This window comes from Pimephales promelas, chromosome 6 (genome assembly GCF_988280905.1).
Source record: "Pimephales promelas chromosome 6, fPimPro1.hap1.1, whole genome shotgun sequence".
Classification (NCBI taxonomy): Eukaryota; Metazoa; Chordata; class Actinopteri; order Cypriniformes; family Leuciscidae; genus Pimephales; species Pimephales promelas.
The window spans coordinates 1,958,018-2,080,080 of record NC_142774.1 but is presented as its reverse complement, the minus strand read 5'-3'; the positions used below and the strand labels follow the sequence as shown (position 1 = coordinate 2,080,080).

At 37.4% G+C, this 122,063-nt stretch overlaps 9 protein-coding genes and 2 long non-coding RNA genes across 14 annotated transcripts; 7 read left to right on the top strand and 4 right to left on the bottom strand.

Moving 5' to 3' along the window:
- Window positions 1–2,586: 2,586 nt before the first annotated feature.
- gcgrb (glucagon receptor b) lies at window positions 2,587–36,926 on the top strand. 2 transcript variants are annotated; one of them, XM_089132733.1, is made up of 15 exons: window positions 2,587–2,894; window positions 22,948–23,055; window positions 23,945–24,035; window positions 25,559–25,655; window positions 25,751–25,858; window positions 26,095–26,189; window positions 26,321–26,427; window positions 27,507–27,654; window positions 28,597–28,756; window positions 28,941–29,001; window positions 32,747–32,816; window positions 34,363–34,451; window positions 34,534–34,678; window positions 34,770–34,811; window positions 36,266–36,926. In XM_089132733.1, the coding sequence occupies exons 3-15, from the start codon at window positions 23,985–23,987 to the stop codon at window positions 36,623–36,625; spliced, it is 1,533 nt and encodes a 510-aa protein (XP_088988859.1). In that variant the 5' UTR covers window positions 2,587–2,894; window positions 22,948–23,055; window positions 23,945–23,984; the 3' UTR covers window positions 36,626–36,926. The 2 variants fall into 2 exon arrangements, with proteins under 2 accessions (XP_088988859.1, XP_039503287.2); XM_039647353.2 differs by lacking the exon at window positions 22,948–23,055 and having other exon boundaries at window positions 36,266–36,925.
- Window positions 36,927–46,721: 9,795 nt separating this feature from the next.
- LOC120460094 (uncharacterized) lies at window positions 46,722–50,525 on the bottom strand. The gene is made up of 6 exons (XM_089132790.1): window positions 50,166–50,525; window positions 50,025–50,081; window positions 48,151–48,207; window positions 47,227–47,352; window positions 47,066–47,133; window positions 46,722–46,884 (listed from the first exon to the last, which is right to left on the bottom strand). The coding sequence occupies exons 1-6, from the start codon at window positions 50,347–50,349 to the stop codon at window positions 46,741–46,743; spliced, it is 636 nt and encodes a 211-aa protein (XP_088988916.1). The 5' UTR covers window positions 50,350–50,525; the 3' UTR covers window positions 46,722–46,740.
- Window positions 48,588–49,154, bottom strand: LOC120460426 (uncharacterized). Its single transcript, XR_005617951.2, has 3 exons — window positions 49,037–49,154; window positions 48,815–48,868; window positions 48,588–48,699 (listed from the first exon to the last, which is right to left on the bottom strand). It is a non-coding gene; the product is annotated as an uncharacterized LOC120460426 (long non-coding RNA).
- Window positions 50,526–50,885: 360 nt separating the features above from the next.
- LOC148978451 (uncharacterized) lies at window positions 50,886–53,765 on the bottom strand. The gene is made up of 4 exons (XR_016169002.1): window positions 53,714–53,765; window positions 52,855–52,903; window positions 51,948–51,986; window positions 50,886–50,930 (listed from the first exon to the last, which is right to left on the bottom strand). It is a non-coding gene; the product is annotated as an uncharacterized LOC148978451 (long non-coding RNA).
- A 4,405-nt stretch (window positions 53,766–58,170) lies between these two features.
- LOC120459891 (GTPase IMAP family member 8) lies at window positions 58,171–61,654 on the bottom strand. The gene is made up of 3 exons (XM_039647371.2): window positions 61,514–61,654; window positions 59,747–60,550; window positions 58,171–59,096 (listed from the first exon to the last, which is right to left on the bottom strand). The coding sequence occupies exons 1-3, from the start codon at window positions 61,530–61,532 to the stop codon at window positions 58,405–58,407; spliced, it is 1,515 nt and encodes a 504-aa protein (XP_039503305.2). The 5' UTR covers window positions 61,533–61,654; the 3' UTR covers window positions 58,171–58,404.
- Window positions 61,655–63,362: 1,708 nt separating this feature from the next.
- On the top strand, window positions 63,363–72,771 carry LOC120459809 (GTPase IMAP family member 8). Its single transcript, XM_039647287.2, has 3 exons — window positions 63,363–63,559; window positions 65,421–66,488; window positions 67,742–72,771. Exons 1-3 carry the CDS (start codon window positions 63,541–63,543, stop codon window positions 68,623–68,625), a joined length of 1,971 nt encoding a protein of 656 aa, XP_039503221.2. The 5' UTR covers window positions 63,363–63,540; the 3' UTR covers window positions 68,626–72,771.
- Window positions 72,772–75,541: 2,770 nt separating this feature from the next.
- LOC120459982 (B-cell receptor CD22) lies at window positions 75,542–80,080 on the top strand. The gene is made up of 10 exons (XM_089132747.1): window positions 75,542–75,630; window positions 76,858–77,205; window positions 77,304–77,552; window positions 77,640–77,897; window positions 77,970–78,212; window positions 78,296–78,395; window positions 78,532–78,565; window positions 79,332–79,409; window positions 79,482–79,546; window positions 79,692–80,080. The coding sequence occupies exons 1-9, from the start codon at window positions 75,570–75,572 to the stop codon at window positions 79,512–79,514; spliced, it is 1,404 nt and encodes a 467-aa protein (XP_088988873.1). The 5' UTR covers window positions 75,542–75,569; the 3' UTR covers window positions 79,515–79,546; window positions 79,692–80,080.
- A 2,896-nt stretch (window positions 80,081–82,976) lies between these two features.
- On the top strand, window positions 82,977–87,843 carry LOC148978450 (B-cell receptor CD22-like). The gene is made up of 8 exons (XM_089132807.1): window positions 82,977–83,358; window positions 83,457–83,738; window positions 83,811–84,053; window positions 84,137–84,233; window positions 84,371–84,416; window positions 84,805–84,903; window positions 85,835–85,944; window positions 86,794–87,843. The coding sequence occupies exons 1-8, from the start codon at window positions 83,079–83,081 to the stop codon at window positions 86,849–86,851; spliced, it is 1,215 nt and encodes a 404-aa protein (XP_088988933.1). The 5' UTR covers window positions 82,977–83,078; the 3' UTR covers window positions 86,852–87,843.
- Window positions 87,844–92,764: 4,921 nt separating this feature from the next.
- Window positions 92,765–105,450, top strand: LOC120459930 (B-cell receptor CD22). Of its 2 annotated transcripts, XM_089132748.1 has the most exons (10): window positions 92,765–92,829; window positions 93,796–94,143; window positions 94,242–94,490; window positions 95,506–95,763; window positions 103,421–103,663; window positions 103,747–103,843; window positions 103,980–104,013; window positions 104,774–104,851; window positions 104,924–104,988; window positions 105,134–105,450. In XM_089132748.1, exons 1-9 carry the CDS (start codon window positions 92,769–92,771, stop codon window positions 104,954–104,956), a joined length of 1,401 nt encoding a protein of 466 aa, XP_088988874.1. In that variant the 5' UTR covers window positions 92,765–92,768; the 3' UTR covers window positions 104,957–104,988; window positions 105,134–105,450. The 2 variants fall into 2 exon arrangements, with proteins under 2 accessions (XP_088988874.1, XP_088988875.1); XM_089132749.1 differs by lacking the exons at window positions 92,765–92,829; window positions 93,796–94,143; window positions 94,242–94,490; window positions 95,506–95,763 and adding exons at window positions 102,507–102,985; window positions 103,084–103,332 and having other exon boundaries at window positions 105,134–105,449.
- A 1,722-nt stretch (window positions 105,451–107,172) lies between these two features.
- On the top strand, window positions 107,173–111,366 carry LOC148978449 (B-cell receptor CD22-like). Its single transcript, XM_089132644.1, has 10 exons — window positions 107,173–107,237; window positions 108,192–108,536; window positions 108,635–108,883; window positions 109,465–109,719; window positions 109,821–110,075; window positions 110,175–110,432; window positions 110,524–110,766; window positions 110,850–110,970; window positions 111,108–111,153; window positions 111,349–111,366. The coding sequence occupies exons 1-10, from the start codon at window positions 107,177–107,179 to the stop codon at window positions 111,364–111,366; spliced, it is 1,851 nt and encodes a 616-aa protein (XP_088988770.1). The 5' UTR covers window positions 107,173–107,176.
- Window positions 111,367–113,454: 2,088 nt separating this feature from the next.
- Window positions 113,455–121,749, top strand: LOC120490099 (uncharacterized). 2 transcript variants are annotated; one of them, XR_016168980.1, is made up of 2 exons: window positions 113,455–121,325; window positions 121,643–121,749. XR_016168980.1 is itself a non-coding variant. In XM_089132664.1 (2 exons), the coding sequence occupies exon 2, from the start codon at window positions 114,839–114,841 to the stop codon at window positions 120,728–120,730; it is 5,892 nt and encodes a 1,963-aa protein (XP_088988790.1). In that variant the 5' UTR covers window positions 113,455–113,867; window positions 114,185–114,838; the 3' UTR covers window positions 120,731–121,742. The 2 variants fall into 2 exon arrangements, 1 of the variants encoding a protein (XP_088988790.1); XM_089132664.1 differs by having other exon boundaries at window positions 113,455–113,867; window positions 114,185–121,742.
- The last annotated feature ends 314 nt before the right edge of the window (window positions 121,750–122,063 follow it).

Below are 122,063 nucleotides of genomic sequence, written 5' to 3'. Positions count from 1 at the left end.
CCCCACCATTTTTGAAACATCTCGCGGCACAGATGTACCAATGCAAATAAAACATCTCCAGTTAACAGCATTCGTTTCATTTGTTTGTTAAATAACAGGCGATCTAGCACTGAAATGTGTTGGCTTCTCTCAGAAACGCGCTTCAATCCGTTGCGGAGATTCTTTCCGGTGAAATCACAAATCAAAATGCACACAAACGTGTCCCTTTTTCTCATGGTTTCTAATTCCTCTCTCGTATATTTTTCCCCACTCATCAAAACATATAAAACCACTGATAAACATTATATCAATTCAACCACTGATAAACATTATTGGTTTTGATGAGGGGGAAATAAAAACTATTCGAGTGCGGAATTCTACCTCTGGACGGACCATCACTGTACATATCAAGGGCGAATATTTTCTATATACCCACTATACTCGGACATTGTGCTCATTTTTATTTATGTGCATCAGGAAGCTACAGGACATCGTCTTTCAAAACATTACCTACTCGAAAGAGAAAAAAAGAATGAATGCGTTACCCAGCACTTTTGAAAATGCCCTTCCGAATGCGTCTCTGTCCCCAGCACATTTCAAACAAAACTGACCCCCGAGCCATGTCCACTGAGGTATGTATGATTCTCAGAACAATATTATTCAAATGTTGAGATAGTGTATATTTTTATTGTGTTACCAAACGTTATCAGTAACATTATGGTTAAAAATCAATAATACTATAATAAATATTTCCGCTATTTATTTATTTTTAGTTTAGCCTACAGCTATAGCTACTGATTATGCATTATCAAAATACATGTTACGTTACATTATTCTATCATTTTTCTGGTGATCCGAGTTGTCTATCGTAACGATTGACCAAAGAAAGTCAAACACGTTTAATTTGTTTATTACAAGATTTTTTATTTTATTATTGAAGCTTGAGACTGGTGGTACTGGTGGTCTGGGGTGCCTCGGAGTTGATAACACTTGCCAACGCTTGTAGCTAAAAAGGAAAAAGAAAATGTATCAATTTTTTTATCAAAATATCATTTATACACAAGGTCAAACTATCACAGATGGAGTTGCATGTGTGAAGTTGCAATGCAATTTCTCGTTTACTTATAGTTCTGTTTGTGTAAATGTGGGTAAATAAATATAAAAAAGTTGCATTATTAGCTAGCAGCTCTCGTGTCAGTTTATGCATTATATATCAAGTCAGCAGCACAGTATAACGTTACTAATTCTGAGGCTGACGACAAGCTAAACTAATGCATAATTTGTAGCATTTCATATCGATTTATAGGCGATCTGAGAAACACAAATAAACCCTGCTAGAGGAACGGACAAAACACTTACTTACAGAAAACAAGTTTGTTTGCTAATGAAAATGCTAACATCTAACGTACTAGTAAGCCGGTAACAGACAGCGAGCATAATAATAATAAAAAAAAACAGACAATAGCAAACATCCCGACTCCCGAGGTCACAATTACAAGAAATACAAACATTAAACACAGTTTATTATAAAGATACTTACAAGTGCAACAACAAGAAGGCCAGGTCAGCATCGGTTTTGCAGGCTTCACTTTCTTTCAGTTCTCTCTATTCTGAAAAAGCCGGTCCGTTTTCTCTTTCTTTGTTCCTCTGATAAACACTTCCGAGCTTTCTTCTTCTTCTTTTACATCAGCCATCACGAAAACGTGAAGAATTCAATATCTAGCGTTACCTTTTTCTTATAGTTAGCCGGCTCCTGGATGGATGGGGACGTGTACGCATGCGTGTGCGCGTATAGTGCCGTAAAGCAATTCGTTACCTCGCGAGACCTGAAATCTCACGATACTTCCTAACACTGAGGCCGGCGAGCCGCCGGCCTAAAGTTGCAAGGGTGGTTTTGCGGCTCACAGGCACCAGGGGGGTGCGAGATGATCACCATTCAACACGAAATCAGTAATATTAACATTACAATGACTCCAAAGCTGTTCAGTTAAGGTAAAAAAAGTTACTTAGTTCTGCTTTAAGTAGACTCACATTTACTGTAATTTAGTGATTTACTGTAATGTAGTCATTTACAGTAATTTACTGTAATATAGAGTTAAAATTAACTCAATATGCTATAATTCGTAAACTCTTTACATATTTGTATATTTTTTAATCCTAATTATTTTAGTCACAAAAATCTTAATGGTCATTTTCTTTTATTTCAATTAAAATATTACTGGTATGTCTTTTTGACATTTTTTGGAATGAAATATGATCCATATCTTCTAACCCGAAGATCATATTACATTTCATGCTGTTAAATTTAACTACAGTATTAATGCCAGTTTAGCTCAGCAGTGACCCATAGCAATGAATGTTCAGTTAGAGCATTAGCGATTAAAGAAAAAAACAAACAAACACTTTTTTATTGGTCCCAAATTTTGACTGCATGAAGAATATTTGGGTATAATATGTCACATTTTACTTTCTTTTGCTATCCTCACTTGGTCTACATAAATGAACTAAAAAAAAAAATAAATAAAAAAAAATAAACATTGATATCTGGTGTTGACAGAATGTGTTCGTGTCCGTGAAGCTCGTGCACGCTCGCTGAGTGAAGTCTTCTCTCGCGCTCATCCAACTGTAGTAACCGTGCCGTCCACGGTCGGTGACGTCACACCGGGCTCCCGGTAACGGATCTGACCCCTCACGCGCTCTGCTCTCAGCTGCGGGAAACAGCGGCACACGAGGGACAAAACACAGCGAAACTGTTGAGCCTGTGCGCTTCTCTCCGATCTCACAGATCTGTGTGTGTTTGTGTGTGTGTGTGTGTTAGTGGTGGATTACGCGCGCGCTCCACAAACAAACTCTAGGATTTACTGAGGAAGATGAGCAGTTTGAGGAATGAAGCCCGCGCTCTGGACGCTCCTCGGGTGAGTACGACTGTTTTTATTTACTATTATTTGTATTTATTTATCCGTGAAAGACAAAGTCCAGTTGAAGATGCGCGCGCCCGCACGCGCCCGCACACCTGCTCCTCCACCTGAGGCGATTTCTTCTCTCCTAGAAACATGTGTAAAGACTTATAAAAGATGTTCGCACATTCAGATATTAGTTTGAATTACTTCTCTAGAGCTTTTGGTAAAGCTGACCTGCGCTCTATGAGGATTTGACTGTAAACTATCATCGACGTGTTTATGAGAGAGGATTATAAGAACCTCACACACCACATTATACTGTTTAGTTTCAGAAAAGCGCTCAAAACATAAAAATATGAATCCATATTCAGATATCTGCGGGTTCTTGAAGATCCAGCATGATGATAGCATACAGGAAAGTCCTCATTTAGGCTATACACTTGACATTTTTTGATTGCCATTGTGATTTGAGCAAATTATGATTTACTAGTCATATTAGAAGGTAATATTGGTAATTTTAAAAACAAAAATGTATTGATATGTGGGTGGAGGGGGTTAAAATGTTGAAAATGCATGTTGAATTAGAAGTAGTCTTTTGAAGTGCACATTTTTTGTGTTTTATGCACTTTAAGTCTCGGTGTGTATCTCAATCTCTCAGCGTGAGTGTGTGTGTGTGTGTTGAATTCATTGTGATTTTGATTTTTTTTTCCATTGAGGTGTTTTGAAAAAAAATGTCCTGTATTATTCATAGAGGAATGGCATTGTTTAAAATAACATAGTTTAGTTAGCAGTGCATCTGACTCCAGATGTTCGCCTCGGTCGCTGTGATGTTCATGATGTTCAGTAAGTGATGTATATTGAATTGATGGCTATAAATAGTGAGTTTCAGTAAACAGTCTGCACAGCACGAGATAGTTTCTTCACGCTGGCCGGTGATCTTCACTTGTCTGGTCATTAAAGGAGATGTTGGCTTGAGTGTTTATCTTATGCAAAACTCATTCAATCCCTTGAGTGTGTGTGTGTGTGTGCTCTACTTTGAGAGGCTGCATACGTCGCTTCTCCATGAACAAAGCACGTGTGTGTGTGTGTGTGTGTGTGTGTGTGTGTGTGTGTGTGAGAGGGACAGTTTAGTTCTGCAAATTGATCCATAATTAGAAGCAGGCACCCAGAGCTTAAAGCAAACAGTGGAGCGTTACAGGAGGATCATATTGACGTTATATTCCTGGAGTGTTTGAATGTGATACAAACATGATCAGGAATATTTTAATACCTGCACCGGAGCTCAGATGTGCTTACTAATCTCCTGGGATTGTTACAGGAGCATTTCTGAATTAGCGGATTATTTGGGTGTACTTTGATGGACCGGTCATGTAAGGTGTGTGTGTGTCAGAATAAACCAAACAACAGTCTGAAACCACACGACCAGATATTATTTATTATTTTTTATTATTGGGGAAATCTCACAGTAAAACAAGCAGCGTAAAATATGATCCACCGGCTTTTTAATCTTTTAATTCCTTCATCATCTTTATATCTATTTTAATTCCATAGCGGTTGTAATTTTTTCAATGCTGAATAAAGTCCTTTTTGTTATTTTTGGACCAAAATGTATTTTCGATGCTTCAAAACATTGTAACTAACCCACTGATGTCACATGACTACTTCAATGATGTTTTTATTAACTTTCTGGGCAAGGACAGTATACCGTACACACATTTCCAATGGAGGGACAGAAAACTCTCGGACGGGAGAGAATTAATGATATCATTTTTATTTTTGGGTGAACTAACCCGTTAAGAAGAAGGAGCTTGTTTACTGTTTTACTTAAAGGAATATTTTCCGCATTATTTCATGATTTCAAGCAGTGTTTGGTTAATATCAGACAAGCGATTATAAAATGGTATTGGTGGAAAGAAAGAACATAATGTCTTGAATGTCAAAAAAATGATATAATTGTAATTTTGGATGAAAAAGGTCTCCTAAAAATAATAAACTGTTTCTTTATTGTTCTTTAGAGACTGAGCTATGTGTGTGTGTCTGTCATTGTGTCAATTAAGTTATTTTTGTGCTATTTTCCCCCTTCTCTCCCATCATATACAATTCCCTTTAGCTTATTCAGCCTAATTTAGTCTGTTGATGGAAAAGTGGAAATAACCATTACTAAATGAATTACTTTTTCTCCATGTGTTTTTATAGACATGTATAAGTGTGTGTGTGAGAGATAGAGAGTGTGTGTTTTTGTGTGCGAGTGAGTGTGTTTTTGTGTGGACGTATGTTTGTTTGAACGTGTGTGTGTTCTCTTACGAGAGGTACTGTGTAATAAAAACCTCTTTTCCATGAGAGATTGAAGCCAAAAATGATCCTTAGTTTTGAATTTACATGAATAAAGTTAGTTCAGGCAAGAATTTTAAAAAATAAGTAAATTCTATAGTAGAACTCAATTCAATTGTGTAGAAATGAAAGCGTAAATATCAACATTATTAAATTAAGTAAAATTATTCAACTTTTCTGATACTGGTGTTCCCATCATGCACTGGGCCATGAATAATTAATGAAGTTGATTTTTCACTGTTTTCCAGTTGTATTTACGTTATTTTATCATTACTTTTGTTGTTGGGATTAGTCATTTTGTGACATTTGGATTTCATTTTCTACTTAAAATCACACATTCAAACACAAAAAATTATCTATCAAATGTTAACATCATTGTATATTGTCTACCAAGTATTGAGGTCTGCGTTCACGCATGCTATATCTATATTGAAGACGTGATGAGACACGTAAGTATTGATTACTTAAACAGTGTTGTCTAATACAATGTTATATTGTTTGAGTAAAATCTTTAATTAGCTAAATAAATATTACTTAATTTCTAACGTTACTTTCACTTAACTTCGTAAAGTATAGTTTACTTAATTATATGTGTGAAATTTACTCGAAAAATATCAGTTGCCTTGAAAAAATTAAGTAAATTTTACTTATTGAGAGAGGCCTTTTTGACGTCAGATCCAATGTGCGTGCCTATTAAAATTATTTAATAGTTAGATTAGCAACATTGTTGAACCAACAATTTGAATCAATAGAGATTTTGAGTCATTGCTAGTGGAGCGCGTCCCGAATCATTCCCGGATCAGAGTCCTGGTTTAGGATGTAGGTGCTTCCCTTGTAGGTTGTAGTTCACTGTGTTTTAAAAGGGCTAATTTTCTTGGACTGGCGATTCTTCTGTTGTGTGCTTCAGCTTGAATCACACTCACTCACTGCTGTGACTGACATGTACGTGATTTGAAACACAACCCTGCTAACATGATCATTTCCCCCTCAGAGCCCATTGAAGGTGTATTTGTATTCAGGTAAGGCTGTGAATCACTGGTCCATCTCATAGGGACACACACACACACCTGAATGGATTGAGCAGAGTCAGGCTGTTTCCCTGAGAAAGAAACAGTTATTACTTTAAAGAAAATATAATCAATCATATTTTCGGCTGCTATAGTTCATCTATAGTGACGTTTATATATGAGTCTGGATCCTTATTAGTTCTCAGGGCCATTCATCATCACACACATACTGGGTTTAGCATTGAATCTAATCCACAAACTTAAAAATGTGCATGTCAATATACTGAGGTTTGTTTATCGACGGCTCGATATAAAAAATATTCGATATAGGAAATAAAGACATCATTAAAGTAGCCCATGTGACATGTTTTAAAGCATCGAAAATACATTTTGGTCCAAAAATAACAGAAACTACGACTTTATTCAGCTTTGTATTCTCTTCTGGTTCTGTCGTCGATCCGTGTTCAGTGGCGCTGCTGACGTAAGACGCTGCTGACCTGTGTCTCGTGTATCTTTTCAATGGAGGGACAGAAAATGTTCAGATTTAATCTAAAATATATTAAGCTATAATATTATTGATCCATGCTGCAATGCATGATGTGAGCCATGGATGTGTTTTGATTGGTGGCTCCTATCATGCACTGCAACATAAAACATTTCTGTGATTGTCACCATTGTTGAGATTCATATGTAGATTATTGATATCTGTGTGTGATTTTAAAATCTTCAGATTAGTAATATCTGTGCTCTTCTCAGCACTGGGATTATATCTTGTGCTTTTCTTGTTAACTAGCTTGAAAATATGAAACATTAATAATGTTTATAATTAAAAAAAATATATAAGAAATTTATATAATATATTTCTCTATTTATGTATGTTTATGTTACATGAGTAAATATATCTGCAATATATTTATTACATATGTCTGTACCATATCTGATTACATATTCTTCTATACAGTATATGATGAAGTGTTACTGAATATAAAGTTACATTATGATATATTAGTAAATATATTGTCACATGTTTTTCAATTTGTGAAATGCGCTCATTCCTTATGTATTATTCAATTGTAACACATTAACACAATATTATTCTGTATATTTTCAAATGTACTGTTAAACCATTTAATATATTGATGATTCATATATTTTCGTAAAGGATGGTGCTTGCAAGATGATTAAATGAAAACGAATAACCAAGAAAACGTTCATAAATAGTGTTTTTTTTGTTTGTTTTGTTTTTAACTTAAGTGACATTATCAAAGCGTTCTTTAAATATATTTGTGCTCGCTGGGTTAATTGTGTGTTTACGGTGTTATTTGGAGCTGGACAGTTCATTGCCCGTTTGTTTGTGTTGAGTTGAAGATTTTTACAGAAGGAAAGACAGTGATGTCTGACATTTAATAATTGAGTGAATTGATCTTTTAACCCAGAGCTCAGGATCCAGGCTCGGTCGTTTGAGTCTGTTCAGATTAATTGCGTTCGCGTGGGCAGTTTTGATCCTTTTTTGAGTCCTAAAGTCTCGCCCCATTCACTGCGTTTCCAATGTGATGTGTAAATATGACGATGTCCCTGTCAATGAAGAAATTATGATTTTAGCGCCTATAATGGCTGAATTTATTAAATAATTCATTATGATCAAAAGGGACACGAAATGATAGTGATTCTCGCAGTACAGAAGCTGAAATCATTACCGTGGCTTCTTGAGTTCGTTACAGACTCGTTTACTGCTGATTAATCTATGCTAATGAGCCTTTCCAGATTGGATCGCCGAGGGCAGAGAATAAGTGAACGGGCGGAGAGTCTCATCAGATATCAGCCTGACACGGTTTCGGCGTGTATTTATTGATTTTTGCTTTGATAAAACGTGTATGTAATGTGTTCAATGCTCCTTCTGAAGCACTGAGATTAATTAATTCATGCGCGTATGTTTGACGTCCTTTCTTATAACTTAATTCCAGTGAGAACATTGATTGAGCTGGTCTTTGATGTTGTGTGAATATTAATGAAGAACAGGGATGTGGGCTGCTTTTATCATGGACACAACAGAGTATGACTCGTTATACAAAAGAGACATTGCTATTGTTCCACAGGAAAGCTGCGCTAGCATTACTTCTAAGTATTAAACTGTGGTGCATAACTTATTCAACGTCCATTCATTCATTATGCAACGGACAATAATGAAACATTACATTTTCCAGCTTGAAGTTGTGCTTCGGACTCGCCAGTTCTGACCTGGCTAACAATACAAATCTAATTTCTGAAGGTGCAGGACAGGAAGAAAACACCTCGGCAACCACATAGCAACGCACATGGCAAACGCATCATGTTTTGCATGATCTAGCGCCGATCACATTTGCTTTAGGTTAGGTTGTGACTCATCCTGCCACACTCTTATTTAAATAATTAAGCTCCATTGTTATGAACAATATGTAATTAAGATCACTATGCCAGTGTCATTAGTCTCTGTGAGAGAGTGTGTGTGTAACATCTCTTCAGACTGAGGTTTTTAGAAACATGAAAGTTTGTGATCCTTTACAAGACACTATCACACACCATAAAGTTCAGAAGACAGACACATCAGCACTTTCAGTCTTGTCATTAAATATTATAAAGTATTTCCACTAGACAGCCTTTTACAGGTTTTCACAATCGCTAAGACGCATGTCTTGAACCTTTCTCCCATATTCTCACAACATTAAACACAAATCCACATCTTCAAACTACATTAACAAGCAATTATATAATTACACAAACACATGACCTTCCTCTTCTGGCAAACTCAAACTATCTGCTGAAAACGATTTCATTTGTTCTCAAAATCAAACAATGCTCTCAGATCACACACACATTATTTGATAAACACGTTAAAAAGTATAGGCTAGTAATCGCAGCTAAGGTGAATATTAAGTATTGTATTGTACTGAATATCGTATAGTGTTGAATGTCTGTATATGCAGCACTTGCATACTGTAAAAAATACAGTAGAGTAGAAACTCTAAATGAAAATCATGTTACAGTATGTCATGATATGAAGCAATACGCGGGTCGTGATCTTCATTAAAGATACTTTTTATTCAGCTAATGCAGAATAGCGTGAACTACGCATTCAACTCTCTCTCTATATCCGAAACTACGGTAGCTTAAGATGGACAAACGACAATCTCACAACACAGTACAGTTTAAAAAAGTGCAAAATCAAATGCAATCAGGGCAGCAAATGACTTGAGTCTGAGGCACATACAGTAAACAAGTCACTCAGCTGCACGTTAAAGTTAATAAAAAAAAAAACAATATATTGATTCATCACGTTTTAGATAAGGGTACAGTTCAACGGTTCGGGCTGTATGACGGTTTTGGTTCGCTGCCTGCCACACCGTGTCCTAACCAGACATGATGCCAAAAGACTCCAGCGACAAATACTTTCTCGCAAGAAAATGTTAAATAGCTACATTTCGTGAATGTGAATGTAATATTTGTGAATGTGAGGGACAGCGCAGTCTCATCCCAAGACGTCATATAACTGACGTCTTGGGACCATAGTCAACATCCGCCTTTTTAGGGTCCCCTTAAACGTCGGTTATATGACGTTATCAGATCCTAAGACATAAACCTACCCCGTCACCTAACCGACGTTAAAGGTAAAGCGTCAGTTGTATGACGGCCCGGGATCGTCATCAACCGACGTTTAAGGGGACCCTAAAAAGGCGGATGTTGACGTATGGTCAAAAGACGTCCCAAGATGTCAGTTATATGACTTCTTGGGTAGGATTGTGTATCGTTTGAATTTGAACGATTCTGATTCCGATTCCTTGTTTCGATTCCAGTTCCTAACGATTCTCGATTCCGATTCTTTTAAGAGGCAGGGTCAAAAAAGTTTAGCTAACCTTGCTAACCAACGGTCTTTCTGAAGGAAATAATCCTTTCTGAAGGAAATACTCCTTTTGTCACAAATTTTGCATTTTTGCAGAGATTTCGTTATTTTTAGAAAAGTGAAGCCACACTTTGGACCGCCGACGTAAGCTACTCATGTCGCGCGGTTATGCCAACATTTCTGGTAGACGGTTCTTCGTTGGTGTTGTTCAGCGGTTTCTTATTCCGCTCGGCGGACTGTGAATATCGAAACTAGGAATCGAAATTTTTACTTTTGAACGATTCCGGGAAAAACGAAAAGTTAGTCTCGGTTCCAAATGATACTCGATTCTCGATACCCAAGCCTATTCTTGGGATGAGACTGTGTTATGAACGAAGGAAATGAATAGTTGAAATAAATTCGGTATTTTTGTTTGTTTTTTGCGCACAAAAAATATTCTCGTCGCTTGATAAACATAAGATTGAGCCGCTGTAGTCACTCGGACTATTTTAATTTCAATCCCTTTAGAAGCCTAGAGGAGTGATCCAGCTCTCAGATTTAATCAAAAATATCTTCATTTGTGTTCTGAAGATGAACGAAGGTCTTACGGGGTTAGAACGACATGAGGGCGAATAAATACTGACAGAATTTTCATTTTTGGGTGAACTATCCCTTTAATAAAACAACCCAGCAACATTCACTGGTGTGTCCAATTTTGATCCAGCAATATGTTGCCAAATAGCCCAAATTGGGTTGTTTTCACCCCAGCATTTTTAGACCGTATGAACAGCTAAACTACTGTATGTAGTTAAATATTTCGACGGCCCGAAACTGAATGACACATCATCTTCAGCCTGAAGCTCTAGTGGTCCTTTGAAGAAGTGTTGTTTATGACATTAAATCCAGATTTTGAGATAGTCGTGGCGTATATACAGTGACCCTGGATTGATTTTCTAACGTGTGTTGGCACAGCTGATCTCTGCGCTGTAAATGAATCATCAAAGTTCATCACATGGATCACTGGCACTGGATCATTCATGCCGCTAAATTTAGCGCTACGCTTCACAGTTTCTTACGTTTAGTTTGTTCGCTCCCGTGGGCTTTAACTTTAACACACTAAATGTGGATTTAAACTCCTTCTCTTTCCTTCTCTCTCTCTCTCGTTCGGCCGCACGCATGGACCGTTTTTATGGGTCTTTGTGGAGCTTGACAGTGTAGATCAGAAGTTCAAGCTTCTGGTTTCTCCTGCTCTTTTGTTTCTGAGACTGACATCCATCGATCCTCGAGGTCCTGCCAAAAAATGGGACAGAATTACCTGATGGGACGCTGATGTTCGTAACGCTGATGTTAAATCACTCTGACCTTCATCTTCTCTCAATCTCTCTCTCTCTCTCTCTCTCTGTGTTTGTGAATGATTGACAGATTAATAGATGTGGCATTTAGATTTGCACCATCAGATCTTCTTAAGCCTCCGCTTTTCCAGCTCTTTGTTTCTGACACTGCCGTTTATCGATCTGTCGCTTACTGCCAGAAACGTTTGCAGAGTTACCGAATTACCTCAGACTATTAGTCTCCCTCTGTCTGCTCGTGACGCTCAGATTAAAGAGCTTCAGCTACACACACACACTAACCTCACATGTCCTCGTATCACAGCCTTCTGGCCGCCTCCCACCAAATCACCATATCATTTGCATGTCATCACTATAGTAATGGTCGTCATGGTGATGAGCTTTGAAAATTCTGGTCTCTGTAATTAAGTTAATTGATCTAAGTATTTCTGTTCTGTCTACACATTTAACACGCGTCAAGTAACGAGTATCTGTTAACTGAACTCTTCGTGTCATAAAACGGTTTCACTCTTTTCACAAAAATATTATATTGTTAAAACAACAGTAAGTACGAATTTTTACCTTAATTTTGAATAATATTTTCAAAATCGTTAGAAAAAATTATAAAAATGTTAGACGAGCTTTCTTCCCTTCTCCATCACGACGTGTGTTCGCGCGATGTTGTTGGTTACCTAGTAACGAATGTACGGTGGCCGAGAATGTTCCGTCAACTTCCGTCTATGTTGCCTTATGAACACAATCTGGCTGGCTTTACGACAACGGTAATGGACAATTCCGCTTCCAACCTGTAGGGCGACCGAAGAGGAAAAGTCACTTGGTGTTGCTTTAACTGAACTCTTGCTATTAATCAGATAATCCTGACAAAAATGTTTCAGCTTTCACAAAAATATAAATAAGCAGCTGGTTTTCGGACCAGTCGGACCCTTATAATTTTGTCAATTGTAATTTCTGCATGCTAGAATTGAATATGAATGTAGAATGTGCCTAGTATTTACTTATTTAAAGGTGCAGTGTGTAGATTTTAGCAGCACCTAGTGGTTCGATTGCGAGTTGCACTTAGGACTCCACCCACTGCTCACCCCTCCCTTTTGAAGAAGCTACAGTGGCTGAAACGGGACAAACACCTCGTCTGAGACAGCAGAGAATAGCCAGAGTAAGCTAAGGGTGTGTAACTAGCCGTGTTTCCATTACCCTTCAAAATGCGAAAATGTTCGGTGATGAAAATACAGACAATGGAAACCAATTCGAAAAATATTCCAGATAATATAACAAATAATTATTGATAGGCCTACTTGTTAAAAGGGCTTTGTGTGTTTCATTTATTGGGTTATCTACTGTCAATTATAGAAGGGGGTGCCCGCAGTTATGTAGATATAAATGTCTCATTCTAAGGCAATACAATTTAATGAATTATATATATATATATATATATATATATATATATATATATATTTAATAAATAATAATAAAAAAAAATTCATTGAGTAAGGTCTTTATACACCACTGAAAACATAGTTATGGATATGATGGTGCATTTCTGTCAATAGTTCCTCAGAAATATCACACATTGCGGTTTCAAAATATAAAATCATAATTTTATACCATAAATTTGCTATCCTAACTATGAAGGTGTGATTTATTCTTCCATGTGTGGTACCTGTTCTCAGAATCCACATAATGCTGCACTTCACTTCTTTTTCAAGTTTTGTTCTCTTTGTCCTTTTATCGTTTTCTTATATCCCTTCCTTCAGTCCCGGTGGATTTCTCGAAATATTGTATTACGGGTAGAGCTTATGTCTTAGTATTGCAGCAGAAAGTATGGAACTGACTCCAAACACTACACACACACACACACACACACTCTTCACTCAAGCCCATCTGGCTGATCTCAGATCTGTCAAGTCAGGTCAGCATCTGATTTATCTGTGGAATGGTTCTATATGGAATCCATAGACATTCCATCCTGTCGGGATTCCGGAATGCCATATGCTGGAGTGTTCTTTTGATTCCATTTTAACACAGAGCAATGAGCCACTTGAGCTATTACAGCCATTTTTATTATGGTTAAGAGCGTAAAACACTTACCTCCAGTGACTTACTGATTTAATGAAGGAGCTTCGTGAAATGGCCTCTGTTTCTGATATCTGGGAAGCAGAAAACATGGACATAAGTGTGGAATTTGGAATGTCATGGAATTTGGCACATTTTTTTATTAAGAAATAGAAATTTTGACCGAAATATATATTTTAACTGTATGTTGTATCAACGTAATATTATTAATAATAACATGTGAAGAGTTCAGATGCAAAAGCCTCTAAATGCCATTTGGAATTTTCTTCTTTAATGATGATTTTTATCAAGCTTGTATATTTAAGTTCAGTGATTTCACTTAAATGGCAATGATAATTACCTATTAATTGTTATTTAAGTGAAATTACTGAACTTAAATATACAAGTTTGATAAAAATCATCATTAAAGAAGAAATTTTCAAATGGCATTTAGAGGCTTTTGCATCTGAACTCTTCATGTATTCTTTTTAATAAAGAGTTTTAAGGAATGTGACGACATCAAGAAATTTTTTTTGTTTTAATTTATTGTAAAAATTCTCTGATGTGCAGCACTTAATTTGACAAAAAAGAAAACAAAAATTGACTTTTTTGTTGTATTTTCATCAGTTTTTTTTTTGGATAATAAATTTGTATTAAATAATTAAAATGCAAAATATATACAAATTTAAATATAATTTGTGAAAAAATAAAATGGAATTCAAAAAAGCTTGGATATTGTTAATTTTAATACATTTTTTCATCTTAAACTTAAATGAATTTGTGTTGATTTACAGTAACATGCTTTCTGATGTTTTTCATTTAATTAAACCATTAAAACAGAATCCAGAGAAATACAATGGGGGGGATTTGAGAATATATAAATATATATATATATTTTTTTTTTTGGGTGGGGGGACTAAATGAATTTTCATTGGGCCCTATTTTTATACAGCGTTCATCATATTAAACTATATCTACAAGTGAGGTTCAGCACTTCTGCAGTTCTGTTAAATGAAACCTCAAATGAAATTACTCTAACCGAATTAGAGAGAAACCCTTTCAGAGGAGGGTAATTTAATTGGAAATAAATTAACAAGGCAGATTGAGGGTATTGTCGAGCGTCTGGTCCGTTTGAGCTCGAGCTCTGGAGACCGAAATACAGAATGAACAAATACACACACACACACACACTGAGAGAGAGCGAGTGTTCATTTGAATTCAATAACGCATCCTATTCTTCAGGCCTGATTACACACACATCAATAAACCACACACACACACACACACACACACACAGACAGACACGTCTCGTTCCTCAGGTGTAGCTGCAGATAATGAACGAGGGAATCTGGCTAATGAAATAAAACTCTCCGTAAGTGTTTCCAGTGCAGAAATCCATGAGGTGTCTTGATCTCCCGACAGTGAAGGCATCTGGGAGAGGAACGAAGACGTTAAACACTAAAGAAAACACGGACGTTAGATCGAGACGCTCGAGGCTAATCATATACGGCTGTGATTAGATCATCGCTCACTGTAATCCTGCAGGCGGATTCCTCACCGTGGAAAGCAGATGTTTGGCTGTCCGAGTCTGGAGTCGTGATGCGTGCACCTGCAACACACACTCCACTCCAGATGACGTTCATTATCACAGTATGGAGAGAATGGAGTTCTAATGGAGTTTATTATCAAGCACAATTCCAGTATATATTGTGAAGTCTGATTTGCATTCTGTTGCGTATTCTGTGCTATATTTGAATATACAAATGTTGAATTATCTGCATAACAAATAACAATGCGGGTTACAAGTTCAGTATTTTAGTAAACTCAAGCTTTCAGTGTGCTCTCAGACTTTACAATCCACTATTGGTGAATAAATCATGTGGTCATGTTTCCCCGATAAATAAAAAAAAGGAAAAAAATGGAATTGTAGTCGATTGTACTTTAACAGGGTTTCCGCGGGGTCTTAAAAAGTCTAAAATTTCTAAATCACAATTCAAGGCCTTAAAAAGTCTTAAATTTGCTGAAGTTCTAGGTCTTAAATCATTTTAATCATGTCTTAGTTTTCCTACGTCCATGTAAATCTCATTGAAATGCTCACGCACCGCTTTGGAATGTTTTTTTTTATTTATTTATTTTATTTTATTTTTATTCCGTGTTTTTTTTTATTTTGCTTGTTCAAATATAATTTGCTGTATTACGACTACAAAATAGACCAACATGCAACAGCCAATCAGTTTTGAGGTTTCGTGTTATTGGTGCGTATCTCAGATACCACAGAAAGCCATAAAACGGATTTTATTCAGCTATGGGGAAGTGGAAGTTTAGCGATATTTGGCTTAAAAAATCTGAATTTTGGATCAGATTTTGCTGATTTGGGTTTTGCTTTTGGATCAGAGCCAACACTAAAAGCGGAGGGACTCTGACATCGCTAAATCCGTCAGTTGCGGGAAAAATAAAACGGACTACATTATGTGCTTTGTAATTGGAGATTTTATAAACACAGAAACAGAACTAATTTCCAAAATCACGGAACCGTTTGTGCTGATTTTCGACGAATGTTCAGTTTGAATAAATTAAATTACTTTGCGAATAATTTTGAGACTATGCGTTTCCTTTGTACGTTTTTTTTTTTTCGTGATATGGGTCTTAAATTTCATTCATAATGGTCTTAAAAAGTCTTAAATTTGACTTTGTGAAACCTGCAGAAACCTTATTTAAAATGATTTTATTTTAAAATGATGCCTATTATTAGACGTTGTTTTTTTTTTTTGCAGTATGACATTACAATTAAACGCATTGGTTTAATTTTATAAATGTTTTATTTAATCATTTGTTTTATTTTATTTGATAATTGTCTTCATTACCATCGTTACATAGTATTTATTGGCATATGTAACATAAATGAATGCGCACTCTCTCACAAAGATAACGTTCCAACAAATATACATGTATTAACTCAAATATAGTGAAAACCACAAACAATGGGATTGATTTATGTTTAATATTCATTATATCATCATATTTGGTGGATGACAAGGTGTTAAAAATGGCAAATAATAATAATAATCATAATATTTGTGTGTGTTTGTGTTTTTTTGTTGAGAGAGAGAGAGAGAGAGCGAGAGAGACGTTTAAAATCTATTTTATTTCTTTAAAAAGAGAACTTTTTTCCCCCCATTTGGACACAAAACATCTCACATGATCACATCAATCACATCAATCAAGACACTCAAAAAAAATAAATAATGAATAAATTAAAAAAAAATAAAATACAAAAAAATACAAATATATATAACTTCACAACATATTAAAATTACCTATCACCCATCTGTTTTTTTTTTAAATTTGTAAAAATTGGCATATGTAACATAAATGAATGCGCACTCACTCACAAAGATAATGTTCCAACAAATATACATGTATTAACACAAATATAGTGAAAACCACAAACAATGGGATTGATTTATGTTTAATATTCATTAGATATCATCATATTTGGTGGATGACAAGGTGTTCAAAATGGCAAATAATAATAATAATCATAATATTTGTGTGTGTTTGTGTTTTTTTGTTGAGAGAGAGAGAGAGAGAGAGAGAGTATGTGTTGGTATTGGACTGAAAACATCTGCATCTGTGCGAGTGTGTGTGTGAGAGAGAGAAAGTGTGTGTGTTTTGGTATTGGACTGGAAACATCTGCAGCGTTGGAATGCTGGGATTCTGATGACATCACGGAGATCACTTAATCATTTGCAGACACACACACACATGCACATGTTTACACACACAACCTTTATCTTGTGTGTTTTGCCACAGTAATTACTGGTGTCATATATTTGGCATGTTGATGTTGGCCCGCGTCCACATTATGGGATCTCTCAGTGTGTGTGTGTGTGTGTGTGTGTGTTCGTCACGTAGTGTCCGCTGCAGGAAATCTCGTCGGACACGTTCAGTGTGTGAAAGTGTGTGTTCGCAGAGCCACTCTGAACTGCCAGACAGTGTTTAATGTGTTTTTTGTTCTTGAAACAACTTCACCGGACATTATCAGTCACTCTTTTCTTTCTAAAGTGTGTGTATTGTACTATTGTAATCACCTGTCAAATAAGTGCATATAAATGTGGTCACTTTAAAAATCATAACCCAGAAAAGTCTGTTTTTAAATCTCATTAAATAAGATATCCTCTCTCTCGTTTGGAAGCGCTCATTATTCACTAAATGTTCATTTCGGCCACCAGAGCTGCTGTCAAATGCTCATTTTACCCTTCATATGTTCAGTAATATCTCTGCTTTGATTCATGCTGCGGGTTATGCGATATTAAGGACACTTGAGGACGGTTGAAGAGCAGACACTCCTTTAAGATTACCTTATTGCCAGATTTTTCATTGAACCTCTACAAAAACTTTAGAGTTAATGTGTGTCAGAAACTGTTCTTCTAGTGGACATTAACTTACAGAATCATTGATTATTTAGGATTATTTAATGCGATAGAACAGCATTTATTTGAAATATATTTGTTTCCAACATTTTAAATGTCTCGACCGTCACTTTATTTGCACTTTTGCTCTTATTTCACACACAAAAATGCGTTTAGTAAACTATTTAGTGAATGTGTTTCCCTGGTCTCCCATCATTATCGAGTGCAGCTTCAATCCATTTTTAATACGGTATATTTAGTTGGTTTTGTTGTTTTACACCAATTGAACCACAAAGGAATGTGGCGTTTTTGATTCTGAGCAACAGAGAAATAATCGTTCATGTCAAAGTGAAAGATTTCTGTAGACTGGTCAATCAAATGGAATATAAATGGATGAATGGATATAATAAAATGCCTTTGAATCATGTCAGGAAGCCTTTAAAAATTCACGTTGAGACTACTTAAATTGGGTAATTTAAAATTACATAATTCTGTTATGTTGAAGTTACGTGAACAAATTATGTTTGTTTAACGTAATCCAGTTATGTGGAACCTGTTTGCAAATTAAAATTAATTAAAGCCAAAATATAATTTTTTTGAGTGTCACATGATCCGGAAGAAATCACTCGAACATGATGAGTGGATGCTCTCGAAAAATATCTGATCATTATCAATGTTGAAAAAAAGGTGGAAAACTCTGATTCATTTTTGGTGGAAACTCTGATTCTTCAGGATTATTTAGTGCGATAGAACAGCATTTATTTGAAATATATTTGTTTCCAACATTTTAAATGTCTCTACTGTCACTTTATTTGCACTTTTGCTCTTATTTCACACACAAAAATGCGTTTAGTAAACTATTTAGTGAATGTGTTTCGCTGGTCTCCCATCATTATCGACTGCAGCTTCAATCCATTTTTTAATACGGTATATTTAGTTGGTTTTGTTGTTTTACACCAAATGAACCACAAAGGAAGGTGGCGTTTTTGATTCTGAGCAACAGAGAAATAATCGTTCATGTCAAAGTGAAAGATTTCTGCAGACTGGTCGCGTTATTAGACCCAAAATAATCAATTGCATAAGTATTCACCCCCCGGCGTTTCCTAGATCCACCCCAGCATTGAGTCGTCTGTTTGAACTCTTAACCCTCAGGTGCTCTTCGGTCATTTCTAAACGAAAAAATGTATGTTTTGAATTATTAAAAATCACAGCTTCATCGGAATGTTACGAAACTTGGTGACTTTTATTCCATTGGGTGTGTGAACACACAAAAAAATTGAGGTCATGATCCGAGCATGCTAAGTGGTCGTAAAAAAAATAGTCACACTTGTGCTCTTCGGTCAAAAATGACCGACCATAGGAAATGAATGGGAAATTGACAAAAACACAAAAACTTTGAGAATTTTTGTGTGTACAATCTACAAATCGGCCACGATGCAGAAAAAAAGTGCTCAGCATTGAAGGGGTGACACTCTAAAACATCAAGAGTGCAAACCAGACATACCCACCCCTACACACACACTTTTATACACAAAAACACCATTTTTGAATTTGAATTTCTAAAAAATCACTGCTTCATCAGAAAATTACGAAACTTCGTGACTTTTATGGCAACATGTATGTGAACACACAAAAAAATTGAGGTCATGATTTGAGCACTTTAAGTGGCCGTAAAAAAATGAGATACACTTCTGCTCTTCTGTCAAACATGACCGACCATAGGAAATGAATGGGAAATTGACAAAAACAAAGGCCGAAACGAAGGCTAGTGATTACACCATGATTCTACGCTTTTTCTCTATACTGTAACTAGATGGTGCTAATTTTCTTCAAAAAATATTTTTTTCTGAAGGCCAAGACTCTATAGTATAGTAAAATACTGCATTCATAATTTTTAAAAAAAAATTATATATATTTAGAAAAATATATAAACTTTTCCATGGCAAAAATAAACCATAAATATTGCATAAATATTAATAAATTCAATCAAACTGTCTCAAAATACTAAATTAAAAAGAATAAATATTATAGAACAAAAATAAATTGCATTGGTTTTACTGGGATGGAGAAAGTTTTATTTTTAGGTGTCCGGTCACTTTTGACCGGGAAGATAACAAGTGTGACTCCGAAACGAAGAGCACCTGAGGGTTAATGTCACTCAGTTTTCAAGGCATTCCTGCAAAGCTTTGGCTTTGTGCTTCATCATTCAGCTGGAAAACAAATCTCCAGGTTGTTGGAAACTCCTGACATTTTTCGCATCCATCTCGTCTGAGTCGTGCCCTCAGCGTGCCTCCACCGCCATCATCACTCTGCACGGTTGGATGCTGTGATCAGCAGTGTTTTGTTTATGCCAAACATAAAAAGCTGATCGTTTGCTGGCTTCTCCCACACTGAGACGCTCCTGGCAAACTGGAGCTCAGGGGTCATGTGACGTTTAGCGTTGGCCTCCAGCCTGTTGTGTGAAGCTCTCAGGCATCAGTTGTGTGTAACTTGTGTAATCTCAGGGACGTCTCTGCCAGAGTCATTACTCACCGCCTTCTCCGAAACTCGCTCAATTTCTTAATTATGGATTTAATTACTCCGAGGTATCCATCATCTGCCTTGCGTGTCTGATTACCTTTTTGAGCATAATACTGAATAAGACCAGAAATTTGACTTTCCAGATACAATGTGTGTACATATAACATCATTAATATTGTTTTTATTTGTTATTATCAGGGCTGTCAGTTAAACGAGTTATTAACGGCGTTAACGCAAACCCATTTTAACGGCCCGATCCACTTTTCCATGTTGATGAGAGCATTAAAATAAGAAAAAAAACTAGAAAAAGAAATCAAGAGACATTTAGAATAGAAAAAAATGTGCGATTAATCGCGAGTTAACTACGATATTAATGCGATTAATTGTGAGTTAACTATGACATTAATGCGATTAATCGCGATTAAATATTTGAATCGTTTGACAGCACTATTATTATTATGTATTATATAATGTACATTCATTTTATTGTTATCAAAATTCATTTGTATTAACTACAGTTTTTTTTCTCTGGTTCTCGAATCTGATTGGCTGAGAGTCGTTTCACTGTTTGTATCTCCATTTCTGTCGACTGTCATGTCGGTCGGGCAAATACAACATATTTTTTACAAACTACTCAAAAAAAATATGGACATAATGTGTATATATATATATATATATATATATATATATATATATATATATAAACATTATGTCCATAATATTTTTGACATATATAATAGAATCACCTAAACGCTTATTGATTTGAAAGAGCTCAAGTAGTGTTTTCGAAAGCGATTAGGATCCTTCACACAGAATATAAACAACTATATATATATATATATCTTGTAAGATTTATACGATTAAAAGATGTATAAGATTATACATGGACACACACTCCAGCAGTCTCTGTAAGTACTCATTACTCATTACTACACACATTACGATGGAGCAGGACTGAAGACATTCACATTAAACACAAACGTCTAATGGGCGAGAAACGCAGCTGACTCATGCGCTGTTTATATTCTGTGTGAAGGATCCTAATCGCTTTTGAAAACGCTACTTGAGCTCTTTCAAATCAATAAGCGTTTAGGTGATTCATTTATATGAAGAAGCACGTAATGAGAGTATTTAAAAAGCAATGAAGTAAAGAGGCTCGACACGCACTCCACTTCAGATCCAGCCCTAATTCAGCTTATTACACAAACCATTACATTACTAAATGGTATTTCCAGTCAGCTCTGTTTTTGGTTATTAAGCTTTATTTCATTACTGATGGTCAATCTCTGTCTCCAGTCTCTGTCCAGCGATTCACAGAGATTACTGTGAACAAGGACTTTCTCAAGACTAAAACTAGTTATTTAGCTATAATTTATTTATATTTGTGTATATATGTGTGTGAACCCGTTCTGGCAAAATGAGTGGGAATGTGCACAGGCCAATTACGAAAAACAAGTGAAAAATGTCAATTTTGGTCGATTTTGAGGTTTTCACAGAAGAGTTCAACGAGCTCTCGTCTACTAGTGATCCCACTGCTCTACATTGCAATTAAACATATAAAATTGTCTTTATTTGGTTTTATAAGGTTTTTAATAGAGAATGTGAAAAAAATAACTCACTATTTTTTTATTTGCTATATATGAAGAGTTCAGATGCAAAACCCTCTAAATGCCATTTGAAATTTTCTTCTTTAATGATGATTTTTATCAAACTTGTATATTTAAGTTCAGTAATTTCACTTAAATGGCAATGATAATTACCTATTAATAGTTATTTAAGTGAAATTACTGAACTTAAACATACAAGTTTGATAAAAATCATCATTAAAGAAGAAAATTTCAAATGGCATTTAGAGGCTTTTGCATCTGAACTCTTCATATATACATTTTGCTATATATATATATATATATATATACACAATATATAAATTTTAAAAAATAAATTTTTACATTTTTAAATTACACAATAAATGTAATAATAAATTAAATTACACAATAAATTAATACATTACACAATAAATTTTAAAAAATTGAAGATTTTATATATATATATATATAATCTTCAATTTTTTAAAATGACTTCCTTTTGTTATTACAATATACACTCAGACATTATTTGCATTATTTTCAGTGGGGAAAAACTAATCCTGTTTTTCCATAATTGATCTGTTATGATGAAAATGAACATAAACATCTAATAAAATGTAAAACAAGTGTGTGTGTGTCAAATTAATGACTGCATGTGTTTTCTAGTGTTTCTCTGTGATCTTCTGGTCTGTAGATGTTGATCCTTGATTGAGGAATCATTGATGTCTGGATCACACACACACACACACACACACACACTGATCTTTAGAGGTGTTTGAGTCAGTAAACACCCCTCTTATTAAAAACATCCATTAACACGGTAAAGACAGATACGGTATAAATGCAAATAGCTCCACTTATCTGAGAAACATTAATGCCACACGGGTTGTGTGTGTCTCTAAATTAATGAGTGTCTGCTGTATTTCTGTTCATTCTGAAGTGTGTATAACCCTTTCAGCCCCTCTTCATCTGTATCGCTGTTCTCCAGCTGTGAAGAAGAGCTGAAGTCGTTTCACCGGGTCTGATGTCGTTTACTGCGCAGAAGTTTCTCTTTTAGACTTCACAGGTGTGTTTCTACAAGCAGGAGTAGAAATGAGAATAGAAAAGAGCTTCCCACGCTCATGGAAAACTAAAAGCCTGGAAATGGAAATACACTGAAAACTAGAAAAGCGTGGAATGGCATTGAAATTCTTATAGGGAATATATATATATACATATATTTCAACCAATTTCTGCTATCTGAGCATAACCTTGGAAATGGAAGTCTTCAAATGGCTTTGAATTTATATAGGGAATATATATATTCAAAAAAAAATGTTTTCTGAACATAACTACAGAAAAAATGATATACTTATAGGAATTTCAATGTTTTTCTCCCAGTCCTGCAATGAAAACACACTCACACACACACACACACACTGATGGACGTCCAGCAGAGAGAGATTGGAACGGAATGGAATTTGAAACGTTTTAGCCAAAAATGTTGCCATGGTAAAGGTGTTTTTTGCAGAAACGTTTCAGATTTCGTTACGTTCTCCGGCTTCAGGAAAACATGCTGTCGTGTGGAGCGGATCCGTCCCAGCGAAACACATTATCACTCATGTTTCTGCTCTTACTACTGTGTGTGTGTGTGTGTGTGTGAGAGAGAGTGCGATATGATGGCATGTTACCAGAGGAATGTCAGTGTGGGAAATCTGAGGAGTGAATCTCTTCCGTTCCGAACGCTCCGCAGGGATTTGGACAAAATTGGAGTCTTACAAATTCTCTCATACACTCACACACACACACACTATGATCCCGGAGAAAACAATGAGTTTAATTGAGATGCTTAATTCATCTGTCTGAAGAACATTCCCATCCAAACCCTCAGCATTTAACACTTCTGCTCTTTCTTTAAGACTCTCGTGTGTGTGTGTGTGTGTGTGTGTGTGTGTGTGTGTGTGTGTTTCCTGCAGGCGGAGTGATGAAGAGCGAGTGATGATCTGGATGTGAGGAATGTCCGTCTGTCTGCTGCTGGTCCTCTTCACACTGACCACACACACTCAGGTGAAACACACACACATACGCATCATCATCTTCAGTTTCTAATATGATGATTTAAAAATGAAAAACATTTCTGATTATGATCAATGTTGAAAATAGTTGTGCTTCTGCTTCATATTATCAGGATTCTTAAATTCATTAAATCACACAGATATAGAAATATTTTTAATATATATATATTTTATATTTTTAAATGCCTTCACTGTCACTGTTAAGCACATTCAATGTGTCGTTGCTGAATAAAAAATTTACTTTTATGGTTTTTTATGAGGTGTTTATGAGGTGTTTATGTGTTTATGAGGCATTTATGAGATATTCGTGAGGTGTTTATGATGCGTTTATGAGGTGTTTACGATGCATTTATGTGTTTATGAGGCATTTATGAGATATTCATGAGGTGTTTATGTTTATGAGGCGTTTATGAGGTGTTTATGTGTTTATGAGGCATTTATGAGATATTCGTGAGGTGTTTATGTTTATGAGGTGTTTATGCAGCGTTTATGTGTTTATGAGGCATTTATGAGATATTCGTGAGGTGTTTATGAGACGTTTATGAGGTGTTTACGATGCATTTATGTGTTTACGAGGCATTTATGAGATATTAATGAGGTGTTTATGTTTATGAGGCGTTTATGAGGTGTTTATGTGTTTATGAGGCATTTTTGAGATATTAATGAGGTATTTATGTGTTTATGAGGCATTTATGAGATTCATGAGGTGTTTGTTTATGAGGCGTTTATGAGGCATTTATGTGTTTATGAGGCATTTATGTGTTTATGAGGTGTTTATGAGGCATTTATGAGATATTCATGAGGTGTTTATGTTTATGTGGCGTTCATGAGGTGTTTATGTGTTTATGAGGCATTTATGAGATATTCATGAGGTGTTTATGTTTATGTGGCGTTCATGAGGTGTTTATGTGTTTATGAGGCATTTATGAGATATTCATGAGGTGTTTATGTGTTTATGAGGCATTTATGAGATATTCATGAGGTGTTTATGAGGCGTTTATGAGGCATGTGTTTATGAGGCATTTATGAGATATTCATGAGGCATTGATGAGGTGTTTATGAGGTGTTTATGAAGCGTTTACGAAGCATTTATGAGGTATTCATGATGTGTTTATGAGGTATTTATATGTTTATGAGGCATTTATGAGGTGTTTATGAGGCGTTGATAAGGTGTTTTTGAGGCATTTATGCATTTATGAGGCATTTATGAGGTGAAGCATTTATGTGTTTATGTGGAACCGGTGGAACCTGTTTACATAAAAAAGTTAAGTAAAGCCAACACATCATTTTTTCGAGTGTGAGGCATTTATGAGATATTCATGAGGTGTTTATTAGGCATTTATTATGAGGCGTTTATGAGTTGTTTATGAGGCACGTTCATGACCCGCGTTTGAGGAAGAGTCTGATCATCCTTCGCTTACGCATGAATGCCAATTACAATTTGTCTGTCGCAAAAAAAGTGTTATAATGTAATAAAAGTGTTAAAATGTAATAACATAAGTGTAATATTCCCAGGTGTCTTCTGGGAAATCCCTGAAACTGCTGCAGGAGCAATGGAGGATCTACACGAATGAGTGTATTCAGAGCTTCATCCACACACCTCCAGCCTCAGGTCTGATGAAGCGGCTCCTGATGAACAGCTGCTGTGTTGATGATGTGCAAGTGTATCCATCACTCTCTCTCTCTCCGTGTGTGTGTGTGTTTCAGTGCTGGTGTGTAACAGGACCTTTGATCAGTACGTGTGTTGGCCCGATGGCCCCGCCGGCACCACGGTTAACGTGTCCTGCCCCTGGTATCTGCCCTGGTACCACAAAGGTAAAGCTCTCAGAGTCGTGACTGATTGAATGAAATTTTAGTTGATCAACTTAAACTTATTTTCAGCCAAGGCAACATTTCAGGAGGTTGTTTAAGTTATTTATTTTCTACTTATTTTAGTTTTATTTCCGTTCCTGAAAATGATTTGTAATAGTTAATGTGTGGTTTTAGTAATCTGGCTTGGTCTTCATGAATCAGTCCTGTGACCGGTGTGTGTTTGCGCTGTGTTTGATCAGTTCATCAGGGCTTGGTTTATCGTGTGTGTGGCGCTGACGGCAGATGGGCTCGTGGGAAAAACACCAGCGAGTGTGAGCAGGACGACCCAGGACAGGTGAGAGCGCCAGTTTAATGACTTAATGATGTTTCTGAGCGATGGGGCTTACGGTCTGCTAATCCCTCTCTCTCGCTCTCTCTCTCTCTCTCTCTCTCTCTCTCTCTTCGTGTGTGTGTGTGTGTGTGCAGAAGCAGTACGGTCAGATCCTCAGTAAGTTCAGAGTCATGTACACCGTTGGATACTCACTGTCTCTGACAGCGCTAACTCTCGCTCTGGCCGTCCTGGTCTCGTTCAGGTAACCATATATTACACATGTGTCTGATCATATACACTGTAAAAAAATACTACTTTCCCAGAAAACAACTGTGATTTTTTTGACGATCATTTTCTTTCATTTTAAATTGTACTCAAAACACTGTAAAATTGCAAATAATATCGGCAAAATAAAAATTCAGCTGATATTTTAGGTATTGTTTAAATTACATAAAAAGTTATGTAAAATTACAAATATAATCTGTAATTAAATGGTAACAAAACAGTTAAATGATTACATGACTGGCTGCTCAAAAAACTGTAACATAAAAGTAAAACGTCATAATTTAAATAAACTGAAAAACACTGTTATTTCACATGTATTATAATGAACAAATACCTTCATTGAAAAAACAAAACAAAAACATTAAATTAAAGTAAAATATGTTAATTTAAATAAAGTGCTAAAAACTTTAACAGAACTTTGATGTCACCATGATTGAGATCAGTGTTTGCTTTAGTTGGGCTCTTGACCTTTAATTTTATAAAGCAGGAGAAAATATCAACTGATGTTGGTTATTTATTGATGGTGTTATAATATGGTGACTTGATTCACTGATATGTAAATGCCTCTCATATGTAAATATCACTCAGAAATACCCGAGTGTATCTGTTGAGATACTGTTCTAAATAGACGTGCTTAAGTTTTAGATAAAATCTATGATTGTCATACTTTTCCCCATGAACCTTGAAATATTGAAACAATATATTCTAATCTGAAATTTAAGAAAGCTATCTATTATAAAGAAAATGTTTGAGCTGTTTTTTTAGGAATATGACATCAATAATCAACATATGAATCTCAACAATGGTGACAATCAACAAAGCCTTTATGTGACTTTATAGTAGTTCAGAGTTGATCACCATTGTAGTGATTCATACGCTGATTCTTGTCACTCTATATTAGTCACTCTATATTATGACTTGATAAAATCTAATTATCATATTTTACACATGTATCTGACCATATATTACTCGTGTGTCTGAAAATGTAAAATAAAAATGTGTCATATTTTGGTGATATGTCCCACTGATCACAGATCTCATGGGTCTTTCCTTCAGGAAGCTGCACTGCATGAGGAACAACATCCACATGAACCTGTTTGGCTCCTTCATCCTGCGCGCGCTCTCCATCCTCCTCAAAGACGCTCTTCTGGACCAGATGAGCAGCGCTCAGAGCTTCCAGGGGCAGCGCTGGGTCAGCGGACAGGTACGGGCGCTCAGATGATTACAGGTACAGCCCAATCCAGAGGAATATCCTGTGAGTGTCTCAAATAAATGTCTCCTTCTCTAAATACACGCTGACTTGCTTTGATGTGTGAAATACCAGACTAATGCTGCCAGTCAGTAGTGGCTTCACAAACTGTATATAACTGACATCCGAAGTGTCCCAGCACATCATGAAAGACCAAATGTGTAATTGTGTGAATGAGAGATTTTACTTTCAGTCAGCTAAGACTATGCATTCATCCATCCATTTATTTGTGAATATATATATATATATATATAATTTTATTTTATTTTTTATTTATTTTATTATTATTTTACCTTATTTTTTATAGTATTTTATTTTTTGTCAAAACAATATATATATATATATATATATATATATATATATATATATATATAGTTTTGATAAAAAATAAAATAATAAATATGTAAATATACATATTTCTTGTTTTTTTGTATTTTTTTTCTCAGTTACTTTCATTTTTTTGATATTACAATTTGTATTATTACTATATGTATTGTTAATGAATAATTTTTAATATGGAATAATGTTTGGATTTTTATGAATAATTTTATATAATTTTTTAATTAAATCAGTTATCCACATTTTTTTTTCAAAGTTCAAAAAAAACTTTGTACACATAATTACACATCCTGCCCAATGTTGTCCTCCAAACAATGTGCAATTTTAGGGATAGAAAAATATATAGTGAATTTATCTGTGTAGTATCAATAATCATTTTATTTTTATTTTAATTATTTATAAATTGCAACCCGATAATATTCTATAATAGTGTTTAAAAGGATACAAAACTGTTATAAATCCATCCATCCATTTTCATAATGACATACATTTTGCCGCACACCAGACGGTCTGTGATTGGTCGGCGGGTGTGTCATCAGAGTGTCATCCGTTCCTCAGACCGTGACTGGCTGTCGTGTTGCCATGGTGATGATGCAGTACAGCGTGATGGCCAACAACTGCTGGCTGTTGGTGGAGGGCTTGTATCTGCACAGTCTCCTGGTCATCACCGTCTTCTCCGAGAGGAACTACTTCTACATTTACCTCTGCATCGGCTGGGGTGTGTGCGGCCACCAAACACTCATTTCCACTTTCACTGAGAGCCGTTCGAGCAAACGTCTGAAGTGTTTCTGACGCTACGTTGACTTTAAAGTGGTTCATTCAAGATAAGCCAGCGTGATGAATATTAATTAGCTGCCGAGGCTTTTGATTGGCCGACTGACTGTGTGTGTGTTGTGTTGCAGGTGCGCCGCTCATGTTTGTGCTGCCGTGGATGACTGTCAAATACCTGTACGAGAATGAAGAGTACGTGTCTTTAACACTTTATCACTTAAAACTGTCTTTGCATTAGATTTCATTTTTGCAATTTTCGTCTTTGCATTAGATTTAATTTTACTGGGCAACGATTAATCACGTCCAAAATAAAAGTTTGTGTTTACATTATGTGTATAATTATTTTGAATATATAAATACACACACATGCATGTATATATTTAAGAAATATTTGCATGCATGTACTGTATATATATTTGTATATAATTTATATTAAATATAAATACTAATATTTTATATATTAATAACACATTTTCATTAAATATAGACATGCACGTGTGTGAATTCTTATATACAAAATAATTATACACAGTACACACACACATATATTATGTAAACAATCTTTTAGTTTGGATGCGATTAATCGCGATTAATCATTGCCCAGCCCTCGAATGCAGTGACTAAATGTCCAAACACATTTTTGTGCTTCTCTATACAAACATGCAAAATTGTCCTGATTTAAATTGATGATTTTTTATTTTTAAAAAAGGTTTTCAATAGAATTCATTTGGCACATTTTTTGTGAGTTTAAGGAACCCATATATTGAAATCTCACTTGGTTTACTGTACATGAAAAAGGGGTTATTATAGTTATTTAAAAATTAAACATTAAAATATATATGTTTTTATGTAATATAATAATTATAGTATTGATTAATAGTGCATAGATAGAAATATTGTTTAAAAAAAATAGACACTAAAAAATTACTAAAATTAAAATGAAAAAGAACAATATGAAAAAAAATATTCTAAATATAAATAAAACTATAATAGTGTTACAAAGATACTCTTTCTATCATATATATATATATATATATATATATGAGAGAGAGAGAAACAAAAATCAGTGTTAAAAGTTCTGTTGTATTTTCTTTTAATAATAAATACTTCAATAATATATCAATTATTTTATATTTAATAATATATAATATTCTAGTGCTGAATTTTTACCTGTCAATTATTTATTTGATAAATTGATTAATCATAATATATATATATATATATATATATTTCTTTATTTTTTTTTCAATTGTTATCCATCCCAATGTTTTTCTCCAAATAATGCGCCACTTGAGGGCTATAAAACAACTGTAGTGAATGTTTCGGCTGAAGCACATCTGGCAGTGTCCGTCCTGCGGGAGCCGTACACTGAATCCTGATGGAGAGAGTTTGTGTGGGAGAACATAACCGACTGAGAGACCATCAGCTCTTTATGAGCCGTTCTCTCGGCCGGTCTCCTTAACATTCGAGAAAACACTCACACAGTGTCCCGTTGCTCTTTAATAACACACACTGAAACTCCTGCATGCGTGTGTCGTTAGTATACGTGGCTGTTGGATACACACTGATATATACAAAGGCAATGCATTGACAGGTTCTCAAGCATTAACAGTGTCTCATGTGCCTGATTCTGGATCAGTGTGAGTGTTTAAAGACCCGATGAGACTCTGTGACTTTAGCCACGCCCCTTTCCTTCTGCACCAATCACAAGAGTCGCTCTCATTAACGCTTTTCTCTCTCGTCGCTTCTGTATTTGGTCCCTCTTTCTCTTTTTCTCCATGCATTTATTATAACTCCCCATTTTATCTGCCTTTATTGTTTTGAGTTTAATTTGATACATCAGTTGTACATATTTCATAACCCACACTTCAGTTTGGATGGGTTTATCGTCCCTGTTGGGTTTCTTCTTTGTTGTGCGCTATTGCAGTCCAAGGCCACGGTTATGAATAAAGACGTATAAAAGCTCAATGATTAATTATTATTAAATTATGAAGTTAATTATTGTGAGCACTTTTATAAAATGACATTTCTGCTTTTACATCACCCAAAATATTATCCCGGTTCAAGATTAAGTTTATTTATGAAAGGACATTTCAAAATTACAAAAAAAAAACAAAAAAAACCCTAAAGACTAAAGAAAAACGGACAAATAACAGTTTAAAGGAGATATTGTGTCCCTTTTCTTTAAGAAAAAAGAGGGATAAGTCAAAATATTTTATTAATTTTTATTTTTTATTTTATTTTACAAAATTAAGCCACACATTTTTATTGAATAGTCATGGAGTTATGCCATACACAATTTCATTTTAAATCCACTGTGTTGATTGTAAATGGATTAGGATTTCTTTATGGTCTGAGAAACGAGTCCCGCTGGGGTATTACAAACTCACACTGGTTCCAGTTCAGACACGTCTAGAGGATTAAAACAGGTTGTGTGTATTTATAAGTTTGTGAAAGACTAAAACGTAGCAGATAAATGGCTATGAAAGGTAATGAGCTCACCCCGCTGGGACAGATGCACTCGTGTTCACAGGTGTATGCGTGGGGATTATTAGAAATGGTTATTAAATGGTTGAGGGGAAAAAACGCCTCTGTTCAAATAACAATGAATCAGATCGTTGGCATGGCAACACCTAATTAAAGACACCAGCTAATCTTAGAGAGAAACTCACACACTCACTTTAAAACCAATATGACATCTTAAACTCTCTCTGATTACTAGTTTCTGGGCTTATGTATCAGCGAATGTTATTATGAAATAAAAACTATAATCAAAATCTAATCAAACTTGGCCTGCCTCTCAATCGACCATCCAATCAGTTCCCGATACAATATGATTCTGTTGTTTCTTATTAAATATGCAGTTTCATTCTGAAACATGTCACATCAGTCGTAGAAGAATAGCTTACGGAAGATCAAGTGTTCGGCCCAAATGGACCCACAGCATTTAAAAAAATATTAAAAATCATAGCTTCATCGGATCGGTCTGAAATGTGGTGACTTTGTTGGTATTTGGTATGAACACCCAAAAAAATGGGGACAGGATGTGAATAGTCTAAGTGGTCGTAAAAATAGTCACACTTAGGACCTTTGGGTCCAAATGGACCCCCGTAGGAAAAAAATGAGTTTTTTTGTGCGTACAATCTACAAATCAGCCACGATCCAGAAAAAAGGCACACAACAGTGAAGGGGTGAATCTATAAAACATCAAGAGTGCAAATCCACACACACACAAACACACTTTTATACACATACACACTAATAAATTCAGATTATATGGGTTTTGAATATTTAAAATGCACCAGATGGCATCCATCTCATTTCAAAAATTGCTTTTATGAGGCCTAGGCTTGACTCTAAAATGAAATACAGCTTTAAAAAAAAAAAAAAAAAATTCTATTATATTCAATGGGGGAAAATGGGTCATAATTATTTAATTATAAATTATTTTAATTTTTGAAATTATCTCAAAACACCAAAAAAGAAAATAAAAAATATTATAAAAACAAGTAAAAAAAAAAAAAAAATTTTATAAATATGAATCCCGCCCTTTGGGTCCATTTGGATCCGAACACCCCAAGTGTGGCTGTTAAACGAAGGACTCAAGAGGGTTGATTCATTGGTTTTGTTACATTATTACATGTTATGTATTAAACGGCTTGATCATAAACATAGTTTAGCACTAATCTGTTCAGCATGAAAGTATAATTCAATAATTTCAGACATTTCTCCTTATATTGAACCTTTTTAGCATATAGGGTTCTTTAAAATGAGCTTCATTCATTGTTTTCTTCTAGACTGAACTGTAAGTGACACATGGGTTGCAAAAGCATTCCAGGTTGACTTTAAATACAAAATTCCCTTTCTGAAAAATGAATTATGAATGAGCATTTCTCCATGTTTAAAGCGATGGATTGTGATGTTTTGTCATATGCAGATGCTGGGAAAGGAACATCAACATGGGCTACTGGTGGATAATCCGTTCTCCCATTCTGTTTGCGTATCTGGTAAGAGACTCAGAGTTATATCCAATCTCATTCAACGAGTTTGAAGTGAAAAGAACTACAGATTCGCATGACAACGAACCCTGCTCTGTGTGTGTGTGTGTGTGTGTGTGGTGCTGAAGTATTGAGATTCAGGCGGTCTCTAATAGTATTCTGCATTCAGACACACACACACAATCTCTTGCTGATTTTATCCGAGGACTGTTTCGTGGAGCGCCTCGGGCTCAGGAGCGCTTTGTGAACTCGGCGTGTCACTGAGCGTTTGTTCGCCACGCTCATCAACACATATAAAAATGCTCCGGGGGCTTTACAAAGTATTAAAGAACATCACAACAGAAATGTTGGAAAATATTTATTTCATGAGCATTTGTACTGCAGCAGTGCCATGTTTTGATTTGATAAAAAAGTACATCAAAAACTACATATTGAGGCGTATTGCATTCACTTGAAGAAAAAAAATCTACTCTGTTTTTCTGAATTAACGAGTTAATTTTTCATGAGAAAAAAAATTCTCTGTTTTTCTGAATTAATGAGTTAATTTTCCGTGAAAAAAAAAACTTTTTGCTCTGTTTTTCTGAATTAATTATTTAATTTTTCATGAGAAAAAAGTTTTTCTCTGTTTTTCTGAATTAATGAGTTAATTTTTAATGAGAATTTTTTTTTTTTTGCTCTGTTTTTCTGAATTAATGAGTTAATTTTTCATGAGAAAAAAAGTTTTTGCTCTGTTTTTCTGAATTAACAAGTAAATTTTTCATGGAAATTTTTTTTGCTCTGTTTTTTTTAATTAATAAGTTAATTTTTCATGAGATAAAAAATATTTTGCTCTGTTTTTCTGAGTAAACGAGTTAATTTTTCATGGAATTCTTTTTTTTTTGCTCTGTTTTTCTGAAAATAACGAGTTAATTTTTCATGAGAAAAAAAAATTTTGCTCTGTTTTTCTGAATTAATTATTTAATTTTTCGAGTTAATTCAGAAAAACAGAGCAAAAAAAAAAAAATTCCATGAAAAATTAACTCGTTTATTCAGAAAAACAGAGCAAAATATTTTTTATCTCATGAAAAATTAACTTATTAATTAAAAAAACAGAGCAAAAAAAATGTCCATGAAAAATTTACTTGTTAATTCAGAAAAACAGAGCAAAAACTTTTTTTCTCATGAAAAATTAACTCATTAATTCAGAAAAACAGAGCAAAATATTTTTTATCTCATGAAAAATTAACTTATTAATTCAGAAAAACAGAGCAAAAAAAAATTTCCATGAAAAATTAACTTGTTAATTCAGAAAAACAGAGCAAAAACTTTTTTTCTCATGAAAAATTAACTCTTAAAAAAAATTAACTTAAGGTTTCTGAAAACTTTTTAATGTGCTTTGTGACTCCAAAGATGACGGTATATGATGTACTGTTTGGCGGCAACTGTAGAGCTCGACACTGATGGTTGTATTGATATCTCATGTTACTATATGCGGTAATTAAACAGAGATATTGGGGTCATTTGAATGACATGTTGATACATGTTCTCTCTCTCTGTTTTTTTTCTTCTGGATTAGATTAATTTCATCATTTTCATTCGTATAATAAAGATTCTGATGTCCAAGCTGAAGGCGCATCAGATGAGATACACCGACTATAAGTTCAGGTAAAGAGCGTCGTCTTTATTTCACACAAACACACGTCACGGCTTCATTGAACGTGTGTATCTCTCTCGACCTCCTCCTCAGGCTGGCCAAGTCCACGCTCACACTCATCCCCCTGCTGGGAATCCACGCCATCCTCTTCACCTTCGTCATCGACGAGTCCGTGCCGAAGGAGTCTCTTCTGAGGCTGATCCGCCTCTTCTATGACCTCCTGTTCAGCTCCTTCCAGGTCAGAGGTCACACACACACACACACACGCACAGATGGGATGTTATCTGCAGATGGAGGAGGTTGATGTGTGTGGTTCTCTGTAACCGTAGGGTTTGCTCGTGGCCATCCTGTACTGCTTTGTTAACAAAGAGGTAAGAAATGTTTCTCTTTCTCAAAATCATCTCTTAAAATCACAGAAAAGCAGCAGGTGTTGCTTCAGAAACACACTCCTTTTTCTTTTTTGGACTTGATTATTGTTCTTGTTGTTTTTTTTAGTTTTAGTACTATTATTGTTTTATTTATATTATGGGTTAGTTTTTATATTTTTATTTTCAATTTTCATTTTGTTAAAAGTTAACGGTTGAGTAAAATCGCTTATTTTAAGTAATGCAAATGTATTTGTTTTATTTAACTATAATAACCCTGCTCAAGAGAGCTGCAAATTTGCAACAAATAAATACAAATAGCATGCCAATATGAAAAATTATTACATTATTTGATGGAATATGAAATTTGACCATTTTAGAAAAAATATGCAATCGTTGAAGAAACCAAATCACGTCTGTTTCCCGAAACCACATTGCAGGGTCCCCACGGGTCCTTAAAAAGTCTTAAAATGTCTCAAATAAAATTTCCGCTAAGACCAATAAGCATTTTCATCTGAAGACTAAGACTAAAACAAAAATGGCTGCCAAAATTAACACTGTCGTGTCGTGCTGAACATTTTCCTTGTTTTTTGTTGTGGTAAAGTCTTAAATTTGCCTTTTAGAGGACTTAAAAAGGTCTTAAAAGTCATTAAATTTGCTGTTAAAAAATCTGCAGATACCCTGCATTGTTGTTCAACGGATTAATGATGTCACGCATGTGGTGGAGTAATAACTTTCTTTAATGAGAGGTCTCTGTTTGAGACCGAATTAACGCTGAATGTTTTGCTATAAATTACTGACGTGACATCTGAGGAATATTTCTCGTTTTTCTCAGTTATTTCGCTTTATTTCCAGATTCAATCATAGGCTCGTTCTTACATACGTTCGCACATGCGCTCTTTACATAAAAGGTCCTTTAAATCTCTTGACCAACTAAATTACGTAAATGACATTTGTATGTATTATAAATAAAAGATTTTACTTGGATAGCTTGCTTATTTTGCTCAAGACAAGGATTTATCTACGTAGTCCACATGTCATGCAAACAAGAAACTGCTTCTAACCACAGGTCGAGATCTGTCGTTTTAATACACAACTTTGCGATGCTGTTTGCGAATGTTCATTGGGTTAGGTTGAACTATGGTTGAACTATGCTGATAGCGCTGGAAATTGCGACGATAGTTGGCTAACGATGCTTTCGGGAAACACTGACTCGTTGAACTATGCTGATAACGCTGGAAATTGCGACGATAGTTGGCTAACGATGCTTTCGGGAAACACTGACCCGTTGAACTATGCAGATAACGCTGGAAATTGCGACGATAGTTGGCTAACGATGCTTTCGGGAAACACTGACCCGTTGAACTATGCCGATAATGCTGGAAATTGCGACAATAGTTGGCTAATGATGCTTTCCGGAAACGCACCCCTGGTAAGTCCTTGTTTCTCCTGCTCTCCAGGTCCAGAGCGAGATGTTGAAGAAGTGGAAGAGGTGGAAACTGGGCAAGGACATCGAGGAAGAGTACCGTCACACCCACAGCCAGACTCCCCACGCCAAAAGTGGCAGTATGGCCCCGGCGATGGCCCGCGAATGCCCCGACACCCCAGAGGTGGCGAGCACGGCCTCAGCGGAGTCCCACCGCCTGGTGTCGTGTCTCCAGAACGGGGGGAGCCGGAGCAGAGGACGAACGAGGTTGCAGATGTCCTCCGAGCCACAGGAGGGCGCCAGCGTCTGCAGCTCTCTGACCGAAGACATCTGTCTGGAAGAGCGTCCCCTCAACAGCGAGTGCTCAGCGGGGGTGGCGGAAACTAACGTTTGAGGAACGTGATGCTGACGGATGTTTTAACACTAATGGGTCAATGGAAAAGATGGTACATTCCAGATACTGACTTCTATCATGAGAAATAATGGAGCTGTGGATCCTTTAATAACAAGCTGAAACTTGCTCAGTCTCCTGAGTTGGTAAATAACTAAACAGTTGGGCTGACGAAATGGCTGGAAAGTTAAATTTGGATTTCTTTCTTAAATCTCCAGTAGCACCTCATTACAGTACACGAGATACAGGGGGCGGAGTTGGATCCAGATCTAAGGGGTGGAGATGGGTAGGATTAGGGGTGGGGTTAGGGATCAGGGGGCGGAGATGAGTAGGATTACGGGTGGGGTTAGGGATCAGGGGGCGGAGATGAGTAGGATTACGGGTGGGATTAGGGATCAGGGGGCGGAGATGGGTATGATTAGGGGTGGGGTTAGGGATCCGGGGCGGAGATGGGTAGGATTAGGGGTGGGGTTAGGGATCAGGGGGCGGAGATGAGTAGGATTACGGGTGGGGTTAGGGATCAGGGGGCGGAGATGAGTAGGATTAGGGGTGGGATTAGGGATCAGGGGGCGGAGATGGGTAGGATTAGGGGTGGGGTTAGGGATCCGGGGCGGAGATGGGTATGATTATAGGTGGGGTTAGGGATCTGGGGCGGAGATGGGTATGATTATGGGTGGGGTTAGGGATCAGGGGGTGGAGATGGGTAGGATTAGGGGTGGGGTTAGGGATCAGGGGGTGGAGATGGGTAGGATTAGGGGTGGGGTTAGGGATCAGGGGGCGGAGATGGGTATGATTAGGGGTGGGGTTAGGGATCAGGGGGCGGAGATGAGTAGGATTACGGGTGGGATTAGGGATCAGGGGGCGGAGATGGGTAGGATTAGGGGTGGGGTTAGGGATCCGGGGCGGAGATGGGTATGATTATAGGTGGGGTTAGGGATCTGGGGCGGAGATGGGTATGATTATGGGTGGGGTTAGGGATCAGGGGGTGGAGATGGGTAGGATTAGGGGTGGGGTTAGGGATCAGGGGGCGGAGATGGGTATGATTAGGGGTGGGGTTAGGGATCAGGGGGCGGAGATGGGTAGGATTAGGGGTGGGGTTAGGGATCCGGGGCGGAGATGGGTATGATTATAGGTGGGGTTAGGGATCTGGGGCGGAGATGGGTATGATTATGGGTGGGGTTAGGGATCAGGGGGTGGAGATGGGTAGGATTAGGGGTGGGGTTAGGGATCAGGGGGTGGAGATGGGTAGGATTAGGGGTGGGGTTAGGGATCAGGGGGTGGAGATGGGTATGATTATGGGTGGGGTTAGGGATCAGGGGGTGGAGATGGGTATGATTATGGGTGGGGTTAGGGATCAGGGGGTGGAGATGGGTAGGATTAGGGGTGGGGTTAGGGATCAGGGGGTGGAGATGGGTAGGATTAGGGGTGGGGTTAGGGATCAGGGGGTGGAGATGGGTAGGATTAGGGGTGGGGTTAGGGATCAGGGGGTGGAGATGGGTATGATTATGGGTGGGGTTAGGGATCAGGGGGTGGAGATGGGTAGGATTAGGGGTGGGGTTAGGGATCAGGGGGTGGAGATGGGTAGGATTAGGGGTGGGGTTAGGGATCAGGGGGTGGAGATGGGTATGATTAGGGGTGGGGTTAGGGATCAGGGGGTGGAGATGGGTAGGATTAGGGGTGGGGTTAGGGATCAGGGGGTGGAGATAGGTTGGATAAGGGGGTGGGGTTAGGGATCAGGGACGGAGAGAGGTATGATTATGGGTGGGGTTAGGGATCAGGGGCGGAGATGGGTAGGATTAGGGGTGGGGTTAGGGATCAGGGGGTGGAGATAGGTAGGATTAGGGGTGGGTTTAGGGATCAGGGGCGGAGATGGGTATGATAATGGGTGGGGTTAGGGATCAGGGGGTGGAGATAGGTTGGATAAGGGGGTGGGGTTAGGGATCAGGGACGGAGACGGGTATGATTATGGGTGGGGTTAGGGATCAGGGGCGGAGATGGGTATGATTATGGGTGGGGTTAGGGATCAGGGGGCGGAGATGGGTAGGATTATGGGTGGGGTTAGGGATCAGGGGCAGACATGGGTAGGATTAGGGGAGGGGTTATGGATCAGGGGGTGGAGATTGGTAGTATTAGGGGTGGGGTTAGGGATTAGGGGGCGGAGATGGTTAGAATTAGGTATATATAAGGTGGGAAGAGTTGGATCATGGTCCAACCCCTCCCCCTGGATTTCGTGTTCTGCAGTGAGAACCATCTCTAAATATTAGCAAAATTCAAATTATATTCGAATTCTAAAGGCATTACTTATTGCTTGAGGAAAAGTACTGTCTTCAGCTGATGAACACACACTCTCAGCTTTGACCGATGTGCAGATTTATTTTCAAAGTAACAGCGCAGCCGTGAAGCGCTCTACTGGATGAGCTAACAAAAACAAACCATGTCAGTTACATCATTATCATGTCTCGCGCTTCTTGACACACCAAAAATTCGAATGCATGAAATATTCGAATGCAAATTCGAATTTATTGTTTTAAATTCGACGACTATTTAAAATTCAAATGTATTATTTGACAGCCCTACTGAACAGTATTAATCATTGGTGCTTTCTAGCTCATTCATTTGGGTTGTTGTTGTTGCAACCACCTAGAAACCACTTAACACGGTATTGAAAATACCAATTACAGTTACGCATTTAGCAGCCGCTTTTATCTAAGTGACTTACAATATAGCATAAGAAGAACAATATTCTCAGTATATAATGCCATCTTCATTGGATTAGTTGGAATTGGAAACAAACTAGAGCTGCGGACAAATGAGGGAAGAGAAAATGCTGCTTCTTGAAGATGCGATGATGGTTTCTGCATTATTATTCCACCAGAGAGGACCAGAGAGGGTGAAGGGTCTGGAAAGCTGCTTCGTGACTCATTATGAAGGAACAACAAGACACTTATCATTCAGTGCCAATGAAAAAACGTGGTTATTTACCCTCTGGGGAGTTAAAATTGCTTTAAGAAACGCTCACCAAAACACCCGTCCAGAATTCAGTTCTGTGTCACTAACTAAGGACATCATCATCAGTCGCTCTGCATCAGTAAGCCTGAGTTTGGTGTTTCACATGGGCTGTTCGCTGGGTATCGTGACCAAATGCTTTAATAAACACTGTCAAATGCAAGCAGATCCGCATTGGAAGCGTACTGTGTAAAGCTGCTGTTTACATGCTATATGTGTATCCACACACTTCACTGAAGTGCCGATCTCACACACTTCCCACTATTCACAAAAAAGCAGCTCAATTGAGAGCTTGTGAATGTTCTTTAGGCTTCTGGGATTATAAAAAAAAAAATCTGTGTTTAAGTGAAGACTTGGAAGACTGGAACATTCTCCCTGTTCATGATGCGGTATTTTCTGAAGTTATAAGGTACTAGAGGTGGTTGTTAAATCATGAAAATAAATATTTATGAATATGCATCACTTATATGATCTAAAGCAGCATTTCTCGAATTTTGCTTCAGCTTCAGAAACCCAGTTTTAGATCGCAGTGGATTGGTGATCCAAGAATGTTATGATGAGTAACTATTATACATTTTATTACGATTTTGAATTGGGGAAACACTTTACAATAAGGTTTCATTTTAACATGAACTAAAAATTAACAACACTTCTACAGCATTTATTAATATAAATGTACATTTACTAATATTTATTTTTAATCAATAGTTGATTAACATTAGTTAATGCATTGTGAACTAATATGAACTAATAATGCGCAACCATTAACTAACAATAACAAAAATTAATGAATGTTGTAAAAAAAAATTTTATTATTTAATATTTTAACTAATTTTGTTAAATGAGACCTTATTGTATACGTTACAGAATTTGTTTTTATTTGTGTAATTTTTGTTTTTATTTCAGTTAACATTTTGCTGTTTTTTTGTAATTTTTATTTATTTTTATTTGTTTATTTCATTTGAATGAAAATGAGAAATTACACCTTGACAGCTGCAGCTGAAATATATATATATATATGAAGGTACAAGAGATTATATTAAGTATATGAGTATATATTGCCAAAGTGTGTTATAAAGCGACGCATTGTATTCACAGTATAAACCAACAACAAAAGACTAGAGGGTTTATAAAACAAGTAGTTTAGTGTCAAATGCCATCCTTCTGCTTGAAGATTTAGTCCTGATTTACATAACACTGTATTGACCAATCAGAAGCCAAACCTGTTATGCTGCTAATGATTTACATTTTTTTGTTGTTTGTTTATAAGATTCACATTTAAACGATGAGATTGATTTAGTTCAAACCTGACAGCTAAATCTAAACGACTGTATGTAAAGCTTCACGTACGGATAATGCAGCATCATAAACACGGAGCTTGGTGTGGAGTCCTGGACGTCATGTGATCGTGATCTCACGCATCTGCTTCATTTGAGTGTTGTTCTGTGCTTTGTGGAAAGAATTCGTATGGAAGGGTTGAATTACGGTACATGTGTAAATCACTTTTGTTATTGCCTGTGAGAACATGAAGTAACGGGGGAGCAAAAAAAAAGATGCAGAAATCGAAAGGAAAGTTGAGAAAATAAAACTCCCTGAGCCTGGATGTTTAGTCTGTTGTGGAGGGGTTTGATTTACTGTTTCATGTGGACATCTCTGAACTACACACACACACACACTGTATGTAATAAAGGCCTTCTGAAGTGAGGGATGGATCTTCTTCTCCCTCTCAGGTCATTTGCTGAAGCTCAGTCTCTCTCTCTTTATGATGCAGTAATCTGTGTGTTTCATATGGACTGATCAAACATCAGAGCTCCACTTCACGTTTCACCGGCGTCATTTCCTCAGCCTTGATTTACAGATGAACGGATCATTGACTGAGATTGTAATTGCGTCATTTACAAAAGATTCAGATACATTCCCTCGTGTAGCTCAGATCTTTAGTTCATTTACTGCGGTATTACTGCGGTACACCTGATTTTACAGAGGAAGATAAACTCCAATTCTGTACGGTCAGGCAAACAGGTTTAGCTTTGAAACATTTGAAACGTTCCTAGCTTTAAAAAGTGATTTTGCAACGTTCTACTTAAAGGGTTAGTTCACTTCAGAATTAAATTGCCATGATAATTTACTCCACGTCATCCAAGATGTTCATGTCTTTCTTTCTTCAGTCAAAAAGAAATTAAGGTTTTGAGGAAAACATTCCAGGATTTTTCTCCATATTTTTGCAGTTTCGCACAGATATCCTGATTAAAACTCACTACAACCTGCAGATCTAAATCTGACTGAACCGATGTAGGGCTAGTTAAGCTTAACTGAATGAACTGAAGGGTTCTGCCTTGAATAAATTAATATGTGAGCACTTTTGAGAAATCTGTTTCAAATGGGTTTGCGATGAAGATCCCTGAAGTCTAATAAAAAATGGCTTTATTTTACAGTGAGCTGGTGACCTCATGGGTGAATCTCATGACCAGCTGGATAATACTCGAATGCAATCACTCCGGTGGGAAGAAAACCGAAAGTGTCAACTTTAATCATAGGAGAGTCTCGAATGCGAGAGCGTATTGTTGCTTAATGTAGAAATTAGTTATTCTAAAAATGTACACATTTCTTTCATTAGACTATTTAGCAGAGTTGTAGTACTCGAGACTCGGACTCGGTCTCGAGACCATATTTTAATGGTCTTGGTCATGGACTCGTGTGCATTTGGACTCGGAATTGACTCGTACTCGAACATTTTTATTTTTTTTAGGACTCGGAATTATTCCAGAGTCCACTCGAGTTCAATTAAAAATATTTTTCATGATTATTAATGTATGTTAATAAAATATTTATTTAAATTGATTGACACGACCAAGTGATTGGTGATTTTCTAGTGCGCAACTGCGCATGACAAATTGTAATAAAATTACTTTTAACACCACCTACTATGTGGCCTTTTTACCCTAAACTGATCATATTTTTTAAAGTCTAAGTAAATTCAGTAAAAAAAATAAAAATGATTTCTCTAAGTAAATAAAAGTAAATTAGGTAATCAACCCTCACTGGTCTCGGTCTCGACTCGGACTCGACCGTCTCTGGTCTCGGACTCGACTCTCTATGGACTCGGTCTTGACTCGGACTCGACTCTCTCTGGTCTCGGTGTCGACTCGGACTCGTGAGGTGGTCTCGACTACAACACTGCTATTTAGGCTGCAGTGAAAATCATTTTAAAATATGTTTTATATGTAATTCAGAACGTAAAAAAAGAAGCAGGAATGAATACATATTGGATATTAACATGCAATAATGTAAATCGCGGCAGCAGCTTCAGGCATTGTTTTGATTTCAAAATGGCGGCTGTGTGAAATCAACGTAGCCTACTGTAGTCGAAATCACATAGTCGCTAAAAGTATACTGAATTCGCAGTAGACAAACATAGCCTACCTGGATGACATATTTCTTCCATTAAGATGCTGAAGTGTGCATATGGACACTTTACTGAGCCCACGGGAGAGGATTTTTATGAATTAAAGGGAAGCGATGCAATTAACTGTTGGTAAGTCACATAATGACAACATTTGCAACCATCGAACATAGTTTTTTATGTGATATCTGGTAACAGATCACCATATACATTTTATAGGCTATATTAAAAAAATATATATTTGTGAGCTTTCAGTGTAAACAACAATGACCTCATAAAGCTGTAGTGACAGAAATATCTGAGATTATGTTTTAAATCTGATGTATTGTCCAGTTCTTATCGTCCTTTTGCACGAGCTGCATACAAACTCCTGACTCCCATTCCCTTCGTGTTCTCGACCATCTGTCAGTGTTTAATGTGTTTAATTGATGACAAACCGTTTGTCTGGCTTGTGTCTCCACATAATCTAGCAAACGTGTGTGATAATGCTTCTTGTGTGTTTCTAATCGCAGCGTTCGTCACGCGCGCCTGCCGCGTCAATGATAGTCACGGGGATTCATGTAGCCTAAGTTGTTTATTTACTTTGAGTTTAAGTTTTTAATTGGAAGTGTCCGTCTTCGTGTATCTCGTCTGCTCGGTGAATGAACTGAAGGAGTGAGTTTGTGTTGCAAACCCCATTGAGTTGGCTTATTGTACACTGAGATAACTTCCAGTGAAATGGACCTCGTAAATCACCGATAAGCAGTGATGTACGTGTGGATTAGCATGCTTACAGCACTGTAGCCTACTACAAAAAGGATTTTTGATTGTAAATGAATGAATGTAAAGTAATATAGTGTAAAATGCAGTTTATGTAAGCGCCTGTCTGCCTCCTGATAAGCTTTTAGCGGTCGTTTGTGCTATAATGACTGTGATTTAAAGTCATCCAGACACTGCATCCCTGTTCTCATCACACGCAGAAAGTCTAGAAACAGAAAGCAAAGACATGCATGGAAAATGCTACTCAAAATTACAGGTCATATTTTTCTTTGATTACACGGCTCCTTTTGAATGGCTGTAAGTGGAGAAAGATGCTTTAGCACATCTGGATTTAAGTTTTCAGTTCAAAACACTGTGTAGGCTACGCAATATACATTTGGTTCAGTATCTGGTTGACTTAAGCATTTGCTTTTTAAACATGTTTCTTTTACAATGGTATTCATAATTAGGCCTATCTGTAAAATGTCCGCATTGGATGTAAGCAATTGTGTGTAAGTGTTCACATTTGGATACAAGTAAAGTTTGTGTGTGTGTTTGTGTGTGTGTGCAGTCGTAGCTATAGGGCTATAAACACATTAAATATGAATGAATGCATTTTCTTTGTTAATCAATTTTTCCCTAACCGGCTGCATTCATCTTAATAATTCACACACACACACTTTTATATAGTGGGATTCTTCATCAACAATTTATGGTTTTTATATAGAGCTAATTATATTTGATCTAAATCTAACCCTCACACAAATCTTCTCAGTGCCAACCTCAACATCACACAGTGTGTGTTCAAATCAAATCAGCCTGATCTCATGAAAATGTGTCTCTATAGCATCCATTTTTTATCGTGCAACATGCGAAAATTAGTTTTTGCGTGCATACGCAGTTTTCACGTGCACTTTATTGCGTGTAATACACACGCAACACTAATCCTACCCAACACTACTAAACCGTGCGTATCATATGCATGTTAAAAACTCATTTCCGCGTATAAATTTCACGATAAACAATACCGTGTTGGTTAAATCCTGTTGGCAAAATTTTCTAAAAATATATTTTATGGTCTGTGTCCATTAAATAAATTACAATGTTATTGGTCTCCTGTAATCTCACATTAGTCCAGTGCTTTTCATTCATGAAACAACACATGCATTTCATTTGTAAGTTTAATGTTATGCCAAAATGCAGGTTTATTTTGACCTTTAGCTCCATTTAAATGTAAGAATCGTTCAACTGATTATGGCGGTCAGAGATGAGAAATGCAGTATGAAACAGCAGAAATGAAAAAGGCACGTCCTCATAAATAATGAAATTTGATCCACCGTCACAGGCATCCGCTCAGTCATGCATAATACATCTTTGCATTTGAATTTTATCATGTCAGATAAATAGGAAGAATCCCAAATTTATTATTCTCCTTTATTTTCTTGGTGCAGTCGGACTCCTTAAACTGTAGGTATGCATTGATTGCTGTTCACAAATGTGAGTAACATTAGCTTTATTAATCACTGCTTCCTAATTAACATTTAATTAAATTCAGATTGTGAAACTTTAATAAATGTTCAAACAAATGAAAGCAATATCTGCATCTAATCACGAGTGAAGCTGACACCTTTAACAGGCCATTTAACAGTCACAATAATAGTAATTAGAAAAAATGTATTCGCTGTTTTCCAGTAAAAAAAATAAATAAATAAAAAAGAAGCATTACAATAGCAGAATGAATTGACGTCCAGATTTCAAATTATACATCTTGAAGATTTTCAAGGACAGTGTTGCTATAATCAAGTGAGTTTTCCTCGCGGTGTAATTATGAAGACACTTTTGAATGTCGTAAGTTTATTTTCTTTTGTTTATTGATTTACATTTATTCTTCTTTGTTTACTCTGTCTCTGAGTTATGTCACCAAACTTATGTTTGAATGTTTATTTAGAAGGAGGTTGCCATTCTTTTCTTTTTTAAACATTTTCTCTTGGTTACTGGCTAGCTAGGGAGTAAGGGGCGATTGTTGTATTTTCTTTTGGGGATTTTCATTTGTTAGGTAATGTTCAATTCCTTGTTAGGTCGAATTCCTTTTGGTTTGTTATTTTGGCTTGAACCCCTCCTGAAGATTCACGCTTTCTGTTTTTTCTGCGTAAATAAAAAAGCTTATCTTTTGACACTACATTGTGTTGTGGTACTTTGTATGTGATTGGGACAGGAGAGGGGATATATCTATTGTTTTGTTATCGGCGTTCCTAACCACACTGTAAAAAAAAATATTTTCAAGATTTGTTATCACAACATATAATTTATAATAATTTATTTAGTTGAGATAACTTATTATTTTGAGTTTCTGATGATTAAATTAATCTCCTTCATTGTATTAACTCCCTTTTTCCAGTTCAATCAACTTAAAATTTTAAGGCAACCCAGGTTACTTACTTTTTTAAGTTAAACCAACAATATTTTTTACAGTGTAGTAATCACAACATTTTTTCTTTTGTCAAATCAACTTAAATAATTTATTTAGTTCAGATAACATATAATTTTAAGTTTCTGATGATTAAATCATTCTCCTTCATTGTATTAACTCACTTTTTCCAGTTCAATCAACTTAAAATTATAAGGCAACCAGGTTACTTACTTTTTTAAGTTAAACCAACAATATTTTTTACAGTGAATTATACTTCTATATTACACTGTAAAAATTAAAATTTTAAGTTGATTGAACTGGAAAAAGTGAGTTAATACAATGAAGGAGATTAATTTAATCATCAAAAACTCAAAATAATAAATTATCTCAACTAAATTAATTATTTAAGTTGATTTGACAAAAGAAAATATGTTGTGATTACAAATCTTGAAAATATTTTTTTACAGTGTAGGATGTTTTGTGACGTAAAATCTTGATAACATTATAAGTTGACTTCAGAGAACGTTACAAATGCAGTTCATGACCCCTGTAATACTAGGATCAGCAATTCTCATAGAGTCCATGTGACTGGCCAACACTGGGCTGTACATTCCCATAGACTGTATGTCCTTGGCTCTTTGGGACTTCAGGTCTGTTGATAGGTTTCATCTGAGTGCTCTTTTCATTCTCGTACACACTGTCTTCCTGCATCAAGAAAACAAAACTGCTGGGTGATTAAACACATAATGATTTCTTTTGATTATTTTTATTTCTTCTATGTAAAGCACTTTGAATTACCATTGTGTATGAAATAAACTTGCCTTGCCTTGAATAGGCCTACTAAGTTGGGTTTTTAGCTTATTTTTAAGGTCAGTGAGCGACTTACAACATCGTTGGCATTACTCTTCTGTTCATCTCTGCTTTTATTTTGCTTGTTGACAGGCATCACACTGCCTATGGAAATATCAAAACAAAGAAATCCATAGGTCAAATCTTTTTGTTGTTTTAATTATGCTGATGGTAGACATGGCTTATTTGTACATGTACTTGCTGATGTCTTGAGTTTTTTCCTGTAGTACTGATTAACAGCGATCAATCCAACTAGAAGTACGATTACTGCTATGATCAGACCACCGAGAGCATATAGTATGTATAGTGTAGTGTCCAAAGATACTGAGGGAGAGATAGAAAGATATGTATCATTAAAGTCATTCAGATATTCGTCATCTGCAGGCTTGTGCAAAATTCAGAATTTCAGAATTGGCCTCCATTCAATTCATTTGTTTGAATTTGAATTGAATTAACTCCGTTGAAGTTGAATTTGAATTGGAATGACATGAAGTGACAAAGTCACACAACAGAAAGAATGTGTTGAATCTCACATACATTCAGCATTGGGAAGGATACTTTGGAAATGGAAATGTAATTGCTGACTGTTATAAGTTACCCGTTATAAATGTGGATTACTTTATTTGGATTCCTTTAGCAATGCAAAGCAATTTCTTTTTAATTTGATTAGTAACTAACTGAATTAAACATTTTACCTCAGTAATACAACTAAATACAATTACATTAATTTTATTACACGTAAGTCACTCCTCAACTCTGCATAAATTTAGTTCTAAAATATCGATAATTATCAAATTCTTGTTATAAATTAGCCTAATTCAACACTGCCCAGAGTATATCCCACTCTACAGAGTGTTAAAGTGACACTGAAGCAGTGTTAAAGTTAATGAGATAATTAAGTGACTAATAGGGTGATGATTGAGTATTAGTGATAAACACCTGCCCTGCTGTTAACAAGCAGAATCACTGAAGGAAAGAGAAACACAAGAACTACAACTGACTTCCAGTCAAATCAGATGAAGATACAAAGAAGACATTAAATCTGTGAAGATCTCAGCAGAGGAGGATTAAACAACTCCACAAACAGCATTACCAGCTTAGAGACACAGTGTGCTACATTACCAGTTGAGATGGTCACTGGTGTGACAGTTGTAGGGCTGGTGTTAATGCTGCCAGTGTCTGAAAGTTTGGTTAAATAATGATTAATCAACAGAAACACAAATATCATGAATGTGTACTGTATTACTGCCATGATGAACGTTACTGTGAACTTGTTCATTCTGGTGTCTGTGAACGCACGCTCTTCTCAGAATAGGGTGCCAGATTTCTATTGTGCCTTCCAGGCGAAAACACACGTAAACCGGCCTTAATATGTAGCTAAAAAACACCCAATCTGGCAACACCAGCCTAGTGTCGCACCGCGGCCACCGTCGACAAAGCAGCGCGCGATGACGCGTTGTCTGTTTATTTAACGGATTTCAAATCATGACAAGGTGAGGATGGAATAAAATCTTACATTTCTGTGCAAACTGCCCGTCGTTAAAATAATTGTTGTCTGTGGTTGTATAACATATGTTGTCACCAAAGACAAACTTGGATGAAATCCAATATTACACTAACCTGAAGAAGTATGACTGGTAGATGTTGTGGAAGTGATTGACGCTAAAGGACCTGAAACAAAAACGTATTGAAATAGATGCTACATTACTGTGTTTTTCATGAAGACAATTAATATGAGGTGCTTCTTTTGAAAACCACATTCCAGTTTGGCAACTCATTCATTCACCTGTAGTAGTAGTGGGAGTAGTAGATGTTGTGGAAGTGACCGTGTTTAAAGGAACTGAACCAACACAACCAATAAAAGACAAAAACAGCGTTTAAGTCTGACTCAGATGCGGAAGTACTGCATGTAAAGTCATATTTAAAGTCAGTTCTGTGTTGTTCATGAAGACATTAACTATGGAGGGTTGCATTTTAATATCATAGTCCATTTCAGCATCATCCTCACCAGTGGATGTAGAACGAGAAGTTGTAGAAGTGACCCGCTGTGAAGAAACTTGAACAATAACAGATGTTAGATCAGACTCAGATGTTGAAATACTGTGTTCTTCATGAAGACAAATATTAAGAAGAGTTGCTTTTGAAAGCTAAATTCCAGTTTGGCTACTGTGTTTATAAAGACTGCACATTTTGTGCTACCTGTTATTCCTCTTAAACTGAAGTGTTTTGAAACCTTTTATACACTAATGTGTTATAGTTACACAACTTGTGTCAAAATGCCATTAACACATGGAGTGTGTTGTTTTTTTCATACGTCTCTTTTTAGAGTAGAGCCCGACCGATAAAGGATTTTGAAGGCCTATACAGATATTTTTGGGTTTTAAAATCCGATATATCGGCCGATATTTTTTTTTATTTATTTTTTTTTTTTTTAATATTGTTGGATTTCACACACGTGTAAAAGAAAATCTAACTTTTCTGCACAAGATACGTTTGATACTTTTTTTCTATGTCTAAATGTTCACTCCTCGCAAGTATAACTTACATTTTACAATGCAGGGACTGTAACTAGAGATATGCTAGCTATATGAATACAGTAATCATTACTTTATTTAGGCAGAAAAAGTTTGTGGTTTCCAAGCTCATTAATGTTAACATTAGCGGTCTTCCACTGATGATAGTGGCATTAGCTAGCTTTGTGGTTAGCTAGTCTATGATGAGCCATAATTTAGCAATAGATAACATACTGCACGTTGTAAAACATACATTTTCAACATAACAGGCCAAGGAGAGATGATTGAAGCGTGTTTCGTCCGTTTTTATTTTATTTTTTAAATATTCATTTATCGGCCATTATAACTGCCGATACCGATATTATGGAAAATGCCTAATATCGGCCGATAATATCGGTCTGGCTCTAATTTTAGAGACTCTGTCACAAACACACCCACTCATATTCACTGTTACAGATCATCGTTCACAGTGTGTTACATTACCAGTTGAGATGGTCACTGGTGTGACAGTTGTAGGGCTGGTGTTAATGCTGCCAGTGTCTGAAAGTTTGGATGAATAATGATTAATCAACTGAAACACAAATATCATGAATGTGTCGAAAGAGCTCATGTGAATATAATTACCTGCACAGTATGCTGAAGGACAGAAAGTTGGATTGACCAGCTCATAGACATAATAATCTCCTGGACAGGCTTTGACTTTAATGGAAGAAGACCTGTAATAGCAGCAGTCACTCCCGACGTCACCGCAGACATCTCGAGTGACGACTCCATCTGTTACTGTTGGGTGTCCACCACGGATCCACATTGCAACATTCGTGCCACATCTGGACCTCGCAACACACGTGTCTGGGATATGAGCGCTCAGGCCGTTAATGAAGAGACGATACCAGCCGCTCCAGGAGACAGACTGGTCACAGTAGGAGTTATATCCATTATTGATGGATCTCCATGGATTGTCCAGCACAGTGTAGTTGTTGCAGGGCTCTGACAGATTAGATGTAGTGAAAATATATTAAGCAACAATGACATGTTATTGTTAATAAAATATTCTTGCTATAAATTCTATCCAGAAGTGCAGCTTTAGTCATTCCTATCTATGGTAATTTCCAATTAACAAAATATTACTTTATAATGGGGAAGCAAAACTGCCAATCTTGAGTAACACAGCAGAAGTGAACGTTATAATAGCCGATCACAGACATCCTTCAAGAATGTAGAAAAAAATGACGAATCTCCAGAAACACATTGATTTCCCGAGATTTAATAGCGGTCAGAATAAATTTCTACATTGTCTGCAGACACAAGCTGAGGAAAACTGGACAATTCAGCACAATAAATTACCGAAGGAGGTTGTCTCGTGTGTGACAGTCACAGAGGCCAGGAGATCTGAGATAAAAAATGATAGCAAATACAAATTAATTAACAAATTACAAAAGATTTGAATCAGAAAATTTTAGGTGAACTCTATTAAACTCTTGGCTGTCCAGTACATGAATAACATCACAGCTCAGTCTTCTGTTGTAAAATTACAACATTGCTTTTAGGTCTTCGAAAAACGCATTGCAAGTTATTCATTTTTTTAAAAGACCACATTTACATACACTGTTAGACCTTATAAATACTCGCAACACTTTTGCCAGTTATTTACTGTAAAAATGCAATAAAACTCGAGTTATCTAATTTCACTTGTCTTTTTATCTTGCACTGTTAATGATTGGATTTGTCAAAATATAGAAATCATCATATTTTCTGTTCATTTACTAAAGAATTCATTCTCACTCATTCAGAGTTTAATCCTTAAAAAAACTGTTACATTACGACCACCGTGAAACCACAGCAATAAATTACGAATAATTTTTTAACACGTCATACATAAACCAAAAAAAAGAGCTACGCTAACTTGCGGAAACACAACGATATAAAAATTTAGCACATTAATCTCAACAATGGTGGCAATATTTTTTTTATTCATGCAGCAGTGCATGCTGGGTGTTTTATACTATCCTGGAACCAAGCATGCGCTGTTGCATTAAACTTTTGATTGTTACCATGGTTGAGATTCATATTATAATGAACGCTTATTATTATATTATATTATAATATAATATTATATTATAATGAGAGATTATACTGTTTGCTCTCATCCTGCTCAACATTTTGAATTCAATGAGCTCATATATATTACTGACATGATCTCACGTGTTGACTGAGAAGTCTTATTACTATCTTCTGTGTTGAGTTTGGGGAGGTTTTAAATATGGTAAAATGGTTTAATTTTTGGAAACGCATTATAAAGTTAGCCTTAATATTTATTAAACAAACATGTGGGCCTGCTTATGTGTTATTGTCACAACAAAAAAACGATAAGCAAGAATTGAGCAAAAACACTGCTTATTGACTTACACAGCATAACAGAGATGATAGTCTGTGCTCTTAGAAAACCTGTCAGGAAATACAAAGGAAAAAATCAATAATATTGATTTTGAGAAAACTACATTAATCATCTGTCATAAAATATGAGGAGAAGAGAAGGTGCCATTGTCAGTTTGGTCATTCCGGTGTATTTCTCTTTATATAAAACAGTTCAGATGATGAGTTTCCTTTACAGTTTAGAGAGAGAGAGAAAACAAACAAATTAATCGAGACATTTATGCATGACTTTAGTTTGTTGCAGAACTTTACTAGGAAATTTCACTGTATTGACGAGTTTACAGTATGGAATATAGTTATAAATGAGTATATAAGTGTGTAATCATTTAGAGACACACGGTGGCGCCACTAAGTCTTAATTTTGTTTGTGAACAGAAAGAGAACGTGTGTGTGTGTGTGTGTGTGTGTGTGTGTGTGTGTGTGTTTGCAAATATATTGTTAGTGAACAGAATGTTCAGAAGGACCATCAAAATAAAGTGTGTGAGTGAGTGGAGGCGGGGTTAATTTACATATTCATGTCCCATGCACACTAAATGAAGCAAGGGTGTTACATTCAAGCTATTTTTAATGCATGACTAATATATATATATATATATATATATATATATATATATATATATAATTTAAGAAAAAAAACTTGAAATATTTAAATTTAAATATTTTGATGATCAAAGATGAGTTTTAAGAGATAAAATACTGTCAACAGGGGAACTTTAATCAGTAAAATCATAGGTATAACTCTTATAAAACCTGACATTAAATATGAACGGGAAAAATTCAAGCAAATGAATATGTATTTTATTAAATTATATATTTCTCATACATGTTTTTTAGGCAGTGTGAACCAACCTTTAAATGCTAAAAATTACAAAATACTCACCTTTTTGAGGAGAGGAAGCCATTGTCAATTCTGACAGTCTGATCTATTTCTTTTTATCCAAAAGCCACACCAGAGGGCGAGTTTCCATTACAGATGGAGAAAAAAATTAGTTTACCACTGACGCATTCCTGCTGTTTGTTTCCTCTTTTTGTCAAACATTCCAAATATGCTCTGCATTTATGAATTTAAATTCTATTAATGCGTTATAATCATATATTGTCAAAGAATAATTAAATAAAGCATGAAATGATTCCCAGATGTCAAATATTTTCAGGGTAATTGAAAACCATATAGTAAGCCTAAACAGGTAACAGAAAATATAAATTAATCATCACACATAGTTTCCAAAAACATCACACCTGCACTTTTAGAAAAAATAATTCTATATACATTTTATGCTAAAAAAGGTTCAATAATGACAAGAAAGAACACTTTTGGTACAAAGGTTCTTTATAGGTTATTATTCATACATATATTACATTATTCTGCAACATTTTGTAGTTGTTATTAAATTTTTGTTTATTAAACTGTTTTAGTAACTTAATATCACATTTTAATCATGCAGATTTTTGGAGGATAAAAACTGAAATGGCACTCTTCGTGTGATATTGATTAATGACATTTTTAACCCCCATATCTTGAATTTTGTGATCATTCACATGCATTGCAATTTAGGGGTTCCAAATACGTAGCGCTTTAGAACCTTTTAAGGTTCTATATAGAACCTTTTCTTCTTAGAGTGTGAAATTGTGAAATTCATAAAGATTTCTTTCATAATACTCTAAATTGCTTAAGAGTGCTGACTAAAACATAAATCACGTCAGTCCGTGACCCCAAAGAGACTGAAATAAGAAATTACCTGAAATAATCTGATATTCAGTGATGCTCACCTGACACGGCTGACTGGAGATGATATGTGTGTGTTTAGATGTTTATGGAGAAGTTGTGTGTCCATCATTCTGAAAAGGAAGTATCAACCCAAGTCCGTTTCCTCTTCTAATTCAAATTCAAATACACATAGCCTACCTAAAACAGGTCCGTCCACAGCAAAATCCCCAGCGTTAAATTAACACTTAAAGTGTGAATTATATAAACTCTGACCAGAGAGTTAAATGAACACTGAAGCAGTGTTAAAGTTAATGAGATAATTAAGTGAATAATTGAGTGATGATTGAGCATTATTGAAGACACCTGATGATAACAAGCAGAATCACTGAAGGAGAAAAACGTATCTTTTAAGTCACCATTATGGAGATCAGTGTTTGCTTTAGTTGGGCTCTTGACCCTTAATTCATTAACTTTAGGTTTTGTATGGCTGCTGTATGCATATAAATGCCAGATGAACAAATAGAAAAGGTGATCTGATGGTGTTGGTTGTGTTTTAACATAACCATTAATTGACCTGAATCGCTGTAAAATTAAATTCTAAACTATCAAATTAAATAAAAAAATTATGTAGGAACACACAGACATCTAGAATTAGCATATGAATCTCAGCAATGGTGACAAACAGATCATCTCTGAATATAAGCTCATTATTTATTCATGCAGCAATGCATGATGGGAGCCATGAATGAGTTTTGATTGGTGGCACCCAGAATGCACTGCAACATGCTTTATGATTGTCACCATTGTTGATATTCACAGGCTAATTATTGATTGGCTGTGTGTCTTAAAAAATGAAAGAAGAGTAAATTTTATGAAATTATTTTAAACACATTTGTAAACGTTAAAAATGTTATGCTGTGCAAGATCACTGCTGCTATAATTAATAACATAAACCTGAAACTCAGAATTAGGTTCTATATGAGTTTAGTGATTCAGGTCAAATGATTGTGAATTAATGATTATGTTAAAACACAACCATCACCATCAGATCACCTTTTCTATTTGGTGTCGTTTAAAGACATTTTAAGCTGCATCTGAAACTGTTATTAACTGTCTTTCGGACCTTGGACCGTCTGGTTCCCATTGAAGTCCATTATATGGAGAAAATCCTGGAATGTTTTCATCAAAAACCTTAATTTCTTTCGACTGAGGAAAGAAAGACATGGACATCTTGGATGACATGGGGGTGAGTAAATTATCAGCAAAAGTTTTTTCAAAAGTGAACTACTCCTTTAACAGGACAAAGTATATCATATGTACTACAATGTGTGTTTGATAATGTGTGCGTCAAATTAATAATATGTGAAATAGATGCACAGTGACAGCCCTTATGGAAAGAAAATATAATAATAGAAGAACTTTGAAAGAAGAGAAGCTACACTTTAAAGTTTAGTTTAGATTGTAACTGTGGCATGGCAAAATGTAAATATGAGTTTAATGTGAGATGATTAGTTACAAATAACACACTTCTGCATAAGTAACCTTGTTGCACCACTGCTCTGTGTGTGTCTAAATATATCAAACTATGCAGGCCAGAGTGAGGGAATCAGCGGTTTCCATTTCAATAGCTCTCCAGCAAGGACAGATAGCGAGTAGAGAGTGCACCGGCAGTTTATGGGAGTCATCGGTACGCTAAAATCTGCTTTCACCTCGACACAATATTTGCTCTTCAACAGGTTAATCAGGTAAACGACACGAAAACGCACTCTCACTCCAGAGCCAGAAGCATTCAGGTGGAAAAGAGACACACAAGAGTCCAGTTGGGAAAGCAACAGATATGGCAGATCAGTGTCTTCACACAGGCGTAATTGAGGCGACTGGAGCTTTAAGTGCCATTGGATTTCCAGTGCTTTTACTGGGTGTCAGTGCTAGATTGGCATATAGTGCACTTGGGGAAAGTGGACTTTCACTCTTATGGACTGGGCTTCAGTCTGTGGGCGTCTTCAGAGGCAGTTTGGCTGCGATGGCATTACCGGCTGTCGGGGGGATGGCAGCGAATGCAGTGGTGAGGATCTCCGGTGTGAAGTGTGTCTCTGGAGTCGCTGTAGCTGGACTAACTGGAGCAACTGTTTCAGCCATCATATCAGCGGCTGTAGCAGCAGAAACTGCCCGAAGTACAAGAGCCAAACACGAGGCAGAAGCCGAAAGCCTCATCTTTTCAGTGGGCTGTGGGGTTTTGTTGGGGATGGGATTGTCATATTTTTTGGAGGAAAGAAACAGAAATGGAAGAGGAACAAACAGAAGTGAGGATGAGGAGGATGAAGATCATGAGATGAATGCTGAGGACAAACACAAGAGAAGGAGAAAGAGAAGAAGGAACAAAAAGAAAATTAAGATTGGTGACTGACTTGAACATCTTTTAGAGATCATAAACAATAATATCTTGTGTATTGTATGTGTTTAGTGCTATAAGATTGTTAAATTTAGGTCAATTGGCTATCGACTAACGGTTTCTCTAACAGTTTATGTTTGTTCATATTTTATGTGTGAAAACTAAATGGTGTTAACTTACACTACTTAAATTGCACTGTAAACATAATGCTACAAATTATAAATTGGTTTGCGTTGGACAAACTTCAGTTTAACAAATTAGTTCAAACTTTTATGTGTATTTAGCACTTTCTTTTTATTTTAAGTTCACTGAACTGAAGTCAATCGTGAAAACACGAACACACTGGAGAGCTGCTTCACAGCGGAAAATGAAGTTGTATTTGTACACTGTTTTTCATGTTTAATACGGTAAACTGCTGAATTGAAGCGATCTCTTGTTTAACGTGCTGTATTAGTAAACATGACGTGACTGAATTGCAAATCTTATGCAACATATCTACATTTCTATGATCAGATGTTTTTCTTATGCTTAATTAAAATGCTTGTTTTCTCTATTTTATTGTGTGTTGAAGTGAAGGAAGCCGTGTAGCACATTTGCATATTTAGTGTTATTCACTGATCTCATTCAGGGTATTAGCTCTGATTTAATAGGTGATGTCTTATGAATATCACCTCATTGATGATAGTAGCCATAACTGCACATCTTGATATTAATGGAGTGTTCCAGCTCTCAGATTTCATCGTATCTTAATTTGTGTTTAGAATATGAACTAGTCTTACGGGGTTGGACCAACATGAGGGTGAGTATAAATACTTACAGATTTAAAATGTTTGGGTGAACTATCCCTTTAAATAAATATGCCAGTTCATTGTTGACACTTTTAGCATGCGGTGAGGTGGTTTGGGAGGAGCAGAAAGTGTCAATGAGTAATCAGTCAAGAATGAGAGCACAAATACAAATACATTCCAGCTTGAAATTGGAGTACCTGCACCAACATATTTCAGGTTTGTCAGAAATGCAAATACGTATTGAAATGAGCCTATTTTAAGAATGAGTGATGTAAAATAAAAAGGTGTGTCAGGAGACTAACAAAACACTCCACCCAAAAGAAAAAATACATTCATTTAAGGTAAAGATTCAGTGGACTCAAAACAAGACCATGACGAAGCACATGTTTTAGCAGTTTTTTGTTTGTCAAACTTTGACAAGATTTCACTTCACGTTTGGATGGAAACCCGGTTAATATTAGAATTACAGGAACTGGTAGCTTCACATCAAACTCTGACCGTTTATTGAGCATGACAGTGACGTGTTGAGCCAACGCATTCTCATCCCAAGGCGTCATATACTGATGCTTTAGCCAATGCATATACATCCAACGGACATGGCACTCTTTAGCGTCAATATAACACGCTTCGGTTATGGGTAGGGTTAGACCACTAGGAGGCGCCTTCTACCCCATATATATCTGTGTCTCATATTGACGCCATGTGTGTTGGATGTCTACGCACTGGCAAAAGCGTCAGTATTTGACGCCTTGGGATGAGAACGGGCTAGATGAGCCGAGCGGTCATTAAAACATTAAATAAAACTTCTGTCCCAGATTCAAACCGATCACAGATTAGAGAGAGATAAACCAAAAAAAAAAAAAACAGCTCATAGTTATGTCTGAAAATTAAAAATAAAAGTAAGGAAATTAACTACATTAACATAGGCTTAAGTCTCAGTGAATACGCAAAATGACTGACTGGCAGAAAGCTATTTTTCTTTTACTAATTACTAATATATTAACCACTGAAAACGGCAAAATACTGTATTACGGTAATTAAAACACGCTTTTCTTTAAAAATGAAGCAATGCTCAAACACAAATATTTATATTTTCTATATTTGACATACATTTTAGTTTGAGATCACATAGCTTAATGTTTAATGGGTAATACAATCTTTAGGTCCAGCCTAACGAAACATTATGAAAAGTACAGTTCATATAGTCTTTCACTACACGGGAATTCGTATGAATTTTACGAGGTGGCTAATTCGTAACAGTTCATACGCCCTCACTCGTACGAATTAGTACGATTTGTGCAAAATTCGTATGAATTCGTACGAATGACTTACTCCTGATCCCGCCCCTAAACCCAACCATCACGTGGGTTTAGACAAATCGTACGAATTCGTACGAGTGAGGTCGTATGAATTAGTCACTTTTTAATCATTCATACGAATTCGTGCGAATTGGTCGTGAGATAGGGTAGGTAATATTGAAGACAATAAAAATGGGATCTTCCAGCTTTGTTCATACTGCCGTGCTTTTGCTCCAGATGTTCATTATCCTTCAAAGCCGCTCTGAGCAACCGCTGCGGCCGCTAGCGCCGCCATGAAGAAAACAAACACTCCTTTCAACCAAATGGATGAGCTTTCTTTGACTTTCTCAGTGTCAGTCTTTCCAAGCATCTCACTGGTGTAGTGCTTCCCTCCATTTCTCTCCAGCATCTTCTCAATCTTCTCCAGCAGTTCAGTGACCTGAGAGCGGTTCTTCATGTCTTCATTGTTAAATGAGTGAAATCTCCCAGCAAAACTCTCAGTAAATGCTTGTAGATCTGGAGTGTCTCTGATATACTCGTCTAATGATCCACCCTTCAGATGATCAGCGTGAGTGAACAGAACGATAGTGTGGCGAACAGCTTCTTCTCCAAAGTTCTCCTGAATCCATTTGACTGTGTTCTTCTCTTCATCTTTGAATCTGTCGTCCAGTCTGATGACCAGCAGAAACACATGCGGACCGGGAGCAGACATCTCCACACACGTCTCGATCTCAGCCTTCGACAGATCCAACAGTCCTGGAGTGTCGATCACTGAGATGTTTCTTCCACACACACCGGCTTCTTGTTTCTCACAGGTTTGAGGGCTTGATGGGAAACTCTTATTCGTTTTGAAGGCATCTCTGCCAATGATGGTGTTTGCTGTCGAACTCTTCCCTGATCCACATCGACCCAGAAGAACGATCCTCAGATCGGACGCTGTGATGAAACACAATATGCGTATTAGTTCAGTAACTGTTATAGTTTTGAGGCTCAAAACACTGAAAAATGTCTTAAAATATTGCAAACAATGAATAAATGCAAATGTTCTGTCAATGTTTCTGTAATATAAATGTATATCCAATACGTTGTATAATCATCAGTGAATGTTAAATAAATAATTTAATTTTTATGATACATTGATGCAAAATCCCCAGTGTTAAATTAACACTTAAAAGTCTAAATTATATATTATAAACTATGAGCAGAGTGTTAAATGAACACTGAAGCAGTGTTAAAGTTAATGACATAATGAAGTGAATAATTGAATGATGATTGTCACCATTATGGAGATCAGTGTTTGATTTAGTTGGGCTCTTGACCCTTAATTCATTAACTTTAGATTTTGTTTGGCTGCTGCACACGAGTTATAAAAGCCAGATGAACAAATAGAAAAGGTGATCTGATGATGGTTGTGTTTCAAATGCAAAATGTTGCATGTTTATGTCCAAAAAAATTCCAATAAACATTGTTAAACTTAATAATTTAAATACAAAACAATTTAAATATAATAGAAAAGGGAAAATATTATATTTTCACATCAGAATATACATTTGAAACCTATCCAAGTTATAAAGCTAAATATTTACCTATTGAATGATTTTCTGGCGTGTCTTTCTTCTCCTCGCCGATCGGACATGTTTCATGTTTTCTCTCGCTTTCCTTTCCATCCAAACATCTCTTTTCTCTCTCATTTGTTGCTCTTTGTTCTTTGTTTTCTGTCTGCTGATGCTCTTCTCTGTTTTCTGTTGTCTGCTTCTCTAGACTCTTCTCTGTCCTCGTCTCGTCTGCACTATTCTTCGCTGAGATCTCTTTAACGTAATGTTCTCGTCGGTTCTTCCTCACCACTTCATCGATGTTCTCCAACAGACTGGCGATCTGCTTCTTATCTCTCTTGTTTTTGTGAATGATCACGTCACATTTCTCTTCACAGAAGCTCAGAAGTTCTCGGGTTTTTCTGTGAAGTCTAAACTCGATCCATTCCCGTTTGGACATGGCCTCTCTTCCCGTGAACAACACCATGGTGAACCTGAACGCCTCTTTTCCAAAGTGCTCGTGAATCTTTCTCACGATCTTATCCACGTTTTCTGTGAATCTGTCGATTCTGATGACGAGCAGGAAGACGTGAGGACCGGGATCGGAGAGATCCAGACTCTTCATCATCTGCTTCTTCATCTCTTCATCAGTCAGTTGAGTGTTGAAGAATCCTGGAGTGTCAATGATGGAGATGTTTCTGTCTTCGACTGTTCCTCTCTGGATCTCACTCTCTCTGGTTCTGCTCTCTTTAAACGCATCTCGGCCCAGTATTACGTTGCCTATTGAACTCTTTCCAGCATCACTTTTTCCGATCAGCACAATCCTCAGATTCTGTACAGCAAGGGCTTCATCAGACTCTGGGGATAAAACAGAAATAGTCATTAAAGGAAAGTTATATATCTACAATATTATCTCCAGTGAACGGTTAAGGTATCATAAATGTCAATGTTTAGATCATGAAAGTGTTACGTAATAAAACATAGAGGGTGACTGTCGAATAATAAGAGAAATTGGCGACAGTGCAATCCTTAATTTAGTTGAAAACTAGAGTGTAAAATAACCCTAACCCTAATCCTAAATTCATTTTAATGTTTCTTAACAATTATTCTAAAATAGATCAAACCCTAACCTGCCCCTAAAAAGTGATCAGTTGACTTAACTTAAAAAATTGAGGAAACCCGTTGCCTTAAAATTCAGTCTTCATGCGTAATTAAAAAACATATGTTTTGTGAATTTGCGTAATTGAAAAAATTAAGTTATGCGAACATGAAGCATGAAGATGATTTGCTTAATCTTAAAGCAAAGGGTTTCCTCACTTTTTTTCGAGTGAGATCATACGAATTTGTACCAAATTATACTAAGTGAATTGGCTCATGTGAACTTTAAAACTGAGGAAAAAATGCATGTCTCAAGTCAGAGATTTCCTTATAAGACTAGTTCAACAATTCAACTGGATCACAATCACTTCAGCCTAAATTGATTGTATCTGTATTGTATAGTATCATATTAGCTAAAAGATAATACACTTGATAACCTGACAGCACACAGAATGTTGAACTATATGTTTACTATTGTATAGGCTACTAGTTCAAACATACACACATCTTTTATACAACATGTTTGATATATATAATTATATAGATCATGTTTCATTGTTTGTGTGAAGATACAAAATCTAGGTTATATCACACACCTCACTGAGAGTCATTGAGATCAACTACGGTCTAGTTAAACAGGTTTTTTGTGTATGTTTGCCTCTAAAAACAAAATGATTATAGTATTTGGTTAGAGTTGGTTAAAGTACAGTAATTGAAACGTACCAGTGCGCGCGGGATTCATTTCTGTGTTCGGTTGATTCCTGTAGTTTCTCAGCCGTTCAATCTCAGTGTGAATCCAGTGACAGAATGAAGGTATTTGAGCTCAACTCTTGTGACCCGTGAAACTCCCTCTATTGTCATGAACTGATGACAGTTATTGCCTAACGCTAGTGTGCGGTTAAAAGTCTTTCTGACGCATGCTTTTATGAATGAATACATATTTCATGGCGGTGTAATACACTTTGATTTGCATGGATTGGATTCAATTGAAATAGAGTTTAAAGTTTGAGTGAACACATGACAAAACTGAAAATTCTGTAGTAAAAGTTCACATCCCTGATCTCTAATATCATTCACTTCACAATTCATATTGAGCTGCAACACAAAACTGCTGAATATATAACAGTTCAGTTTGTTTCTGTGCTCCACCCTTCAGTTAAACCTGTCCAAACACATCAGAAGTGTTATTTATAGACATGAATGACACTTCAGAAGTTTGTGTCGTGTTTGTTGAACAGGTTTAACTCTAGACATTCATTGTGTGGTTTTAAAGCTGCGCTGAACTCCAACTAAACAAACCAATGAACAGAGCGAGAATAATCACTGAAGGAAATAGAAAACTATGATAAATCGATAAATAAAACTAATAACGATGAAGGCATAAAAAATGCCCAAGCATTTATAACATTGATTCCAATGCATTCTCATCCTAGGGCGTCATATAGTGACGCTATTGACATTGCTTCTTAATCCGACACACACCCTTTAGCGTCAATATAATACTGTGTTTGACCCCCTTTCGCCTTCAGAACTGCCTTTATCTACGTGGCATTGATTCAACAAGGTGCTGAAAGCATTCTTTAGAAATGTTGGCCCATATTGATAGGATAACATCTTGCATTTGATGGAGATGCACATCCAGGGCACGAAGCTCCCGTTCCACCACATCCCAAAGATGCTCTATTGGGTTGAGATCTGGTGACTGTGGTGGCAATTTTAGGACAGTCAACTCATTGTCATGCACTGTAAAAATGAATATGACTGAATATGTTAAATCTAATCAACAAAATTGAGGCAATAGATTACAATCAATATTATTAATTTAATTTAACAAATTAGAATTGAGTAACGAATTACTTAAAAGTTAATTTAAAATGAGTAGAATTTACAAAATTTTTTAAACAAAAATAATGTTAGTGTTGGGCTATTTTGAGCCTTGTTAGTGGTATTAACTAGCGATTTTTATTTTTCATTACTCTTTGCCTTATATACTAGCGTTATAGCCTAAACCGTTTTTAGAGATAAAACAACCCGATCTCATGAGAATTCGTATGAATTTTACGAGGTGGCTAATTCGTAACAATTCGTACGACCTCACTCGTACGAATTACGAATTAATACGTTTTTGCTAAATCGTACATATTTTACGAATTGGCCAATTCGTGTGAATTCGCACGAATGACCTGCCCCTGACCCCGCCCCTAAACCTACCCATCACGTGGGTTTGGACAAATCGTACAACTTCGTACGAGTGTGGTCGTATGAATTAGTACGAATTAGCCACTTTTTAATCACTCGTATGAATTCGTACGAATTGGTCGTGAGATAGCATAGGATAAAACTCTTTACATTCGATTATAGTGATAACAAATTTCAGAGAACGTGTACCAGTGTGTTACTACCAAAGTTTCGTTTTGCGCCGGAGTTGTTCTTTAAGGTTGTCAGTTTTTATGTAAATGCTATTTTCACAAAAAAAATGAATAGTGTGTTTTGTATATTCAGCAGTTGTACAATATATATTTATTTTGATTGTTCCTAGTTTATCTTTTTTTATGTCATTTTTACAGACACCAGCTCATCTTTATGTGGTCTTCTCTCTGTTTCACACTGTAATGTCTAATACACAGCCAATGAAAGGCGTTGAGATGATATTCAAAGGGGCAAAGTTCAGTTTATACTCTTCCAGTTTATCAGATTATACAGTCGGACAAAAACAGATTCTGCATGACTTAAAAACTGCATGAGACATTATGGACTCAGAACATGAAGGTCAGTGTAAATGAATTAACCTAATTTGATACTCACAGCTAGTTTAAATCAATACTCAGAACTGAATTAAATGCTGGGATTTATGTTTGTGGTGTTGACAAAAATGAAATGCAAAACAGGTTGTAAAAACAGAATGAAATCTTATAGGATAAGATGGTCATATTACAAAGCTTCTGATTTACAGCTCTTTTAGATTCAACTGAATCATTATCGTATGTAAAATTCGATTTTGTGGTTTTAAAAATGAGACGTGACAGAGAGCACATTTGCAGACTGACAGTTTTCAGTTTCTTATGTCATGATCTGAGATGGGAGTTTCATACACTGTCGCTGCTCCTATATTTTAGTCTAAACTCTGAATATAACTTACTGTCTGTGATTTTCAAGTAATAATACAAACTGGTTCAGGTATTTTGGTCCTTACATTTATAAGACATTGGACCAGGAAAGTCTAAGAATTGCTTTACTGCATGCGTGTCATTCAAACTATCTGTTTTAGGCTATAAAAGTTTACGGTTTACTGACAGCTGGCTATCATTATGTCATTGGGTCCAAGGTTAATAAACAGCTCGATCAGAGCAGATACTTTTGTGATATAAATCTAATGTGCCAATTAATATTTCACAATGAAGGATTAGAGATTTGTTTGTTGAAGCTGAGAAACACAGGATTGCATCAGTATCTGGTTCAACAGGAGTGAAATGTTTTAATAGGCCTATAATATAATAATTTAAGAGGTCAACACATCCAAAACGGCTTTTTATATTTTTAAAATAACTAACCAACCAGTGTCCGCATTCACAAAACATTCTTAAATTCCCCTAGTAGTAATTATTATAACTCTTAAAACTCATCTTTGATAACTAAAATATCTTATTGAAAAGTTTTTTCCTGTGATTTTTTTTTTTTTAATCATGCCTTAAAACAGCCTGAATGCAACTCTACACACTTGCATCATTTAGCATACACTGATTAATGAATATGTAAACTAGCCCCGCCTCCACTCACTCATTCCAGCTCGGAGATTCCCTTTCTTGAGGTAAACTTTCTGAGGTAAATAACACGATAGTAACTCTTTTTCTAGCGTCAGACACATAACAGAAATTAGGCCTTTTGCTTTTTCATCTCTTGCTGTTTTGTATTTAATTTTTTTTTTTTTTTTTTTTTTGTATGATCATTTGCAACTCTTGATAAGTTTTGTCACAGTTAATAAGGGGACATCTTCAGGCTATCCACAATGCACTGTAAAAAATATTGTTGGTTTAACTTAAAAAAAATAAAGTAACCTGGTTGCCTTACAATTTTAAGTAAATTAAACAGGAAAAATTGAGTCGATACATTGGAGGAGATTGATTTAATCATCAGCAACTAAAAATATTATGTTATCTGAACTACATAAATGATTCAAGTTGATTTGACAACAGAAAAAATTTTGTTATTAAAAATCATAATTTTTTTTTTTTTTTTTTTTTTTACAGTGAGTGATTCAGAATTTAAGTCTGAATGAGCATGAGCACATTATGGTAGAATTAGATCCAAATCGTGTCACTGATTTTGATGTTTGCTATACATAAATACATAAATTGTCAAACGACCCAAACAGGGAACATGATCACCATAATGGTGACCAACTGTTTTAAATAAAACTTCAACATCTAAAAATCTCTTAATTCTCAAAAAGAAACATCTGATGAATGACAGAAATAAGGTCCAACTGATTTTAGAGTGTCTTTTCAGGTCTGGAAGTCAGTCGTGTGTTTCTCTTTTCTTCTTTTCTGCTTGTTATCATCAGGTGTCATCAATAATAAAACAATCAAAATTAAATCAATATCTCAAGCTAATGACATGAACTGTTTAACAGGTTTTTCACATGATCTGAGGATTGTGTTACTGGGAGTTTCTGGAGCTGGAAAGAGTTCAACTGGAAATGCAATACTGGGTCGAGAGGCATTCAAAGAGAGCAGAACCAGAGGGAGTGAGAAACAGAGCGGAAGAGTAGAAAACAGAAACATCTCCATCATCGACACTCCAGGATTCTTCAACCCTCAACTGACTGATGAAGAGATAAGGAAGCAGATGATGAAGAGTCTGTATCTCTCGGATCCCGGTCCTCACGTCTTCCTGCTCGTCGTAAACCTGGAGAACTATAAAAACGTTGAGAGTAACATTGTGGAGCAAATTCAGGAGATCTTTGGAGCTCAGGCTTTTAAGTTTACAATGGTGCTGTTTATTGGAAAAGAAAACATGTCAAAGATAGAATGGATGCACTTTAGACTTGATCCAGAATTTCAAGAGCTGGTCAGGCCCTGCAGAGATCATTATCATGGGATCAACAGTAAAAATGAGATGAATCAAACTCACATCAGGGAGCTTTTGGAGAAGATTGATGAGTTCGTCAAACAGAACAATCACCAGCATTATGATAGTGGGATTTTCTCTGTGTCTCGAACAAAGAGCATAAGAATAAGGAAAAAACAAGAGGAAATACAGGCATCCCAAAGAACAGAGCAAGAAATTAAACAAAAGCAAGCTAAAACAGCATGGGAGACTTTCACAACCCAAAGCGTCATAGAAAAGAGAAGACGTGCTGTGATAGAACAAGTAAAGGAAATCACTGGAGAAAATAAATTAGAAGAAAAAGAGACGAGACAAGAACGAGCAAAAACAAAGTCAGTGACTTTTGGAATGGGAAATGTGACAGAAGAAAAAACAATACACACTGTGACTGATGAAGAAACTGAGAGTTGTGTTTCTAATATCAGACAAAGAATGAAAACAACTATCATTTATGAAAACCTGGATAATTCATCATTAGACAGATTCGTGGAATTCTCTAATGAAAAAATGGTAGACAAAAATGTAGGCAAGACATCAGAAAAAATATGGGAAATGAGCCATAAAAAGAAGACATACAAGATCATATCAAAAGGTAAGGACTTTCCACAGCACATAAACCAGACATCAATAGTGAATTCAAAAAACCCAGAAAAATGAATGCTAAAATCAACGGCCAAGAGCCCAACTAAAGCGAATACTGATCTCCATGAGGGCAGAGGTGGAAAGAGGAATACAATGTTGTACTCAAGAAACTTGAATACATTTTTACTTAAGTAAAGTTAAAGTACCAGCCTAAAAATCTACTGAAATAAAAGTTAAACGTTACTGGGTTTGGGTTTGAAATGGTATGAGATTTTCACAGTATGTCAACCGTCTCAGAAAATATCATGGTTTACATCTTAAACAATTATTACATAAATAAATTGTGTTACTAAATTAATATTATCATCTGTTGGTCAAAACCAGCTTGATTTTGGTGGAAAATTAATAATATGACAGTAAGTGTTTGACCATATAAAGCCACAATATCAACGTTGAAAGCACAGTGTTTAATTATTTAAAATATTCAGTGTTTTTTTTCCTGAAAAGTAGCGGTTTTGGACATTCAAGGTTTCTTCCAGACAGCGATGATAAAGCTACTGGTTGAAAGGGGATTGGGGATTTATGGCTGCATGTACACAGAGTACATTCGTTGAATCTAATAATTGTGTTATTCCATTAATATTATTTTCACATCACAAACCATGTGCTACTGCAGCATGAGATCCAGCAGTACTATAATAATAAGTTAGAAGATTTTAACAAACATAATCATGGAAATTTGATGACACAAACAAACATCAACAATCAGCTCATGAATCTCAACAATGGTGACAATCAAAAAATTACATTATCAAACGTCATAATGCTTGATGAGCGTTCCAAATATGGATAGGGGCGTGACATTTTCGTCACACGCTTAAGGTTTTTGATCCAATCAGAATGTTCTGGATCGCTGACCAATCAGGAAACCGCGCTTTTCAGACCGATGAGCTTTGTAAAAATCGTTCCAGAAAGGCTGGGCATAGAGGAGCGAGTAACAATAGTTTATTCAACATAAAACCGCGAAAACATATTCTATTAAACTAAATACACAAAATAATGTATCAAAATAATAATTAATTTTATAACCATCATGTGACCCCTTTAATTAATCACTTAATTATCTCATTAACTTCAACACTGTGTCAGTGTTATTTTAACACTCTGTAGAATGAACACATATACACTGGGGATTATGCTGAGAGTAAATCTTTATTTAGTACATGTTTACACCTATGCTTATATATTTTTTAATCTTGTCAGAGCTCAGGATCGTGATGGTTGGTAAAACTGGAGCTGGAAAGAGCGCAACGGGAAACACCATCCTGGGACAAAATGAGAATGAGACGGGACACATTCAAATGAAACAAGAGAAAACTGTGCTGTTTGCTGTAAAAAATTCTTCTGAATCTGTGACTAAGGAATGCCAAAAACAGCAGAAGATAATAGATGGTCGAAACATCTCAGTGATCGACACTCCAGGACTGTGTGATACTTCCCTCAGTGAAGAACAACTGAAAGAGGAGATAGTGAAGTGTGTAGAGATGTCTGTTCCTGGTCCACATGCGTTTCTGCTAGTCATCAGACTGGACGACAGATTCACAAAGGAACAGCGAGACACAGTCAAATGGATTCAGAAGAACTTTGGAGAAGAAGCTGCTCGTTACACCATCGTTCTGTTCACTAGAGTAGATCAGTTAGATACACCTATAGAGGAGTATCTGACTGAAAACAAGCAGATTAATGAGCTAGTTAGACAGTGTAATGGCGGTTATCATGTTTTCAATAACAAAGATAAAAGTCGATCACAGGTCATTGAACTGTTAAATAAGATAGAAAGCATGGTGGGTAAGAATGGTGGAGAGCATTACACAAATGAAATGTACAAGGAAGCCCAGAAAAAGATAATGCTGAAGAAGGCTCAAGACACAGCTTTAGTGGGAGTGAGTGTGGCAGGAGTAGGAGCAGCCGTAGCTGGAGGTGCAGTACTGGTCACGGCCACTGGGGGAGCGGCTCTGCCTGTAGCATTACTAGCAGCAGGAGCCGCTCTAACAGGAGGAACAGGTGCTGTTAAAGCCATTGCAGATCAGGTTAAACAATTCAAGGGGAAGGTAAAGAGGGGAAGTTCCAATTGGCATGCTGAATAATTCTCAATTTAATTATCACAGTTTCTTTTTCCTTTATAGGCTTATGTATTTCTTTGTATTTTAATGTTTTTCTGCTTCAAGGGATTACCTACAGATTTATATGATTATTATTATTGTTGTTTTCATCATAAAATGTGATTTGTATATACAAATATATTTATCTTTGTCATGTAAACTTACCCTTAAAGGGTTAACCCCTTAACTGTCACCGTCCCGGTACCGGGACGCCTAACTTTACTTCACTATATTTCTATTAAATCCTAATCTAATTATGACAAATTATATATTTTTGGAAAGGGCTAAGACTTCTAATTAAATATTCGACCCCTGTTTTGTGTTAAAAATTATGTAGGAAGAGTAATTAATGAATTTATGACAAGAGTGCACCTAAAAAAATCTGCATCATAACAGGAGGTCTGACCTTTGTCACAAAAAGTTGATGCACCCACTTTTAATCATTGAAACTTCTGTTTTTATGCTAAAAGTTCATTATAAAACATATAATCTAGTATTTTTCAATAAAAAATAAAAAGTATAGTATAACATTATCCTCTAAAAATTATAATATATATGTATATATTATCCTCTAAAATATAATAATATTTTTTATCGCCTTTTTTATTATATCACATATTTTAGTAGTTATCATAAATTAGGTATCATTTGAAAGCTTATAAACTCAGAATTCATCTTGTGAAAACTGTTTTATAATTGAACGTTGCGTTACCATAGAAACAGTACTTATTTTATGAGGCTCCTCCCCTTTTGGGCATCCTTATATTTCATAATTTATGATCAAAACCTTTTCTAATCTTGACAAAACACATATTGTCAGAAAGGTCTGAGTCTCAGGGTTCCAAATTTTGTGACAAAATTGGTATTTGGACAGAAATGTATTAATTTGTTAAGGCAGAATGTATACAACTACATTCAATGGAATTCAATGGCACCCGGTGGCTATTTTTGGTACTACGCCTAAACAAAATCTCATGGGAACTTCAATTTTTGTGATATCAACTTCAAATTTGGAACATAACTTGGTTAGATTTATGGCTTTGATTTTATAGTAATTTTATAGTAAAAATATTTTGTAAAATATATATTTTATATAAAATGAAAAATATATAGTACAGTATATTTGATTTACTGTGAATTAAAACTTCCATAACTTTTTCATACTTTCATTTTTTGAAGTGTTTTCACTTTAGCAATAATCTGCTGAGTGTTTTCTTTAAAACAAGACCAAACTTGGGTATATATTTCAAGGCATTCTTGAATTACAACCATTTAAGTGTGAATAGAGCATTTAACCCCCATTCTCAAAAGGGGGGGGGGGGGGGTGAACAACTGGAATGATGCACCATGCTTTATGGGGAAGAAATGTATTTGTGAGAAATAAGTTTCACCCAGTCTTGTTGTGCTTTTGCTTCTATTATTTTAGTGAATCATTCTTATAATCAATGTATTTCGCATTGTGGTTTCGGTCTTTTAAAAAAAACTGCCATCTGATCTTTATATAAATTTGTTAGAAGGAAAATTGCTGTAATAAACTCAAACATCCGGAAAAAAGGCTGTTCTTGTAACATATGAAATATGATTTTCGGAAAAAAAGTTGTGGTGTAGTATAACACCCAGGTCTTTTACTTTAGAGGATAAAGTGACAAGACATCCTTCTATATTAAAGTTATATTGTGAGGGTTTTGTGGGTAGTTTTTTTGGACCAATAAGTAATACCTACGTTTTATCTGAATTTAATAGCAGGAAATTACGTGTCATACAGCGTTTTATATCTTTGAGACACTGTCAATTTAGATGAGTTAGTGTTTTCATCTGGTCGTGATGAAATATATAATTGAGTGTTGTCAGCATAACAGTGGAAATTAATTCCATGTTTTCTTATAATATTACCAATTGGCATCTATTGAGAATAGCAGAGGGCCTAACACCTATCCTTGTGGTATTTCATTGGTGATTACAGTTGTTACCCCTCTCAAAGCTGTCCAGCAGAGGGCGACAGACATGCTGTGAAAAAACAACAGCTAAACTTCATGATTGTCACGTGGTGTTTCAGGCAGGAAGACGAAGACAGATCCAGTTCAGAAAACTCAAAGTATAATCACAAAACTCCAAACAGGCGATGGCAATGAAGGAACAGGTACAACGAGCTGCACAAACGAGATAGAGAAGGGCACACCGCTGATCTAGATTAACTAATAATGACGGTCACCATATGGATAGCGCGAGGAAAACAGGAACTGAAGAAATGCAGAATAAAAGTCCAGCCACCAAACACAACGTACTGTTGACAATGATGAAGATGAACAGAAAAATACACATTATATAAAAAAATATTGAAAACTTGAAAAAAAAAAAAGATTTTTCTTTAGAGTTTTGTCTCAGTGATGTTGTTCTTTTAAGGGGAAGGAGAGACAGAGACATGTCTGTGTGTTAAAAAGAAAACGGTGTTAACCACACAAAGTCCTCAGGATAAAAATATTGCAGTCAAGCAGTCATTTGGTTGCTGTTGATACAACACAGCAAGACAAACACTCTTACTAAATAAAAACTAATGAAACAGGAAGTTAGGCAGATATATTTATTTAGTCTTTTTTAATAACTTATACAATAATAAAGATGTGCCATTTGTTGCATTATGTGACAGAGCAGCATGTTGTTGATGATTTGAATCACTGATCTAAAAAAATTCAGTTTTCTCCTTCAGTGATTCTGCTTGTTATCATCAGGTGTCTTCAATAATGCTCAATCATCACTCAATTATTCACTAAAAACCAACTACATTGATTATTTGCTCTGATTGTTTGGTCACGCTTGATCTCGGGGGATTTTGTGAGATTTTCTGTCTGACTTGGGAATGCTCGGGAGTCAAATTGATTCGTGTGTGATGTGTTGATTTTGCCGTGTGGCTGCGCACCACACATTGTAGCTGGGTCAATGACGTGACGCTTGCTTTTTCTGTCCGACTGAACTTTTTACCAATTAATAAACATTAAAATTAATAAAATTATAACGTGTATGTCTACCACCTCCCTTATACATATGCCCACTCTTATTTCTTTAAAATTAATTGGTTTATTGGCATTTTCTGCCACCTGAAGTATGAAAACATCATGTGGGGCGACCGTCCGGCCTTGACTTCTGTTTGGATAACTGGTTTTAAATCAAACTAAAACAATTTAAATATAATCCTTACCCTATTTGGCATAATTTTAAACTTGTTTTCCATTGATTGACAAAGTTATGAAACATTTGTACACACATTTCAATCATAATAAACAAACAAATCTTGTCCGAAGATGTTCATTGTCTGAAATATATCATCTGGGGCGACCATCAAAAAAATACAAATAAGGAACTTATATTCTGATAATCATCTCAAAGAGGATGTTGCATCAGCCAGCCTCATGGTGAGGGTCCCACAGAGACAACTAGCAGGTGAGTAGTCACTCTCATTTTTAAAAACAAATCCTCTTTAAAACTGCTGCAGTGTATACGTCACATTTTGATATTATGTGGGGCGACCAACCTAAAACTGTAAGTTTTATACGCAAATCTTTATTTTTAAATTTGTAAATTGTAAATTTGTCAGTGATATGTGGTGAGAAGAAGCTAGCTTGGGTTCTATAGCTAAGCATTAGCCTGTTATACTTGATTAAACTTGAAAACATCATCTGGGGCGACCGAGCATCATGTGGGGCGACCGCCACTGATTGCTTAAATGATAGAAAACACATACAGTATTATTAGTTTCTGTATGCAAATGTTTTCATTCAATATGCATTTAGTTGTTTTAAATAACTTTCTTCATTTCACCACATATTTTTTCTAAATTTCAATAATTTCCATCCTACTTCAGAGAGGACTAAGCTTACTTCTTTTTGATTATTATGTGTTTTTTATCAAAGAAATGTGTGAATATTAAGCATTCGTTCTACTTTTTCCAATTCTTTTTCTAACTCTGTGTTTGTTTAAATATAATTTTTTCTCTAGATGGCCACACTAACGATGGCAAATAAAAGACTGCTCGCTACAGGCAGTGAAAAATGCTGTTCAATGTGTCTGCAAAATGCTGCTATGTTCAACTGTTAAATGAAAATAGTAATGAAAATGCAAACATTGTATGTTTAAGTGATTAATGAAATGAAAATGAAAAAGGAAAATGCTGTTCAATGTTATGTCCAAGCGTTTAATGCATTAGTATTGAAAATTTTAATATGATAGTTTTGTGTCAAATGAAATAGTGAGGAAACTGTTAATGTTATGAAATGTGTCAAATGAAATGGATATGCTGATTCTTCATAAAATTTAAATAAATATGCTGATTCTTCATCAAAATTTCATTAAATGTGTTTTTTAAATATCAAAATCATTGAATAGTCTTAATTGCCTAATTGTTTTTCATCATGTGGGGCGACCATTTGTCATGTGGGGTAACCAACTATATTCAATTCTGCAGTAAATTCAAAAAATAATGTCTGTCGATTTTGGTTGAAATATAATTCATTGGTATAACATCAATAAGTGGATACTATATCTACACATTTTAAATCAGTTTTATGGATTATATGAGTAAAAAAAAAATATGTAATTGCTTTATGAGGGTGACACTGCCATTATAGATAAAAATGTATTTAACATCATTTGCAATAAATGGAAAGACACGAGTATATCTTTCTTAAACAGTTCAATTAATTACTGATACCTCTTAAAATATAACTTATGTAAAGGAAACCTATTAATTATAAGAAAAATTACGGTCGCCCCAAATGACTTTTTTAAGGTTAATTGCCCTATTCATTTGAGTTTAAAAGCACTAAAATATCTTTGTTTGAAGTTTCCACACACATGCATGTGTAGACTACACTCCACATGTTTAGAAAATAGACAAATATATTATTATTTCAAGTATTTTAAAAATGGGCCTCTCAAAGGCCTTATACGTCATTTACCCAGCTACGACCAAAACTGTTAGACCCGTGATTTTTTATCGCCGTGTGTGGGGTCTCTCAGGTTTGGAAATCAGCCGACAATTTTAAAATCACCCCGTGTGAACCAGGCTTGAGTCAGAGCTGATTGCAGATGTCATGACAAACACAGTCAACAGGGGAAGCTCATGATCCACCCTGAACCGTGACAGTTTAATGTCCCAGACCAGCGCAGTCTCACCCCAAAAAGTCATATAACTCACGTTTTGGGACGTCTTTTGACCATACGTCAATATTCGCCTTTTTAGGGCCCCCTTAAACGTCGGTAGATGAGGTTATGGGATCCTAACTCTACCCCAGACCTAAACCTAACCCGTCACCTAACTGACGTTAAAGGTAAAGGGGGCCCTAAAAAGGCGGATATTGACGTATGGTCAAAAGACGTCCCAAAACGTGAGTTATATGACTTTTTGGGGTGAGAATGTGTTGCCCAGACTACCTCTGAGGTCCCTGTATTTCATAATATCATACACTCTAAAAAATGCTGGGTTGTTTTAACCCAACTTTGGGTCAAAAATGGACTAACCCAGCCGTTGGGTTAAATTTTTACATTACGTTTTTAACCCAACATTTCGGGTTTGTCCATATTTGACCCAAAATTGGGTTAAAACAACCCAGCATTTTTTAGAGTGTAGAAAAAGAAAAAAAACATAAAAATATATTGAGCTTGTGTTTTGAACTTTTATCAAGCATTTTACCAAAAACCCATTGACTTCAGGACGATGCGCCCGCGGAAGTGCTAAAATGTCTACAAAAATACGCCACCCTTGCATTTTACGGCTGTGTGTAAAACAGTGTTAACCACACTTCACACATTTAAAAGTCCTTCACTGCAGAGCTAAAAGTGCTTGTGTTAAAACAGTTGGTCATTTGGTTGCTGTTGATCTGATGAGCTTCAACACGGTAAGACAAACACACTTATATTTCAATGAAAACGGATGATTACCCTGCTGAAAAATCCAGCTAAAACCAGCCAAGGCTGGTTGGCTGGTTTTGGCTGGTCTCCCAGCCTGGTTAGTTGGTTTATCAGGCTGGTTTTAGAGGGGTTTTGAACACTTTTTCAGCTGGTCAGGCTGGTCAAGTTGGTAGCCAGGCTGGGAGACCAGCTTGACCAGCTAAGCCAGGCTGGGTGACCAACTAAAACCAGCTACTTCCAGCCTAAACCAGCTAAGACCAGCCAACCAGCCTAGGCTGGTTTCAGCTGGATTTTTCAGCAGGGTATTTATATGGATGAAGCTCATATAACACACGATTCCTGACATTTAAAAACTTCCGTACATCTAATGATCAGTTCATTTACACAAATTGATGTGCATTAATTAACTTCAGATGTGCAAAGATCTTAATTACACTAAGAGCTGTTTAGGGTGATGACACTGATTGTGAGCGTATAAGTGTTTAATGCTGTATATGTACAGTATATATATCTAAGCAATAAGGTACGAGAGGCTGTGCTGTATCGTGAATAAGTAACGGCTGAAGGGCGTTGTTAGGCTCGACGCGAAGCGGAGTAACCCCTTCAGCCTTTGCTTATTCACGATACAGCACTTGCCTCGAGTACCTTATTGCTTTTATAAAACGGTTGCCACACAATATTAAAGTAAAAAACAATGTATTAGTGCAACTTTCTTGAAGTAAAATCACTAAAAGCTTTCCTTCCGCTAGAAAAAATAGTCCCTGAACGTGAACAGCAACAACGTTCAAATGTGTAAAACGCATGAAAGCTCAAATAAAAACAACATAGAACAGCAGTGTTGCGTTTATCGTGAATAAAGCACAGCTCTTGACCAATCAGAATCAAGGATTCGAACTAACCGTTACATATATATATATATATATATATGTATATGTAATATACTATGCTGATGATTATATTAATGCTGTATTATAGATATATTTTATGCTGATGATTATATTAATGCTGTATTATAGATATATTTTATGCTGATGAGGGTCAGAATGGCTCCTCCTCTTCCTCTGGTCTTTCTGTTCATGATTCACGGTGAGTTAACGTTACGTTATTTTTTTTATATTCTTTTTATTTTCAAAACCTCATAATGAGGGTTTAATGAGCAGTTTTCTATGGTATGTTGATGCATTTACTTTTGAAACAGGAAGTTTGGGTGAGGCCTGTCAATGGGCTTTTATAAATATCCTGTAGTTTTTTTGTTTTTTGCTTACGTCACGTCACAGGGGGCGTTAGATGTGTAGGATTAGGGATCAGGGGGCGGACATGGCTTAGGGTTAGGTATACGTAAGGTGGGAGGAGTTTGATCTGGATCCAACTCCTCCCCCTGGATTTCGTGTTCTGCAGTGAGGATCATCTCACTTGCTAGTCAGTGTCAGGTGGTTTAGGGGAGGGACTTTCTCACTCATCAGAGCATTTGATTGGACAAACAGTTTTTTTTGTTCATTTCTTCAGAAGATATTGTGGAGATGTGATCGAGCAGTGCCAATCCTGTTCCTGCAGAAGTGCAGATCTATCTTCCTGAAAAGTTCAGCTTCAACCCTGATCAAACACAACTGAACCAGCTAATGAAGATCTGTAGAAGCACGTGATCATTGCAGACAGGTGTGTGTGATCAGGGTTGGATCTGAATCTGATCTCCAGGAACAGGATTTGGTTTCCTTGAGGAAGAGGTTTGTGTGTCAAATGATTTTGTCAGCATAGACGTTTTCTTAGACTTAATTGTGATGTTTTTGATTATTTTAGAGGGCAGCATGTTGTTCATGACTGATGTCTTTGCCAGACATCCCAACCTGCAAGAATTCATTTCCGGGAGGTATATTTCGGTAACAGGATCTTGGATGGGAGGGAGGGCTAACTTTCGCGTTCGCGAGACACACTCGGTCTCTCCCTCTGTTCAGTGCACGCGCAGCGCGCTATGTATGTTATGCGCGCAGTATGTCTCGCTCTAGATTCCGGGAGATTTGAACTAATTTGCGGGCATCAGGGATACGCTATCAATATGCGGGAGACTCCCGGAACTTCCGGGAGACTTGGGATGTCTGCTTTGCTCTGGTTTCACTTCTGTTTATTTCTGCAACATCCTCCATCAAAACTGATAAAGAAATTCACACTTAGATCCGTTAACACTCAAACGATTCTGAGAAGATTCATTTATAATATTCTCTGTAATGAGTCGCTGTTTACAAGTATAATAAAGTGTTTGTGATCTGTTGGAACTGATAAAACAACATTTTCAGCAGTTTGACTTCTGTGTTTCAGGGGTTTCTAGTGCTGATTGGGGTGTGAGTTACAGTCCTACACACATCTGTGCACTAAACGACTCAACAGTGATAATGAACTGCACTTATACATACCCTACTGGATATAAGATCGAGAAAGTGTTCTGGACCAAAAAGCCTGTAATAAAGGGTGTTGAGCCTCCAGATCTGTCTAAGGATCCTAAATACCGTCAGAGGCTTCAGTATCTGGGAGATAAACAGCAGGACTGCACCGTCAGACTGAGTCATGTGACACTGAAGGATTCACACATGTACTATTTCAGATTCATCTCTAATATAACAGGAAAAAAATATATTGGTGATCCAGGAGTGAATCTTACTGTCACAGGTGACTTTGATGAGGTTTATCTCTTCTTCTGTGCATTATGTTGAATAATAATCAGTGTGTGACAGCAGCACTAGATATAATGTGTGTGTTGTGTTCAGATCTTCAGGTGGAGTCTCCTGAGAGAGTGACAGAGGGAGATTCAGTCAGTCTGACATGTAAAAGCAGCTGCGCTCTGACTGACAGAGCAACATTCATCTGGTACAGAAACTCACTGAAGATATTAACTGAGAGTAAATTCAGGAACACACTCATCCTCAATCCAGTCAGAAGAGAGGATTCAGGCAGATATAGCTGTGCTGTAGACGGACACACACACGTCTCTCCTGATGTTCACCTCAATGTCATGTGTGAGTACAGATTCACTTATTATTTAAAAAACTGGAGATTGAGTTTGAATGAGATGATTTGAGGTTTTAATTTTTTGTCTGTTTTAGATCCTCCCAGGAACGTCTCAGTGTCCATCATTCAGTCTGGTCAGATCTGGGCAGGAGATTCAGTGACTCTGAAGTGCATCAGTGACTCAAACCCTCCTGCTGTGAACTTCAGCTGGTTTAAAGGAGGAACGATTGTAGGATCTGGAAGAATCTTCAGCATCTCAAAGATCAGATCTGATGACAGTGGAGAATACAAGTGCAAGTCCATCAATGAACATGGAGAGAAATACTCTGATACTGTGACTTTGAACGTCATGTGTGAGTTAACTATCGTTGACATCCAAATTCATAATTTTCTGCTGTTCATTGAATTAGAATTTTTGTCTTTAGATCCTCCCAGGAACGTCTCAGTGTCCATCATTCAGTCTGGTCAGATCTGGGCAGGAGATTCAGTGACTCTGAAGTGCATCAGTGACTCAAACCCTCCTGCTGTGAACTTCAGCTGGTTTAAGGAGAATGAAAGCTCAGCTGTTGGATCTGGACAGAGTTTCAGTGCACTACAGAGTGGACGCTTCTACTGTCAGGCTCACAATCAACATGGATCTCAGAGATCAGACGCTGTAACTGTCAGAGGTGAAGCTTTTATTAACACAATCCTGTATCTTCACATCATTCATCAGTTTGGAGAGTTAATCATGATGATCTTCCTCTTTCAGTTCATCATGTTGCTGGTAGGAATGTGATTGTGATCACAGCGACATCTGGAGGAGTATTCATCATCATCATCATCATCATCATCATCATCCTGATTATACTGTGAGTTCAATAATAAACGTCAGTTATTGTTCATGTTCAGTTTTGGTCTGATGTAGAAGAAAATGGCTAATTTTTGTTTTATTAATAATCTTTTAAAAGAATAATTATATTTTGTTAATGCCTGTGATTATAACAGAAAGAAACGAAGGAGTGTTAAAGTTGAAGATCAGGTAAATCATCTAAACATGACTTCACAAAAGCAGAGAATGAATGGATCAGCCGTTCTCTGTTTCAGACTGTAAATGATTCAAACCTTCCCAATCCGGCTGTAAACAGTTTGTACTATACTACAAAAAAACATGAACTAAACTTACAGATTTCAGAGGAGATTTTAGTGAATTTAACCAATCTGGTCCGTGTAACGCTTCAGAATTCAGTTTTTTCAGAGCAAACAAGGCAAATGAAAAAAAATATAAAAAGTCTTTTTCCTCCCTTTTTCAATTTTACTTGTGCTATATTGTGACTCCAGAAACAAACATGTTAATAAATGACGTCTAAATGATTTTCTTTTTTTTGTCTTGTAATTTGCGTCGTGGGCGGGACCATTAGCACGGGGGCGTGGCCGTGAACTAATCTTTAGATCACTGTCGTCAAACCTAAAATATTGCTACAATCATTTTTATGGTAATTCATTTGCAAACAGCTGCCAGTGGTTTACGTTAAACTTTAGTTCAATGCCGTAAAACATAAATATTTCTACCAAATTTTTTTCAGTGTACTTGCATACATACATTTTTACCGTTAAAATGTGGTAAGAAGCCAAGAAAAGCATAAACGCCGTACCCTGAAAAAGCTCTTTACTTTGAACATTGTCAGGGAATTTTTTTGATAGTGTTTCTATAAAATTGTGTGAGTTCCAAAGTTCATCATTGATCATTTTTTAAATTATTGTTATTGTGATATTTTGTGATGTAAGACTTTCTGTCTCTCCTGTAGATCTCTGATCCCAATGAAGACACATATACAGCTCTTGACCTCAAGTCCACGACCTCTGACCTGTACGACGCACTCGCAGTAAGTGAGACGTCCGTCAGATACTCCATCACAGATGATCACATGACCGATCTCTCGCTCTCTTTCACACAGACCGTTGATCGCAGACGTCCTGAAGACTCCTGAAGACTCTTGATCCTCAACATGAGAATCCATCAGTAAGTGTCAGAACCTGCAGCTCTTCTCAATATAACTAATAAACTCTCTTCAGTATAGTGGGATTGTTTTATATATCTTATGAAAGGGTTTATAAGGTTGTTGATGAACTTCAGTCAGTCAGTCTTCATCTTATTGTTTGTTCAGATCAACAGGAAGAAGCTGCAGAGAGAGGCGGAGCACAAATGAACCAATCCTGAGCTCTGTGGGCGGAGCCTAAGATGATTGATTTTATTCTGATCTACTGAACAAAATCATAATTATGCGCATTCACAATGGAAAATGTATCAGGTTTTTTTTTTTTTTTTTTTTTTAAAGTGCTCAATATTATAAGCTTCTGTCATTATATGTTCCTGTAACTCTCCCTTTAAATGTTCAATTGTATCTGTGATCATCTCATATTTGCTTTTACTAACCTTATGAGCGCATCGATACTGTAGTGTTGATATAGCGATACTCACAAGCTACTTTTTTGGTATTGATTGCATTAAAAAATATAAATAATTAAAATTATATTAGAAAACACGGGTTTCTGCATTACTTTTATTTGTTTTCAATACTTTTTCATGTTAATGAATGTGATTTACCTTTAAAGTCGTCATGCTGGCGTTGTCTCCACTTCATTGACAATCGCTTTTTCTTTTGATAACTTTTTTTTTTTTTTAAACCAACTACATTGATTATTTATGTTTGATCTCGGGGGATTTTGTGAGATTTTCATTCTGACTTGGGAATGCTCGGGAGTCAAATCGATTCGTGTGTGATGTGTTGATTTTGCTGTGACTGTGCACCACACACTGTACGACCAAAACTGTTAGACTCGTGATTTTTTATCGCCGTGTGTGGGGTCTCTCAGGTTTGGAAAATCAGCCGACAATTTTAAAATCGGCCCGTGTGAACCAGGCTTGAGTCAGAGCTGATTGCAGATGTCATGACAAACACAGTCAACAGGGGAAGCTCATGATCCACCCTGAACCGTGACAGTTTAATGTCCCAGACTACCTCTGAGGTGCCTGTATTTCATATCATAGAAAGAAAAACATGAAAATATCTTGAGCTTGTGTTCACCACAGAACTTATCAAGCATTTTACCAAAAACCCATTGATTTGAGGACGATGTGCCCAGAAGTGCTAAAATGTCTACAAAAATATGCCACTCTTGTATTTGACAGCGGTGTGTAAAACAGTGTTAACCACACTTCACACATTTAAAAGTCCTTCACTGCAGAGATAAAAGTGCTTGTGTTAAAACAGTCAGTCATTTGGTTGCTGTTGATCTGATGAGGAACAACACGGTAAGACAAACACACTCATATTTCAATGAAAACGGATGATTATTTATATAGATGAAGCTCATATAACACACGATTCCTGACATTAAAAATTGTGCATTTTGCAGACACTTTTATCCAAAGCGACTTACATTGCATTTCCAGGGACACATTTTACATGATCAGTTCTTGACTTGAAATATCTTTCGTACATCTAATGATCATTCATTTACACAAATTGATGTTGTGCATTAATTAACTGCAGATGTGCAAAGATCTTATTAACACTAAGAGCTGTTTAGGGTGACGAATATACACTGATTGTGAGCATATAAGTGTTTAATGCTGTATATATATATGTAAGCAATAAGGTACGAGAGGCTGTGCTGTGTCGTGAATAAGTAACGGCTGAAGGGCGTTGTTAGGCTCGACGCGAAGCGGAGTAACCCCTTCAGCCATCACTTATTCACGAGACAGCACTTGCCTCGAGTACCTTATTGCTTTTATAAAACGGTTGCCACACAATATTAAAGTAAAAAACAATGTATTAGTGCAACTTTCTTGAGGTAAAATCACTAAAAGCTTTCCTTCCGCTAGAAAAAATAGTCCCTGAACGTGAACAGCAACAACGTTCCAATGTGTAAAATGCATGAAAGCTCAAATAAAAACAACATAGAACAGCAGTGTTGCGTTTATCGTGAATAAAGCTCTTGACCAATCAGAATCAAGGATTCGAACTAACGGTTATATATATATATAAATATATATATATATATATATGTAATATATGCTGATGAGTATATTAATGCTGTATTATGGATATATTTTGTACTGATGATTATATTAATGCTGTATTATAGATATATTTATGCTGATGATTATATTAATGCTGTATTATAGATATATTTTATGCTGATGATTATATTAATGCTGTATTATAGATATATTTTATGCTGATGATTATATTAATGCTGTATTATAGATATATGTTATACTGATGATTATATTAATGCTGTATTATAGATATATTTAATGCTGATGATTATATTAATGTTGTATTATAGATATATTTTATGCTGATGATTATATTAATGCTGTATTATAGATATATTTTATGCTGATGATTATATTAATGCTGTATTATAGATATATTTTATGCTGATGATTATATTAATGCTGTATTATAGATATATTTTATGCTGATGAGGGTCAGAATGGCTCCTCCTCTTCCTCTGGTCTTTCTGTTCATGATTCACGGTGAGTTCATGTTTCATTACTTTTTTTATATTATTTTTATTTTCAAAACCTCATAATGAGGGTTTAATTAGCAGTTTTCTATGGTATGTTGATGCATTTACTTTTGAAACAGGAAGTTTGGGTGAGGCCTGTCAATGGGCTTTTATAAATGTCCTGTAGTTTTTTTTTTTTTTTTTTAGGATTAGGGGTGGGGTTAGGGATCAGCGGCGGACATGGCTTAGGGTTCGGTATACGTAAGGTGGGAGGAGTTTGATCTGGATCCAACTCCTCCCCCTGGATTTCGTGTTCTGCAGTGAGGATCATCTCACTTGCTAGTCAGTGTCAGGTGGTTTAGGGGAGGGACTTTCTCACTCATTAGAGCATTTGATTGGGCAAACAGATGTTTTTGTTCATTTCTCCAGAAGATATTGTGGAGATCTGATCGAGCAATCCTGTTCCTGCAGATCTATCTTCCTGAAAAGTTCAGCTTCAACCCTGATCAAACACAACTGAACCAGCTAATGAAGATCTGCAGAAGCACGTGATCATTGCAGACAGGTGTGTGTGATCAGGGTTGGATCTGAATCTGATCTCCAGGAACAGGATTTGGTTTCCTTGAGGAAGAGGTTTGTGTGTCAAATGATTTTGTCAGCATAGACGTTTTCTTAGACTTAATTGTGATGTTTTTGATTATTTTCGAGGGCAGCATGTTGTTCATGACTGATGTCTTTGCTCTGGTTTCACTTCTGTTTATTTCTGCAACATCCTCCATCAAAACTGATAAAGAAATTCACACTTAGATCCGTCAACACTCAAACGATTCTGAGAAGATTCATTTATAATATTCTCTGTAATGAGTCGCTGTTTACAAGTATAATAAAGTGTTTGTGATCTGTTGGAACTGATAAAACAACATTTTCAGCAGCAGTTTGACTTCTGTGTTTCAGGGGTTTCTAGTGCTGATAACGGTTGGAGTGTGAGTTACAGACCTACACACATCTGTGCACTAAAGGACTCAACAGTGATAATGAACTGCACTTTTACATACCCCCCTACTGGATATAAGATCGAGGACGTGTTCTGGACCAAAACACTGGTAATAGATGGTATTGAGCCTCCAGATCTGTCTAATGACACTGAATACCGTCAGAGGCTTCAGTATCTGGGAGATAAACAGCAGAACTGCACCGTCAGACTGAGTCATGTGACACTGGAGGATTCACACTTGTACTATTTCAGATTCATCACTGATAGACCTGATAAAGGAAAATGGATTGGTAAATCAGGAGTGAATCTTACTGTCACAGGTGACTTTGATGAGGTTTATCTCTTCTTCTGTGCATTATGTTGAATAATAATCAGTGTGTGACAGCAGCACTAGATATAATGTGTGTGTTGTGTTCAGATCTTCAGGTGGAGTCTCCTGAGAGAGTGACAGAGGGAGATTCAGTCAGTCTGACATGTAAAAGCAGCTGCGCTCTGACTGACAGAGCAACATTCATCTGGTACAGAAACTCACTGAAGATATTAACTGAGAGAAGAGACGGAAACAATGAAACGATTGTAGGATCTGGAAGAATCTTCAGCATCTCAAAGATCAGATCTGATGACAGTGGAGAATACAAGTGCAAGTCCATCAATGAGCATGGAGAGAAATACTCTGATACTGTGACTTTGAACGTCATGTGTGAGTTAACTATCGTTGACATCCAAATTCATAATTTTCTGCTGTTCATTGAATTAGAATTTTTGTCTTTAGATCCTCCCAGGAACGTCTCAGTGTCCATCATTCAGTCTGGTCAGATCTGGGCAGGAGATTCAGTGACTCTGAAGTGCATCAGTGACTCAAACCCTCCTGCTGTGAACTTCAGCTGGTTTAAGGAGAATGAAAGCTCAGCTGTTGGATCTGGACAGAGTTTCAGTGCACTACAGAGTGGACGCTTCTACTGTCAGGCTCACAATCAACATGGATCTCAGAGATCAGACGCTGTAACTGTCACAGGTGAAGCTTTTATTAACACACTCCTGTATCTTCACATCATTCATCAGTTTGGAGAGTTAATCATGATGATCTTCCTCTTTCAGTTCATCATGTTGCTGGTAGGAATGTGATTGTGATCACAGCGACATCTGGAGGAGTATTCATCATCATCATCATCATCATCATCATCCTGATTATACTGTGAGTTCAATAAAAAAACGTCAGTTATTGTTCACGTTCAGTTTTGGTCTGATGTAGAAGAACATGGATAATGTTTGTTTCATTACTAATTTTTAAATAGAATAATTATATTTTGTTAATGTCTGTGATTATAACAGAAAGAAACGAAGGAGTGTTAAAGCTGAAGATCACAGAGAGAAAGAGGTAAATCATCCAAACACAATATGAATTTACAGAAGCAGAAAGTCAATTGTTTTGTTGTTTCAGACTGTAACTGTACAGACTGATGGGAAACTCACATTGTAAATTATTGGACGTTATCAATACAATCTAGTAAAAACGTTCATAAACTAATATTTATCTTGTTTTAGACCAGTGAATCTCAAACTTTATGTACAGCGCCCTCAGGTGGCGCGACACATGAAAAAAAAAATCACTTTTGACATTTTTTTTACATGGTTTCACTCAATTTTCTGATAATTTTAATATAGATGTATTTTCTAATAATGTGATAATCATTAGTATATATTTACATCAGCAGTTTGATTATTTTTAACTTATTCTGTCTTTTTCTTCTCCTACAATTAACAAGTCTCTTTCTGAACCGGATTCAGTCGGTGACGCTCAGTATGCCAGTGTGAAACCCAAAAGATTTAGAGGAAAAACTCCTGAATCCAGAGACACTGAGGAGGTCCAGTACGCAACTGTCCAACATCACAGAAAGACCGAGATGAAGAGCGCAGAGGAGAATGAAAGTCAATGTGATGAAATAAGAGATCATCAGCTGGATCCTGCAGTGAGGTGAGTAAAAACAGCTTAACCAGCACCAGTTTAACCAGCACCAGTTTAACCAGTATCAGCTTAACCAACAACAACTTAACCAGCACCAGCTTAACCAGTATCAGCTTAACCAGTACCAGCTTAACCAGTACCAGCTTAACCAGCACCAGTTTAACCAGTACCAGCTTAACCAGCACTGACTTAACCAGCACCAGCTTACCCAGCACCAGCTTAACCAGTATCAGTTTAACCAGTACCAACTTAACCAGCACCAGCTTAACCAGCACCAACTTAACCAACACCAGCTTAACCAGCAGCAGCTTAACCAGTACCAACTTAACCAACACCAGCTTAACCAGCACCAGCTTAACCAGTATCAGCTTAACCAGTACCAGCTTAACCAGCACCGACTTAACCAGCACCAGCTTACCCAGTACCAGTTTAACCAGCACCAGTTTAACCAGCACCAGCTTAACCAGCACCAGCTTAACCAGCACCAACTTAACCAGCACCAGCTTAACCAGTATCAGCTTAACCAGTACCAGCTTAACCAGCACCGACTTAACCAGCACCAGCTTAACCAGCACCAGCTTAACCAGCACCAACTTAACCAGCACCAGCTTAACCAGCACCAGCTTAATCTGCACGAGCTTAACCAGCACCAGCTTAACCAGCACCAATTTAACCAGCACCAGCTTAACCAGCACCAGTTTAACCAGCACCAGTTTAACCAGCACCAGCTTAACCAGCACCAGCTTAACCAGCACCAATTTAACCAGCACCAGCTTAACCAGCACCAGTTTAACCAGCACCAGTTTCCTGAATCCAGAGACACTGAGGAGATCCAGTACGCAACTGTCCAACATTACAGAAAGACCGAGACGAAGAGCGCAGAGGAGAATGAAAGTCAATATGATGATATAAGAGTTCATCAGCCGGATCCTGCAGTGAGGTGAGTAAAAACAACTTAACCAACAACAACTTAACCAGTACCAGCTTAACCAGCACCAGTTTAACCAGCACCGACTTAACCAGTACCAGTTTAACCAGTGCCAGCTTAACATGTACCAGCTTAACCAGCACCTGCTTAACCAGCACCAGCTTAAGCAGTACCAGTTTAACCAGTACCAGCTTAACCAGCACTAACTTAGCCAGTACCAGCTTTACCAGCACCAACTTAACCACTATACCACCTTAACCAGCACCAACTTAACCAGTACCAGCTTAACCAGCACCAACTTAACCAGTACCAGCTTAACCAGCACCAGCTTAACCAGTACCAATTTAACCAGTACCAGCTTAACCAGCACCAGCTTAACCAGTACCAGCTTAACCAGCACCAGCTTAACCAGTACCAACTTAACCAGCACCAACTTAACCAGTGCCAGTTTAACCAGCACCAGCTTAACCAGCACCAGCTTAACCAGTATCAGCTTAACCAGCACCAACTTAACCAGTATCAGCTTAACCAGTGCCAATTTAACCAGCACCATCTTAAGCAGCACCAACTTAACCAGCACAAGCTTAACCAACACTAACTTAGCCAGTACCAGCTTTACCAGCACCAACTTAACCAGTTCCAACTTAACCAGTACTAACTTAACCAGCACCAACTTAACCAGCACAAGCTTAACCAGCACAATCTTAATCAGTACCAGCTTAACCAGTACTAACTCAACCAGCACCATCTTAACCAATAGCAATTTAACCAGTACCAACTTACCAGTACCATCTTAATAACCACAGATCCTATAATCTGGGCTATAATATTGTTGTGCTGCTGTTTGTTTTGATTGTTTAGGCGATCATCTGTTCAGATTGTGGAAGATACTTCAGTGATCTACAGCAGCATCAAATGAGTGATAGAGACCAGCGAACACAACGCCTGTTCAATCGTTTAAGGAGTGATGGTGATAGGAATGTTGGACCAACTTAGCCAGCATAAACTTAACCAGCAACAACTTAACCATTACCAGTACCAACTTAACCAGTATAAACTTAACCAGCAACAACTTAACCATTACCAGCACCAACTTAACCAGTATAAACTTAACCAGCAACAACTTAACCATTACCAGCAGTACCAACCTAACCAGTACAAGCTTAACTAGAGATGTTCCTTCCCGATTCCGATACCTAGACTCAGGGTATTGGCTGATACCGAGTACCGATTCCGATACCTGAGTGTGTACAGGATCTATACCGCTGCAATTCATACTAGCACTGTATGAATTGATAAAATTATTATGATGCGCTTCAGACTTATCCCTCAATAAAACATGAACAAATACATACAGTGAACTAGAGTATTTTTTATTATATGAATTACATTTCACAGCAATATATTATTTACTTTAAGTGAAAAAGAACTTAATGCAGCCGCACATCTAATACTGTAAACTGAAAAAGGTATTTTAGATTTACAAAATAACTATATAAAAAAAGTGCAACAAATAAATCTAGGAATCTAAAAAGATTATACATGAATAATATAATCTCATAATAGGTGAAGATCAATAAACAATTTTGTTAAATAAACGACATTTCAGTTTTGCCAGAGGCTGGGAGAATAATAAACTCAATATCTTACATGTTGTTGGTTATGTTTATCGCTCGGCTGTAAATAAAAATATGCAGTTTGTAAGTCTTTTTAGAACGATATTACATTCATAAATAATAAAATATGTTTTGACTAAAGCTACAAAAAAAAATCCAGTGATCTGTACTGCTTATCAATATTGAAATGTATTGTTTTCTATTATGCTGTATTGTGTAGTTTCCTTTTCATGTTTTACTTGTATGTTTTTACAATTATGGCCAGAGCTTCAATAAACCTGATCATGAACTCATGCAGTTTCAGGCTGTCGTGTCTCTGTTTCTATTGGTTAAACTGCACTATTAGGACCTCTAGTGGCTGATTGGTGAATTATTGTTCACTGATGTGACGAACAGATATTTGAAATAACGTGCAACTAATTTCCCTCTCGAAACTATATGATCTTTTCTCTGAATCGACAGATCTGGATTTTAATGTCATATTCAGTCTGATTAAAAGAGGAAAGCGAATTATACTGCCTCTTAAACTGAGTGCTCTGCGAGTTGTATAATAAAAAAAGAAACCCAGAGTTACATTAATATAATAATACTACAAACACTCTGTTACTACAGCATATAATAAAGTCATTAGTTTTATTTTTTGTGTACAAAAAGCTTTCTCGTCGCTTGATAAACTTAAGGTTACGCACGGGATACGCGAAGCCTGTAATTTTACTCGAATTTACTGACTTATCTCCCGGATGGATATAATGTCAATAGGCTATTGCTTAGAAATGTCTTGTTGTTATTATAGCTGTATGATATATCATAAACAGAAGAATGTTCCTTACCGCATGCTGCCATTGGCCTACATGTCATTCATCTCCATCTGCTCATTTCGGTAAATTTCTCTGTTCTAACCATTAGAAAGTGAAAACCATTAGAAACCATCAGCCCACAACATTTTTTGGTCGGGAAGTTCGGTCTGGACTCGATCCATTGAGGAGTAATTATGATCTGGCAAAAAATGATCGGGCCAATCAGATTGCCAGGGCGGGCTTTATACGATGATGGACAGGTGATCTGCAGGGACGTAATCATCACGTTATCAAAGAGCGCAACTGGTTTCCCTCAGAGATGACTGCAACTGGAGAACTGAGGCCCCGTCCACACTACTGCGTTTTCGTTTAAAAACGGAGACCTTTTGCTAAGTTTGCACCTCCCGTCCAGACTAAAATGGAAAAAACAAAGACCTAAAACGGAGAAGTTTAGAAACGCTGCAGCTCCGTTTTGCGTTTTGAATCTCCAGAGGGCGTTTTAGTGTGGACGAGACAAAACGGATAACTTCAGAAACGCCGACGCTCGGCTCTATGATTGGGTGTCATCAGTCATGACGTGTCCTTCCCTGATTCGTCAATCACCGTTTACACCGGCACGCGCATGCCCAGTGTTGGTGAATGGTCACGTGATCCTCGTTTTAGGTCATTTTAATGTGGACGGAGATCATTTCTAATACGCAGATAAAACGCTGGTGTGGACGGAGATCGTATTCGTTTTTTGTTGAACGACCTGCTGAGAAACTCCTCGTCTAAGTGACCCGGGCACAGTAGAAACAAAAGGTAAGACACAAATAACACACACAAAACAGTCCAAAGAACACATGAGACGAAGCACTAATGATCTACTGACACATTTCATTTACATGTAATCATTTAGCAGACACTTTTATCCAAAGCAACTTGCAAATGAGGGGAGCAGAAGCAATTAGACCAACAAGGGCAACAATATGCAAGTGCTGGAACAAGTCTCACCACCAGCTGGGAACAGTCCAGAAAAAGGTCAGTGAGGGTGAATTTGTGATTGTAATCCAGGTTGGAATGAGAGGTATAGAGTTGTGTGTCTTCATTATAACAGTGATAGGAAAGCATGTTTCTGAATGACAGATCCTAGTGATGACATGAACATGGAGAGGAGAAGTGGTCCAAGCACTGAGCCCTGAGGCACCCCAGTTAGTAGATGTTGTGACTTTGACATCTCACCCCTCCGAGACACCCTGAAGAGGTATGACTTGAACCACTGGAGTTCAGTTCCTGAGATGCTCATCTTCACGAGGGTTTACAGGAGGATCTGGTGGTTAACTGTGTCTGCAGACAGATCCAGCAGGATGAGTACTGAGGCTATGAAGGGATTTCTCAAAAAGATTGAAACCACAACAGTGACAGGTGTTGATCGTGACAATCAGTTTGTGATTTGAACACTGTGCTGCTAAAGCTTAGTTCACACGGCAGGATAATTAGGCCGGTTTTAGCCCCGATTCACTCCTTCCGACAGTCTTGAATGGCCACAACGGTCATTTTGACCGTTTTGAATTTTATATCTACAATAACTTTGTTGAAAAAAATAAAAATAAAATCCTGCTGGTACCTGACTTTTCCTAAAATTGTCTGTATTTTCATTTAAAATGCTTTTCATATAAATTAAGTTACATAAATGTAAGGCAAAACAAAAAAATTGAACATATTTACCTATTTCGGCCATAGACCGATCCCGCGGTTGATCGCGTTCTCTCTCAATTGTCAACAGAAAGGTCCGCCCGGTCACCTCTGTAGCGGTGTTTGCTATATAATAATTTCTACATTAGTTGTTGATCAGAAATAAGCAAATAAAACCGGACTACTATAATACTTACGTTATCTATAGGCCTATATATATTGCTAGGCTAAAATGTCTAAAATGAATGAGCGAATGAGGAGGAACATGACTCGAACCATGGCCCTGGAGATGCTTCAGAACTTGACGAGTGATGATTCGAATGCAGGGGAACAATCGGAGGTGGAAAGTGACCGCGACCTTTCCTGGATGCTGGTTAACATTTCCTCCTCATCAGAGAGTGATTCAGAGTCAGAGTCCACATCGAGGAAAAAGAGACGGCTGCTATCATCACACACGGCGGATCCATATCCATTCATGTCGGATGATCCTGGTGAGCTCTGCTGCCCTGTCCTGTGCTGTTTGTTTTGCTGCACGGGCTGTTCACTAGTTCTGCGAGTCCTATTATTATTATTAGCCTATTGACCGCTTCGCAAATCGTCACTATCATAGTTTTTGTCATTCAAACCTAGTTTTTATTTAGTTATCGTCTCATTTTCGTCTTTGAAAAAATGTGGTTGACGAAAATAATTACGAAAATTATTCATCAACGAAATAAACACTGTTTCAAAATGACCGTTTGAGGCCGTTCTAGTAGTTTTGGACTTCTGGCACTTCTAGTGTTAAGGATGATCAGATATTCCTGCCGTGTGTGGTGTGTTAAGACTGCTCTCGTCTGCTCGGAAGGACGTCGGGACCGCTTCAATGTCAAATTGGTATCCTACATGTTGGATTTTTAGTCCCGATTTCTGCTCGTGTGTGGTGACTGTGGAGTGTAGCCAATCAGAAAGCGAGACGCGAGACGCCGAGGAAGCACCAAACTAAATCAAAATAGTCCATGCTGGCGTTGTCTCCACTTCTTTGACCATCGCCTTTTCTTTTGATAACGTTTTTTTTTTTTTTTTTTGGTTAAAAACAAACAACAAACAAACTACACTGATTGTTTGCTCTGAAGTCACGTTTGATCTCGGGGGATTTTGTGAGATTTTCCGTCTGACCTGGGAATGCTCGGGAGTCAAATCGATTCGTGTGTGATGTGTTGATTTTGCCGTGTGGCTGTGCACCACACACTGTACGACCAAAACTGTTTAGACCCGTGATTGTCTATGGCCGTGTGTGGGGTCTCTCAGGTTTGGAAAATCAGCCGACAATTTTAAAATCGGCCCGTGTGAACCAGGCTTGAGTCAGAGCTGATTGCAGATGTCATGACAAACACAGTCAACAGGGGAAGCTCATGATCCACCCTGAACCGTGACAGTTTAATGTCCCAGACTACCTCTGAGGTGCCTGTATTTCATATCATAGAAAGAAAAACATGAAAATATCTTGAGCTTGTGTTCACCACAGAACTTTTATCAAGCATTTTACCAAAAACCCATTGACTTCAGGACGATGTGCCCAGTAGTGCTAAAATGTCTACAAAAATATGCCACCCTTGCATTTGACAGCTGTGTGTAAAACAGTGTTAACCACACTTCACACATTTAAAAGTCCTTCACTGCAGAGATAAAAGTGCTTGTGTTAAAACAGTCAGTCATTTGGTTGCTGTTGATCTGATGAGGAACAACACGGTAAGACAAACACACTTATATTTCAATGAAAACGGATGATTATTTATATAGATGAAGCTCATATAACACACGATTCCTGACATTTAAAATTGTGCATTTTGCAGACACTTTTATCCAAAGCGACTTACATTGCATTTCCAGGAACACATTTTACATGATCAGTTCTTGACTTGAAATATCTTCCGTACATCTAATGATCATTCATTTACACAAATTGATGTTGTGCATTAATTAACTGCAGATGTGCAAAGATCTTAATTACACTAAGAGCTGTTTAGGGTGATGAATATACACTGACTGTGAGCGTATAAGTGTTTAATGCTGTATTATAGATATATATAGATAGATATATTTTATGCTGATGATTATATTAATGCTGTATTATAGATATATATAGATAGATATATTTTATGCTGATGATTATTAATGCTGTATTATAGATATATTTTATGCTGATGATTATATTAATGCTGTATTATAGATATATTTAATGCTGATGATTATATTAATGCTGTATTATAGATATATTTTATGCTGATGATTATATTAATGCTGTTTTATAGATATATTTAATGCTGATGATTATATTAATGCTGTATTATAGATATATTTTATGCTGATGATTATATTAATGCTGTATTATAGATATATTTATGCTGATGATTATATTAATGCTGTATTATAGATATATTTTATGCTGATGATTATATTAATGCTGTATTATAGATATATTTTATGCTGATGATTATATTAATGCTGTATTATAGATATATTTTATGCTGATGATTATATTAATGCTGTATTATAGATATATTTATGCTGATGATTATATTAATGCTGTATTATAGATATATTTTATGCTGATGATTATATTAATGCTGTATTATAGATATATTTTATGCTGATGATTATATTTATGCTGTATTATAGATATATTTTATGCTGATGATTATATTAATGCTGTATTATAGATATATTTTATGCTGATGATTATATTAATGCTGTATTATAGATATATTTTATGCTGATGAGGGTCAGAATGGCTCCTCTTCTTCCTCTGGTCTTTCTGCTCATGATTCACGGTGAGTTAATATTACATTACTTTTTTATATTATTTTTATTTTCAAAACCTAACAATGAGGGTTTAATGAGCAGTTTTCTATGGTATGTTGATGCATTTTTATTTTTGAAACAGGAAGTTTGGGTGAGGCCTGTCAATGGGCTTGTCAACTTTATATATATCCTGTAGTTTTTTGTTTTTTCCTTACGTCAAGTCACAGGGGGCGTTAGATGTGGATTAGGGGTGAGGTTAGGGATCAGAGGCGGACATGGCTTAGGGTTAGTTATATGGAAAGTGGGAGGGGTTTGATCTGGATCCAACTCCTCCCCCTGGATTTCGTGTTCTGCAGTGAGGATCATCTCACTTGCTAGTCAGTGTCAGGTGGTTTAGGGGAGGGACTTTCTCACTCATCAGAGCATTTGATTGGACAAACAGATGTTTTTGTTCATTTCTGCAGAAGATATAGTGGAGATGTGATCGAGCAGTGCCAATCCTGTTCCTGCAGATCTATCTTCCTGAAAAGTTCAGCTTCAACCCTGATCAAACACAACTGAACCAGCTAATGAAGATCTGCAGAAGCACGTGATCATTGCAGACAGGTGTGTGTGATCAGGGTTGGATCTGAATCTGATCTCCAGGAACAGGATTTGGTTTCCTTGAGGAAGAGGTTTGTGTGTCAAATGATTTTGTCAGCATAGACGTTTTCTTAGACTTAATTGTGATGTTTTTGATTATTTTCGAGGGCAGCATGTTGTTCATGACTGATGTCTTTGCTCTGGTTTCACTTCTGTTTATTTCTGCAACATCCTCCATCAAAACTGATAAAGAAATTCACACTTAGATCCGTCAACACTCAAACGATTCTGAGAAGATTCATTTATAATATTCTCTGAAATGAGTCGCTGTTTACAAGTATAATAAAGTGTTTGTGATCTGTTGGAACTGATAAAACAACATTTTCAGCAGCAGTTTGACTTCTGTGTTTCAGGGGTTTCTAGTGCTGATTGGGGTGTGATTTACAGTCCTACACACATCTGTGCAGTAAACGACTCAACAGTGATAATGAGATGCACTTATACATACCCTACTGGATATAAGATCGAGAAAGTGTTCTGGACCAAAACACTGGTAAAATATAATGGAGAGTTTCCAGATCTGTCTAATGACACTGAATACAGTCAGAGGCTTCAGTATCTGGGAGATAAACAGCAGAACTGCACCGTCAGACTGAGTCATGTGACACTGAAGGATTCACACATGTACTATTTCAAATTCAACACTGATAGACCTGATGCAAAATGGATTGGTAAATCAGGAGTGTCTCTTACTGTCACAGGTGACTTTGATGAGGTTTATCTCTTCTTCTGTGCATTATGTTGAATAATAATCAGTGTGTGACAGCAGCACTAGATATAATGTGTGTGTTGTGTTCAGATCTTCAGGTGGAGTCTCCTGAGAGAGTGACAGAGGGAGATTCAGTCAGTCTGACATGTAAAAGCAGCTGCGCTCTGACTGACAGAGCAACATTCATCTGGTACAGAAACTCACTGAAGATATTAACTGAGAGTAAATTCAGGAACACACTCATCCTCAATCCAGTCAGAAGAGAGGATTCAGGCAGATATAGCTGTGCTGTAGACGGACACACACACGTCTCTCCTGATGTTCACCTCAATGTCATGTGTGAGATCATTTTTATTCAATATACACTTTTTAAAATAGGCTAACAGAGTTTACATAACTAATAAATGATCAGTGAGTTTCGTGGGAGCTCTTGTGTTTTCACTGAAATCTGGAAGAAAAAACTGATGTATCGCGTCTCAAATACAACAGATTGAGAGAGAAACTGGAAAGTTTTGTCAATTAATAAAAATATAGATGCACAGGGGCATAATTTGCGGGTGGGACGGCAGGGACATGTCCCCACCACTTTTTGCCAGGGTTTATATTGTCCCCACCACTTTTGTAAAACACCTCGCGGCACGGATGTAACTAATACAAATAAATAAAATATCTCCAGTTAACTAGCAGAGAGCATTCGTTTCGTTCGTTTGTTAAAAAAGAGGCGATCTAGCACGCTGAAATGTGTTGTTTTTGAAATCAAGTGATCAAAGTGCTCATTGACTGCGATCAGTGACACGGATACGGTGTTCTCTGTGGCTCACGCTGCGTTGCGAACAGTCTTCACACAGACGCGCGCTTTAATCCGTTGTGGTGACAACTCTATTCGTCCCCCCACTTACGCCACTGGATCTTTTGTCCCCACCACTTTTCAACACAAAGTGACGCCCCTGTATATGCATATAAATATATAGTTCTGTCCACATGTCCAATTGCTGATTCACAATATAAACAACATTTTTGCCAATCAGTGTCTTCATATCTAATCCGAAAATATTATTTTATGGCCGCAGCCGCTGCTAAAGTCAGGACTATGAGCTGAATAAAGCAAACCAGTGTCTCGCTAGTAAAACTACATTAAACTGTTTTATTTATTTTTTTATTCGCAGTTTAGCATTAAATCATACTGGGATGTTTGTTGAAATTGCCCAATAACTGCAGCCACTGATAAATACTTTTACCTGACATCTGTAGATCCTCCAGTGAATCCTGTGATCTCCGTCAGTCCATCTGGTGTAATAATGAGTCAGTGATGTCAAATTTACTTTGTTAGTGTTTTTGTATATTTCTGTTTTAGATCCTCCAAAGAACGTCTCAGTGTCCATCAGTCCATCTGGTGTAATAGTGGAGGGAGATTCAGTGACTCTGAACTGCATCAGTGACTCAAACCCTCCTGCTGTGAACTTCATCTGGTTTAAAGGAAGAACGATTGTAGGATCTGGAAGAATCTTCAACATCTCAAAGATCAGATCTGATGACAGTAGAGAATACAAGTGCAAGTCCATCAATGAACATGGAGAGAAATACTCTGATAATGTGACTTTAAACGTCATGTGTGAGTTTTATGAATCATATTCTGTATTGTAACATACACTTGCTTACTTTCTTATCTGTCAGTATGTTTAGTCTGATCTAGTCCTGTTAAACACGGGTGTGTTTTTATCTGTATTTCAGCAGTCAGATGTTTCTCGTCTGCAACTGTCGGTGTTGGTGTTGCTGTCGGTGTTTTACTCGGTGGAGCATCAGGTGCTTTTATTATGTACATTTGGTAAGAAGTTCATTTAAAAAATATCTACCGCTTTATATTTGAAGAATTACTGTATTACATTTAGGGCCCAGGACTCCTTCTGTATGTGTACAGACGTGAGGTAATGACACTTTTCCCACGAAAACCGACTCGACCATTCAGATTATAAAACATTATTACAAGCTTACCTTGGTGAATCAGGCTAAGATAAGGAGATAGTTCTGAACACTGATTGGTTATGTACTTACTCAATAGCACATTTTGGATCATTTGTAAGCAAAAAAGTTACAGATTGCAGCTTTAAGTAATATATATTCATACATATGGATACACAAAAACATACAAATGAGTTGTTTATTCATCTTTCTTCTGACAGTCTTACTAAAAGGATGAACAGAAGATCTGCTATGAAGGAGGTGAGATGATCTCAGTTCTTCAGATGTTTCAGCCGCTATGAGCCGTACAGAGATATTAAGAGTATAAGACACACGAGTCTCGTGTCCAAACACCTGATTCTTCAGTTCTAGATCCAGTAAAACTGATTTCCATCAAGATCCTCTAAACATCACAGTCAGCGTTTCCTTCTGTCTCTCCTGTAGATCTCTGATCCCAATGAAGACACATATACAGCTCTTGACCTCAAGTCCACGACCTCTGACCTGTACGACACACTCGCAGTAAGTGAGACGTCCGTCAGATACTCCATCACAGATGATCACATGACCGATCTCTCGCTCTCTTTCACACAGACCGTTGATCGCAGACGTCCTGAAGACTCTTGAAGACTCTTGATCCTCAACATGAGAATCCATCAGTAAGTGTCAGAACCTGCAGCTCTTCTCAATATAACTAATAAACTCTCTTCAGTATAGTGGGATTGTTTTATATATCATGTGAAAGGGTTTATAAGGTTGTTGATGAACTTCAGTCAGTCAGTCTTCATCTTATTGTTTGTTCAGATCAACAGGAAGAAGCTGCAGAGAGAGGCGGAGCACAAATGAACCAATCCTGAGCTCTGTGGGCGGAGCCTAAGATGATTGATTTTAGTCTGATCTACTGAACAAATCATAATTATGCGCATTCACAATGGAAAATGTATCAGGTTTTTTTTTTGCTCTCAAAGTGCTCAATATTATAAGCTTATGTCATTATATGTTCCTGTAACTCTCCCTTTAAATGTTCAATTGTATCTGTGATCATCTCATATTTGCTTTTACTAACCTCATGAGCGCATTGATACTGTAGTGTTGATATAGCGATACTCACAAGCTACTTTTTTGGTATTGATTGCATTAAAAAATATAAATAATTAAAATTATATTACAAAACATGGGTTTCTGCATTACTTTTATTTGTTTTCAATACTTTTTCATGTTAATGAATGTGATTTACCTTTAAAGTCATCATGAAACGGAAGCTGAGATTGTCTTTTTTCCTTATTGGGACGTATATATCTGAGTGAAACGGCTTCTGAAATGAGAAAGAATGGGCGGGGCTTGATTTCGTCCTCCGGGAGTTGATTGGATCGTTCGAGGTTGGGCGTTGACAAATGGAGGCAGATTTGAAAATAGTGTATTTACAAACTGAATGTTTTCAAGCAATCATCACCCTATCCGCACTGGATTAGTATTATCTGGAGACCTCATGTGAATTTGAAATTACTCACACACATCTGAGTTTCGTGTGGCGCATTCGCACGGGATACGCGAAGCCTGTAATTTCACTAGAATTTACTGACTTATCTCCCAGATATGATGTCAATAGGCTATTGCTTGGAAATGTCGTGTCGTTATTATAGGTGTATGATATATCATAAAAACAGAAGAATGTTCCTTACCGCATGCTGCCATTGGCCTACATGTCATTCATCTCCATCTGCTCATTTCGGTAAATTTCTCTGTTCTAACCATTAGAAAGTGAATTAATGCCGTACATGATTAGCCTGGATGCCAGCCCGAACTCTGCCCACAACATTTTTCGGTCGGGAAGTTCGGTCTGGACTCGATCCATTGAGGAGTAATTATGATCAGGCAAAAAATCATCGGGCCAATCAAATTGCCAGGGCGGGCTTTATACGATGATGGACAGGTGATCTGCAGGGACGTAATCATCACGTTATCAAAGAGCGCAACTGGTTTCCCTCAGAGATGACTGCAGCTGGAGAACTGAGGCCCCGTCCACACTACTGCGTTTTCGTTTAAAAACCGAGACCTTTTGCTACGTTTGCACCTCCTGTCCAGACTAAATTGGAAAAAACGAAGACCTAAAACGGAGAAGTTGATGATTGGATGTCATCAGTCATGACGTGTCCTTCCCTGATTCGTCAATCACCGTTTACACCGGCACGCGCATGCCCAGTGTTGGTGAATGGTCACGTGATCCTCGTTTTAGGTCGTTTTAATGTGGACGGAGATCAATTCTAATACGCAGATAAAACGCTGGTGTGGACGGAGATCGTATTCGTTTTATGTTGAACAACCTGCTGAGAAACTCCTCGTCTAAGTGACCCGGGCACAGTAGAAACAAAAGGTAAGACACAAATAACACACACAAAACAGTCCAAAGAACACATGAGACGGAGCACTAATGATCTACTGACACATTTCATTTACATGTAATCATTTAGCAGACACTTTTATCCAAAGCAACTTGCAAATGAGGGGAGCAGAAGCAATTAGACCAACAAGGGCAACAATATGCAAGTGCTGGAACAAGTCTCAGTTAGTCTAGCACCGTACACATAGCAAGTGTTTGTATTTTTGTTAGTCTCGAATTCAGACAAGAAGGTCATTCCACCAGCTGGGAACAGTCCAGAAAAAGGTCAGTGAGGGTGAATTTGTGATTGTGATCCAGGTTGGAATGAGAGGTATAGAGTTGTGTGTCTTCATTATAACAGTTTCTGTTTATGAATGACAGATCCTAGTGATGACATGAACATGGAGAGGAGAAGTGGTCCAAGCACTGAGCCCTGAGGCACCTCGGTTAGTAGATGTTGTAACTTTGACATCTCACCCCTCCGAGACACCCTGAAGAGGTATGACTTGAACCACTGGAGTTCAGTTCCTGAGATGCTCATCTTCACGAGGGTTTACAGGAGGATCTGGTGGTGAACTGTGTCAGCAGACAGATCCAACAGGATGAGTACTGAGGCTATGAAGGGATTTCTCAAAAAGATTGAAACCACAACAGTGACAGGTGTTGATCGTGATCAGTTTGTGATTTGAACACCGCGCTGCTTAAGCTTAGTTCACACGGCAGGATAATTAGGCCGATTTTAGCCCCGATTCACTTCTTCCGACAGTCTTGAATGGCCACAACGGTCATTTTGACCGTTTTGAATTTTATATCTACAATAACTTTGTTAAAAAAAAAAAAAAAAATCCTGCTGGTACCTGACTTTTCCTAAAATTGTCTGTATTTTCATTTAAAATGCTTTTCATGTAAATTAAGTTACATAAACGTAAGGCAAAACAAAAAAAATGAACATATTTACCTATTTCGGCCATAGACCGATCCCGCGGTTGATCGCGTTCTCTCTCAATTGTCAACAGAAAGGTCCGCCCGGTCACCTCTGTAGCGGTGTTTGCTGTATAATAATTTCTACATTAGTTGTTGATCAGAAATAAGCAAATAAAACCGGACTACTATAATACTTACGTTATCTATAGGCCTATATATATTGCTAGGCTAAAATGTCTAAAATGAATGAGCGAATGAGGAGGAACATGACTCGAACCATGGCCCTGGAGATGCTTCAGAACTTGACGAGTGATGATTCGAATGCAGGGGAACAATCGGAGGTGGAAAGTGACCGCGACCTTTCCTGGATGCTGGTTAACATTTCCTCCTCATCAGAGAGTGATTCAGAGTCAGAGTCCACATCGAGGAAAAAGAGACGGCTGCTATCATCACACACGGCGGATCCATATCCATTCATGTCGGATGATCCTGGTGAGCTCTGCTGCCCTGTCCTGTGCTGTTTGTTTTGCTGCACGGGCTGTTCACTAGTTCTGCGAGTCCTATTATTATTATTAGCCTATTGACCGCTTCGCAAATCGTCACTATCATAGTTTTTGTCATTCAAACCTAGTTTTTATTTAGTTATCGTCTCATTTTCGTCTTTGAAAAAATGTGGTTGACGAAAATAATTACGAAAATTATTCATCAACGAAATAAACACTGTTTCAAAATGACCGTTTGAGGCCGTTCTAGTAGTTTTGGACTTCTGGCACTTCTAGTGTTAAGGATGATCAGATATTCCTGCCGTGTGTGGTGTGTTAAGACTGCTCTCGTCTGCTCGGAAGGACGTCGGGACCGCTTCAATGTCAAATTGGTATCCTACATGTTGGATTTTTAGTCCCGATTTCTGCTCGTGTGTGGTGACTGTGGAGTGTAGCCAATCAGAAAGCGAGACGCGAGACGCCGAGGAAGCACCAAACTAAATCAAAATAGTCCATGCTGGCGTTGTCTCCACTTCTTTGACCATCGCCTTTTCTTTTGATAACGTTTTTTTTTTTTTTTTTTTGGTTAAAAACAAACAACAAACAAACTACACTGATTGTTTGCTCTGAAGTCACGTTTGATCTCGGGGGATTTTGTGAGATTTTCCGTCTGACCTGGGAATGCTCGGGAGTCAAATCGATTCGTGTGTGATGTGTTGATTTTGCCGTGTGGCTGTGCACCACACACTGTACGACCAAAACTGTTTAGACCCGTGATTGTCTATGGCCGTGTGTGGGGTCTCTCAGGTTTGGAAAATCAGCCGACAATTTTAAAATCGGCCCGTGTGAACCAGGCTTGAGTCAGAGCTGATTGCAGATGTCATGACAAACACAGTCAACAGGGGAAGCTCATGATCCACCCTGAACCGTGACAGTATAATGTCCCAGACTACCTCTGAGGTGCCTGTATTTCATATCATAGAAAGAAAAACATGAAAATATCTTGAGCTTGTGTTCACCACAGAACTTATCAAGCATTTTACCAAAAACCCATTGACTTCAGGACGATGTGCCCAGTAGTGCTAAAATGTCTACAAAAATACGTCACCCTTGCATTTTACAGCTGTGTGTAAAACAGTGTTAACCACACTTCACACATTTAAAAGTCCTTCACTGCAGAGATAAAGTGCTTGTGTTAAAACAGTTGGTTGCTGTTGATCTGATGAGCTTCAACACGGTAAGACAAACACACTTATATTTCAATGAAAACGGATGATTATTTATATAGATGAAGCTCATATAACACACGATTCCTGACATTTAAAATTGTGCATTTTGCAGACGCTTTTATCCAAAGCGACTTACATTGCATTTCCAGGAACACATTTTACATTATCAGTTCTTGACTTGAAATATCTTCCGTACATCTAATGATCAGTTCATTTACACAAATTGATGTTGTGCATTAATTAACTGCAGATGTGCAAAGATCTTATTAACACTAAGAGCTGTTTAGGGTGATGAATATACACTGATTGTGAGCATATAAGTGTTTAATGCTGTATTATAGATATGTATAGATAGATATATTTTATGCTGATGATTATATTAATGCTGTATTATAGATATATTTTATGCTGATGAGTATATTAATGCTGTATTATAGATATATTTTATGCTGATGATTATATTAATGCTGTATTATAGATATATTTTATGCTGATGTTGGTCAGAATGGCTCCTCCTCTTCCTCTGGTCTTTCTGTTCATGATTCACGGTGAGTTCATGTTTCATTACCTTTTTTATGTTATTTTTATTTTCAAAACCTCATAATAAGGGTTTAATGAGCAGTTTTCTATGGTATGTTGATGCATTTACTTTTGAAACAGGAAGTTTGGGTGAGGCCTGTCAATGGGCTTGTCTCTTTTATAAATGTCCTGTAGTTTTTTTGTTTTTTCGTTACTTCACGTCACAGGGGGCGTTAGATGTGTAGGATTAGGGATCAGGGGGCGGACATGGCTTAGGGTTAGGTATATGGAAAGTGGGAGGGGTTTGATCTGGATCCAACTCCTCCCCTTGGATTTCATGTTCTGCAGTGAGGATCATCTCACTTGCCAGTCAGTGTCAGGTGGTTTAGGGGAGGGACTTTCTCACTCATCAGAGCATTTGATTGGACAAACAGATTTTTTTGTTCATTTCTGCAGAAGATATTGTGGAGATGTGATCGAGCAATCCTGTTCCTGCAGATCTATCTTCCTGAAAAGTTCAGCTTCAACCCTGATCAAACACAACTGAACCAGCTAATGAAGATCTGCAGAAGCACGTGATCATTGCAGACAGGTGTGTGTGATCAGGGTTGGATCTGAATCTGATCTCCAGGAACAGGATTTGGTTTCCTTGAGGAAGAGGTTTGTGTGTCAAATGATTTTGTCAGTATAGACGTTTTCTTAGACTTAATTGTGATGTTTTTGATTATTTTCGAGGGCAGCATGTTGTTCATGACTGATGTCTTTGCTCTGGTTTCACTTCTGTTTATTTCTGCAACATCCTCCATCAAAACTGATAAAGAAATTCACACTTAGATCCGTCAACACTCAAACGATTCTGAGAAGATTCATTTATAATATTCTCTGTAATGAGTCGCTGTTTACAAGTATAATAAAGTGTTTGTGATCTGTTGGAACTGATAAAACAACATTTTCAGCAGCAGTTTGACTTCTGTGTTTCAGGGGTTTCTGGTGATGATAACGGTTGGAATGTGAGTTACAGTCCTCCACACATCTGTGCACTAAAGGACTCAACAGTGATAATGAGATGCACTTATAAATACCCCCCTACTGGATATAAGATCGAGAAAGTGTTCTGGACCAAAACACAAGATAAAGAGGATAATGAAGAGCCTCCAGATCTGTCTAATGACCCTAAATACAGTCAGAGGCTTCAGTATCTGGGAGATAAACAGCAGAACTGCACCGTCAGACTGAGTCATGTGACACTGAAGGATTCACACATGTACTATTTCAGATTCATCACTAATATAACAGATGGAAAATATATTGGTGTTCCAGGAGTGACTCTTAATGTCACAGGTGACTTTGATGAGGTTTATCTCTTCTTCTGTGCATTATGTTGAATAATAATCAGTGTGTGACAGCAGCACTAGATATAATGTGTGTGTTGTGTTCAGATCTTCAGGTGGAGTCTCCTGAGAGAGTGACAGAGGGAGATTCAGTCAGTCTGACATGTAAAAGCAGCTGCGCTCTGACTGACAGAGCAACATTCATCTGGTACAGAAACTCACTGAAGATATTAACTGAGAGTAAATTCAGGAACACACTCATCCTCAATCCAGTCAGAAGAGAGGATTCAGGCAGATATAGCTGTGCTGTAGACGGACACACACACGTCTCTCCTGATTTTCACCTCAATGTCACGTGTGAGTACAGATTCACTTATTATTTAAAAAAACTGGAGATTGAGTTTGAATGAGATGATTTGATTTTTCAATTTTTGTCCTGTTTTAGATCCTCCCAGGAACGTCTCAGTGTCCATCATTCAGTCTGGTCAGATCTGGGCAGGAGATTCAGTGACTCTGAAGTGCATCAGTGACTCAAACCCTCCTGCTGTGAACTTCAGCTGGTTTAAGGAGAATGAAAGCTCAGCTGTTGGATCTGGACAGAGTTTCAGTGCACTACAGAGTGGACGCTTCTACTGTCAGGCTCACAATCAACATGGATCTCAGAGATCAGACGCTGTAACTGTCACAGGTGAAGCTTTTATTAACACACTCCTGTATCTTCACATCATTCATCAGTTTGGAGAGTTAATCATGATGATCTTCCTCTTTCAGTTCATCATGTTGCTGGTAGGAATGTGATTGTGATCACAGCGACATCTGGAGGAGTATTCATCATCATCATCATCTTCATCATCATCCTGATTATACTGTGAGTTCAATAATAAATGTCAGTTATTGTTCATGTTCAGTTTTGGTCTGATGTAGAAGAAAATGGCTAATTTTTTTTCTATTAATAATCTTTTAAAAGAATAATTATATTTTGTTAATGCCTGTGATTATAACAGAAAGAAACGAAGGAGTGTTAAAGCTGAAGATCAGGTAAATCATCTAAACATGACTTCACAAAAGCAGAGAATGAATGGATCAGCCGTTCTCTGTTTCAGACTGTAAATGATTCAAACCTTCCCAATCCGGCTGTAAACAGTTTGTACTATACTACAAAAAAACATGAACTAAACTTACAGATTTCAGAGGAGATTTTAGTGAATTTAACCAATCTGGTCCGTGTAACGCTTCACAATTCAGTTTTTTCAGAGCAAACAAGGCAAATGAAAACATTTTAAAATGTCGTTTTCCTCCCTTTTTCAATTTTACTTGTGCTATATTGTGACTCCAGAAACAAACATGTTAATAAATGACATCTAAACGATTTTCTTTTTTTCGTCTTGTAATTTGCGTCGTGGGCGGGACCATTAGCACGGGGGCGTGGCCGTGAACTAATCTTTAGATCACTGTCGTCAAACCTAAAATATTGCTGCAATCATTTTTATGGTAATTCATTTGCAAACAGCTGCCAGTGTTTATGTTAAACTTTAGTTCAATGCCGTAAAACATAAATATACCAAATTTTTTTCAGTGTACTTGCATACATACATTTTTTCCGTTAAAATGTGGTAAGAAGCCAAGAAAAGCATAAACGCCGTACCCTGAAAAAGCTCTTTACTTTGAACATTGTCAGGGAATTTTTTTGATAGTGTTTCTATAAAATTGTGTGAGTTCCAAAGTTCATCATTGATCATTTTTTTAATTATTGTTATTGTGATATTTTGTGATGTAAGACTTTCTGTCTCTCCTGTAGATCTCTGATCCCAATGAAGACACATATACAGCTCTTGACCTCAAGTCCACGACCTCTGACCTGTACGACACACTCGCAGTAAGTGAGACGTCCGTCAGATACTCCATCACAGATGATCACATGACCGATCTCTCGCTCTCTTTCACACAGACCGTTGATCGCAGACGTCCTGAAGACTCCTGAAGACTCTTGATCCTCAACATGAGAATCCATCAGTAAGTGTCAGAACCTGCAGCTCTTCTCAATATAACTAATAAACTCTCTTCAGTATAGTGGGATTGATTTATATATCTTATGAAAGGGTTTATAAGGTTGTTGATGAACTTCAGTCAGTCAGTCTTCATCTTATTGTTTGTTCAGATCAACAGGAAGAAGCTGCAGAGAGAGGCGGAGCCCAAATGAACCAATCCTGAGCTCTGTGGGCGGAGCCTAAGATGATTGATTTTATTCTGATCTACAAAATCATAATTATGCGCATTCACAATGGAAAATGTATCAGCTTTTTTTTTGTTCTCAGAGTGCTCAATATTATAAGCTTCTGTCATTATATGTTCCTGTAACTCTCCCTTTAAATGTTCAATTGTATCTGTGATCATCTCATATTTGCTTTTACTAACCTTATGAGCGCATTGATACTGTAGTGTTGATATAGCGATACTCACAAGCTACTTATTTGGTATTGATTGCATTAAAAAATATAAATAATTAAAATTATATTACAAAACACGAGTTTCTGCATTAATTTTAGTTGTTTTCAATACTTTTTCAAGTTAATGAATGTGATTTACCTTTAAAGTCATCATGCTGGCGTTGTCTCCACTTCATTGACAATCGCTTTTTCTTTTGATAACTTTTTTTTTTTTTTAAACCAACTACATTGATTATTTATGTTTGATCTCGGGGGATTTTGTGAGATTTTCATTCTGACTTGGGAATGCTCGGGAGTCAAATCGATTCGTGTGTGATGTTGATTTTGCTGTGGCTGTGCACCACACACTGTACGACCAAAACTGTTAGACCCGTGATTTTTCTATCGCCGTGTGTGGGGTCTCTCAGGTTTGGAAAATCATCCGACAATTTTAAAATCGGCCCGTGTGAACCAGGCTTGAGTCAGAGCTGATTGCAGATGTCATGACAAACACAGTCAACAGGGGAAGCTCATGATCCACCCTGAACCGTGACAGTTTAATGTCCCAGACTACCTCTGAGGTCCCTGTATTTCATATCATAGAAAAAGAAAATAAAAACATGAAAATATCTTGAGCTTGTGTTCACCACAGAACTTTTATCAAGCATTTTACCAAAAACCCATTGACTTCAGGACAATGTGCCCAGTAGTGCTAAAATGTCTACAAAAATATGCCACCCTTGCATTTGACAGCTGTGTGTAAAACAGTGTTAACCACACTTCACACATTTAAAAGTCCTTCACTGCAGAGATAAAAGTGCTTGTGTTAAAACAGTCAGTCATTTGGTTGCTGTTGATCTGATGAGGAACAACACGGTAAGACAAACACACTTATATTTCAGTGAAAACGGATGATTATTTATATAGATGAAGCTCATATAACACACGATTCCTGACATTTAAAAGAATGCATTTTGCAGACACTTTTATCCAAAGCGACTTACATTGCATTTCCAGGGACACATTTTACATTATCAGTTCTTGACTTGAAGTATCTTCCGTACATCTAATGATCAGTTCATTTACACAAATTGATGTTGTGCATTAATTAACTTCAGATGTGCAAAGATCTTAATTACACTAAGAGCTGTTTAGGGTGATGAATATACACTGATTGTGAGCATATAAGTGTTTAATGCTGTATTTTATATATATGTAAGCAATAAGGTACGAGAGGCTGTGCCTCGTGAATAAGTAATGGCTGAAGGGTGTTGTTAGGCTCGATGCGAAGCGGAGTAACCCCTTCAGCCGTCACTTATTCACGATACAGCACTTGCCTCGAGTACCTTATTGCTTTTATAAAACGGTTGCCACACAATATTAAAGTAAAAAACAATGTATTAGTGCAACTTTCTTGAGGTAAAATCACTAAAAGCTTTCCTTCCGCTAGAAAAAATAGTCCCTGAACGTGAACAGCAACAACGTTCAAATGTGTAAAACGCATGAAAGCTCAAATAAAAACAACATGGAACAGCAGTGTTGCGTTTATCGTGAATAAAGCACAGCTCTTGACCAATCAGAATCAAGGATTCGAACTAACGGTTATATGTATATATATATATATATATATATATATATATATATATGTAATATATGCTGATGAGTATATTAATGCTGTATTATAGATATATTTTATGCTGATGATTATATTAATGCTGTATTATAGATATATTTATACTGATGATTATATTAATGCTGTATTATAGATATATTTTATGCTGATGAGGGTCAGAATGGCTCCTCCTCTTCCTCTGGTCTTTCTGTTCATGATTCACGGTGAGTTAATGTTTCATTACTTTTTTATATTATTTTTATTTTCAAAACCTCATAATGAGGGTTTAATGAGCAGTTTTCTATGGTATGTTGATGCATTTACTTTTGAAACAGGAAGTTTGGGTGAGGCCTGTCAATGGGCTTTTATAAATGTCCTGTAGTTTTTTTGTTTTGTTTTTTCGTTACGTCACAGGGGGGCGTTAGATGTGTATTAGGGGTGGGGTTAGGGATCAGGGGGCGGACATGGCTTAGGGTTAGGTATATGGAAAGTGGGAGGGGTTTGATCTGGATCCAACTCCTCCCCTTGGATTTCGTGTTCTGCAGTGAGGATCATCTCACTTGCTAGTCAGTGTCAGGTGGTTTAGGGGAGGGACTTTCTCACTCATCAGAGCATTTGATTGGACAAACAGATTTTTTTGTTCATTTCTTCAGAAGATATTGAGATGTGATCGAGCAGTGCCAATCCTGTTCCTGCAGATCTATCTTCCTGAAAAGTTCAGCTTCAACCCTGATCAAACACAACTGAACCAGCTAATGAAGATCTGCAGAAGCACGTGATCATTGCAGACAGGTGTGTGTGATCAGGGTTGGATCTGAATCTGATCTCCAGGAACAGGATTTGGTTTCCTTGAGGAAGAGGTTTGTGTGTCAAATGATTTTGTCAGCATAGACGTTTTCTTAGACTTAATTGTGATGTTTTTGATTATTTTCGAGGGCAGCATGTTGTTCATGACTGATGTATTTGCTCTGGTTTCACTTCTGTTTATTTCTGCAACATCCTCCATCAAAACTGATAAAGAAATTCACACTTAGATCCGTCAACACTCAAACGATTCTGAGAAGATTCATTTATAATATTCTCTGTAATGAGTCGCTGTTTACAAGTATAATAAAGTGTTTGTGATCTGTTGGAACTGATAAAACAACATTTTCAGCAGTTTGACTTCTGTGTTTCAGGGGTTTCTAGTGCTGATTGGGGTGTGAGTTACAGTCCTCCACACATCTGTGCACTAAACAACTCTACAGTGATAATGACATGCAATTATACATACCCCCCTACTGGACATCAGATCACGAAAACGTTCTGGACCAAAACACTGGTAATAAATGGTGTTGAGCCTCTAGATCTGTCTAATGACACTGAATACCGCCAGAGGCTTCAGTATCTGGGAGATAAACAGCAGAACTGCACCGTCAGACTGAGTCATGTGACACTGAAGGATTCACACATGTACTATTTCAGATTCATCACTGATAAAGATAAATGGATTGGTGAATCTGGAGTGAATCTTACTGTTACAGGTGACTTTGATGAGGTTTATCTCTTCTTCTGTACATTATGTTGAATAATAATCAGTGTGTGACAGCAGCACTAGATATAATGTGTGTGTTGTGTTCAGATCTTCAGGTGGAGTCTCCTGAGAGAGTGACAGAGGGAGATTCAGTCAGTCTGACATGTAAAAGCAGCTGCGCTCTGACTGACAGAGCAACATTCATCTGGTACAGAAACTCACTGAAGATATTAACTGAGAGTCAATTCAGGAACACACTCATCCTCAATCCAGTCAGAAGAGAGGATTCAGGCAGATATAGCTGTGCTGTAGACGGACACACACACGTCTCTCCTGATGTTCACCTCAATGTCATGTGTGAGATCATTTTATTCAATATACACCTTTTAAAATAGGCTAACAGAGTTTATAAAACTAATAAATGATCAGTGAGTTTCATGGGAGCTCTTGTGTTTTCACTGAAATCTGGAAGAAAAAACAGATGTATCGCGTCTCAAAAACAATTGCAGTGGGTTGTTTTTTTTTCAATTAATAAAAATGCATATAAATTCTGTCCACATGTCTCCGTTTAATCAATTGCTGATTCACAATATTAACAACATTTTTGCCAATCAGTGTCTTCATATCTAATCCGAAAATATTATTTTATGGCCGCAGCCGCTGCTAAAGTCAGGACTATGAGCTGAATAAAGCAAACCAGTGTCTCGCTAGTAAAACTGCATTAAACTGTTTTATTTATTTTTTATTCGCTGTTTAGTATTAAATCATACTGGGATGTTTGTTGAAATTGTCCAATAACTGCAGCCACTGATAAATACTTTTACCTGACATCTGTAGATCCTCCAGTGAATCCTGTGATCTTCATCAGTCCATCTGGTGTAATAATGAGTCAGTGATGTCAAATTTACTTTGTTAGTGTTTTTGTATATTTCTGTTAGATCCTCCAAAGAACGTCTCAGTGTCCATCAGTCCATCTGGTGTAATAGTGGAGGGAGATTCAGTGACTCTGAACTGCATCAGTGACTCAAACCCTCCTGCAGGAATCCGCTGGTTTAAAGGAGGAACGATTGTAGGATCTGGAAGAATCTTCAACATCTCAAAGATCAGATCTGATGAGAGTGGAGAATACAAGTGCAAATCCATCAATAAACATGGAGAGAAATACTCTGATAATGTGACTTTAAACGTCATGTGTGAGTTAATGATGTTTCAGGAACTGTGACCTTAAATCTTTGAAGCATCTGTGATGTCAATTTTAATATGATTGTTGATAATATCAATATTTCTGTTTTAGACCCTCCCAAGAGCGTCTCAGTGTCCATCAGTTCATCTGGTGTAATAGTGGAGGGAGATTCAGTGACTCTGAACTGCATCAGTGACTCAAACCCTCCTGCAGGAATCCAATGGATTAAAGGAGAAACGATTGTAGGATCTGGAAGAATCTTCAGCATCTCAAAGATCAGATCTGATGACAGAGGAGAATACAAGTGCAAGTCCATCAATGAACATGGAGAGAAATACTCTGATACTGTGACTTTAAACGTCATGTGTGAGTTAATGATGGTTCATTAACAAGACATTAAATACTCTAAACATCTATTATGTCAAGTTTAATATGATTGTTAAAACATTCATATTTCACTTTTAGATCCTCCCAGGAGCGTCTCAGTGTCCATCAGTCCATCTGGTGTAATAGTGGAGGGAGATTCAGTGACTCTGAACTGCACCAGTGACTCAAACCCTCCTGCTGTGAACTTCAGCTGGTTTAAAGGAGGAACGATTGTAGGATCTGGAAGAATCTTCAGCATCTCAAAGATCAGATCTGATGACAGTGGAGAATACAAGTGCAAGTCCATCAATGAACATGGAGAGAAAAACTCTGATACTGTGACTTTAAACATCATGTGTGAGTTAATAATCATCTGCACATTGTTTAAAATTTCCAAACACATAATTGTGTAATAGTTTTTGTGAATTTTCATTTTTGTCTATTTTAGATCCTCCCAGGAACGTCTCAGTGTCCATCATTCAGTCTGGTCAGATCTGGGCAGGAGATTCAGTGACTCTGAAGTGCATCAGTGACTCAAACCCTCCTGCTGTGAACTTCAGCTGGTTTAAGGAGAATGAAAGCTCAGCTGTTGGATCTGGACAGAGTTTCAGTGCACTACAGAGTGGACGCTTCTACTGTCAGGCTCACAATCAACATGGATCTCAGAGATCAGACGCTGTAACTGTCACAGGTGAAGCTTTTATTAACACACTCCTGTATCTTCACATCATTCATCAGTTTGGAGAGTTAATCATGATGATCTTCCTCTTTCAGTTCATCATGTTGCTGGTAGGAATGTGATTGTGATCATAGCGACATCTGGAGGATTATTCATCATCATCATCATCATCATCATCATCATCATCATCATCATCATCATCATCCTGATTATACTGTGAGTTCAATAAAAAAATGTCAGTTATTGTTCACGTTCAGTTTTGGTCTGATGTAGAAGAACATGGATAATGTTTGTTTTATTACTAATTTTTAAATAGAATAATTATATTTTGTTAATGTCTGTGATTATAACAGAAAGAAACGAAGGAGTGTTAAAGCTGAAGATCTCACAGTGAAAGAGGTAAATCATCCAAACACAACACGAGTTTACAGAAGCAGAAAGTCAATTGTTTTGTTGTTTCAGACTGTAACTGTACAGACTGATGGGAAACTCACATTGTCAATTATTGGACGTTATCAATACAATCTAGTAAAAACGTTCATAAACTAATATTTATCTTGTTTTAGACCAGTGAATCTCAAACTTTATGTACAGCGCCCTCAGGTGGCGTGACACATGAAAAAAAAAATCACTTTTGACATTATTTTTTTTACATGGCTTCGCTCAATTTTCTGATAATTTTAATATAGATGTATTTTCTAATAATGTGATAATCATTAGTATATTTACATCAGCAGTTTGATTATTTTTAACTCATTCTGTCTTTTTCTTCTCCTACAATTAACAAGTCTCTTTCTGAACCGGATTTGGTCAATAACGCTCAGTATGCCAGTGTGAAACCCAAAAGATTTAGAGGAAAAACTCCTGAATCCAGAGACACTGAGGAGGTCCAGTACGCAACTGTCCAACATCACAGAAAGACCGAGACGAAGAGCGCAGAGGAGAATGAAAGTCAATATGATGAAATAAGAGATCATGAGCCGGATCCTGCAGTGAGGTGAGAAAAAACAACTTAACCAGAACCAACTTAACCAGCACCAGTTTAACCAGTATCAGCTTAACCAACAACAACTTAACCGGCACCAGCTTAACCAGTATCAGCTTAACCAGTACCAGCTTAACCAGCACCGACTTAACCAGCACCAGCTTACCCAGCACCAGCTTAACCAGTATCAGTTTAACCAGTACCAACTTAACCAGCACCAGCTTAACCAGCACCAACTTAACCAACACCAGCTTAACCAGCAGCAGCTTAACCAGTACCAACTTAACCAACACCAGCTTAACCAGCACCAGCTTAACCAGCACCAGCTTTACCAGTATCAGCTTAACCAGTACCTGCTTAACCAGCACCGACTTAACCAGCACCAGCTTACCCAGCACCAGCTTAACCAGTATCAGTTTAACCAGTACCAACTTAACCAGCACCAGCTTAACCAGCACCAACTTAACCAACACCAGCTTAACCAGCAGCAGCTTAACCAGTACCAACTTAACCAGTATCAGCTTAACCAGAACCAACTTAACCAGCAGCAGCTTAACCAGTACCAACTTAACCAACACCAGCTTAACCAGCACCAGCTTAACCAGTATCAGCTTAACCAGTACCAGCTTAACCAGCACCAACTTAACCAGCACCAGCTTACCCAGTACCAGTTTAACCAGCACCAGCTTAACCAGCACCAACTTAACCAGTATCAGCTTAACCAGTACCAGCTTAACCAGCACCGACTTAACCAGCACCAGCTTAACCAGCACCAGCTTACCCAGCACCAACTTAACCAGCACCAGCTTAACCAGCACCAGCTTAATCTGCACGAGCTTAACCAGCACCAGCTTAACCAGCACCAATTTAACCAGCACCAGCTTAACCAGCACCAGTTTAACCAGCACCAGCTTAACCAGCACCAGTTTAACCAGCACCAATTTAACCAGCACCAGCTTAACCAGCACCAGTTTAACCAGCACCAGTTTCCTGAATCCAGAGACACTGAGGAGGTCCAGTACGCAACTGTCCAACATCACAGAAAGACCAAGACGAAGAGCGCAGAGGAGAATGAAAGTCAACGTGATGATATAAGAGATCATCAGCCGGATCCTGCAGTGAGGTGAGAAAAAACAACTTAACCAGTACCAGCTTAACCAGCACCAGTTTAACCAGCACCGACTTAACCAGTACCAGTTTAACCAGTGCCAGCTTAACATGTACCAGCTTAACCAGCACCTGCTTAACCAGCACCAGCTTAACCAGCACCAGCTTAAGCAGTACCAGTTTAACCAGTACCAGCTTAACCAGCACTAACTTAGCCAGTACCAGCTTTACCAGCACCAACTTAACCACTATACCACCTTAACCAGCACCAACTTAACCAGTACCAGCTTAACCAGCACCAACTTAACCAGTACCAGCTTAACCAGCACCAGCTTAACCAGTACCAATTTAACCAGTACCAGCTTAACCAGCACCAGCTTAACCAGTACCAGCTTAACCAGCACCAGCTTAACCAGTACCAACTTAACCAGCACCAACTTAACCAGTGCCAGTTTAACCAGCACCAGCTTAACCAGCACCAGCTTAACCAGTATCAGCTTAACCAGCACCAACTTAACCAGTATCAGCTTAACCAGTGCCAATTTAACCAGTGCCAGCTTAACCAACACTAACTTAGCCAATACCAGCTTTACCAGCTGTAAATGTCTGATAATTCACTTTAATATTATCTTACATAGTATTACATTTATATAAATATTTTATATTATATTATTATTATATTTATAGTTCTACGGTGTCACTTTGTCTGTTTGGCTTTTATTTTGAAAAAGGCGCATTTTCTTCTGCTAATGTGTTTGTGACGCAAAAAACTTCCTGCCACTCTCTCCTCATAATGTGATGCTCACGTGTCGTCGGAAGAACGGTAAAACTGTTAAACATGTAGTTATTTTTCATGTTCTTACCTTTGATTCTTGTAAAGAAAGTGTTCTCATTGTGATTTTATTATTTTGTATTGTTTGTACGTGTTATTTCTAAGACCTACGAACTGTGAGAGTGTCACGAGAGCACAATAGCTGATGGTGGAAACTATTTGAATAGCGTCCTTGGATAGCGGAATGAGGTATGAAAGTGTGTCTAGTTTATTGTCATTAGAAGGGATTTTAAGGAAAAGAAATCTTACTACTTGATTTGTTTATGGTTAATTGCACATGTCGTCAATATACAAGCAATATCATCTCTGTGAGCAACCATATTGTATTTCATGTAAAAGCATGTGATATTTTGTCATAAAGGCTTAAAAACATTTCATAGTAATATTGGTTGTTAGTTAAAAATGATTTGCATTGTGTGTAAACATGATTAATATGTGAACATTATTTATGTGCAATTATTTGTGAAACTACATTGAAGCATTTTGTACTTCTGTTTATTTTGTAGTTTTCACGGTGTTCATGGTGCATGGTGCACGTTGAGAGGCATAAATAAATCGACACCCGTTTGAAACTCTCTGCGTCTTGATCAGTAAATCCAAGGGGCCGCTACAGTGAAAACTCATCGCTGCACCAGCCCTGTCATCCTTGGTGAGAAGCTGACGCCATCACATCCGAGGTTCAACTACCAACCTTATACCAGCCAGTTTACATCTCTTCAATCCAACTCCTGCACCCAGGCAAGACTTGAAATGAACAGCATGCTTAAGGTACAACTAGGGATGCAAAAAGAGACACTGGATGCCAAGGAGCAAAAACGCTAAAAAATGGACAATTTCTTGTCAAACGTACAGCGTAACTGAAGTGACTGAAATAATAAGGTGGCATTATAAGGTCAAAATAACTGGTGAGCTAATTCTCAGTTCCCAACGCTTCTAAAAATTGTGACTATTTCAAGACCAAAGTGCTTGTGTCGTTTATTTATGAAAAGGGTGAATTGTTGTTACTGTTTTATACAAAAATCCTTTTGGATGTCCATAATCTGTAAGTGCTTGGTAACATTACTCTGTGGTAAAAGATAACTACAGCTTACAAGTGTGAATTCAGGCATAGGACAATCAAAGGTTACACTCGACTTAAAGCAGCAGCACAAACAAACAAGATGTCGCTTAAAGACACAGCAGTCAGGTCCAGCTCACGTGAACGAAAGCTAACAGAGAAAGGCCAAGAGATGCATGACCAAGACACCAGAAAACGTGAGAAAGCATTTAACAAGACCTATGACGCTTGGAAGCTAATAGCAAGGGAGACTAGGAAAAAATTAAAGACCCTCTGTTCACCAGAAGACCTTAATGAATTACAGAAAGACATTCAAACGAAGCATGATGACGTAAGCCAGCAGTATGAACCTATCCTACGCAACGGTAAGACAACACCAGAGATTGTAAAGAAAATGGATGCCTGTGTTACGCTAACAAAAGACATTTGTGATCTCATAAGTAACCGTTTAGAGACTATTAATCAAGATTATAATGACCAACTTGAGAAGGAAAGAGTAAGAGAAACATTAAACAAAGAAGAATATGGATCTGTCTTTGGCCACACTAAAACTGAAACGGTAAGCTCAGCGGAGTCACCAGAGAGACTTAGCAACCACTCCAGCTCAGCCAGTACCAACAGCAGTAGAGTAAATGCACAAGCAGAACTTGCGGCTAAGCTGGAACAATCAAAAGCCATGAAAGAAATCCAAACACAGCAAGCACATCTTCACAAGTTAGAGAATGAATGGAAACTTAAAGAGGCGAAAATGTTAGTAGAAATGAAACAGAAGGAGGTAGAAATGCAACAACAGTTGGAACAAGAAAGAGCCAAATTGCAGCAGTTACAAGCAGCAAAAGACGTTGCCATAGCAACAGCGCGTGTGAGAGCATATGATGATTTTGAAGGTTCTGAGAACCATGATGAGGGGATTGACAAAACTTACTTTGCTCGCTACAAATCGGAAACTGAACCTCGATTAAATCCTGATGCTGCATCCTTCCAACCTCACCAAGCTGCTCCTGAAGGGACAATGACCCAAGAATCTGTCAGTCTAGCCCAAGCAATCGCCAGCTCATTAAGCATGAACCGCTTGCCAGTCCCTGAACCAACCACGTTCAGTGGTGACCCTTTACAGTTTACAGATTGGAAGATGTCATTCATATCTCTCATTGACAGAAAACCCCTCCCACCAAGTGAAAAGATGTTTTATCTCAAAAATTATCTTGCTGGAGAGGCGCGCAAAGCTGTAGAAGGTTTCTTTTATCGAGATTCAGATAGTGCATACCATGGAGCATGGAAAGTCTTACATGACAGATATGGGAACCCGTTCATCATACAAAAGGCGTTCCGAGATAAGCTCATGAGATGGCCGAAAATCAACACAAACGACCCACTAGCACTACAAGCGTTCGCCGATTTCCTTCAAGGCTGCACTGAGGCAATCCCACATGTCAAAGGACTAGCTATCCTTAACGATTGTGAGGAAAACCACAAGTTGCTCAAAAAACTACCGGAATGGATTGTGCGCAAGTGGAGTCGAATTGTTGTAGAGGAACTTGACACATCTGGCAGCTATCCAGATCTTGCATGCTTTACAAAGTTCCTGAGCAAAGAGGCGCGGATAGCTTGTAACCCTATTGCTTCTCCATTGTTGATGAATTTCAAGGCAACAGATGAAAGATTACCAAAGAGAGCCAGAGCTTTCAACACAAACACACAAACAAAGAGTTTCGCTCAGGAGAAACAAGAAACAAATGGCAGTAAACCAAAATCACCTTGCTCTGTCTGTAAAAGTGAAGTTCATAACATCACCAAATGTCCCACCTTCGCAGCGAAAAGTAGTGAAGACAAAAAAGCATTCATCTGTGAAAATCGGCTCTGCTTTGGGTGCCTGAGGAAGGGTCACATGACCAAAGAGTGTAAGAGGCGACACACATGCAACATATGCAGCCGTCGTCACCCAACCTGCTTGCACGAAGACAGGAAACAAAGACCTGTGGAAGCAACAACGAACAGCACCACTTCCACAGAAAACCATGCAAGCTTTGAAACGCACAAGGTCGTATCCCATACATCAACACAACGTGCTTCCGCTACCTCAAGTATCGTCCCAGTCCTTGTGTCTTCAATACAAGAGCCACACAGAGAAGTACTTACGTACGCAATACTGGACACCCAGAGTGACTCAACGTTTATTTTAGAAGATGTACTTGACAAGCTGAATGTAGATGCCCAACCAGTCAAACTAAAATTGAGTACTATGACGGCTATTGACACAATCATATCTAGCAAAAACGTCCATGGTCTACAAGTTCGAGGACTGCATTCTAGGAACCACATCCAAGTGCAGCAGGCTTACAGTCGTGACTTTATTCCGGTGGACAAGTCTTATGTCCCAACAAAGGAAACAGCATTACAGTGGCCTCATCTCAGACATCTGGCAGATAAGCTACCACCCCTTCAAGACTGTGATGTAGGGCTCCTGATCGGATATGACTGTCCAGCAGCACTGGCTCCTCTTGAGGTTATTATTGGTGAGAAAAATCAACCGTTTGCACAGAGATCAAATCTAGGATGGAGTATCATAGGCTCATCAAACCCTCACCTTGACAGACAAGGAAGTCAGAGCTTTGTGCATCGGCTCACAGTAAAAGAACTGCCAATTCCATTGGCAACAGATGTTCTAAAGGCCCTAGAATCAGACTTCACAGAGAGAACTTATGAAGATAAATATGTGTCACAGAACGATGTTCATTTTATACAGTTCCTCAGTGACAACATCACGCAGAAGAAAGATGGACATTATGAGATGCCCCTCCCTTTCAAGGGCAACAGTCCACCCAAACTATCGAACAACAAGAGGCTAGCCACGGTTCGACTGCAGTGCCTTAAAAAGAAATTAAAGACCAATAAACAATATTATGATCAATACAAAACATTCATGGAAGAAACAATTAGCAGGGGTGATGCAGAGCCTGCCCCTGCAACATCTGCTGGAGAGACTGAGTGGTACCTTCCGCATCACGGTATCTATCACCCCAGAAAACCAGACAAGCTGAGAGTTGTATTTGACTGTTCAGCCAAATTCCATGGAGTCTCTCTAAACGACACTCTACTAACTGGGCCTGATCTTATCAATCCTCTGGTAGGAGTTCTTTGCCGCTTCAGGAAGGAGGCCGTAGCGATTATCTGTGATATCGAGAGAATGTTTTATCAGTTCTCTGTCACTCCCGAATCCCGGAATTATCTGAAATTCCTCTGGTGGAAAGGTGGAGATTTGGAGAAGGAGCCACAAGAATACAGAATGGCGGTTCATCTCTTCGGAGCTGCCTCGTCCCCAGGATGCGCCAATTTTGGCTTGAAACATCTGGCTCGGCAACACAAAGCTACCTATCCATTAGCGTCAACATTTGTAGAGAAGAGCTTTTATGTTGATGACGGGCTAGTCAGCGTCCCATCGGTCGAGGAAGCCAAGAAACTGATCACTGAGTCACAGGAGTTGTGCAAAAGAGGAGGTCTACGCCTCCATAAATTCAACTCAAATGAGGAAGCAGCCCTCGCCTCCTTAGATCCCTCAGAAAGAGCAGCAACCATCAAACCTCTAGGACTTGATCCAACCCTATCAGAGCGTGCACTCGGCATTCAATGGTCTATTAAAACAGACACTTTCAGCTTTAGCAGCAGCTTAAAGGATCAGCCTTCAACCCGGCGTGGTTGCCTTTCTGTCATTGCCTCTCTTTATGATCCACTTGGGTTCATCGCTCCATTCAGCCTAACTGGAAAGCGTATACTTCAAGAGCTGTGTCACAGAGGCATCGGATGGGATGATCCACTCCCAGAAGATATGAAGCCACGGTGGGAGGAGTGGATAAATGGGCTTCACAGGTTGAAAGAGGTTTCAATTCCGAGATGTTACCACCCATATGACTTCCGTAACATTGTCAGAGTGGAGCTGCACCATTTTTCGGATGCCAGCTGCGTAGGGTACGGTGCATGTTCTTACCTCAGGTATAAAAATGACATGGATGAAGTCCATTGCAGTCTCGTGTTGGGGAAAGCAAGAGTTGCGCCCTCAAAGGTCACAAGTATCCCAAGACTAGAACTCGCAGCAGCAGTGGTTTCTACGAAAGTCAGTGTCATGTTAAGAGGTGAACTTGACATGAAGATTGACGAAGAGGTTTTCTGGACAGATTCGCAAGTTGTGCTTGGGTACATTAGCAATGATGCCCGTAGGTTCCACATATTTGTTGCGAACCGTGTTCAGCTGATAAGGGATAACAGTGATCCCAGTCAGTGGCACTATGTGGATACTGCAGAAAACCCAGCAGATCATGCTTCCCGTGGTCTTCGTGCTTCAGACATTCATGCAACAAACTGGCTGCGTGGTCCAAAGTTTCTCTGGGAGCGTGAATTACTTCTAACACCCAGCGCTCCATCAGAATTACTTGTTGGGGATCCTGAGGTCAAGACAATTCAGGTGCTTGCTACTGAAGTCAAAAACTGCAATGACATCCTCAGGCGTTTGAGTCAGTTTTCCTCCTGGACAACAATTCTTAAAGTGGTGGCAAGAATCAAGAGGTTGGGATCTAAACAGAAACAATACAGTGAGTATGTGACTGTTAAGGAGCGTGCAAAGGCTGCAGACGAAGTGATTAAGATCGTACAGCAGCAAGCCTTCCCCCAGGAGATTAAGATTCTTCAGAGCAAAAAGGACCTTCCGAAATCAAACTCTCTTTTTCGCCTTGACCCTATCTTGTCTGAAGGACTTCTTCGTGTTGGTGGGAGATTAAACCAGTCATCGCTAGGTTACAAAGTCAAGCACCCAGTCATCCTACCAAACAACAGTCACATCACCCAGCTGATTGTGTCCCATTTCCACACTAAGACATGTCATCAGGGGCGAAGCCAGACTTTAATGGAGCTTCGGGCTAATGGATTCTGGGTAATTGGTGGGAGCAAGTTAGTCGCCAAGCTGATACACGCTTGTGTGTTTTGCAGAAAACTGCGACGGCCGACAGAAACACAGCAAATGGCCGAACTTCCCAAAGAACGCGTCGAAGCCTCAGCACCTTTCACATGCAGTGGCATGGACTGTTTCGGCCCTTTCATTGTAAAGAAAGCCCGCAAAGAATACAAAAGATACGGCTTGATTTTCACATGTCTGTACTCTAGAGCAGTTCACATTGAAATGCTCGAAGATTTGTCAACAGACTCATTCATCAACTCATTGAGATGCTTCATCAGCCTGAGAGGAGCTGTTCAACAACTGCACTGTGACCAAGGCTCTAATTTTGTTGGCGCTAGGAATGAGCTCAAGGAAGCACTTAAACAATGTGACACTAAGCAACTGGAAATCTTCCTGACTGAGAAGCAGTGCGAATTTGTTTTCAATGCTCCCTCTGACAGTCAAGCAGGCGGTGTCTGGGAACGCCAGATCAGAACTGTTAGAAACGTGTTGAATGCCACCTTTGCACAGTGCCCAGGCCGACTTGATGACGCCTCCCTCAGAACACTGCTATATGAGGCCATGGCTATTGTTAACAGCCGCCCGTTAACAGTGGATGGACTCAATGATCCTCAGGCACTGGAGCCTATAACACCGAATCACCTCATAATGATGAAATCTAAAGTTGCTCTTCCTCCTCCTGGAGAATTTGTCAAGGAGGACCTGTATGCGACAAGGAGGTGGAGAAGAGTTCAGTATCTTATTGAACAGTTCTGGAGCCGCTGGAAAAGGGAGTATCTGTTGAACTTGTCCATACGACAGAAATGGCACTCACCTCAGCGCAACCTCAATGTGAATGATATTGTCATTATTAAAGATGACCATCTCCCAAGAAATCAGTGGCAGCTTGGACGAGTGATTGAGACTGTTCAAGGTAGCGATGGATTAGTTCGTCGAGTTAAGGTGCAAGTTGGGGAGAGGAAACCTTATAAAAAACAAGATCTTCCATCCAAGCCCTCAGTAATTGAGAGACCGATCAAAAAATTGGTGCTCCTTCTTGAGAACTGATTAGAAGAAAGCAATCGACATCACTGCACACCAGTTTATTATCTGTGAGGCTATATAGTTACACCTCTGATAGCTTAAGTTAAGGCTATTCATTTCTTAGAGTCAAGAAATCCTGTACAATTCATTCACTCTGTATATTTGTTCATTCATGGTACTAGGATTTGGTGGGAGTGTAAATGTCTGATAATTCACTTTAATATTATCTTACATAGTATTACATTTATATAAATATTTTATATTATATTATTATTATATTTATAGTTCTACGGTGTCACTTTGTCTGTTTGGCTTTTATTTTGAAAAAGGCGCATTTTCTTCTGCTAATGTGTTTGTGACGCAAAAAACTTCCTGCCACTCTCTCCTCATAATGTGATGCTCACGTGTCGTCGGAAGAACGGTAAAACTGTTAAACATGTAGTTATTTTTCATGTTCTTACCTTTGATTCTTGTAAAGAAAGTGTTCTCATTGTGATTTTATTATTTTGTATTGTTTGTACGTGTTATTTCTAAGACCTACGAACTGTGAGAGTGTCACGAGAGCACAATAGCTGATGGTGGAAACTATTTGAATAGCGTCCTTGGATAGCGGAATGAGGTATGAAAGTGTGTCTAGTTTATTGTCATTAGAAGGGATTTTAAGGAAAAGAAATCTTACTACTTGATTTGTTTATGGTTAATTGCACATGTCGTCAATATACAAGCAATATCATCTCTGTGAGCAACCATATTGTATTTCATGTAAAAGCATGTGATATTTTGTCATAAAGGCTTAAAAACATTTCATAGTAATATTGGTTGTTAGTTAAAAATGATTTGCATTGTGTGTAAACATGATTAATATGTGAACATTATTTATGTGCAATTATTTGTGAAACTACATTGAAGCATTTTGTACTTCTGTTTATTTTGTAGTTTTCACGGTGTTCATGGTGCATGGTGCACGTTGAGAGGCATAAATAAATCGACACCCGTTTGAAACTCTCTGCGTCTTGATCAGTAAATCCAAGGGGCCGCTACACCAGCACCAACTTAACCACTATACCACCTTAACCAGCACCATCTTAATCAGTACCAGCTTAACCAGTATTTTATTTTTTTATTTTATTTTTTATTTAACCTTTATTTTACCAGGTAGGCCGATTGAGAACAAATTCTCATTTACAACGGCGACCAGTACTAACTCAACCAGCACCATCTTAACCAATAGCAATTTAACCAGTACCAACTTACCAGTACCATCTTAATAACCACAGATCCTATAATCTGGGCTATAATATTGTTGTGCTGCTGTTTGTTTTGATTGTTTAGGCGATCATCTGTTCAGATTGTGGAA

Bases quoted from the DNA above. Each gene is read 5' to 3' on its own strand.
- LOC120459930 (XM_089132748.1), top strand. From the start codon at position 92,769: ATGCTGATGAGGGTCAGAATGGCTCCTCTTCTTCCTCTGGTCTTTCTG. The intron at 95,764-103,420 runs GTGAGTTTTATG...GTCCTGTTTTAG, and splicing joins TGTGACTTTAAACGTCATGT to ATCCTCCCAGGAACGTCTCA. The intron at 104,852-104,923 runs GTAAGTGAGACG...TCTTTCACACAG, and splicing joins ACCTGTACGACACACTCGCA to ACCGTTGATCGCAGACGTCC.
- LOC148978449 (XM_089132644.1), top strand. From the start codon at position 107,177: ATGCTGATGAGGGTCAGAATGGCTCCTCCTCTTCCTCTGGTCTTTCTG. The intron at 107,238-108,191 runs GTGAGTTAATGT...TCTGTGTTTCAG, and splicing joins CTTTCTGTTCATGATTCACG to GGGTTTCTAGTGCTGATTGG. The intron at 109,720-109,820 runs GTGAGTTAATGA...TTTCTGTTTTAG, and splicing joins TGTGACTTTAAACGTCATGT to ACCCTCCCAAGAGCGTCTCA.
- LOC120459809 (XM_039647287.2), top strand. The intron at 66,489-67,741 runs GTAAGGACTTTC...TAATCTTGTCAG, and splicing joins ATACAAGATCATATCAAAAG to AGCTCAGGATCGTGATGGTT.
- LOC148978450 (XM_089132807.1), top strand. From the start codon at position 83,079: ATGAACTGCACTTTTACATACCCCCCTACTGGATATAAGATCGAGGAC. The intron at 83,739-83,810 runs GTGAGTTAACTA...TTTTGTCTTTAG, and splicing joins TGTGACTTTGAACGTCATGT to ATCCTCCCAGGAACGTCTCA. The intron at 84,054-84,136 runs GTGAAGCTTTTA...TTCCTCTTTCAG, and splicing joins AGACGCTGTAACTGTCACAG to TTCATCATGTTGCTGGTAGG.
- LOC120459982 (XM_089132747.1), top strand. From the start codon at position 75,570: ATGCTGATGAGGGTCAGAATGGCTCCTCCTCTTCCTCTGGTCTTTCTG. The intron at 78,396-78,531 runs GTGAGTTCAATA...TGATTATAACAG, and splicing joins ATCATCATCCTGATTATACT to AAAGAAACGAAGGAGTGTTA. The intron at 79,410-79,481 runs GTAAGTGAGACG...TCTTTCACACAG, and splicing joins ACCTGTACGACGCACTCGCA to ACCGTTGATCGCAGACGTCC.
- gcgrb (XM_089132733.1), top strand. From the start codon at position 23,985: ATGTCCGTCTGTCTGCTGCTGGTCCTCTTCACACTGACCACACACACT. The intron at 28,757-28,940 runs GTGTGTGCGGCC...GTTGTGTTGCAG, and splicing joins TTACCTCTGCATCGGCTGGG to GTGCGCCGCTCATGTTTGTG. The intron at 34,679-34,769 runs GTCAGAGGTCAC...CTGTAACCGTAG, and splicing joins TCCTGTTCAGCTCCTTCCAG to GGTTTGCTCGTGGCCATCCT.
- LOC120460094 (XM_089132790.1), bottom strand. From the start codon at position 50,349: ATGTGGATCCGTGGTGGACACCCAACAGTAACAGATGGAGTCGTCACT. The intron at 47,353-48,150 runs GTAATGTAGCAC...TCTCTCCCTCAG, and splicing joins ACCAGTGACCATCTCAACTG to TATCTTTGGACACTACACTA. The intron at 47,134-47,226 runs GTACATGTACAA...ATATTTCCATAG, and splicing joins AAAACTCAAGACATCAGCAA to GCAGTGTGATGCCTGTCAAC.
- LOC120459891 (XM_039647371.2), bottom strand. The intron at 59,097-59,746 runs GTAAATATTTAG...GTTTCATCACAG, and splicing joins GCCAGAAAATCATTCAATAG to CGTCCGATCTGAGGATCGTT.
- LOC120490099 (XM_089132664.1), top strand. From the start codon at position 114,839: ATGTCGCTTAAAGACACAGCAGTCAGGTCCAGCTCACGTGAACGAAAG.